This window comes from Lytechinus pictus, unplaced genomic scaffold (assembly GCF_037042905.1).
Source record: "Lytechinus pictus isolate F3 Inbred unplaced genomic scaffold, Lp3.0 scaffold_19, whole genome shotgun sequence".
NCBI lineage: Eukaryota > Metazoa > Echinodermata > Echinoidea > Temnopleuroida > Toxopneustidae > Lytechinus > Lytechinus pictus.
In genome coordinates this window covers 2,934,368-3,078,546 of record NW_026974140.1, presented here as the reverse complement: position 1 = coordinate 3,078,546, position 144,179 = coordinate 2,934,368, and the positions used below count along the sequence as shown (strand labels likewise).

General features: G+C 36.0%; 4 protein-coding genes, 2 long non-coding RNA genes and 5 other non-coding genes across 14 annotated transcripts in view; 6 read left to right on the top strand and 5 right to left on the bottom strand.

Moving 5' to 3' along the window:
* The window catches only part of LOC129261025 (uncharacterized), a 48,258-nt gene extending 43,021 nt beyond the window's left edge, over positions 1-5,237 (top strand). For all 3 annotated transcript variants that reach the window (XM_054899061.2, XM_054899062.2, XM_054899059.2), the window contains 2 exons: positions 275-436; positions 2,889-5,237. In XM_054899061.2, the coding sequence (XP_054755036.2) occupies positions 275-436; positions 2,889-3,163 (437 nt within the window). In that variant the 3' untranslated portion in view covers positions 3,164-5,237. The remainder of the gene's footprint in view (positions 1-274; positions 437-2,888) is intronic.
* A 760-nt stretch (positions 5,238-5,997) lies between these two features.
* On the bottom strand, positions 5,998-23,410 carry LOC129261026 (uncharacterized protein SYNPCC7002_A1628-like). The gene is made up of 7 exons (XM_054899063.2): positions 23,161-23,410; positions 13,202-13,379; positions 12,021-12,218; positions 11,123-11,316; positions 10,220-10,487; positions 9,243-9,385; positions 5,998-7,668 (listed from the first exon to the last, which is right to left on the bottom strand). The coding sequence occupies exons 1-7, from the start codon at positions 23,248-23,250 to the stop codon at positions 7,645-7,647; spliced, it is 1,095 nt and encodes a 364-aa protein (XP_054755038.2). The 5' UTR covers positions 23,251-23,410; the 3' UTR covers positions 5,998-7,644.
* Positions 15,120-20,806, bottom strand: LOC135157740 (uncharacterized). Of its 2 annotated transcripts, none has more exons than XR_010296724.1 (4): positions 20,436-20,806; positions 17,956-18,095; positions 17,244-17,388; positions 15,120-16,643 (listed from the first exon to the last, which is right to left on the bottom strand). It is a non-coding gene; the product is annotated as an uncharacterized LOC135157740 (long non-coding RNA). The 2 variants fall into 2 exon arrangements; XR_010296723.1 differs by having other exon boundaries at positions 15,120-16,646; positions 20,436-20,805.
* Positions 22,921-35,664, top strand: LOC129261027 (uncharacterized). Its single transcript, XR_008584592.2, has 3 exons — positions 22,921-23,227; positions 32,771-32,932; positions 34,046-35,664. It is a non-coding gene; the product is annotated as an uncharacterized LOC129261027 (long non-coding RNA).
* A 6,682-nt stretch (positions 35,665-42,346) lies between these two features.
* On the top strand, positions 42,347-42,667 carry LOC129261197 (C-Jun-amino-terminal kinase-interacting protein 3-like). The gene has a single exon (XM_054899259.1). The coding sequence runs from the start codon at positions 42,347-42,349 to the stop codon at positions 42,665-42,667; it is 321 nt and encodes a 106-aa protein (XP_054755234.1).
* A 29,823-nt stretch (positions 42,668-72,490) lies between these two features.
* Positions 72,491-72,624, bottom strand: LOC129262629 (U11 spliceosomal RNA). The gene has a single exon (XR_008584666.1). It is a non-coding gene; the product is annotated as a U11 spliceosomal RNA (small nuclear RNA).
* A 678-nt stretch (positions 72,625-73,302) lies between these two features.
* Positions 73,303-128,938, top strand: LOC129261028 (C-Jun-amino-terminal kinase-interacting protein 4-like). Its single transcript, XM_064114564.1, has 26 exons — positions 73,303-73,383; positions 74,462-74,509; positions 79,723-79,982; positions 81,196-81,316; positions 82,617-82,819; positions 87,357-87,470; positions 90,082-90,105; positions 93,759-93,816; positions 94,386-94,538; positions 101,784-101,957; positions 102,492-102,551; positions 103,002-103,196; positions 104,914-105,178; positions 107,340-107,504; positions 107,777-107,954; positions 108,849-109,016; positions 109,754-109,960; positions 110,600-110,804; positions 113,538-113,618; positions 114,188-114,255; positions 119,380-119,528; positions 120,027-120,198; positions 121,122-121,235; positions 121,692-121,868; positions 126,298-126,438; positions 127,388-128,938. Exons 1-26 carry the CDS (start codon positions 73,343-73,345, stop codon positions 127,510-127,512), a joined length of 3,666 nt encoding a protein of 1,221 aa, XP_063970634.1. The 5' UTR covers positions 73,303-73,342; the 3' UTR covers positions 127,513-128,938.
* LOC135157769 (U11 spliceosomal RNA) lies at positions 111,574-111,707 on the top strand. Its single transcript, XR_010296746.1, has one exon. It is a non-coding gene; the product is annotated as a U11 spliceosomal RNA (small nuclear RNA).
* A 4,964-nt stretch (positions 128,939-133,902) lies between the features above and the next one.
* Positions 133,903-133,974, top strand: TRNAQ-CUG (transfer RNA glutamine (anticodon CUG)). Its single transcript has one exon. It is a non-coding gene; the product is annotated as a tRNA-Gln (tRNA).
* A 2,326-nt stretch (positions 133,975-136,300) lies between these two features.
* On the bottom strand, positions 136,301-136,372 carry TRNAQ-CUG (transfer RNA glutamine (anticodon CUG)). The gene has a single exon. It is a non-coding gene; the product is annotated as a tRNA-Gln (tRNA).
* A 358-nt stretch (positions 136,373-136,730) lies between these two features.
* TRNAQ-CUG (transfer RNA glutamine (anticodon CUG)) lies at positions 136,731-136,802 on the bottom strand. The gene has a single exon. It is a non-coding gene; the product is annotated as a tRNA-Gln (tRNA).
* Positions 136,803-144,179: the final 7,377 nt, after the last annotated feature.

Genomic DNA, 144,179 nt, shown 5'->3' with positions numbered 1-144,179 from the left:
TATTTCTATTTCTATAGAAAATGATTTGAGTGAGTTAAACAAGATTTGACATTTTCTGTATATTCTATGGTTTTAAAAGAAGCTCTATCAAAATGAAATACAAATAAAATTTAGTAAATGGAATTTCTCCTTGGTAGTCAAATTGGTCTCATAGCATCAAATTTTTGCTCTCTGTGTCATGTGATAAAATATTCTTTTATATTTGAGTGTGAAGTGATGTTTTTGAGGTTTCCCCTCACTGTTGGCATTCCTTTCCTATCCCTGTTTTCCACAGAGGATTTCACTAAGCCCAACCTAATGCTGAAAGAGAGAGAAGTGTCTGAGATTGTCTTCATGATCTACGTCCCAAGAGGAACTGGTCTGGAAGCCAAGAATGTCCGCAAATCAACCTGGCTCAATCCACTGGTAGACGGGGAGGAAGCAAGGAAAATGATGGGTAAATATCATTCTTGTTGATTTATCACTAGGATCTTGTGCCTCATTTGTTCTAGAAATCTTGCTATGGTACAGTTATTCTTAAATATCTGATCAATGAATTGTCAAAGTGACTAGAAATATCAGAAATGGTATTATTGCCCTAATCTAATTTCAGATAAATGAATAATTTGGAATAAGGCATAATTTGTGTTTGAGGTTGATGACAAGCATTGATCTAGAGAAGTTTGGCCCAGTCTCCTAAAAGTGTTTTGTCATCAATTACAAAAAAGTAACAGTTTGAAACAAAATTTGATTCTCAGGGTGAAATTTTATAAGAGTGTAATAGTAGCTTTCCAATTGCCATTGATGTTTTATGAGAACATCCAACCCTGGTCTGCTGTAGCTTACTGATGGCAATACACTGTACAATGAATTTTACATTCACAGATTGTTTGCTGTTTCATAGCAAAGTGTTTGCATGAAAGGTTTATATACAGCTGAGGCCAAAAGGTTACATACACCCATGGAATTCAGCGACATTTGTTCGCTTGCCAAACATTGTAAAATTTACTCAAAAATCTTCAGAAATATGAATACTACCATGACGAATTTGGTATCAAATGAAAGAGCGTATTAAGCTCTTTCACATGATTGGGATGCTGTTGGGATTAAAGTATATTTCAGGTGGAATTTTCTTTGAAGAAAAAAGTAATATTCGTGCCAAATGTATTCTATTGTTTTTTTTCAAACATGGTTTCATAAAAATATATAAATGTCAAATCTATGATTTATATTACATTTCCTATCATGATATGTCACCAATGAACAAAAAAGTGTAATCTGAAATGTTTGTGTTAAGAACTAACTAGCACAAATATGAAATATTTTGTCAAGTTTTTGTTTTTAATTTGTCTATATGAAGATTTTTGGGGGAAAAATAACACCTAAATATTTTTCAGCTCCTGATGACAAAGCAATATGATAAAGGGGCATGACAAACTCATTTGTTTGATATCAAATTCATCATGATAATAATAATGATAGCCAATTTTTATAAAGCGCTTTTCCCTGAATGGCTCAAAGCGCGTTACAGCATATTATTACCCCGGTCATTGGATTCATTTCAATCCCGCACGAAAAGTGCACAATTTCCACTCCCTGGGGAGCATTCCTTGCATTCATCGCAGCCTCATTATGGCGCTGGCAAAATCAAACATACAATATCTCTACCGGGTACCCATTTAGCACCTGGGTCGAGAGTGGCAAAGTGTGGATTAACGCCTTGCCAGAGGACGCTAGACCGCGGTGGGATTCGAACACACGACCCTCTGTTTACAAGGCGAGAGTCGGAACCACTACACCACGGCTCTTCCACATAGCATAAATACTTTACAAGATACAGTAAATTTTATGATGTTTGGCAAGTGTTAACTTTTCTTTGAATTTCCTGGGTGTATGTAAACCTTTAGGCTCAACTGTATATGCATGTATGGCCTAAATCCACTTGATTCATTTTTGTATTTAGTCTAGTTGCCAGGTGTACACAGTAATGACCACTTGGGTCAATTATCACTTTGTTGAATTACAATTTGATCGCAGGGCAATTCCATAAACTATTTCCCCTATATGTGAGGGCTTCCTGAAATGATTTCTTTCTAGTTCATAAAAAAAATACAATGCTCAGAGCAGTTTTAGCAGTTCACAAAATGAAGCAAAAGTGGAGAAAATGGGGGTCGTAGATTATTTTATGGAAGTGTCCCTTAACCGACTAAAGATGCACTGAGGGGTCCATTGTAGAAAGTGTTAATTGGTTAAAAATCAAGTTTTGTTTTTGGAGTTTGATTTCAACTCTTTCTGCAATGGGCCCCTGGGACCAGATCCGCTAATCAGGGTTGGACATGCTAGATAGATATAAGACAAAATGGTCATCAGATAAAGTGGTTGTAAACAAAATAAAGTTAGAGCTATTGAAGTTAGACTGAATGAAAATTAATTGTGGTTATAGTATACAAATAATGCACGTAAGCACGTGCATTCAGGGCCAAATAATTAACGATGTGCGAGAAGAGAATATATATATACCGCACCGAGGTCCGCAGGACCTAGTGCGGTATATCCATTTGGTGAGTCGAGCACAGAGTTCATTATTTAGGTCCTCTATGCACAAGAATGCACGCATTGTTTGTTTTATACACCCCCCCCCCCCTCCCCCATGTTACTGAGTTGCCCGGAATGCTATAATTGATCTAAATTATAGACAATTCCAGACCTTGCACTATCCTGCACTCTGACGTCAGAGTGCAGGATAGTGCATTTTGGATGCCATAGTGCAATTCGCTGAATATCATGTGGTCCTATTTGGACCAATCAGATTACAGAACATTCTTGGGAGTTGTACAATACGAGTTAGTGTTCCTGTTCCAGCTGGCATATTCTCTGACTTCGGTTTCAAATCTCTATGATTTTTACAGGGACTGATGAAGTAAAAAATGTGGAGCTCTCCAAGTCACTGCAGCTGGTCTTCAACTCGATGCAAGAACGCAAAGAACAGAAGATGTACGAAGATAGGATTAGAAAGAGAGAAGAAGAAAAGAAGAGGCTGGAGATGGAGGAGCAAGAAAAAGAGAGGGAGGAACAAGAGAAGAAGCTGATTGATGGTGAAGGAAAAGAAGAGGGGGAAACAGTTGAGAAAAAGGAGAAAGAGAATGAAAGTGAGGTGAAGGAGTCTTGTAATGAGAAGGAATGAAAGAGCAATAAGGAAATTAACAGAGAGAGATTGGCAGACCGCGTCAGATACCCTTCTCATATATGCTAGCTTTTTATATAAAAGATATGAAATTTGCAACTATTTTATGTATATGCTCTTTTCAGTGCCATGTATGAAGCAGGGTCTAATGAATTGAACAGAACTTTCCTTCCATTTCATGCTTATTACCAGATAAGACCATAGAAAATTACTGCAATAAATGAAACTGCACTACCGGTATACTGATCTTATATTACTGGCCAGTATCCAATTCAGTATCCAAGTCAGAAAATTAAGTATTTTATTTAGAATTTTGCTTAGTTTTATATTTGATCGTACATATATAACATATATAGACAATCTGGAAATCTCATTGGCAGGTAAATGTTTTTGTTCAGTCATTCTGAGCTGTGCAGAATTATAAAGAACTTGGGTGCATAAGTTACGCATAATTCAGAATAACAATCTGATATCACAATTTTCCTCATGAAGTATTTGGTTTACTTGAGTAAAATGCTTAGTATTGAACTGAATATGAAATAAGTAAATTACCGGTACCGGAACTTAAAAGTAAAATGCTTGCTTTAAATATCTAAATTCTGAAATGAATACCAACCCCAATCTTCACTATTATGCTGAATAAGACCTGGCAAAGGTATAATGTACAGAATTTCAGTGTACCGGATTCTATTTCTCAGACAATATTTTGTAAAAGCAGGTTTATTGCAATGTATAAGTCTCTTCCAGAATTCACATTGGGATACACCAAGGGTGTTCAAGCATGTGAAGGCTTTAGGATGAAGGTGCTTAATGGCTCCATATTTTAAGTAGTACAGTCTTGACCAAATCTGATATGCTGAAAAATATATTTTGTACAATGTGGCCATGGATGTTGCATTGTCCAATAAGGTGAAATTTTGTATTTTTCAAAGAGGTTTAATATTCTTATCTTGAAAACAGTAACGGATGTGAAGATTCAGTTTTAATTTTCATCCTATATTTTTGGTATTTGTGATTGAATACAACAGTACAATATTTGATGAATGTGAGATACAATGTAGGTAAATTTGAATAATGAAGTAACTTGTACCAATGGTCTTTCAGATATGTAAAATGCATGAATATATAGTAAGGATAAATTTGTCATCATGGACACATTTTGAGACTTTGTTTTATTTTGTATATTTATGTATCATGAAATGAAATTGACTTAGATTTGCCAAGAGTGCTTCAGAAAACATCCAGTCTATCAAAATGAATCCATCCAATTTTTAAATTATTCATACCAAAAGTTTTTCTTTATTTATTCAAATCCGTCCATGATTACAGAAATTATGGCAAATTATGTTTTACAAGGTTACATAAAAAATCTTTATTATTATGCAAACCATTTTTTGTGTGTGTATTGAAGTCTTCTTGTGGAAGGGTTAGATTAATAATAATAAAGATGCCTATTTGTAAAAGAGCAATTCCATAAAACAGTCAACCGTTTTGTATATCATATTCCAATTGTTAACTTCATGAACTTCTTAAACCATAACTTAAGACCATTACAACTTTAAAATGAACTTTAAAACTAGGAAAATATAGGTCTTTCATATGAGGTCGGATGTACTTAATGAAATTGCTCTCTCTGTATGCAAAATCACTTTTACAAACAAATAAACACCTTGAACGTTTATATAATGTACCTTTTATATGCTTTTTACAAATTCTGTATGTATATTTCTGTATTGGCTCTATATACAATGTATTTCAATGTATACCATGTAATATATATTATGGAAAACTTTGTAATACTGTAGAAATTTGTGCTAGAACAGAATGTGTGCAGTGGAATAATATAAAGTAGTCATATATGTTAAATTAATGCAATAGTATTTTGTACTTTTGTTAATACATGTATATTCATTCATAATCATGTAGCCCTAAATATTATTTTCATATTCAGAGTAGCTCTACTCTCAATTTACACTATCCATTCCATTGCTTGTAAATAATATGCTGATAATTCTTGAAACAGTTGTTTATTGTGAGATCTTTTGTAAGAAAATAAATGATAATTTATGACCTTAAAGTGCTTCCTTGTTTTGTTTTTTTTAGTTAGATTATCCATTGACATCAATATGGGATAGAACTGTTACTTTTCTTATATAGCAGTAACCATATTTGGCGTTGATGATATCCTTTGGAGTAATTAGTCTATGTACCACCACATGACCCAACATAACATTGCTGTGATGCTGCTGATGAAGAAAGTGTTATAATGTGGCTATAAATTTGATCACCAAGTGGCCTGGGGGGTTTCATTACCATTTATGTTCGGCAAGTTGTTGGAACTGATATCTTTCCTTGATTTTGATTGGCTGAGAAGCACTGTTACTATGGTAATTGCTGAATAAAACACACCTTGTCAGGTAAAATGTCCGACAATTCCTTGCTTCCCGGGTTACCCAGTACAATTCAGTGTTAGGTCCCAGAGTGTCTCCGCCGAGACAGAGTCACTTGTGTCCAGAATGAGCAGAGACAACCAGCATACCTGGCTCCCATTGCATGAAAGTTACCATTATAGTAACTTTGCCATCCACTGGTAACTACCATGGTAACAATGCTAATCAGCCAATCAGAATCAAGGATTCCCTGAAAGATACCATTGGATGGCATAGTTACTATAATGGTAACTTTCATGTAACAGGACCCATAACAGAGCAAATGAAATAAATTATTCATACCACCCATCCCCTACCCACAAGCTAGGTTTCAAAAGAACATACATGTAATTGTGTCTTCTTAAAATTGCATCAAACTTAAATAATCACTACTAATCAAGAAACTGACATTTGCAGAATTTCTTTATATGAATCAATAGGCACTTTCAAAAAATGATAGCAAGATAACAACCACATACACATGCATAGAAATGAATACAGGTAACTCTGCACAAGTTGAATCTTTTGGGACCAAAGACATCTGTTCGACTTAGGAGAAATTTGACTTAGAAGAGATATATAACATGTTTTTAATAATCTGGTATAAAAAATTACTTTGACTTGGGTATAATATTTGACTTCTGGATGGTCAACAGGCAGAGTTACCTATACTATAGAGGTCAGGGTTGAGCAAGTTACTTGAGAGTCGCACATAAATGTCGACCTGTATATGATATGTAATGCGCAATCTTATTGATTAATACACAGTATTGCATGTCCTTTTAGAATGATCTGACAAATGCAGTTATCTTTGTGAAAAGCCCCCTGTTCAAACTTCTCCTGAGCTATAACTTCTTTTCTTTGGGTTAAGCATTTCAATCCCATGTATACACAAGAGGTCATCAGTTCAACCCCCATAATATAAACTAAGGTAGTGCTCCTTTTCACACAGTAATTATGAATGGAACATCACATGTAGTAGAAAGTCAATTTTTCTACTTTCAAAACTTACCTAACCAAGATAAGTTCTGGTTACTGAGAAAAGACAAGTTTAATCATGAAAAATTATCAAACTGTCCATGTACATCCTTTACTGCACAGCTCATAAATAAAGAGTGAATCACTGAATACCTGGGGACAAATAAGTTTTGTATAACTTGATGCCTACTTCCAATTAAGGTATGATGTAACTTTTTGAAATTTTATTTTTGCGGTGTACTTTCAAAACAATTGGAAATTTCCTTTTGCAGGGACAATGTTCAAATGCAATAGAAAATACTAAATTCTGCCAATATGAAAGATGTGTGGCACTTCATGAACAATTTGACACCAATCTGTTGACATCCTTTTCATAAAGACCTGCAACTGTTGTAACTGTGCCATTACGGCAACTACCATCGTTTCCATGGTAGTTGCCATAATCGCAAAATTTCAATAATTGTATCTCTTTAAGAAATGGGGCCCCAGGCGTTGGATTTTCTAATTCAAATATCGACCGACTTTCTTAGATGTCATTACCTTGACTATTTCACATATAAAGTCATATGATGGCATATTTATCATTAAAAAATGTAATGAAGTGACATGGTTCTTTATTACACAGGGATGCCAGTTTTCAGGCAAAAGCCTGAAGTCAGGCTCTGGCAGTTTATTTTCAGGCCATAGTTTTAGCATTTTTGTGTACAAAATATTGTATTCTAGGTGATTTTCAGGCCCTCTGATCAATTCCAACTGGCATCCCTAATTACACTATTATGGTCGAGTCAATCTCAGAAATGAAAATATGATTGATTGTAATAGTCTTAATTGCAAAATTTATCTGTTCCAATGGTAAAAAAAAACCATAATACTCTTTATTTATAGAGGTAAAGAATATATTGCTAATGTCAGTCACTTTTTATGTGCCCTGAGGATGAACACTGATTTCATTCATGATTTATGCATAATGAAACTAATCACTTTTTGTAAGATATCACACACTTAATTTAATAGCACTTGAAGAAAGATCTGTAGATTATTGCAGTTGCTGATGAATTCATCATAGAATTCTCATCAAAGACTCCTTTCTTGCCAAACCTAAAAATGGAAAAATAAAGAAGAAAATAGTAACTTATCAGATAAGAGTGTTTCATTACATGAACAGTTAAGATTAGTGCTAGATGATGCAATGGTCTGTTAATCTGGTCATATATTCATGAGAATAATTGTTGATCTTTTTCTGAACCCACAGCAAAACATTCTCTTTTAAAAAAAACATTGGGAATAGATGTCTCTATGACCAGCTCACCAACATTATTGTGCACAAATTCAGTTGGAAATGAGGCATCTAAACAAAATGTTGAAGTTTTGGTTACAAGCAGGGTGCTACATAAGCACTTGCCCGATTGCCCGGGGCAAGTAAAAGTTAGAGTCAGGCAAGTATTTTGAAGTAAAGACCAAAACTACTTGCCCGAATTGGGCAAGCAAAATTCTCACAGTAGAATGACCACAATTAGGGTCGATATGATATGATATTGACCCTAATTTTGGTCATGGCAGGCAAGATAAAATCACTTTAAAAAAAGAAATGCAATAACAAGGTAGATCAGTTCATGTCAAAAGAGAGAAAAAGGTCAATGGTTTAAATAACCGCAAAACTTTCCTTTGAAGAGGTAAAACCTTTTCTATTCAAGGATTTTTTTCGGGCAAGTGAAATAGATTTTTGGGCAAGTATATTCCAACTATTTAAAAATTTACTTGCCCGACCAGGCAAGTGCTTCTAAAAACTCATGAAGCACTCTGGACTCACAAGGCAACAACAATTTATTGATCAATAACATTCTTTAAAACATTTTTAAAAAATTGACATAATTCAGTATAACCCATGATGAAATAATAAAATTTGTAAAACCTATTTTAGGACCCATATCATAAAGACTAACAGCTATAATTACTTGGCCATTATGCCAACCATGGTAAAAGGACTCAGTACACAATCGATATCAAGGTTAACATGGTATTTGGCTGCTATTACTCAACATTTATTTTGCTTATATAGTTTGCCACTGCATTTTAGTGTTTTTCACTACTTTGTCTTATCCTTAATTGTATTCATGTCTAAATTTTGTTATGACACTGTTATAAATTTGTCACATTGCAATGCACTTTAATGTCATACTACGATTATGTTCATGGGTTAGTTTTGTAAATTATTTTGACTTTACAATAAATGCAGAAACTCCTGCCAAAAAAAAAAAAAAAATTACAATAGCAATGTTACTATAGTTGTAACTCTTTATGAAACTGGCCCCTCTTAGGCGTTTCATAAAGCTGTTCATAAAGTTACACATGACTTTAAGCACGACTGGAACATGTTCTTAGGTGCTAAACCAGCTAAATTTGGATAAATCATTTAGCACTAGACAGTGTTACCAGTCACGCATAAAGTAATTCATAACTTCTGATTGTGAAAAAAAGCACAACAGGGGCCCGTTTCATAAATGACTTGCAACTGTTGTACCTTTGCCATTATGGCAACTACCATGGAAACCTTGATTATGATTGGCTGCTAAGCCCTGTTTCCATGGTAGTTGCAATTATGGCAAAGTTACAACAGTTGCAAGTCCTTTATGAAACGGGCCCCAGGATCGACCTATGATAGTAATCTTTACCTTCTTTGCTGCTCTATGAAGGATAGAGTGCCTTGCAGCCAGTATATCAACATCTTTGTCATATCCACCTCCTATAACAGCTACACAGGGGATTCCTCTCTGGATGACTTCATTCATCACCCAATGATCTCGCCTGAATAGACCTGCACGGGGCAAGAATATGTGATCTTCAAATAAAGTCTACACAATAAGCTGATAATAGAATATAATTTTTCAGATCGCCTCTCACAATAAAGTAATAATAATAATAATAATAATAAACAGTTCTTGTATAGCGCATATCACAATTATGAATAATGTCTCTATGCGCTTCCAAAGGACTTGGATATTATTACCCCAGCTGTAGCTTGGCAGCCGTAATTACTAAGATTACAGCGCACACGCATTTCAAGGAATAAATTCCTGCTAGGTACCCATTCACCTCACCTGGGTTGAGTGCAGCACAATGTGGATAAATTCCTTGCCGAAGGAAATTACGCCATGGCTGGGATTTGAACCCACGACCCTCTGTTTCAAAGTCCGGAGACTGATCCACTGGGCCACAACGCTCCAAGTAGACAGATGTAAAAAAAAAAAAAAGTTTTTATACATTTCTGGAAACAAAAGTGCCTCAAATTATCATTTACCATTCACAAGAGATAAGTAGAGGTCATAAAATTATTAACTCATGTCTTCAGACTTTTCCATTTTCCTCTAATCATGGATGAGCACACAAGTCTTACAGTATTGTATAGATATTGCTGGTAATCTTCTTGTCAGATATATTACCTTATTGCGATAACATAGTTGACAGATTTTTTGTAAAAGATTCACTGCTGCAATTTGATGCAAGTTGCAGAAAGCAAAGCATGTAAAAATTCCCTGCATATGTCAACCTAAGAAGCTACTTGGCAATCAAATGCAGGATTTTAGTCATTCATACCAGTAACTTTGTGATAACAAGGTTAGTGAAACTGGGCCCTTGTTCCTTTTCTTACCCTGATCAGTCAACTCTAAATGTCCTAAAGCATCATCCTTATGTGGATCAACGCCAGCATCGAAGAACACCAAGCCGGGACGGAATTTAGTCAAGACTGGTGGAACGTGGTCTTGGATGATCCTCATGTATTCATCATCCCCTGTCCCCGGGTCTACAGAGACATCAAGGTCACTCTGTTGCTTCTTGACTGGGTAATTCTTGCCACAGTGAACAGAGAGGGTGAACACATTAGGATCCTCCTGGAAGATAAGAGCTGTGCCATCACCCTGGAAAAGATGAAGATATGAATGATAGAGAAGTTACTTTCGCTATTTAATGAAGAGAAGACACCATGTCGACATTTCAATAGACAAAAGGAGATCCCCATGTTTTAAGATCTACACTTCTACAGATACATCAAGGTCACTCTAATATTTCTTGATCAGTTGACTCGTACCAGAATAAAAAGACAAAGTGAAACAAACATCTTGAACAATAGGAGCTTGACATATCACCTACCGTAAACAAGATGCCACCTCAAAGTTTCAAATATCCAATGTTTTTTAAGAAGAAGACAATAGTTCATCTAAAAACCAGTAAATCTATTCACATCACTGTCACTGAAATACATCCATTTGTGAGCTTAGATGTTTATTTACTAGGATTTTAATGATGAAGGCACAGAAAACTCTTGTCTAACAAGATACATGTATCTTCATCTATTCCTAGGTGTCACTTGGTGTACACCAATTGTTATTGTCAAAACCCTGTTAACCATCTTCATTCCTATCAACCAAGAGTCTGGTCAAGAGGGAGAAAGAAATCCCTGCTCCATGTTCAGAGAAGCCATGGTGTGTACCCCCTCCTACAATACATACCAAACCCATCTCTAGCAAACTAGCAATATATGCCCAGGACTCACCTGATGCACATCCAGGTCAATTATCAACACCCTATCAACCATCTTCCTGTGAACCAGAAGCCTTGATGCAACAGCCATGTCATTAAGAAGACAGAACCCTGCTCCATGACCAGGGAAGGCATGGTGAGTGCCCCCTCCTGTACTACACACAAGTCCTCTTCCTAGAGCAAGCTCAGCTCCAAGGATTGTGCCACCTACAGCATCAAAACAGAAACAGGAAATTTTGAGATTCCAATGAGTCTTTATAAGTCTTTCCAAAAAGTCAAAGACACTTTGACCATGTCTTCCAACTGAAATCCCCCCTCATTGTCTTTTCACTTTTAATTCCTCGACTATTTGGTTTGTAATCCATAAGCTGAAACAAGGGGATTGACTAAAACACAAAGCTGGTTTCTACGGAAGATTCAGAAAAAAGTGACTCAATATGTTTTTGAACAAGGTCCTTGGGATCCTTAGAATATCCTTAGAATTTCCTTTTAAGAGCAAACATCACCTTGTTATGAGGAACATAGGGAACATATTTCATCTTGTTTTATGAAGTATATAGGGAACATTCTGCTGTGATTTCAAACTTGCGTAACAATCCAGTTACTTAGTTTTAGAACATCGGGCTCCTAAATTCAGGTTCAACGTAAAGCCACTTTTGTATGCTAATTATGAAAGCAGTAATCATGCCACCTACCCTTCAAAATAAAAAAGTTTTCTTTTAAGCAATGATCCAAATCCAATGTTTATATTTGTGATATATGTAAAACCAAATGTGTCATTTCATACACCAGTTAAACAGTTCCTTTTTTCACTTCAAGCATCCCAGGTAAGGTGTTTTTTATGGCAACCGCGACCCTTTCCCATATGGCCATGCCCAATATATCTCTGTATGCCTGTGATTGGTACTTACCCGTTTCATATCGACATCTCGACACAAGCCCCTCATTCCATACAAAACCAGTCACTCGTTGCTCCTTTTGACTTGTCTTGCCTTCAAAGAATTTGTCAATATACTCCTCAGTGTGAACAAGAACCAGCTCATCTTTGATAACGTGAACAGGGCTACTGATCTGTTTCTTTGATATAACCCCATCATGAAGAAGAACATCTACATAATTGAGATACAGAGTAATAGCAAGAGTCAAGTAGAAGAGCTATTAAGTACTATTCTTTTAGTGTGATTTTTTTTAATGAATATCTTCTTGTATACAGCGCTTGATGGTTAAGCTCTTAAAGCATTGGACCTGCGAGGGGGGCACTCACATAAATTGGTGGTACCGGGATGTGCTGCTTTGATGACCTCCTTTTTCAGACCTAATTTTCAGTTCTGTAGATACTCTGAATGATAAAAGTTCCAATCAGAAGTCACCCCGCCCTGCCCCGATCGCAAGACCCCGTTACAAAACATCTCAGTTCCCCAGCCCTGCCCAAATTGTCTAGCGCAAGCACCGCATGCGAGAGCTGCACGCACAGCTTCACAGCTCCCTTCATAAGTTGCCGCTATAGCAGCTCCATGAACGGCTAGTGCCCAAATATACATGCACAGCACTTGCATGCACCATACCTACAGTACTGCACTCCCATTCTGTAGACCTCGTTTTTCACACACCGCAGTATATATTTAGTTCCCAAGACCCTGTATTTTATCCTTAAAGTCAGTTCCTTAGACCCAAATTTCAGGGTTTCGTTAGACACACCCCCATCAAAATATAATTTGAGTGCCCCCCCCCCCCCCCACCGGCAGTGTACGTGTTAGTCAATGAAAACATTTGAAACATAAAGCTGATGCCCTTCCTCATAAATTTGTCATTACCAAGTTGCCCAAGATGACTAGAGTTATTGTTGCATTCAATGAGATTCATTTTCTTCAATGATTTAAAAAATACTGAACTTAAACAGGAACTATGACATATTGGCATTATTGACATTTGCTCCAATGGAAAATCTGCATAATGTATTACTCCAAACCTACATGTATGTAACCTATGCCAAACGTGAAACTTTAACCATCAACAATACTCTTAGCTATTGTCATGGTTGCAAACTTCATGTTACAACTAAAACAATTAAAAGAAAAACATGCATGATCACCTTTCAGTTTGTTGAACTTTCTCATCTGGAAGCGATGACCTGGAGGTAGATAAGACTCATAGCCATCATGATGCACTATGGGTAAGCCAGGAGCAGAGCTAATATGAGGAATCTCCTTGTCTTTTCTGTTTGTATTGAAGACCACTGAGGCTGCGGTAAACTTTGGTCCATCATGGATCTGCAATGAAAATTAAGACTAATTTAATATGTCAAATGTCTGAACAACCAGACACACTTTTAACAACTAGCTGAAAGAATGAAAAATCAAGTATCTCTTTTCATTCTGTATCTTTGTAAAGGGCACTAAAATTGTCATCAAATAAATTGTAAAAAGATTGGATAGCAAAATCAACACATTGGTGTGACAAAGCTATATTCTATAGTTTTCAAACATGGTGGGATAGCTCACCCTCCTTAAGGCCCGTTTACACCGCATCCGGCACGGCGACCGTGCACGGCATTCCGGCACGGCATACGGCACGCCGTGCTGTTTTCCAGTTTCCACTGCCCCACGGCACGGCAATAAAGCCGTGCACGGATCCCGTCTAGCAGGCAAAAACCGTCCAATGTACCCATGAAAACCCAAGGCAAAGAAGCCTGCTTCAGGCGTGGCAAGAAGTAATTTTTAAGGATTTTCGTGTATCTATGTCCCATGTATAAATTAATCTTGTCTTGAATTCCACCAAGAAGCATCAATCTGACGGACTGCTCATTGGACAGACACAAATATTCTTTGTTATTCACTCATATCTATACGGGAATTGATCGTTCTATTTAAATGTAATTGAATTTTGTCATGATTAATCTTTTTATTTTACACTTTGCTTTCCATACTTCACTTCCCATTTCTATGCCATTGTCACCTGTTCATCTCATTCCTTAGTTTATCTCATTCCTTACTCCTTAGTTTATATATCAGATTCTAATGCCATTACAACTCCACATGTTTCTATTGTCTTCTCATTCATATTCAGAACATTCTTCTTCATTCATGACCTCGTGCTCATTGGTTCACCTTTCACCCTTAGTTCTTCCACTTTTCTTGATTCTTCTATCCTCTCTGTTTCTATTAGTTAAATTGGTTATACGAAATTATTTCTGAACATATTTGAATACGGTATATTATTTGTTTAAAGGTCAAATCCACCCAAGAAAACTGTTAATTTGAATAAATAGAAAAAAGTCAAACTAGCATGATTCATGCAGAATCGGATATAAAAAGTTATGACATTTTAAAGTTTCGCTTATTTTCACAAAAGAGTGATATGCACACCTCAGTGATATGTAAATGAGACAGTTGATGTCCCTTACTATTTCTTTTTTTTTTATTGTTTGAAAAATACAATATTTCATTTATTTGACAATAATGACCAACTTGACTAAACCAATGCTAATTCTACATGTTCAGGGAGGAATTAATTGTTGTTTCTCTTGACAATGAGAAGAAAATTACATTTCATATTTCATATAAATAAAATACAAAATAAATAGTGAGCGAATGACGTTATCAGTCTCCTCATTTGCATACCGATCAGGATGTGTATATAACTGTTTTGTGAAAATTAAGCGAAACTTTAAAATGTCATAACTTTCTTATTTTACATCTGAATTTGATGATATTTTCAGTGTTATGCTTGTTGGATATTTCTCTTTTATTCAAATCAACTTTTTTGTTGGGGTGGACTTGTTTTTTAAAAGCAATGCCAAGTGAGGTCTGGCCCAATAAATAAGAGCAACACTGGACTTCATTTTGTCGACATCTTTATTTTGAGTTTAGTTCAGCTCCAAATATATTTTAGGTTCTTCAGCAATCTACATTATATTTGTTGTTGAAAAAAAAGTGATGCTCATTAATTTATTACAGAAAAAAATAATACAAGATATATAAACAACAAAAAATGCATGGGGCGTCAAAAAATTTCTTGAAGATGAATGTATTCTTTTTATTTCACAATCAACTTTCTTTTGTCAGTATTCTTCATGTCCAGGGGCCCATTTCAAAAGTACTTTAACATTATGGCAACTACCATGGAAACCACAATTATAATTGGATGTTGCGCCATATTAAAGACAAAGTTATGATAGTTGTACCTCTCTATGAAACAGGCAACAGGAGTGTCATTGCCATTCTGTTTAGAGATGAAATTTTGTTTCTAACATTTTGTCATATTTCAAACAATCCTAGATCTCTGTTTCCAAAATAAAACATTAGTCCAGAAACGTTCCGTCCAGTACCCATCATTTTTATTTTCACAGTAACTGGTTTCATGTGTTGATATTTGATAGTGCATTACTAGTGATCATGTTAATACATGTATTTGCATGAACCAAATTTCTGTGATGTGCAAAATGCTCAACTTCTCTTATCTGTGAACAAATCCTGATTTTAAATTCAAGTATAATTTAAGAAATAAATATATTTTTAATAAATGGTGAACATGCTCAGACGATATTTTCCAGATCTACAAAAGAGGAAGATCATAATCCTTCACAATCGTAATTTCTGCAAATTGAGACTGACTTGCAACTGTAACAATGGGAGATGTACATTGGCGGTGGAAGCCAAAAAATAAAAAAAAGGTTATCAACTAAAAATTTAGGGGGGGGGGGACCTGTCCCCGCTTCCGCTGCCTATGGAGATGTCAAAGTGAAAAATTCAAGTGGAAATTAGAATAACACATTTAATGGTGTCGTTGTTTATAATACGATATCAGTCATTAAAGTTGTAGATTTCCTGCAAATGATTTATTTCATATGGATTTATCATAAGTAATTCAGATGTAATCATATATACACCGCTTTTAATTTGTTGGTGATGCTGCATGTCTGACATTGCATCTTTTATGTTACAATCGAAAGAGTATTGAGTGATGTCAGAGCATAGAGCTATTAGCTCCATGGTCAGAGGGAATAAGATATCAGCTCTCTTTTTAGCGGTGGAGCATAGCAAGTTAGAGCATTTTCCGTTAACTTTTTTTTTAATCTACGAAACATATTTGGATTCTTAAATTGTGAGATGTTTATAACATCAATAAGAATCGACTTGGAGTTAGATGACACAAAAACTTTAATTCCTATAGTAGTATGTTCAATGTTCAAACGACCGAAATTTAACCTCATAGCAATGGAGCTGGCATTGAGGTAACTTTTACAGTGTGGGACAATGGGGGACAAGCTGGAGAAAAATTTATCTACAGTTATGTTGTCACCATGACTATCAGTGCTTTGAAAATACTGCAACATTGTGTCCTCGATTTGAAGTGAAGTTGGGACTTGAAGACTGGACTGATGTTGCGGACGTGCCTGAGGATGATGACGAGGAAGACTGACCCACGTTGTGGACAGATGTCACCCACCATTCTCCTGCTCAGTTTCTTCCTGCTTGGTACAGGCTTCTCCTGGTGTGTCCACATCAAACACAGGATCCAAGATTGAACTTGTTCTGCTGACAGAAAAATCATATGTTCAAATTTATTTCATATGTTTTACTCATAATAATGAATACTAAAAAAATCGACTCTCATGTACCAAGTCGATACAGTTTGTCTGTTCTTTACTTCATTAATATTCGAAACATCTTAAGTTTTATTTTATTATATTATATTTTTTAAGGGTAATTCTCTGAAGGCAAATGGCTCTCACTTCAAGGAAATGCAACACCCATTAACCTGTACTATTTTACACAGGTAGTCAAGTACAAATATGATAAATCATATTGAATGAAAATGTGGATGTATAATTACAGGAAACGGGTTAATGTAAACATGAGAGAATGAGCCAATCATCAATGTATAATTCAAAATGATTTGTATAGTTTGTATGAGAGCGCTCATATCCACCCTGCAGAGTGCACAAAGTGCAAATTAATACCATAGCTGTTGCCCGACCGTTTCCTGTCAGAACCCAGAAACTAAACCTGGGTTAAGTGAAGCACAATATCAGAATTCATATTTATAAAATACATTTCTTTGCATGAATTCAAATTGATATACACATATTCTCTCTTCCCTGGGATAAGAAAACAAAATATTGAATATCTTACTCTCGATTATGTATGTGGGGAAGTAGGAATTCCATTGCCTCACTGTACTTGTATTTACGTGCTGCATTTGAGGGAGCTCCGTCACCACTCTTCCTCTCCATTTCTGTCGTTTTTTAGGAAGTTGTCCCTCAACTCGCTACGTCACCTTAAAATAATGAAAAAACAACACGAAATCTAATTCCTATAACCTCTGAAAATTTTCATTTCTGTTTATGACTCATTTCAAGCCCTACCCACCCCCCCCCCCCCCGAAATATTTCAATGTGAAATTGGACAACATGCTTTTGATAGTAAACAATTTTGCCTCCATTTTTTTTGCTTGTAAAAGTGACGTGATATTTATATTACGTATTTGTGAGGAGGGGTTGGTATATATTTTTTGGTCCACATCACAAAGCAAGGTCTCTTTCTGCATTTACATACCCTTGCTCTTGTGTCTCATTTAATTTGTTATTTTTTTTAAACACCAGACTATTTTACACATGTGCAAACAATTTCAAAAATGGCCATAATGACCAAAACTTACCATTGGTATTCATTGAATTACAACAACCAGAAGTTAGCTACAGTTGTTAGATTGTGAACTTGATTTGCTTTCAAACATCCACATACAAATATAACTCTTTTACATTGTTCAATATTTTTCTTCAAATTGATAGTGAAAAAATCGTGAAGTTTGAAAAAAATTAATATGACGTAAAATTATACCAACCTGAGATTACAAGCTGACGCCCAATGTCATGTCATACATCATTTTTTTACTTCTGTATCCTTGAACAGCTCCAATCTCTTGTCATACAGGAATGGATTTTCCTACACTTCTAGGATAAGGGCTTCCTCCATGTTGGTTATCTGTCATGCAACACATTCCATATAAATTTTGTTAGCAAATAATAATAATAAAGGTTTAAAGAATTGCAAAAGCGATTAGTGAAAGGCCAGTGCCCAATCAGCAATTTCTTACATTTACATTGTAACTGGCAGGCTTGCTGATCAGGGTCCAATTTTTATAATGCACAAATAGAAATTCTCCTAATTGAAATGATTTTGCTTACCGGTAGTTGTAGAGAAAAGTGATCGTCTAGAAATTCCTTCAAGAGCTTGAAATAATTATTTTTTATCATTTGAAAAGTACATGTAAACATAGGGTCATGTTAAGAAAAAAAAAGATAGAGGCACAATTTTTTGCCTCCATGAGAGCCTATAAGCTAAGCCATATAATGTTTTTTTTAGGGATGAAATGTTTGTTGAATAAAATGTCAGCAAATTATGTCTTCTCTGTATAGTATACGTACCCAATCACTTCAGCCCCCCCCCCCCCCAAAAAAAAAAAAAAAAAAAAAAAAAAAAAGAAATAAACCAATGAAAAAAGAATGAAATTACACAAATAAAGCAATCAATTTTTGGAACAGAAATGTGCAGATTTAAAAGTTATGCCAGCACACAAAGGACATATTTCATATTGAAAAGGGGTCACTTTTGTTCTGGGGGATTTCTATTTCGGGCAAACCAGTGCCAACCCAAACCCCTTCCCATCGCCCCACGATTGAGCTGCCCCTGAATAAAGGAAAGTGCGCTCATTTTAAAATCCTTTACATAATAACAGACTGACAATTTTTGACAAACTAGAAACAATAACTTTTTTTAATGCAAGTTCTCTCCAAAATTATAGTAGCCTAAATTTAGTGACTAGGCCTAGACTCTATATTTCAATGAAAACAATGTCTAACATTAATTAGCTAAGCCTAAGTATGACGTCATATGGGGAGGATTTAGAGTCTAGGTTTTTACATTATTTATTCGTAGGCCTAGGCTTTTCCAGAGAGTTTGTGGGAAATAACTAAGTTAGCCTTACTCCTTAGCCTTCCACCATTTGTTTCGATCTAGAACAGATCGACCAGAGGGTCCCACAAAAATATGGTCAAACTGAGCAATCGGTCTAACTTCTTTCAGTTCAGGCTACCCAAGTTTCACCACTCCAGATCCCCTCTTATTAATTCCTTGCCACCCTCCTATCTGCCACTCTTGCTGCTGACAAAACGACTCAGTGCCTAGCTCTCATCTATTATAGACCCTACTACTAAAACTAAAGTACTACTACTACTACTAGGCTAGGCTAGTCTATATCTTAATATAAATAATTCATCCCGGAATTCATCATATTCGTTCAGAGTTCTAACTTACATGTACTAGTGTTACTAACGTTAGACCTATGTGTAGACTCTAGACTACTGAGGCCTTACGTTAGACCAACAACGTACAGGTCTAACTTTTGTTAACGTTAGTTATAGGTCTACCTAACGTTAGATCTAACTATAACTTAGTAACGTTAGGCCTAATGTTACTGTTAGTTAGACTCTACTAAGTGATTAAGTCTAAATTAAAGATAAATGCCAGTTGTGGTAACGATTTCAAAATGAGTTCGTACAGTCTACAGAATCCAATGAAATGACCACCAAAGTGTCTGTTTGTATAAATAAAAAATATGTGCCAAAGGATTCCGGAAGAAATTGTGTAATTGCTGAGAAATTAGCAAATAAGCACGGGATTTGGGTCAAGCGTCGGGCCGACATTCAAAGCAATAATTTTTAATAGTACAGGTACACTGTCCCACGTGCGCTTATCTGTGTTGGTGATCTTCAGTATGAACATTTTTCAGCGTAGATTTCAAGATTTCACAAAGTTCAGTTCATGTAACTGTACCAGATCTAGATCCTCGATTATATAGTGACAATTAAGCTCGGTTTTACACACTTTCTCGTGAAATCAGTGTTTCCTGCAACTACTTTCATTTATCTTTAGGCCAAGTCCTAACTTTTTTAGTATTAAATTAAAATATTAGTAGGCCTAATTACGTTAATTAGGCCAGTCTAATTGATTATCGAGTCTAACATTAGGTATATAACGTTAGATCTAGATGTAACTTAGGCTAGGAAAGTAGGATAAACATCTAGCCTATCTAAATTAGATAGGAGCCTATATCTTGTTAGAACTTAGACTAGAGTTAGACCGAGTCTAAGCCTAAGGCTAAGCCTAAGCTAACTTACGTTAGATCTTCGGACGTTAGATCATAACGTTAGGCCCTATCCCAGGCCGGCCTTATATTATTTGGCCTTATTTTCTTGTGCTCTACTTTCTGGGGCTCGGTTCTACAGTATGCGAAATGACACTTGTTCTTAATTAGTTGCTTACCAGACCAAGAATTGCAAGATCAAGTCCTCCTTCAGTCACCTCTCTTCAGCTCAGCAGGTAATACACGTAGACCTACGTGTATGTGCGATTTTGCATTTAACACGTAAACTCCCATAGACTATCACCGCAGGCGATTTGTCGCTTGATCAGAAAATATGTGGGCAATGACGTAATTTATCTGGACTTTGATTGGCCAGAAGTGAAAAAACCGTGTGCCGTGCTCTGAAAATGGCTTGCTGATCGATCTGCAAATCCGGCAAATTACGCCGTGTTGTACAATACGGCACGGCACCGTTGAAGTGGAAACAGTTTCATAGGATTTAGTGGGGATCGATTTTTTTTGCCGTGCCGGATTGCCGTGGTGCCGTGCACGGTCGCCGTGCCGGATGCGGTGTAAACGGGCCTTTATGGTGATAAAATGTCATACAATATATTTCATGCGCTATTGAAAAAAAATTACTTGAAACAATACCATGATGCCATACCACATTTTACAATTATTCCATTGTGACATCAAAATTTGATTTGCAAGTCATATTAAATGCTTTCAAACATTTTGTGTTCGGGCTGCTGCAGTAAGCAGGAATTAACTACAAGTCTGAGAGAGATCGCTAGCTGTTGTGTACGTACCGGTACACCTAGACTACATTCTTTATATGAGCTGTGAGTGTGATGAGCATGCATGAAAAAGATAGTTCTGGATATATGAGCAACATCGATTCCCATGGCATTGCAAGAGTTTTTTGCATAACAGATCTAGATCTACTTTGTTTTTCTTTTAAATCAAGCTTGAGACATGGATCCTGGGGGGGTCACTCTCCACATGGCCTGCTACGCACCCGCGTCCAGAAAAAGCGTTGAAAAGGGTCCTGTTTCTGGCACTCGGGCGTCGTCGACGTCTTTGGCAAAAAGGGTTGCATTTCAGCACCATTCGCTGGTAAATCACCATTTAGGGTAGCCTTTTCTCTCTCTCTCTTCACGCCATTTAGGGTTGCTAATTTGGTTATGAAGATGACGCCATTGAGGGGTGCAAATATGAATAGATCTACGCCGTTTTAATAGGGTTGCAAATTTGAGAAGATTCGGAAACAGACCTAAGCCATAAACACCATGAAGGGTGTGATTTTAAGGGATACAAAATAATCCTCGCACACGCCGGCCAGCGCATCACTACCCCCGTACATACCCCGTATAGCTAGTCTTTAATTAGTCTTACACCTGGCTCTATACTATAGGCAGCACTCCGGGTTAGGCCTTTACCGTAGTTTATACCATTCAGTGTTTGATTCATATCGGGGATTCCTATGATTTGTTTTTTAATTTTTTTTTTTTTTAAGAAGATATATAGAGGTTTATTTAATGTATGTATTTTTCAACACATTAACTGGTAAGGATCCATTTTTTTCAAGTTTTGATGAAATTGGTAAAACAAATGGTAAGTGAAGCATCAGTCAGTCAAGGCAAGCAACATTTTTCACTTGCATTCATTAATTTAGGCTAAAAGATGGCTACTCAAAGTGGCTAAGAGAGGTGTCATTGAGAGTAAAAATTATGCTGGCCTTACTTGCAATAATAAAAAAAATGCCAGGAATTTATACATGTTGTATGTAACATAAATTCAGTAATCAGTATGGTATCAAATCAATCGATTTCGATATGTTTACACCACTTAGGGTATCAAATTAGGGGCTTTTCCCTGTTAACACCACTTAGAGTGGCTTTTCTCATGGGTTACGCCATTTAGGTTTGCAAATTTAGTTAATGTAGTTACGCCGTTTAGGGTGCCATGACGAAAACCTCCATTTGAGAACACTATATATACCCGTTTCAATTCTCTTCTCCAAGTACGACAAATCCTAACTGCTCCCAAGCAAGCAATTTAAGTATCAAAACACCCGTTTCTTGACCTCGGTCCGAAGATAACACAACAGCCCGGCATATACAGTCACAGCAGGGGGCCATACACGATGGGATGCATGCGCAGCGCTGAGCACGGTCCCTGCAAAGCATGCCGGCATTTTTATTCGCTTACTTTCCTTATTTCGAGGTCGATTTTCTTTGTTCGAAATTGAAAATGGACTAACATTGGATTTCTGAAAACAATATGCCTTTGAAAACGTGATTAAATATCGAATACAATAATTTCATTCCGAAGGTCCTACTACAGGCAGAGAAGTCTTACGTAATAGCACAGCTGTTTATCATTTCGTCCTTGGCTAAACGCTCATATACTGGCCTGTGGAGGTGAAATTGAGACAGCGGGGATTACCGGTACCTGGCCAAGCAGGGTTGATCAGGGCTTGGAAATGATTTTTGGGATTTCCAAACGTAAAATACCGGTATTTCAAAATATTAAAAAATATCATAACAAAGTCTAGTCAAGGCTAATTCAGCCCCATGGCCATGATCAACTGATCAATGACTGGGTTGAAGCATCATGCAATTGATAATCACCCCCCCCCCCCCCCCCCCCCGACAAGAATTTATTCTCACACTCAGTTGCACTAACAGTGAGTGACCTTTACTGGATCCCACGGCGCCCACGTGCACACCCAATCCCAAATCTAACAATTCTGCACGAACGTTGAGCCGCGCTTGAACACCAATTCCGCCGGCTGTGCTGGCCTCGCCCCCGGCCCGCCGCAGGCGCCGGCAGGCCTCTCCCTCCACGTCCCCCCGTTTGCTGCATGCCCATGTGACACATCACCGGGACACATCATCATACCTGTTTCACTGCTTGATGCAATATCTGTCCTGAACTTTTCCTGAAACAAGAATACAAAACACTGAAGGTAAGTGAGCAAGGTAACTTCATAATTAGCAGTTTGATTTGAAGTGGGCATTGGCAATATTGGACTTTGTAAGGAGAGAAGACAAAAGTCTGAGTCGGGTCTGACCGGTGAATTTAGCAGGATCGGGCTCTATATTTGTTAGCAATCGCGAGCATGTGACGTGGCCGCGCCGCGGGGCCGGGCGGCGGGGGCGCAGGCCGGTGCCGACCCGTGCCGTCTTGCCTGCGCCTGGCATGCAGAGCATTTATAAATGAACCCCAAAATGGTTCATACCCGGTGCCCCCCCCCCCCCCGGGGTGCGAAATTATTTTTCCCACCGAGTTCTGGACCAACATATGAATATTCATGACTTGCGTCTTCGGATTGAGAGTACGCATGCGCATCGTCAAATTACCGGTACCCTACATAGTTACATAGGTCTTATACTTAGGCTTAGATCTAGGCCTATATATATATATTATATCAAATTCTTAAACACTTAATAAACTAGCTGCCATTAATGGCAAGACATGTGCTAGGGTAGGGCTATAGCTCCTAGCTTAGGCTAGCGCATTAACTTTACCTCAAATCTGGACCTGTCTAATTAATGCCTAGTACTATAATCAGTGTTGTAGTGCCTTGATGCTCGGCCTTAATTGGCCTTTTATTTTTAAGGCGCCTTAAAGTTGAATTAAGAAGGGGGTGAGTTTCCATAAATATAGGTTCTACATACAATATATAGTATATATAAGTTGTTCAAACACATAGCATGTCACAATAATCCTCTGCCTTCTCGATATTTTGCTTTGAAAGTCTATGAAATTAGCCACCTGTCAGAGCCCGAGAGACGAGTGTACAGAAAAGTCACTCGGAGTGTGACGTCACCGGGGGGAATTTAGTATAAGAGGTGCCTGAATGTCATACAGAAATGCTATGCAGAGAGAGAAAGATATTTTACAATTTTTTTTTAAAGCAACTCAAATCAAACAAATAGGACTGATATGTACAAATCTTTACTTTCCCTGTATAAAAAACAGTATGAATAACCACCATGAACTCTTCAATCATGATGTAAGATAGCAAACAGTGAGTTATTGAATGATATTTTCACTATTTCTCATTTATTTTATCACGATGTTCAATCAAGTGAGTAGCTGGAAAGTAATTCCGGCGGCTAGCTCAGCGCGCGCTGAACGCATAATACTAGTACACACAACACCCAGGCATTGAGTGTACTGTTATGGTCTGGTATGTCGACTTAGTTCATGGCCGTGCAGCGATCCCCTGGCGTTTTTTCTTCTTTTCATTTGTCTTTGACTCCACTTTTATATCCTCTGGATCATTTCCACTCATAGCTCATTCCACAGAACAATCTTGAACCAAACGTATAGTATTCTTTCTCGGCCTTCTGAGTTGTTTTCTATATTTAATTACGCTAGGGGTCACCGTCACACATACAAACGCAATTCGGAAGTGAGTTGAAGACAGAAAGATATATAGTAATTAGTATACATCTCTCATTTGGTTGAAGACAACAAGAACGGTACGGTAGCTCGACAGCTAGCTGCGCCGGAGCGGGCGGCCGGTCGGTACAAAGCAATTCCGCAACCAACTGTGTTTTTTTGCAAGAGCCGCGTCACACGCGGATAAATATGTCATAATAACACGTCTGCTACGTTATCGACTGGTGAGAAGATCTCGATCAAATTTCATATTATTCACCTTGAAATTATTCCTTTAGGGTCTATGGTATCATTCTGAGGGAATTCACATATTTGGAATAATAGTACGGCCACAAATATTTTAATCATTTCCTCTTTGCAAGTTCTATGGCTCGCAGATACAACTTCAACTGCAGTTATTCCATAGTAGTACACAAAACGGCACTGCCTTGTTTACTAAACCGGGACTAAACCGGGACCTTTTTCAAGGCATTTTGTATTTTGTACTTTCATTTGTTTTAAATAAGTAATTATAAATGTTTCAATAGTTTTTTTTTATATATATATTTAATAACACTAATGGTCAATACTACCAATCACCAGTAACAGTAGCAGCAGCAGTAGTAAGTGTACTAGCAGTGTCATCAATTGTAATTGTCACCATTATCAAGAAATTCAAGCAAAGAATACATCAGTTATGAAAAATAGCATTATGTATTGGTAATGTGTTGTAATCATATGATGATAATGACAGTAAATAATAATGGTCATGATCAAGATAATTAGTGCTTTGATGACAAGAATAATGTTTACATCTGACTGCAATTTTGACAACAATTTGACAACTTTAAACATAGCTAACTCTAAAGAACGATAACAAGGTTGATTTCTATTCCATTAGGATTTTCCTTGTATTATTTTCTTTGGCCAACAAGAATGTTTTAAGTCTTAACGATATTCTGAAAATATTTGGTAAACTTGAACACAGTCTCCAATTTTGTCATATCCAAATGGGTTATGTCAATGGCATGATGAGCCAGAAACTTTGAGGGGCCAAGCATGGCATATATAGAGCAAAATTTCTGTCAAAAAAAAAGAAGAAAGCGATTGAAGCGAGCGAGTGAACAAAATTTGTCCCCCTCTTTCTATAAGAAAAGCTAATTTTGCAATAGATTGTTTAAAAAATAATATCACATTTACTCCACCTTTTCCTTTCCCTTCCCCCCCCCCCTTGTCTAAGTTTATTCTTGGTGGTGGGACTTCTTCTTCTCTCTATCTCTCTTCTAAATTTTATATTTGTTTTGGGTCAGATCGACAAAACAAAGGGGGAAAAATGTTTGCTTCTTTTTAATCATATATCGTTCAACATTGAATCTCATTTCTCTACAGTTTCAAGGAAATAAGCAACGTATTTGTTTTTGTGTCAATATGGTTTCAAGAAATAATAATTAACAAAAAATAATTTAATAATTAATAATTATCAATATTATCAATAAGTATTAATAATTAATGATTAATTAACTGTTTGATAAAAGTGGTTGTAAGCAGAAAAAATATGAAAACTGACAAGAGTCCTAAAAATGACTCATTTTCAGTTTAAGCATTTGAAAATTTTAGCTTGCGCTTTGTGCTCTCTTGCCCCCCCCCCCCCCCAAAAAAAAAAATTCCTGTAGGATTTTTTTTCCAAATGAAATAGGCCTATGCCCTTTTTAAAAAAGAAATACCTTCTTTAATAATAAAACATAATACATTTTAGGTTCGAAAATCACAGATTTTGAATCGTGCTTGCATCAATTATTGTTTAGTACAGTACTGCTAATGGTTACAAAAATGTATAGAATGTTGCTTTATGGTTGAAATATCACAAATATTTGGCTCGCTTCCTGCACTCGCATCAATTATGGTACTCGTTCTCTTCTCGTTCACAAAAAATGCTTAGAATGTCCAGTTTTCAGGTTGGAATATCACAAATTTTTGAGCACGCGCTTTGCGCTCGCATTATTTTTTATTGGTGAGTTATGTATCTTATTTAAAATGCAGTAATTAACTGCTTCCTTTACTGGTCAGTATATAAAAAGAATTAGCGAGCGCAAAGTTATTTTTTAGTTAGATACACATCTTTTTCATGATTACAAAACCGGCTCAGAATAAAATAATTTCCATGTCTTATTACACGACATGTCAAGAAGTTTGAGCTGGTGATTTGCGCTGGCAACATCGCGCAAGGAAATTTCAACAATGATTAGCCCCATAATTGACCATAAATCAAGTTTTACAACATCAGAATTATTTTTTTTTTCAAAACCGCTTGCTCGCTATGCTTTCTCGCTGAGAAGTAAAACCTAAAGCAAAATATCTATCTTATAATTAAAAATCACTTTAGAAAGCCTTTGCTCAACTTAATTTCTATAAAACACACAATTACTTCACGCAGTTCATAATCTCATTTTGAAAATACATGTATCTGTTTGCACAAAAAAACTCATTTTGATAAATGGGTGCCTTTTTGGCTTTGACCCCCCCCCCCCATAATAATTTTCTGTTGCCCCTGTCCCAGGGAGTGGAGAAAAACATACGTTGAGAATGCCAGGATCAGATGACCGTGGTAATAATAATTATTGCAATGTAAATCGCCTATAGAAAAATTATGGATTATGTGTACACAGGTAACTATATCATTATTTTAATATGTCTCTATCATGAAATTATTTTTGTTTTAAATGTACACAGGTTAATTTTTTTTCTCGCTCAGTTCCCTCGCTCACATACATTTTACCATGTGTGATGTCTGCCTCCTAAGTATTGTTAGTTCATTGTTCTGTATATCGTAAGTTTGAAATGCCTTGGCCTTGAGGTTTTCAGGCCTTGGCCTTGGGTTTCCATGCCTTGGCCTTTGGTATTGAAGCCTTGGCCTTGGGTATTGAAGCCTTGGCCTTGGAGGTTTGAGCCTTGACTACAACACTGAATAGCCGACTAATGCCATGGTTAACTTCGAACTGGTTAATTCCGAACTTCACGTTTAATTAGGTTTAGACAAATATTAGCTTATTTGCCATGGTTTAATATGTCTAGTCCGTATACAAAACCAGTCCTAGATCTAAAAAAATGTATCTTAGTTCTAGTCTAGTCTCTATATCTAGACTCTGATCTACGCTGTATCAGCATGGAACACTAGTGTACCAAGGGGGGGGGGGAAGACTGTCCCTCTGACTAGTCACAACTGATTCAGGGGACGTGCCCCCTTTGAGAAGCCAAATTAATAATTTGTAATGTAAAAATGCAATGAAAAAGAAGTATGTCCCCTTTTTTTAACGTGAAGATCTTTTTTTTTTTTTTGCTTGTCAATTTTTTTTTCAGCTAAGAAATCCATAATTTGGGGCGAAGACCCTTTTTTTTTTTGGGGGGGGGGGCTTGTCACATTTTTTCGCGGACGAAATATCCTCTAAAAAATTTGCCCCCCTTTTGGAAAATCCTAGGTACACCAGTGCGTGCATGGAACGTATTCTAACGTCAGGCACAAATTAACGTCAGTGATCTTGATCCCCGTCTTCACCCAAAATTCAGGATTTCGTAGCTGAAAAAAATTTGACAAGAAAAAAAAAAAGATCTTCACATTCAAAAGAGGGGACAAACGTCTTTTTTCGTTGCATTTTGACATTACAAATTATTAATTTGGCTTCTCAAGGGGGGGGGGCACGTCCCCTGGATCAGTTGTGACTCGTCAGGGGGGCAGTCTGCCCCCCCCCCCTTTGGTACACTAGTGGTTCCATGCTGATAGCGCGTAGATCAGAGTCTAGATCTAGAGACTAGACTAGAACTAAGATAATTTTTTTTGATCTAGGACTGGTTCTGTATACGGACTAGACATATTAAACCATGGTAAATAAGCTAATATTGGTCCAAACCTAATAAAACGTAAAGTTCGGAATTAACAAGTTCGAAGTTAACCATGGCATTAGTCGGCTATTCCTATTAGTATTAGGCATTAGACAGGTCCAGATTTGAGGTAAAGTTAATGCGCTAGCCTAAGCTAGCCCTACCCAAGCACATGTCTTGCCATTAATGGCAGCTAGTATATTAAGTGTTTAAGAATTTGATATACAGTATATATATATATATATATAGATCTAAGCCTATAAGGCCTATGTAACTATGTAAGGGTACCGGTAATTTGACGATGCTAATTCATTCTGAGCAACGTGAATGCTTACGATCGGCACTGGTCGAGACCAAGTCCACGCGCATGCGTACTCTCAATCCGAAGACGCAAGTCATGAATATTCATATGTCGGTCCAGAACTCGGTGGGAAAAATAATTTCGCCCCCGGGGTTCATAAAGAGTGCATAAATGCAGCTGACTGGCACGTGAGATGCAGGGGACTAACTTTACAATAATAATTAACATGATTAACAACGCGACGGACTATATTCAGTAGAGGCGCACGGCCAATATAGACTGTCTCCAATGTGGGAGATTATCTCCAATATCAGAGTCTTTTGTAAAGGATTTGGGTATCCAATTTCAGAGACAGTCTCCAGTTTTGGAGTCCAATTTCCTTTGCTGCAAAAGGATTAACTTGGCGGCAAATAAAAATGTGATAAGCAGATTCCTCATCAAAAATTACCCCTTTTCCCCGTCTACTTTAAAAATTCACCGTCTACTTTTGTTTTGATAAGGATTTTTGTTGTCAATCACACACAAAACAAATGGGCTTCTGACCTCAGTGAGACAAAATTTTGGGTGGAAAAAATCATGCTTTTGTTGGTGTTGTTTCTTTTGTCCTTTTGCAAAGCAAGTCTCCAATGTGGGAGATTGTCTCCCATATTGGCCGTGCGCCTCTACTGATATTGGGGTATTGAGTCCGTAACTTTATACTAGGCCTAATTATTTTATATGACACTAAGTCTAAAAAAGCATCTTCTCTCTCCGCGCCATCATCTGCGCACTTCCTGCCCGGTTGGCTCCCATTGTGGGGCGTTGGCAGTCTACCCAAAGTCAAGAAGAAGAAGAAGTCAGCGCACATGTGAGCTGAATAGAAGAGAGGTGACAAAGTTCATGATTGATATTGATAAGGCCGAAAAACCAGTGGTGACCATATTTATAAGCACAAGTTTGACTAAAGTTCCCCTCCCCCGGGGGGGGGGGGGCACTCAGTATATAATGCATAGTGGGTATGTGCCGCGGAGGGGACCCCCATTTTTACACTCAAATTTTCGTTCCAAGCAGGGACCAAGGCATAGCATTTTTGTCTTATTGAGAAAAAGAACAAAGGAAGCCGCTCCAAAGCATATCATTTTCTTCTTCTCGTGAAAAAAGAAGAAATCCGCTCCAAAGCTTCGTATATTTTCCGTTACGCCGTTCCGGTCGCATTGATCTGCTACAATGAGCCGCAATTTTGGTGAAAAGCGGCCGCAGAGCGCTGTCCGACTATCGCCTCTGCGCTAGCGCCCCCGGCGCCCGTGCCGCCGGGCTAGCTGCATGCAAGTATGCCCGTTCCATAGGGATGCATACGCACTCACACGCAGGCGACCCGTTCCAAGGACGCCCGTTTTCACAAACATTTGTAGTTCCGAAGCCCGTTTCGAGGACCCTCCTTTTTACAAGAAGCCCGCTCCAAGGCCCCTGTTTTTTGTCTCGCCCGCGGCACATCCCTACTACTTTTGGGGTCGAATAAGCCTGCTCCAAGGCCTCTGTTTTGTGTCTTGCCCGCGGCACAACCCTACTACTTTTTGGGTCGAGTACCCACCCCTACCCACCCCCACCCCCCCGGGAGTTCCCCCAACATGCCCAAGTATCTGTGACTGTGTGATTCTAGGAGTAAAAGAAGATACACGACGACCGGCACGGACTTTACATTTGCAAAAGTACACAGAAAGATGTTTTAAAAATCTGTGTATGACAGTCAGTCCGCAAGTCCCTGTGTTAATGAGCAAATGAGCAAGATTTATCCAAGTCCTCTCGTGGCTGAATTCATGTCCCTGCAAAATCTCGTGAATTGTGAGACTTTCTTTCTCAAAGAATTTAACCACTTTCTCCTTCAGTAATATTGATTATTTTTGTACCATGGGCAAGAGTAAATGTTACTCTTTTATATTGGTCATTTCTTTTGAATGAAATATTGTGATAAATAAGTGATTTTTTGACCTGAAAAGATGCATCAAACAGAATTTTCTTCCTCTGTTTTCACTTGCAAATTGTGCAACATTTTGTGTTTTAGGCACCAACATTATTTATATCATCAGAAAGCTCAAACTCTATACTTTCTTACAATGTCACTCTTGATATGTGGCATCTTTTAGATGGGTCAGCAGCCAGATTTTTCCATCAAGATGCAATACGAGATTTCTGAAATTTCTGAGTAACATAAAATCCAGAGTTCTGATTGGCTGAATACTGTTTTCAAAACAAACAGGCGCGGGTAATTTGAAGAGATTACCACATGGTGAGTGTGACCTTGCAGAGACCCAGTGTGGGGAACATTGGAATTTGCGTGGGTGCGTGGTCTCTATGACCAATCAGAGCGCAGTATTCTTGTTTTTGAGCTGCAAATGTACTTGGCCTATGAAAAGCTGGCTGCTGACCCATCTAAAATACATCTTCTTATAAAAATTATATCATATTAAAGCTTAGATCTTCAGCTTTATCATGATCTAAAAATAATTTGTGCCCAAACAGAGATTAAGTGTGAAAACAACAACGTTTGTTGCATGAAAAAAATATTTTGTTTCATGTTTTAGATCAAAAGTTTTTGTCTCACCTGCATAGCAGAGTGAGACTATAGGCGCCGCTTTTCCGACGGCGACGGCGGCGGCGGCGGCGGCGGCGACGGCGGCGTCAACACCAAATCTTAACCTGAGGTTAAGTTTTTGAAATGACAGCATAACTTAGAAAGTATATGGACCTAGTTCATGAAACTTGGCCATAAGGTTAATCAAGTATTACTGAACATCCTGCCTGAGTTTCATGTCACATGACCAAGGTCAAAGGTCATTTAGGGTCAATGAACTTAGACCATGTTGGGGGAATCAACATCAAAATCTTAACCTAAGGTTAAGTTTTTGAAATGTCATCATAACTTAGAAAATATATGGACCTAGTTCATGAAACTTATACATAAGGTTAATCAAGTATCACTGAACATCCTGCATGAGTTTCACGTCACATGACCAAGGTCAAAGGTCATTTAGGGTCAATGAACTTTGGCCGAATTGGGGGTATCTGTTGAATTACCATCTTAACTTTGAAAGTTTATGGATCTGATTCATGAAACTTGGACATAATAGTAATCAAGTATTACTGAACATCCTGTGCAAGTTTCAGGTCACATGATCAAGGTCAAAGGTCATTTAGGGTCAATGAACTTTGGCCAAATTGGGGTATTTGTTGAATTACAGCCATAAATTTGAAAGTGTGTTGGTCTAGTTCATAAAACTTGGACATAAGAGTAATCAAGTATCACTGAACATCCTGTGCGAGTTTCAGGTCACATGATCAAGGTCAAAGGTCATGTAAGGTCAAAGAACTTTGGCCACGTTGGGGGTATTTGTTGAATTGCCATCATATCTCTATAAGTGTATTGGTCTAGTTCATAAAACGTGGAAATACGAGTAACCAAGTATCACTGAACATCTTGTGCGAGTTATAGTAGTTTTCAAAATCAGCACTGCTGCTATATTGAATCGCGTGATGCAGGTGAGACGGCCAGAGGCATTCCACTTGTTTCTATATTACAACATTCTTTTAAAAATCCAAACACATGACCTGAAAGAATGATTCTTCTTCTTTACAAAGATACCAAAAACATGAAATTTTGTCAATATTTAGAGCAGCAATGGCCGAATAAAAAGAGGTGTTTTGGTTCGCACCAAGCTCATTAACTATGCAAAAACCCTCTAGTCATGAATATCACTTGGATAAAAGAAGCTACTTTTTCAGGGCTTGCGGACTGACTGATGACACTCATGTTGGCATTACTTTTGTCTGCAAAATGATTCTTGTCGTCTTGGTCATCACCAAATAATTAACTCTTGAAAAACAAAAATTTTAGGATGTATTTGAAAGTAATTATGTTCATTACTTAGTTTAACAAAAATGAACTTTTATTCTTTCTTCTAATTTCAGGTTTATTTTTACAAAAAGTTAAGTAAAAGTAGATCATCATGTTCCGAATGCAACCCCCTGGACCACCACCAGAGAAGTCACAAGAAGAGGAGGTCTTGATGAGGAAAGCACTCATTGGGAATGTCACCATCTTTGCTGCAATAGTGGCTGCATTGAGATTAAGTATGTTTGTTTTGTTGAAGTACAGTACACCATCTCACCATCTAGCTCTCATAAGCCACATTGTTGATTGCAAAAGTTAGATATCAATGGCACTAAGAGCCATTTTGCAAGTGGTTGACAAATGAGATTTTTTTAAATCTGTTGACTGTTGAGTTCCTATCAAAATATTATGTGCTTGCCTCAGCAACACTCTTGTTTTTTGTTTTTTGGGGGGTCCATATATGAATATTAAATACTAGCCCTATCAATATAATTCACGTTGTAACCTGATGATTGTGGAATTCTTTCATTCCATTTAGCTTTGTACATGGACAAATTAGGCAATTGGTTATTTTTTACATTACCTAAACCCTAGACAGGCTTTCATTTTTACCAAAACTTTATACATCTCTTATAACTACTTAAAGGGGAACCCAGCCTTGGCCATAAAATGTTGTGTTGGGAAGGAGAAAAATAAATTAAACAAAATGGTGAAAGTTTGAAAGAAATCGGACAAGCAATAAGAAAGTTATTGCTGTTTTATAATTGAGATCTCTAAGACTATGTAGATTTCAAATTGGCAACTGAGTATGTAAATTATGACAAGGAGCAAGGACAACTTTCCCATAGGCCATGTACTTTATTATCAGGGATTTGTGGTTTTCTCCCAAGTACCCATTCCCCTGGGGCAGTAATCTAAATATAACCCAGGTAGTATATTGTTTTATGTCCTCATGAAAGAAAAATATAATTTGAAATAAAACTTTTGGGAAAAATGACATTTTAGCCATAATATGTATTGGAGTACATGGAAAAGTAGTCCTTGCCTTACATCACTATGATATCCCATATGTGGCCAATTTGAAGTCTCCATGGGTATAGTGACTACCAATATTTACAACTTTAAAAATTCATAACTTTCTTGTTGTTTGTCCAATATTGTTCAAACTTTCACCTATCAACTTGTCTGATTTTTCTTTTCCTTATAAAAACAAGTTTTTATTTGGGTTGGATTCCCCTTTGATAGTTCTCTTTCTCCACAAATGTGCTCCTAATATCTGTCTTCGTAATTTAAAATCATGTGCTTTTTCATGACAATATTGTTTGTTTGTGTTTTCTTCTTTTTCTTTTCAGCTCCCATTGTCTTGGATCAACTTGGTTTCTATGAATCATGATAGCCTCTGCTCAAACTGAACAACTGATTGGGCCGTGCTTCAATTTAGGTTGGGAAACCTCTTCCCTTAACAGTGAATGTAGGTGTGATGGTCTGATTGAAGATATTTGCTTATTAATCTAAATATTCCTCAAGAAAGAGCAAGAAGTGGAGGTGTTGTTACATTATATTGAAAGAACTGTATGAACAGTGGGCAAATTACATATTTGAAGTAAGGAATGTATATGGGTAATGCATAAACATTTAAAACAATATAGATGGCCCTAATACCTATATTGATATGACGTATATTTCCCAACTGAAATTAAATTCAATCATTTTGCAGAGCTGATTTAATTCTTATAGAGTCAAGTTAGGAAATTTATTTTTTCACAGAGGTATTCCATCATATTAATATAAACAAGCATCTTGTGCAAATTCATTCCAACATGAAAATGATCTTTGTTTTTCCGAGACTTATCTCCATGCAAAGGTATGTTAGTTACATTACATTGGAAAGATTTAAAAGCAGCTTGCATTTCACATAGTATTGCACAAATTCCAATGCACTTGTACATCAAATTTACCCAATATTGGATAATGACCATGCCCAAATTTATTTTTCGCAGAAGTTAATTGAAATGATCTGAAATTGACTTGCCCAAATGTGTTGTAAATATATCTTAAAGGTTGAATGCAGTATTACAATTTGAATCATACGTCTGATAGTGTATTGGCAGGCAAGTGGTAGTACATATCTTTCATAATAATAGTAATAATGAAGAAAGATATGATTGATACCTTCCCTATTCTTTTACATATCAACTTAAAAGACTAGTCTCTATCCAGTTGTACACTTTACGATCGATATAAGAAAATGCAGCAGTACAGTAGGATTATATGTATTACATACCGTTTTCTACCACACAAACACCCTTCAAACTATATGTTATAACCAAAGGCACAAAGATGTAATGTGCATAAATACTTGTATGCCACGGCTAATATATTAAAAAAAATGAAAACTCCTATTGGTTACCAGCAATGTTACTTTTCAGGCTAAACACTGGATTCAAGCTTTATGCACTTAATTTCAGACCATATACTAAATGGCTAATTCTAAATGATTTTCAGGCATTTTGATTGTTGATTCCTAATTTAACGGCCAGAAAAATATGAGAGTAAGCTTTTTGTATGTCTCAAAAAGCTATGAAAACATAACTTTCATGATTGTGAAAAGTGTCTTGTCCTTTTTACATATACGATGTGTTACTGCTTCTATCTATGAAGTCCACCTTGCATACGTTGAATGGATCTACAGGGAACTGCTTTAGCTTCACTTTACTACAATTTTACCAAAAGCAGTGTAGTGAAATGAGTTCTTAAAATGAATAAAAGCATCTCTGTTTTTTTATTTGACCAAGTTCAAAACTTCTGAAAGTTCAACTTTTGCAAGGTTGACTTATTTATTCTGTGTGATGTAAACTATTTTTTTTGTGATAATCTTGAGGTATTTTGTCAATGACAAATATTGCTCTTCTAGACATTATGGAAGGATTTCTAAGAAATATAAAATAAAACAGGACTTTATAAACAATAATTGCATTATCATTTTGAATAGCTTGTATTTTATTTTGTGAGGATGTTCATTAATTTTTGTGTTTGGAAAGTTCATCTTGCATGCTTGGAAGAAGGATGTTGTCTTGACTGGCAGAAGGGCATAAAAATTATTCTCTCATGACTCTCAATGGCACTGTGTAGGGACAGGGATTTTCTGTTTACTGGTAAATCAAAACGAAAAGACAGTTTTGGTCCTGTACTTTTTGTGTGAAAATTCATTGAAATTACCTTTCCAAAATGAAATTCATGTTTTTGCATAATACATATTAATGGCAAAAGGTTATTTCCATTTTAGATCATAATTGAAACAGAATTTTTTTTTTTATTAAAAATTGCTGGAGTGTCCCTACATTGACTCTTGAGTGCACTGTATATTTTGCTCTAACTGACCCTTATGCCAGCAATTTAAGGATTCATAATCACAACACACATGCAAATTACCACCTTTCTAACATCCAGGCGATGTGCTCTTGTCAGTGGAAGTAGCGACCTTTTTACAGATAGACGGATCTCTGATTTTGAACATTGTTTCAATTTTGATTTAAAAAAAAGATTGAATGAGTCTAATGCCATTTCGTCCATCAACATTTCGTTGAACAACCATTTGGTCCAATAATCACTTTGTCTAATTACCTGTTCATCTATGACCATTTCATTTCATAACCAGTTGGTCTAATATTGGTACCCATTTTCTTTTTGTTCATTTCGCTAAATTAAGACTTGGACCAATTAGACCAAATGGTATATGGACTAAATTGCTATTGGACCAATTGGTTATTTTACAAAATGGCAATTAGACCATGTGGACAAACTGATGGTAGACCAAATGATAGTAGGCGAGTTGGTAATAAGACGAATTGGTATTAGATCAATTGAAAATAAATCAGTTAGAAGAGGACAAAAGGTCTTAGAGTCTGGTATCATATTAATAGTGTGCAGTAAGAAAATATTTGCAATCAATTTCAGATTCCATTAAAAGTTTACAATTAATATTGTTTAACTTAAGCAAATCCATTTTAACTTTTTGCTTCAAGAAACTGATCAGCAGTGAGAGAAATTTTTCAATGAATTGTTAGACTTAAGATTGATTTTAAGACCCAAAGATTGACTTGCAATTGAATGCATGTTTCTTGCAACACTCCAGTAGACATTCACATTTATTTGAATGGTTTGTAATTTTTGTATGGTATTTCGTAGGGATGATATGGTCTGTCATCCAGGAGTTAGCTACAATACTTTCAAACATACATTATTGCAAGGAACATAGTGGATCTATTGAATATATTGTAAATAAAGACGAACTTGACCTTTAAGAGTGAATGAGGGAGGAAGAATGAAACAAAAAGGAAAGTGAGCTGGTATGAAACTATATCTTCAAATTCAATCCAATTAATGATTTATTCAACATGGAAATCAATATGTGATTTAAAGCCAAAAGGCTGAAATGCATTTCACAATAAAAAAAAAAAAGGATTCAGTAATAGGACACAATAAGAAAGTAAACCAAAAAACATGCTGGTAGACACATTGAAGAAGTTGTAGTAAATAAATCAAAGTAATATATGATGAAGAGAATTTGAATAAGATACCAGATATTGAAGTTTGTATTATACAGTGGTGAGAGTGAAAGTAAAGCGAATAAAGAAGACAGCATTATTTTGAGAGATGAAAAGAAAGGGAGAATTGTATGAGATAAAGAAAAGAAATAATGACACATGCTTGTTTTAGAAGAATGTTTTGAAGTAAGAGGGGAAGAATTGATGAATCATTGGGATGAAGGATAAAATGGTGGCTAATATGGGATTTATGAAAGGTAATTAAGTATTAATACCTCAGTCACATTTGCTCCACGGCGGCCGTACGGCGAGTCGAAAACGGTCGTTTTATTAAATTTAATTCAAGCCACCTATATGTAGCTGGTACAAAAAAATGTTAAAACGGCTGTTTTCGACTAGCCTTACGGCCGCAGTATTTGGGCCGCCGGATAGAGCAAATGTGACGGAGGTATTAGGTGACCCCAAGTCCATGTCTGTTCTTTTCTTCTTCTTTTAAGTAAATCAAGAAAAACTAAGTGATTGGGGTTTTATCCAGTGACAATATCTGTTGCTTTTAATTCATTTTGGACACTTCAAGATTCCGGTATATCATTGAATTACACATGAGACAGAATCCTGTACAAGTATTATAAGCAACAATTTTACATGTTGGCCAAGAGATGAACTTGGGTTCTTCTCTTTTTTTTTTATTCAATCTGTGAAAAAAATTGCTGAGATACAAATTGCCAAAAATAAGTTCAGTCTCTGAGTTTATCGGAATGAAGCAAAGGCACTCTTAATGTTCTTTTTAATGCAGGTAAATGAACATTGACACGTAGGTTGCTTAAAATATATGAGAGTTATTGATATAGAAAGGATATTTGGTAGATGATGAATAGTGAGTACAGATAGTAGTCCTTGTCATATCTTTTGAAAAGGAGAGAGGGGGGTGATATGACAAAAGAAAGGGGAAAGAGAGAGTAGACAAATAATAGAAGGAAAGGAGAAATAAAAAAGATATAGAATGTGGTTTTTAGATTCATCTGTCTCAGAGAGAAACTAGTATAAAAAAATACATATTAATAAACTTGAAAGAAAGGATAAGAGAGGATATATTGGGATGAAAAAGACGGGAAGGTATATTGGAAGATATATTAATTTGTAAAGAAAATATAAATGCAGAAGGAAATGGTCAGGCAGAGTTAGCTATTTATAGGGTAAAGCATAACACCGAGAATTACATCAAACTGATCGGATGTATATATGAAAAGGGAAATAGTATCCCGCAATTAGTAACCATCTGGAATAAAATTATTGGAAATGGTTTTTTGACTGATTTGAGTAGGTATGGGTGTCAACATTTACCCAAAAAAAGTTGGGAGGTATAGGCCTACGGGTTGGGGAAAGTGGTTTTTTAAAGGTCAATGACTTTTTTTAATATACTGTGTAATGGTATCTCCAGTTGTTGATCATCAGTCATGGTGTCAAAATGCACAGATTCCTACAAGAAGATCAAATAAAATAAATTAAGTACCTAGAATGCACATTCACCAATAAAATTAAAGGTCAAAGCCTTTCAAAGGTCAATGACTTATTTTTTACATCATGTATCATACTGTATAATAGTATCTCTGAGATGAAACGGCACAGGTTGGGGATCGTTGTGTCAAAATGCAGAGGTTCATACAGGAAGATCAAATAAAATAAAATTAAGTACCTAGAATGCACATTAAACAATAACATTCAAGGTCAAAGCCTTTCAAAGGTCAATGACTTATTTTTTTACATCATGTATCATACTGTATAATAGTATCTCTGAGATGAAACGGCACAGGTTGGTGATCATTGTGTCAAAAGGCACAGATTCTTACAGGAAGGTCAAGTAAGATAAAGTTCATCACCTATAATGCATATTAATCCATAAAGTTCAAGGTCAAAGGTCTATGACCTTTTTACATAGGCTACATGTCGTATAATGGTATCTCTGAGATAAAACGCTGCATGTTGGTGATTTTGGTGTCAAAAAGCAATTTTTGCAAGAAGATAAAAAGGCACAAAATAATCATAAAGAATGGTCATTCACCTTTGATATCCAAAGTCAAAGGTCAAAAGTTAATAAATATCTTTATATCTATGCATGATTCCCCAAAAAAAGAAATTAATCCATTATATTCACATTTTATTTGTGAATAATAGAAAGAAAGATGGCTATTTGTAATGAAAACCTGGATGTTTAATAATTTCACTCTGAAATAAGGATAAATAATGGCCATGAAAAATTTATTTAGGGGTTAGAGGTCAGTAAACTATTTCAATAACGTCGGGGAATTTAAGTAAATAGGTCGATGATTGTGCATGTAGGTAAAGTGATTCTGATGGGAAAAGGACTGGCCTGGGTGGAAAATTAACACAAAATTAATAGTTGAATCCTTGATCAATGATGATGTCAAAATACAAGTTTTATGTGAAATTGAGATAAAATAACACTTCTTAATATAAATTGTAATGCACTGCCAAAAGTGTTTAAAAAAAATCATGTATGATATAATTTGAAATGGTGAAGTTGTCTAAAGTAGCAGCATTTAGATATGGATTTTATAAATCTAAATCAAGGTACTAATTTGTCTGTAGCAATAGGTCACTAACCTCAAATGCTATACAATCAATAATATAAACTAAAACTTAATCTGTAAGTGGATAGGATAGGCCTAACTCTCATGTCAAGCATCATCCGAGACATTTTTCAAATAGCCAGGGACGATGATGAAGAATTAAAACAAGGCAATCATTTTAGCTGCAGCTTTTGTCATAGTAAATGAAGTTAAGTGTCTCACCTATAGCAAAGAGTAAATAAACTCGTAAAAACCTTCTGACATTTTCAGGACTTTTATCATATTTATCTGGCCCATTCCATGAAAGCCTAACGTTCTGTCAAGGGTTATCAAACCAGGATCTATACGTTACTTATTACTAATATGTTGCACAGCTTGATTCTCAAGAACTGGAAGTGGTGTTGTAGGAGTTTTGTTAGTTAGGTCGATGGATGTGTACTTGTAAGCTATTGTCTCCTTTTGAATTTCATTATTATATGCCTATAATTTGTGCATGATAACAATCAGTTGTTCTAGACCAAATACATAATTCTTGTACAAACTGATACCTCGCAGAAATAGCATCATGGGTGATGTAAGGCAGAGAGCAGATATGAAGATTTGTCCTGCAGCATTAGCATCTCAAGAGATTCTGGCAGCTCGCAATGAGTGGTAATTAATAATAATAAGGGAATTCATCATTGTTGAAGTTGAGATATGTAATGCCAGACACTTAATGCCATTTACTATGACAGAAGCAGCTGCAGGTCTAATGATGGCCTTCTTTTCAACTTCATCATCACCCTCTGCTGTTTGGAAATGCTCCCAGATGATGCTAGCTGTGAGATGAGAGTTAGACCTATCCTATCCATTTTCAGAAGATTAAGCTATTAAATATTTTTAGTATTTATTATAGCATTGAGGTGAGTGGCCTATCACTGGAGAGAAAAAAGACACGACCACCTTAATTTACATATTATGATGCATTAAATGCTGCTAAAAAGATAAAATAATTTCAAATTATATACTTGATTTCATTTATTTTTTCATTGCTTTTGGAAACTCATCGCAGTATATATGTTATTTGGTTATCAACATTTTTTTAACTTAATTTTCACCCACTGATATTTTGGAAAGAGTTCATTGACCTCTGACCCCTAAATACATTTTCCATGACCTTCATTATTTCAGACTGAAATTATGAAACATCCATGTTTTCATTGCAAATAAGCCATCTTTTTTACATTATTCACAAATAAAATATGAGATAAAGGATCAATTTTTTGTTATTTTTAAGTCATACAGATTTATATATATATATTTCCTCTGATCTTTGATTTCAAGGGTGAAAGTTTATTCTTTATACTTATTTTTGTGTTGTTCAATCTTCTTGTACAAATCTGTGCATTTTGGCACCAAGATCACCAACCTGCGGTGATTTATCCCAGAGATACCATTATACTGTATCTAATGTTATAAAGGACATTGACCTTTGACCTTGAATTTTATGGGTGAATGTGCGTTCTCGATGCTTAATTCTATTTTATTTAATCTTCCTGTAAGAATCTGTGTATTTTGACACCAAGAACACCAACCTGCGCCGTTTTCTCTTAGAGATATACCATTATATAATATGGTATATAATGTATTAAAGGTCATTGACCTTTGACCTTAAATTCTATGGGTGAATGTGCATTCTAGGTACTTAATTTTATTTTATTTAACCTTCTTGTAAGAATTTGTGCATTTTGACACTATGATCGCCAGCCTGCGCCTTTCCATCTCAGAAATACCATTATACAGTATAATATGAAAAGGTCATTGACGTTTGACCTTGAAAAAACCACTTTCCCTAACCCGTATTCCTCCTAACTTTTTTTGGAAAATGTTGACACCCATACCTACTCAAATCAGTTGAAAACCATTTCCAATCATTTTATTCCAGATTGGCTATTTTGGGGTCTAATTAAGGGATAATAAAATGCAAAAGGGGGTTTCTGAAATGAAATTGTATCGAAGTAGAACGGATGGAGAGGACTTACAAAGATATATGAGATAATTTATTGGAGTACAGAGGAGAGAATGAAAATAAATTAAGACACGATAAAATTGGGATATTGTATCTGTAATATTGAATGAGATGGAGTAGCTCAGTAGGTGAAAAAATTGATAGAACGGAGAAACTAATCTAAAATTTTCAATGAAAATGAAAAAATTGGTAGAAGGGAGGGATTGATGGAAATAGCAAGGGCCTGAAAAAACTCTGAGCAGTACGGTATGTATAGCGCCATCTTTAGTTGCTCACCATGTAAGTATTTTTTCAGCATCGAGAAATCTAATGATGTGTCACCGACCTTGCGACTGCTGAAAATGGCCATCAAATAACAACCATTTCAAGCAAAACTGTATAAATCTTCATAATAATTAGTTTCATACCTTAGAACCATTTATCTGAGGACTACTTTAGTGGATACAATAGTGGATTTAACAATCGATTTGGCCATTTAAAAAGTCGAAACAAGCAGCCAGATTCAAGATGATGGACGACGGGCTTGAGACTGTCTATGGCACGGGGGACGAGACGGGGCCGTCGGTCATGTCGGAGAGGGTCCAGGGTATTGCGGCCAGCATTTATCGCGAATTTGAGCGGATGATAAAAACCTATGATGAAGACGTTGTTAAAGAATTGATGCCGCTTGTTGTCAACGTTTTGGAATCACTCGAAAATACCGTCACGGAAAATCAAGAACATGAGGTGGAGTTGGAATTGATCAAGGACGACAATGAACAGCTTATTACACAATATGAAAGGGAAAAACAACTTCGAAAACAGTCGGAACAGGTGGGTGGATCTTAATTTTTCTCTCTCAAAATGGGCGTGGATCGCCGGGTGTAAGTTAAAGAGAAGTTCACCCTGACGTAAGACTATATATCTAACATTTTTTAGACTACTAACAGTTATTAGTCTAGTACTCTAGATCTGAATTCTATAAAATGTATTTTTATTTGTGTGTTTAAATTTAATGCTCAATTAATGAACTTCAATCTAGCCAGGCGGCTTCTAGAGAGTAAAAATCATTTACTAACGTAAGGTCACTCTCATGAAGCCAGGCCTTCTATCCCATAGACCCACACAATGGAAGCCAAAACCTGAAACTTTCACCCCCGAGATTTCTACTTTCTTTCTAAAAGATCTAGCCCTAAATCATGTACATGGGATAAAACTTCATTTCCGACATTTCTACGCTCTCGTTGTTATTTTTTAACAAGAATTCATCAAAAAAATGAGAGAAATATTGTGTAAAGACGGAAGAGACTTGCCCGATGTTTACGCCGCCATCTTGTTTTCTATTGTTCTTCCCCAACGTTACCCGACGCACGCGTCTGTAACGTTGGCGAAGAACAATAGGAAACAAGATGGCGGCGTAAACATCGGGCAAGTCTCTTCCGTCTTTACACAATATTTCTCTCATTTTTTTGATGAATTCTTGTTAAAAAATAACAACGAGAGCGTAGAAATGTCGGAAATGAAGTTTTATCCCATGTACATGATTTAGGGCTAGATCTTTTAGAAAGAAAGTAGAAATTTCGGGGGCGAAAGTTTCAGGTTTTTTGGTGGTACACGCAAAAGTATATGACGGAAGCCCTGGCTTCGTATGAGAGTGACCTTACGTTAGTAAATGATTTTTACTCTCTCGAAGCCGCCTGGCTACTTCAATCATGAGACAGTCACATTGGCTGCCGAGTTATTTTCATACACCCCTTCTGTATGAGTAAACTAGGAATATATTTTTAACGTTAATCATAATTTCATAAACCAAAATGGGAATTTATTGGAATTTTTGTACAACATTATGTCAATATGTGCAACTCCTTACACATCGCGTACTGTATGACGTCACAAATTTAAAAAGTAATAGAAATGTAAATAATCTTTTTAAAAGAAGCTTAGCCTTAGAGCAAAAAGACTATTTAGTATGACTACATGTAGTTCCCCCAAGTCTGCGCCCTCCCCATTGTCTGCACACACGCGTATCTGCGCGATTCTAGTAAAAGAAAATGCGCAACGAACACAGACTTTTCACATGCAATACATAGACAGATATTCATTAATAGATCCGACTCGAAATGGTGGAAAAATGATTAATTTTGGGCATTTCTTGTGACAGCCTCAAAATGCAGCATTTCACATCAAAATCCCCGAATCGTGCGCAAAGTGAATGGGTGCGCAGACATGGGGTACCTTTTTTTTTTCAATCTGAAAATGACTGCCCGAGGTTTTTTCCAAGAAAATCCTATAATTCTTTCAAATATGAGATATTTGGTACACTTACTCATAATAATATATTAAAGGAATATCATTATCTGAAAGATTTTGTGAAATAGAAAGAAATTAATATCAAATCTTAACTCAAATTGTTAGGTGCGCTGACTTGGGGACCACCATCATAATACCGGTACCCAACATCCGGAATGTTGAGAATCTTGGGACTCTCTACTCCCTCAGTCATAGCCATACAGAAAGCAAAGACTAGAATAAATTAAAATCTTTCAGATCACAAGAGGTTTTGATTACTGTAGCTTGACAGTAACAGTGTATTCCTTTTTGATGACAATAGAATGACTACATGTACTTCAGGTGATGGCTCGTGTACGCTACTGTATGCTACACAAACCATCAGGGTCAGCCTATAGCAATCTGACCATTGATTTACAACTTGTATGCATGGCCAGCGGCCGCATTGATACTTGCGATTGTCAGTGGGATGCTTTCGAATCTGCTATTAAGAAATAGGTACAGGTTTTTAATAAATCATTGATTTGAGACTGATAGACCATGGAAAAGGAGTTGTGTATCGATTTTTAGCATAAAACTGTAGGCCTATGTGTTTATGTGTTCTTTACATTTTGAGGATGATACTCTCTATTTCCACCAATTTATATAAACTTATGTCCTCAGGCCCATTAAAAATAGTATTCATACAAAACTTTATTTTCACAGTTTATATTAAATTTACCCCCCCCCCCACAAAAAAACAATAAAAAAATGTGATGTGTCTATTATACAACCATGGAAAAAAAAGATAAGTGTTTGAAAATAAATTATTAATAGTTTTAACTATTGTCTTTACTTTGTTGTGTACTGTATGTAGTTGGTTACTTTTACAATGTATTTAAAATGATAGTCAAATATTTGAACATTGGAGCAAGTAAAACACCTGAAATTTCCATAATATTTTAAATGATTTTCAAATGTTTACATGTTTATTCATTTTCTGACATTTTTTTTCAAAATCAAATTGCCAAAATTCACCAAGTGTGATTTTGTTGATTTTAATTCAGATAGAGGCTGTTCTTACTACGTTCCTAAAACTAGTTTAGTGGAAACTAGTTTAACGCGTAGTGAGAACGGTCAAAGCGGTCTTGAAAGCGATCTTCCAAACCAGTTTGGAAAACCACCTCGCGATGTAGTTTTCAAGATCGCTTTGCCTCGTTAAACTGGTTTTAGCGTATGTGAGGACACAACCGTTCTTCGGGAAGCGATCTTCGCACATTTTGAGCGCGCTACTCCACACGACAGGTGTAGAATGCCTATGCTGCGGTTTCGAATTTCGCGCGAAACGTGCCACCCCACTGAGAGCGTTTCCATAGCAACAAGAGCGCTTTACGTGAAGAGATTTTGAAAACCACTTTCGTGTGATCAAGTGGGAACGCTAGCAAAGCGACCTTCCAAAGTGGTTTCCTGAATCGGTTTCCAGTAAACTAGTTTTAGAAAGCGTAATGAGAACGGCCTCATATACAATGTCTACAGATCATTTGAAAGTTATGTAATTGTTCTTTTGCATTTTTCCTTAAATCTTGAAGAAAAGAAATTCTGTCCTACCCAACTAATAGAAATGATACAAAAATGCATTCAACCTTGATAATAATAGTAATTGGCATTTATATAGCGCTTTATCAATCTACGACTGCTCAAAGCGCTTCACAATTATCATTACCCGGTCACTGGATTCATAGCATTTCAAGCAGCCTGTTAGGCGCACACTTGCTAAACCAACCACAATGACGGTTGTTTCCTACCGGTACCCAATTAGCACCTGGGTGAGAGTGGCAAAATGTGGATTGACGCCTTGCCAAAGGAAGCTAGGCCATGGTGGGATTCGAACACACGACCCTCTGATTACCAGGTGAGAGTCAGAACCGCTACACCACGGCGCTTCCACACAATTGATGCAATTATTGTTTTGAAAAACGAGATGATAAAATTATATTTTCAGAAAGCAATGTAAAATTTCATATAGAAATACAGTACAGTAAGCCTATTTACATACATGTACAAACAGTACCTGTATGTTAGTTTATGATTCTATTTTTTAGGAGGAGGGAGTACATGTACATGACTACATGTAGTTCTCAAATCAGTATCTGCTTCTGTTATTGAGTTTAAATCAGAATTATCAGATTAATGTCATTGTCATTAAACTCTCCTTGTAGGCCTTTTGTATGTATGTCCAGTGTACTTTATGTATGCTTTGACACCCTGTTTATGCATACATGTACATGTACATGTATATAGTGCTATATATTGAGGCTTGCCATCTCACCCAAGCAAAGCATAGACTTTGAAGCAATGAGTCATTCGTGTAATGAGTGTATAATCCTGTTTATGAGTTTCCAGTGTGTAAGCCCAGTCATCACATGACACAGATTATTGTGTGTAATGAACAACAATCTGCCCCTGGGGACCTTGGCCTTCTTCAGAAGCATTCTCACATAATTTATCTGACTGATAGAATTGACATTTGAATGAACACTGAATAATTCACATTGTGATATTGTTGATGCGAGGGCTGGTAAGTTTATGTTTGCACATTGTGCTCCACAACCCGCATATCACACGTGTATCAACTATCAACAATGCCAAGCAAATCTGTGTATTCTGACCAATTGATCATTTGGAGGGAGTATCATGATAAGTGATACCAGCTTGGTATATGCTTGCCTTGAGGTACATGGAATTATGGATGTCAAAAATGATTCTGAAAATGCTCCGCAAACACACAGAAATACCACATCTAGGGGTACATGTACATGTACAATGTAGGTCTGTGCAAGGAGGTACTATCATTTATATACAGTATCTCCTTGATAGATCTACATACTGTACATATTGTCCCGGGGGGGCCACTTCCATTCACGAGTGGATACCATGCGCGACCATGGGGTCTCGAAAAGCACCCTAAACACGTAATTTCCATATTCTGAAAATGCACCCCTTAACAAGTATTGGCGTCTAAAACCCTACCCTTAACAAGTATTAGAAATAAAACGATACTCTTGGCAAATATTTCCTGAAATGAACCCCTAAACAAGTACAGGAATGTTTTATTGTTACGGGTCCTTCGGTCTTCGTCTTTAATTTATTTGGTTTAGTACGACCCCACCTTCTACACCTCGCGCAAATCGGACTCTAAACACGAAGTGTTGGGGCAAAAAGGACATCCTTTATAAAACATTTTAATTTTGTTTTATCATCCCCGCAAATTCGACCCTAAACACGTAATTTTCCTAGCGAAATAGATACCCTTTTTTCATTATTTTTGTGATTTTGACACCCTTATCACGTTACGTACGTAACGTGCCCTATCGTGAAAAAGACATCCTTTTTACGTGTTTTTTTTGGTCGCGCATGGTATCCACTCGTCAATGTAAGTGGCCCCCCCGGGCATATTGTACAATGTGTATGCACATGTACACTCATGTTGTCAGTGGTTATGTACATGTACATGTATGGTACATGGAAATAATTTCATTTATTTAATGCTTTTGGCTTTGCAATGTGTTCAGTGGTATGTCTGGAGTAATTTTAGTAAAAGCATGGATAATTTATTTGGAGCTATTGATAAATCTTATTGAATCATTTGGGAAACACATGGTTGTGTGACCCCTTCTCCTGCTGTTGTATCCTTTTTCTTGGATATTGGAGGACTAAAAATATGTATTGTGCATAAAGTACATGTTATGTACATTACTGGTACATTGATACAATGCAGGATGTGGTGACTGGCTACAGAGTAATGCTCCTGCTAATTGCTTTCTGTGAAAAGAAGCAGTTTGTTATAATTAGTCTTGAAAGCACTTAATCACAATGGGGGACTTCCTTTCTAATGCATTATTTGCTTGGGAGAAAATGCAGACACAATGTGCTAGGTCCATTGTGAGGAATTTACAAGAAAGGGCATACTACGTGTATCCTGTGTACAGTGTAGGTCAACTTGTACATTAAAAACATAAAATAAGAAAAATATGTGTGATTGACAGTTAAAAAAGTGATATCGTTTTATTTTGTGTCTCACATGCAAAGTGCTCTCCCTGTCACTTGTAATTTCAAATTCCCTTTTTATTTGTACAGAATATTTACAAGTGGCTTAAATATTATCACACATTTCATACAGTACATGGCTTTAAAAAAAAGACATGAGCCATATTTAAGTCACTTTATATACGTATGATGCAAAGAATATTTTGAGAGAGTACATGTACTGTACATGTAGTTTGTACAGTGCGTCCCAGAAAAAACGAAACCGAGATTTGGCGATGAGTTATCATAACTTAATCAAAAATAAAATAGACAAATGACCTACCAATGTAAAGCTTAATAGGATCTCCTCTTTCATCTGATATTACTTAGATTATTCCTCCTTCACGCATGAGTGAGCAAAAAGAATTTGAAGGAAGGATACCAAAAACTCATTTGGCGGGGGGGGGGGGTATATGAATTTAAAAAAGAAAATCACATGTCTTAAAAGTTCAATATCTGCTCTTTAATTTGATACCTCAATTACAGAAAATGGTCGAGAAATAACAAAGTTCTGGTTATTTGAAATAAGGCTTGAATTTCCATAATTTCATTAAATAAACTGTTTTCACCGGTTTCCCACAGAAGCTATCGCATGGTTAACAAAAGACTTAATGCATGGCTGATCGTAAACAAAACGGAGTGTCAAGTGAGTTTGAACGCTAGCCTGTAAAACCTCTTCATTTTATGAAATTATTGAAATTCAAGCCTTATTTCAAATAACCAGAACTTTGTCATTTCTTGACCATTTTCTGTAATTGAGGTATCAAATTAAAGAGCAGATATTGAACTTCTTAAAAATGTGGTTTTCCTTTTGAAAGCTAGATACAACCCGCCAAATGACTTTTTGGTATCCCCTCTTCAAATTGTTTTTGCTCACTCATGCGTGAAGGAGAAATAATCTAATTAATATCAGATGAAAGAAGAGATTCTAAGCTTTACATTGGTAGGTCATTTGTCTACTTTATTTGTGATTAAGTTATGATAAATCATCGCTAAATCTCGGTTTCGTTTTTTCTGGGACGCACTGTATTGTGACTTTAAGAAATTATTTCTATCAGTATCATTCTTTGAATTTTCAGCAAATATTCATCTATGTTGTTTTACCAACCAACCTGACACAGTGGCGTAACAGGCGGGGGGCAGGGGGGGGGCAAGCTGCCCCCCCTGGCGGAGTTCAGCGGGAAAAGAAAAAAAACGAGAAAAAGAAAAAAAGGGGAGAAATAAAGAAAGGGAAGGGGAAAGGAAAGGAAAGGAAAGAAAAAACAAGGAAAGGGGGAAAAGGAAAGGGAAAGGGAAAAGAAAAAACGGAAAGAAAATGGGAAAAGGAAGGAAAGAAGAACATGTGAGAAAGAACAATTCTCCCCGATATACAAATACATTAGCATGATTAGGGAAGTAAATTATAGATGACAAAAAGGCAAACAAAAGCGGGAAATGAAGGTAGAATGGAATGAGCCAAAATCTAAATTGGAAAATAAAGTAAAGGGACAAGATAACACTACCGGGCTGCTAAGGATTGGAGATAACGAGCGGGAAGAAAGATGGGTGGTATATAGACTAATATCATATGAAAGTCTATCATAAACTTGCTAAATCTCTAAAGCTACCAGGGCTCTGTCCAAGAGTCAAGACCCTGTGCAGTGGGGGCTCTTCATCTGTAACATTTAAAGGGCTGTTGTATGGATGAGTTTGGACTATGGCCCCCAAAAGTTCTACAACCAAACAAAAAAGAGGAGGAAAGAAAGAAAAGCAAAGGTGTATTATATTTTTCTGAAGATCACATCAAAATCTATCTTCATGTTAGATTCTCATGAAGTGGTGATTTTTGTATCTCGCTCGCTTCGCTCGCTCGGGACTTATATTAAGCTACTTCTTGCCACAAGCGCCATACTGGGCCCCCTTGAACATATAGAGCTTCGCCCTGATGCACATAATCATAACAAAAATCCTGTTTACCGTGGCGTACAAAAAAAGAGAGAGAAAAGGAAAGAGAGAAGGGTGAAATATGATCTTTTTAACATTATGTCAAAATCTATCACAAAAATGGCTTTTTGCAATAAAAATGTCAACATTTTTGCTTGCTCGCTTCGCTCGCTCGCATTTATATACATTTTTTCGCCCCCTTAAAAATTTTGCCTTATGACGCCATTGCCTGTTCCATGATATGACCGGGAAATTTTTGGCTCTCGCCCCCCCCCCCCCCCCCTGGCCACCGACCCCTGTTACGCCCCTGACCTGACATCAGGGTTGCATGTTCTTGTAATTTCTCATTCAAGTTTTAATAGAAGCTGCTATTGATCCCGGGCTATTGATGTCATGCGTGTATTGCAAGAAAACTAGTTTGGACTTCCAGATACATATTTCTCTCAACTGAAAGTCCTGAATTAAATTTGGCAACTGTAGATTTGATGTTTTGCCAAGGACAAACCACAGAAACGGAATTTGAACCTTGTACCCTGTGATTCAGTCTAGACATCAACTACATGCACCCTCTTCTGCCAGTTCAGGGTCCTGTTTCAATGTGATAACAAATGCACAATTTCTATGAAGTTTACTGTTAATAGTCTATCGCTTCAATTCAAGGTTTATATGAATGGCAGCCAAATGGCTGAATTGGCCATGTTTATACAAGGTACAAACAATTTGAATGATTTCAGTAGCTTGAATCTGTTGGCTTGCAAATTTGATATTTTAACAAATAGGCTCAAAATGGTCAAAATACCGGGTACATTGAAGCAATTGTTGACTTGAATGTAGGCCTACATGTTCTATGTACCCCTTCCTCCCTTTTCTCAAAGAAACTTGTGCAGAATATAATACAGATACAGCATGTACTTTCAAATCACCAATGGCTTCTCAAGGGGAATGCAAAGGGTGTGATTTGAGGGTGATATCGGATCAGCAATATTTCAAATATCTATGTGCTTGGTAATGCTATTTCCAAAGTGATACAAAGACAACACAAATTATTAGCACCTGAATTTTGTGAATGTATGTAAGAATTCAAACTTGCAGACTAAGGTATACATGTATGTAGCATCAGTGCAGCAGAAGCAACATTAATGTTTGTCTGGATGGGGCCCTGCTCGGCTGCACTGCCTGTAGGCTTTCACTACATTTAGGAGTAAATTGCATTTTGACAAGTATATTTCCTAGGGTGCGTTTATGCGCCACTTTTTTACCCTAGAATCATGATCAGAATCATGATTCAAATCATGATTCTGCAGAATCACGATTGCGTTTAGTCAAAATTGAAAATAAATGTCTTTCAAATCACAAACATGAAACACGGAAAAAGTGGCGTTTGGAAAGACGTTTCTGTAGAATCACGAACGAAAAATGTCGTATAAACGCAATCGTGATTTGAATCATGACTCTATGACGTCACTGTGTCGGATTACTTCCGGTTTGACTCTTGCCAAGCTGAAGGTGCGTACTCTACTCAGTGTATGTACATGTACATGTATGTGTTACGCATGCATTTCTTGTCACGTGCTTTTAACTTCAAGTTCTGTGTTGGTCATCACATCATGGTTTTTTTGTCATATTATCTTCAACTTCAACTTCTAGTAAATGAACTAACTGGACAGACAATAATATCTTGTTGAGTTACATGTATTAAACAATGTCAATATTAAATTGGAGCTAAGCTAAAATTCACTTCCGAACACCATTTTCGATAAACCTAATACAAGATGAATAAAAGTTTTTAAAAAAGAAAAAAAAGAGGTATTATAGACTGAATTATAGAAGCAAAAGATTGATATTTCGAGAGTCGACACGCGTGCAAAACTTCCGCTGTCAAACTGCGTACTGTGTGATGCGCACTGGATTGGCCCGAATCCGAGGAGAAACAGCATTGGAATGAAGATCGTCTAAACGCTGATTCTGTGGTATTGTGATTCATGTTTGTATTTTGAATCATGATTCAAATCATGATTCTGGCTTTAGGTCGCATAAATGCAGCCCTAGAGCCTCAAGGATTGGGGACAGATGCTATTGGATGAGGAGAGTGATTTTGGATTCATCCTTTTATTATTAATTCCTGATAATTAACGTAACATCTGCAGTTTAATGAGTCCCACAGAGCTCTTCTGGTTGGTGTTAAAAATGAAAAAAAAATATTTAAAGGGGAAGTACATCCTGATGATATAAAGTTAGTTTAATAAAAACAGAAAAAATATATTGATGATGGTTTTATGAAAATATGAAAATCAATCAAGGAATTATAAAAGTTATATTCTGAACGTTTAATTTGTGATATCATAGCGAGGAACTCTCCCATATCTTTTATCTTTTAATTATCTTTTAATGGAACATGATGAATACAAATAATATTTCTTATAGAACAGGGTATGAAATGATGTATTTGATGATTATTGCAAAAATAAAATAAGTTTTTAATTTTCTTGTAGGGGCTGCTCAACTGTGATGTCACAAAATTCAAACCTTCGAAAATAAACCCTATTATTATTCAATGGATTTCCATCAAACCTTCACAAATATATTTCTCTAATTTTTATGTTTTTTAAATTCAACTTGTCAGGGTGACCTTCCCCTTTATAAAAAGGAATTGACTGCTCTTTTCCAGTGCAGTAGGCCTACAGTAAACAAAATCATTAAAATGAGAATAAGGAGAAACTTGGCATTTCATGAAGTGTCAACATGTAAATGAGTTGATTTAGTTATTAGCACATATTTTGTGGCTAAAACTGAATAAAATAACAGTTTTTCCCTTTGTGTCTAATTGTTTTTTGCATATCTTTGCATAAATACAGAAATTCTTGGAGTATGAGGATGTTAATGATCAGGAGAAACGTCTCCTCCAGGCTAGAGTGGAGCAAATGGAGATGAGTGGTAAACAGACTGGTCTCAAGCTGAAGAACTATAGTGATCAAAGTAAGTCATGTGACCTGTACAGATTCAATTCAATTCAATTCAATCATTTTATTTTCCACTTTCAATTTCATATTTACAATTTTTGATACAATTGACATAGTAGCATATAATCACATTTGAAGTACATACAAAAAATTGATAACATTATAAAATTACAATAGACAATTATCAAATCGAAATATAAATAATTGAAAGGGAGGGAGGGCCAACTGATAAGCAGAGCTTGTATAATGTAGGCCCCCCTAATGTTGTAATTACGTGTTTATAGCAACTGAATTGCTCTTTTGTAAAACCAAACAAACAAACAAATAACAATATTTACATTATGTAATATATACATTATAATACAAATCATATGCATCATATTAAAAAAATATATGAATCATTCATAGTGTATACAAATTATTAAAGGTTTCCTACTTAGCACTGAAGGCTTAATTTGTAATTGATGAATTAAATATTTAGTAATTTAGATTTAGATTTAGATTAGTCAATCTAATCCCCTCGGGGGGGGGGGGGGTCACTCTCCACATTGTTTGCTACCCATCTGTGTCCACTGTCCAACAACACCTTTATAGACACCTTAATAGTGTAATCTCCATAATCAAATTTGCAACCCTGAATGGCATTAAGCAATTAGGAAAGGCTATTACTTGACATTATAGGAAAATCAACTGATTCAGATACCCTAGTAAACGGTGATATCAGCTTCTCTAAAATCTTACCAATGTTTCTTTCTCATCTACATGTAAGACCTGTACATGTAAACCGTAAATGGTGTGATGAGTGAGAAAAGGCTACCCTAAGTGGCCACTGCTGATGAATTATGCTGAAAAGCAACCATTTTGACAACGTTTAGGTGCTTGAAAATGTTACCCTTTTCAGCGCTTTTTCTGGAGACCCATCTACCCCCTTCCCCCCTGTCCCTTCTAAACAGAACATTATTGATCTAATGCTTGTACTTCAACAATATTATTTTGTTATATATTACATTTGTACATATTACTTTGTAAACTTATATCTGATGCATTGAATGCAGCAATAAAAAAAAATCAATCAATCAATTAGATTAAATTATAAATCAAAAAGAGATTTTAAAAAGAACTTTACATAAAATTCTACATTTGAAATCTCAATTTTGAAAATTGTGTAGAGAATGAATGACGTTGCATTGAATGACACAAGATAATTTTTTAATGCATTTTGGGTTGTTGAAGATTTGGTACAAATGCGAATGCTGTTATTCTGCCCTCCTCTGCTACATGTAAAATTAATGAATCATTGTGGGGCACTGCAGATCCAGGGGGGGCAAAGTCGGCCCATGCCCCCCCCCCCCTTTGAGAGACACAATTAAAATTTTACTGCTAAAAAGCCGTTAAAATAGAAGTGTGCCCTCCTTTGATATTGAAGACCTTTTTTTTTTTTTGCTTGTTAAATTTTTCCTCGGGGAAAATGTGCCCCCCTTTCAGAAAATCCTGGATCTGCCCCTGGTGTGGGGTGTAGGGGTGCATATTTTATCTCCAAATCATAATCGTTATAAGATATTTTGAAACATTTGGTCTGAAAATATAAATACAGTAGTGATTTAAATAACATTTACATTACTGTGCGTAGTAAAGAAAAGCACCCTGGTTTATAGTCTATTGTTAGAAAAAAATAAAAATAAGCCAAAACGAAGTGGTACACTGAGAAAAACTCAGGAGAAAAACTCTGTTAGAAATTAAGAGAAAAACAGATTAAAAACCCTGTTATTAAAAAAAAAAAGCTTAAATAAGTACTGTATGTAGACCTAAATGTATACAGTATGTGTATATAAAAGGAGTATTTCAGGGGAAAGCATATACTTCACAATGCATGTACGTGAATAATACAGAAAGACTTTCAGCTTGAAGGCTCATCAATTCATAATTATAAACACAACATGTTCATGCCAAACCAAGTAGATGGGTTGTGACAGTGGAGATCATTAAAGGTGCCATATGGAGAGATACTGGTCTGCACGATGTATATTACAATGAGGAGGGAAGGGATGTAATGTATGCACTGACGTAAAGTGCGTATCTAGCTTCATTTCAAGACATACTGTACATGTAGATACAGTATTCTGCTCTTTCAGAAATTTGATATTCTGCTTTAGGATGAATCTCTTTCCTTCATAAAGTGATTGTGCTGAATTACTGGCTTGTAAGTAATTCCTTTTATACCTTTTAGTTGCCAGCGAAAAATAATGATACCCTGTATGAAATAATAATACAGTAATAGTAGATGAACACTAAAAGGAATGCTAAGTGAATAAAATATACTAAAATGGGGAAAACACAAATTAATTTTACATTTAGTAAATAGGGGTGGGAGATTGACATTTTATGGGATTTTGCAGCAGCCATAATGAACTACATGCACAAACATTTTATTCTCCTGAAAAGCAATACTGTGCAAGACATTGTAAAATAATCTTATGAATTTCTTGTATTTAACTTTAAGATATATGTACATGTATCTTGAAACAAATAGACTATACATGTATATATTATGTATATATGGAGCGCTTGTACTTGATTATCATTTCACTTCTTCAGCTCCATAAAACATAACTCCAGTATACCCCAGCTTATTCTTAAAAAGGAAAAATGAAAATGATTAATTTCTGATGAATCATTACAAGGGTCCTTTCCATACTTTTGGAGAGGGTGTAGAAATGGAAGATAGTGGTTGAGGAATGAGGATGTGTTTATAAATAGATATAAAGGCTTTGGACAGGAGATGTGCACTACATGTATGGTATGCTTCTTCGAGCCTACACAGGTTAGTCTACAAACACAGACCCAAGAGTATGGTGCACATGTCCACTCTGTGGTCTGAACGATGAGACTGTCCATGATTGCAGTCTGGGCCCTTGACTGGAGTGCATATTTCACAGTATGGAAATAACAAAGCTACAGGTTGCCTCACCACGAGAACAACAGGAATGAAATATATACAATTTGAGTCTGATTTAGCAGACTAGAGTTGGGTGACCACAAAGAGGATCTTTCAGAGCCCAAATCTGGGATGAACATTTTGGTTTTTATTGGAATAATATAATACCAATTTATGGTAATATAGCGCATATCACTGCCAAACGCTTCCCTACATGTACATGTATGCACTCTATGAAGAAGAAAAAAAATTGCTGGCAATCATTGCACTATTAAACTGACTCATTCAAAATACTTGTTTAAATAAGTGTGTTTTCAAGGTGGATTTAAACTTGGGTGTATAAGAGTTCTTTCCCTTCAAGGGGCAGGTTGGGATATCGGGGTACATGTACATGTATGTACATATATTCATAATGTACAGTGCTTTCATGGAACAACTTGAAAGATGGCCCACTGATTGTGTACATGTAAACTGTAAGAGCTGCAAAGGCCAATATAAATTTGTATCTATAGCTCAAATCAAAATCAGTTTGTAACTTTGTAGGATGAATCTTTAAAGGACAAGTCCACCCCAACAAAAGGTTGATTTGAATAAAAAGAGAAAAATCCAACAAGTAAAACACTGAAAATTTCATCAAAATTGGATGTAAAATAAGAAAGTTATGACATTTTAAAGTTTTGCTTAATTTCACAAAACAGTTATATGAACATCCTGTTGGGTATGCAAATGAGGAGACTGATGACGTCATCCACTCACTATTTCTTTTGTATTTTATTATATAAAATAGGGAATATCCTATTTTCTCCTCATTGTCAAGTGAAAAAACGATTAATTCCTCCCTGAACATTTGGAATGAGCATTGTTTAATATTATATGATTCAGTCAAGTTGGTCCTTTTTATTGTCAAATCTATAAAAAAGAAATATTATATAATTCAAACAATAAAAAACAAAAGAAATAGTGAGTGAGGGACATAATCGACTGTCTCATTTGAGTTGTGCATATCACTGTTTTGTGAAAAATAAGCAAAACTTTAAATGTCATAACTTTTTTTCCCCTTTTTTTTTTTTTGGGGGGGTTTATTATAACAAATTGAAATAAATCACAAAATTTACAAATGATTATTAGGTGATTGCAAATCACATAAACGCAAGTTAGTTACACAAAAAAGACAAAATAACAACCATAATAATAAAAAAAATATTTTACATCTGATTTTGATGAAATTTTCAGCATTATGCTAGTTTGATTTTTCTCTATTTATTCAAATCAACATTTTTGTGAGGTGGACCTTTAATCACACAAAGCAAAACAACCATGTGATTGACTCTCAGTCTCATATGCCTGTTTAAAGTCATTCAAATTAATGAATGTTTCTCTCCAGTGAACCTATTAGATTACGCTTATTTACCACGTTTATTAAAAAATGTCCAATGCTAATGCACGCTTTTGTCACAGTGTGCCAAATTGATGCCTGTTGCCATGGTTAGGTATGCTATGTCATTCATACAGTAAGTCCTTTGTTTGAAGGACTTACTGTATGAAGGATTAATTCAAACTATTTGAAGGATTAATTCAAAACAGTGGACTCATTAATAAAATAGCATGGATAACCACGGCAACAGGCGTCAATTTGGCGCACTGTGACAAATGTGGGCATCAGCATTGGACATTTTTAAATATACATGGTAAATAAGCGTAATTTATACAGGAAATCTACATAAACCATGGGTTCAACCATTGGTATTAAAAACCACCTTTGTGAATTCGGATCAAGGCAATATGTCAATCTCATTCTCAATCATAATGAACCTTGACAAAAAGAATTAAATGATTGTTTTTCAGGGCATTGTGCATTATTGAAATTAGAATATGAGTCTGTAAGCCTCACTCTTTGGCAGATCTCATTCATGTCATAATAATTTGACAACTTTTCACTTTACATGTACTTGTAATAAAAAAAAACCAACACCATGAAACAAAACTAGCAGAGTGCTAAACATGCAGGTCTATCATGAGGGTATTATATGAATGCAAAACATCATCAACAGGACGTGCCCACAGTTAGGGACAATGGTAGTACCACACACATCAAATGCTTGTTTGTGAAGAAAAGTCTTAAAGTGGTATATCTATACTGTATATTTATCCACCCTTTCACACGGTAAAAAAAAATTGTAACTTGAATGATGATTCCAGTGAAAAATAAGGCTAATGACGAATTTTTAGCACGTGTGAAACCAAACTAGCACATGATTAGAATCACGAATGCTAAATCACAATCACAAATTCAAATTCTACTCTGGAGGTGAATTCCAGTTAAGTTTCACTCCAAAACATCTTTTGGGGCGGAGCTTACGTGACCTTTTAAGCACTTCCGTAGATAATACAATTGTCATGCACTCATCATAGTTTGTATTTGCGACGCAGTGCTTTGTTTGACAAGTCACCAAGGACACATACCGCCTTCACTTGGGAATTCAAATTCAAATCACAGTTTTCGAGTGAGCGTGTGATAGGTTCGATGATTCTAAAGATGATTGCGATCATCATTACAATGATGATTCTAGATTCACGTGTGAAAAGGCCCCAAGTCAACCAGATCAAATGACTGAATTCCAACACATAAAGAAACTGTGAGGCATATCGTGTTCATCTTAAATGTAGAAAATTGGGTCACAGACTTCTTTAAGGTGGAAATTTTCTCTGAACTGAACTGGCATTCTCTCTCCATCCCTCCCATAGACCCTGTTCTCATTGAGCGTGATAGCGGCATATACCAGTTGTAGGCCTGCACCTTTTGGGGAATGATTTCTGTGAAGTAAAAGAACCCAATGATTTTAGATCATTATTGATACATCCACACTACATTGGAGAGAATTAAGTTGGAATCTTTTTATAACTAGAGGGGGGGGGGGAGGGTGGTCACAAGGTCTGTTGCAGGATCAAGGGCAAATGTGAGATCTCTTGAATATGGGAGCACAGAAAAAGAAATTGCTTCCGAATTTTTCATACTGTACAAACATCGAGAGACGGAACAAAAAGACAGAAGTGATCAATTACATGTGAAATGTGATTGTCAATCAGCAAGTTAAAAAAATGGTAATGGTTTAAAAGAAAGGCAGCCTTTAGGTGAATACATTGTCATGCCCCCCCCCCCCCCGTTATTTCTTGTTGGCTTATAGTATTGAGAACATAACTGGTGCCAGATGCTTGCCTTGGCGCACACACTGGATCATGCTATGATGGCACAATCCTTTTCATATAGTGAGAACAGAGTCTTAGGAATCATCTCCTCTTTCCATGTCTCATTCTTTCACAATCACGTGCTTCCACTCTCCCCTCTCCCAATGTTATCCTCCCATCTTTTTCTTCATTGCTGAGATAAGAGAAATCCGCTAGAGATTGAAAATTGAGAGAATGAGGCCAGCTTTCAATTATTGAGTTGCTTTGTGAATATAGGCATAGATAGAATTTACTCTGTGCATGTTATCAATTTGTACATTATATGAGAGTATTTATTTATGGATGAATATGTTGTGCATAAATTAGGATGAAGAACTGCAGCTTCAATTAAACTTTTCTAAAGGTACGATGTAGGGCCTGCACTAATACCACTCTAGAAAAGTGAAATTATATTTTAAAAAATCAAACAAAAAGAAAAGAATATTCTCCTCTTCCGGTAGATACTTCTTTTTCTAAATTTCGAACTTGAAATGTAATTGCATGAACATGTCATTGTGCATACTATGTACATGTAGATAATATTGTTTTATGCATCCTTGTATTGTTCTTGTATACAGTTCAATTTTTTTTAATGCTGTGGTTGACTTGCAAAGTCATCTTTATTCTACACACAGAATTTTCTGTTCTGTCCATATTCATGTTGGAATATCATGCATTGAAGATAAATGCTAAAGTTCCCCATACATTACTACCAATGACTTTAAAGAAGAAAAGAGGATTGCATCTTATCACATTCTATACAGACACTGATCACTGTTTCTTTCTCAATTTGGCAAATCTGGAATCAATCCAATAAACTGTATAGTGAGAATAGGGCCATGCAGTACATGGAGATATGTACAAAACAGCATAAAACAGATTTGCATGTACTGGTACATATTTCATGTTTTTCAGGATGCTCTCAAAAATAAGTAAATTGAACTGATTAGGAAGTCCATCTGGGTGTATTGTATCCTGATATAATATCAACATGTCTGCACTCTGCTGTTTGAGGTATTTGTATAATCATGTACATACACAGGTGGCGTTCATGACTTTGCAGCAAGTTAACATCACTATCTGGGGTTACTATATATTTTATGTAATTAAAAAAGAACCCTGTCCGGTGGCAGATTTTTTGTACAACAAACCTTTTCCGAATCGTGGTGGATGAAAATAAAAGAACAACTAACACAGGAATGGGAGTGTATACATGTAGATGATGGCGACTTCGCAGCCACTATTCGTAGTATTCTTGCATCAGGCTTATTGCTGACATTTTGTGTAACAGCATCAGACTCGCTAAAGGCAAAGGCAAAAGTTGCAGCCTCCGCATAGATTAGGCCTATAGGCTTGCCAAGCTTTATCTGCATGGAAACTTACATTTTTATAAGATTTTACTATTTACAATGTTTTATTTCCAATTGGTCTAATGCCAATTCGTCCAATTGCCAACTCGTCTACTATCATTTGGTCTACCATCAGTTTGTCCACTATCCACATGGTCTAATTGCCATTTCGTCCACTCACCGTTTCGTCTAATAACCAGTTGGTCCAATAGCCATGTAGTCCATAGGCCTAAAACCATTTGGTCTAATTGGATAAGTGTTAGTTGGGCGAAATGAATGAAAAGAAAATGGGTATTAGACCAACTGGTCATTAGACAAAATGGTTATAGATGAACTGGTGATTAGACGAAGTGATTATTGGACCAAATGGTTGTTAGGCAATATGTTGATGAACGGAATGGCATTAGACTAAATGAAGGTAGACCATGTGATTAGTGGACGAGTTGGTAATAGAGACGAATCGGCAGTTTACCTTTACAATTGCTTATCATATTTTATTGTACAATCATGGAATGCGATGTTAAGAACTTTAGACCTAAATACAGGGGAGAAGGTGGAAGCATGGAATACTTGCAGAAAAATTGCGATAACCGGACAACATGAGCATATATTAAACAGAAAATGTTAATTTCTTTATGTAAAAGCCGTTGGAGGGATTGTTGGATCATAGATTAATAAATTTAAATCAATTTAATTGATTGTTAACACTTATTAGTTTATAATTTAGAATCATTCTTGTTTAAACTTTACTTACATGTAGAATACTTGCACAATATAACCATAAATGCATTTATTATCAGTTGTTCATATTCAAGACTAAACTAAATGTTTTAATGAAACAAAATTTGCTCATTTCAGACTGTACATTGTCTGATAGGCCTACTGAGAGATAAAATGTGAGGGATGCCTTGTTTAGAAAATGCCATTCGATATCAAAAAGTAGATGTATTTTGATAAATGACATTCCATAATATTTGACATCAATTTATTAAGAACCAAATATATGCAATAAAATTGAATGGAATCGCAGAGCTGTCGTACTTCACAATATATTTTTTATTTAGATCTACTCTATTGTTGAAATATCTCTTTCTTATTCATGCATTGTGCCCTGGTGATTTTGTAGTGTTGCAGTAGTGTTGGTTAAATAAAGTGCAGCCATCATATTTGCACTGTCATACAGAGTTCACAAATATTTCTGTGCACAATATTGTTACACATCAAGCAGTATGGAAAAGGTACAAAATAATGATATTCTGAAATGACAAATATTTTATTTTTTAGAATTATAAAATGTAGCTTTTCATTGCTTTGAATACAGTGAAATGCAGGATGAATAGATGATCTGCAATTTTAAGTTTATCATTATTATTATATTTTTATCTCTATTTATTGTGGTCTTTTCATATTTATTTATTGTTATTATTTATTAATTCATTATTATTTCATTAATATTTTGGGGTGGTGTTCGGTTTAGGATTTACTACATGTATGTCCCATTCCCTGTATTTTTTCCTTTCATCTTTCATAGAATGATGATCATACATGTATTCTTCATTGCAATGCATCCAGTGGTACATGTAGGCCTCTATCAATGTGTAAAATGTATATATAAAATACTGAAAATAGTTGCAATAATAGTATTATTGTCTTTTTATTCTTCTTAACATTTTTCAGTTTCAAGACATGAGCACAGAGAGAATGACATGAAGCTGGAATACCAGGCTCTACAGAAGAGACATAATGAGGTAAAAATAATCTTTACTCTTTAAATACTCTTTAAATGAAAACAATGGAAATGGAGGATATACATGTGTATGATACACTGAGATAAACTACCTAATCAAAACGCAGTTTCGCTGGACAGCTTCCAAAATCGCCTGCGAAACCACTTTGAAAATACCCTTCTCTACTCCTCTACACGTGTATCAAAGTTTAGTTTCATCTTCCAGATAGGCTTCAGAGCCCTTTGAAGGTTCAAGAAGAAGAAGAGAGAAGCCATGGAGAATCCAAGGATATACATGTAATAGCATGATCACATGATGTGGGCTTACATGTGTATGTATTGTACATGCATGTAGGCCAACCAGCCTGTTGAGCAAAAATTCAGAGCGATGAAGATAAATGACATACTGTTCGGTTTTGTGTATCCAAGATATAACTCCCAATTTAATAGTATTCTGGTCATGTATGATACATGCTGTAGACCACATTACCATGTGACACATCTAATGTATTAAAATTCTGTCACATCTTCTTGGCTCTGCTGCAATGTATAGGCCTATACAATACCTCCATGATATGTGTTATATGACACCTAGATGGATCCTTGTGATTTGATTGGTTCTTTGATATCGTTCATTCAGCCCATTTTGCAATGACGTCATCAACCGTGCAATTTTGGATCCATTTATCGTGCAATTTTGGATCCATACGATATTGTCCATTGCACGCGCGCACCGAGACTGCAGCTGCAGGCACCAGCAGTGCACATGTTGTAATGATGTAACAATCAACAGACCGAACTGCATGAGCATGTTTTGCATCAAAATTCATAAATTTCATTTGAAAAAAAAAATCAATTTTTAGGTGTCATATAAACCAAATAATTAATGTTTTTTCATTCGTGCAATGGACAGAAGTACTTCATTCAGTGAAAGATGAAATAATGATCCATTCAACTCATCTTTCACCTCATGAAGTATTCTGTCCATTATTTGTATACTAGTTGACCTGACATGACCTAAGAAAGGGAGTGAGTAGCCACCTCTGAGGGGTTTATTTACAATGGATAAATGTGTCATTACACAAATTGATAAGGGGTGGTGTCAGTTTCATGTGGTAGTTGATTGATGGATTAAGAGCTCTCTACCAGTTGAGCTGTTTATCATAACCTGTCTACACCAAGCTGTACAATTACAACATGGAGCTATTTAAAGGACACTTGTCCACTCCAACAAAAAGTTGATTTGAATAAAAAGATAAAAATCCAACAAAGATAACACTGAAAATTTCATCAAAATCGGATGTAAAATAAGAAAGTTATGACATTTTAAAGTTTCCCTTAATTTCACAAAACAGTTATATGCACATACTGGTTGGTATGCAAATGAGTAGAGTGATGACGTCATCCACTCACTATTTCTTTTGTATTTTATTATATGAAATATTCTAATTTTCTCATTGCCAAGTGAAACAACGATTAATTCCTCCCTGAACATGTGGAATTAGCATTGTTTAATAATATATGGTTCAGTCAAGTCGGTCCTTATTGTCAAATTTGTAAAAAATGAAATATTGTATAATTCAAACAATAAAAAACAAAAGAAATAGTGAGTGAGGGACATCGACTATTGTCACTCAGTTGTGCATATCACTCTTTTGTGAAAAATAATCGAAATTTTGAAATGTCATAACTTTCTTATTTTACATCTGATTTTGATGAAATTTTCAGTGTTGTGCTAGTTTGATTTTTCTCTATCTATTCAAATCATCATTTTTCTGGGGTGGACTTGACCTTTAATAAACCTCTCTACTTGTACAGTATAAGCTTGGGAAATAATGATTAGACATAGGCTGCGTTTATGCGACCTCAAGCCAGAATCATGATTTGAATCATGATTTGAATCATGATTCAAAACACAAACATGAATCACAATATCACAGAATCAGCGTTTAGACGACCTTCATTCCAATGCTGTTTCTCCTCAGATTCGGGCCAATCCAGTGCGCATCACTAGTGCGCAGTTTGACAGAGGAAGTTTTTCGCACGTGTTTCGGCTCTCGAAAAATCTTTTGCTTCCAGAATTCAGTCTATACCTCATTTTGTTTACTTCTATCATATAGGGTCCATATGCTTCTATTCATCTTGTTAGTTTATCCAAAATGGTGTTCGGAAGTGAATTTCAGCGTAGATCCAATTTAGTATTGATACTGTATACTCAACAACTGAGATCATTGTCTGTCCAGTTAATTCATTTACTATAGAACTTGAAGTTGAAGACATGACCAATAAATGAAAAGTAGTGGACGATGCGATGACCAACACAGAGCTTGAACATGACAAGAAATGCATGCGTAGTACATATTCATGTACATACAGCGCATTGAGCTAGGCAAGAGTCAAACCGAAAGTAGCCCGACACAACAGTGAGGTCATAGAATCATGATTCAAATCACGATATCGTTTATTCGAACATTTTCGTACGTGATTCTGCAGAAACGTCTTTCCAAACGCCCCTTTTTTCGTGTTTCATGTTTGTGATTCTAATCATGATTATATTCAATTTCGACTAAACGCAATCGTGATTCTGCAGAATCATGATTTGAATCATGATTCAGATCATGATTCTAGGGTAAAAAAGTGGCGGATAAACGCACCCCATGTCACATGGAGCTTAGTAGGAAAGTGGTCTAATTATTTCCCAAAATGTACATGAAGGAAAAGGAAATCCATGGAGCTATTTTGAAACACTCCTATCTAGTGGCACAATAAGTCAATTTGAAGGGGCCAGACTTGGCCTTTCCGGAAAAGTTTTGATCTTTTTTTTTAGTAGACAAACCTAATTTTGTGATATATTTGACATACCGTTCTTTTATTTTTCTTTTCTTTCCTTTCCTCACTTTTTTCTTGGTCATGAATTTTCTTATCCTCTCACCCTACATGTATATATATGTACATTAAAATGAATTATGCATATCTGCAAAATTGGGTTATGAAGGCAGATTCTACCACAGTCAGATGTACATGTAGACCTACGTTATTTATTCATTGGAAACACAATTAGTCACATTAATTAGCCATAATCGAGAAAGTGGGAGAAAGAGCAACTCAGAGATTGAGAAGAAAAAATCACAATCAGGAGAAGATTTTGGTGTGCCATTGAGCTCTTATCTGTTTTATAAATTGTGTATGATATAACAAGGTTCATATTCTTTTCACTTTACTAGTTGACAGCTAACTTCACATCCTACAGCATGTAGGGCTTACATTCTAAATTGGCAAGTGCTGATCCTGTACGTAGCCTTCCGAGTCTGGTCTCATGTTTGGTATTGCTTTCTATTATTTTTTTTATATATTTTGATGGTGTCTTTAAAAAAATTTAGACAAAAAAAAAATTGGTTTAAAGTCAGTGCTTTGTGAACAAGCGTTATTATCTTTGAATTTGATGGTATTACGATAATTAACAAACAAACATTAGATATGGCTCTGGCCCCACCACTTTTATTTTGAACATTCTTTTTTTATTAAGGGATCACAACATGATTTTCTTAATTGAGTTGCAGTAACAGCTGAACATGTGATACAGTATGTACATGTAGAGGTATATGTCTGTAACTGCAATTATACAGATGATCATCATGTTATTTCCTCTTTGAACACATATGCGGTTATTTATGATGATGCTGAAAATAGATTACATCGGAAAGTACTTGTACGCTCAAATTAAAATGCACACACAACATCCATATGTAGAAACCATCCATTTGTATTGAGTTCCTCAAAACATATGCTGAAAGCATTGTGCACAGTCATACATCTAGCATGCTCATTGAGGTACTGCATACTCCGTCTCCTTCCTTTCTGAACTACCGTACTTGCTGTCTGCCTCTTCAGATATGTGCATTCTCCGTGCATTCGCAGAAATGCGCTTGCACTTGAATTTCAATGCTTGTATTCTGGGCATGTGCTGACTCAGGCAAGCTTGCTTTCCTGCAGTGGTCTTCATGTGTTTGATGACCAAACATTTCAGAGTCAAAAGCTGAGATACATCATGTACATGTACACCGTGTTTTGTATGAACATTTTAAGAGATTTGCATTTAAAGTGATCATGTTTAGGAATTGCTGTTCCTGTGATATCAATTCAATTCGACCTCGAAAATTAAATGCATGTTTCTAATATATTAAAAGGCCGATGGTTCACTATAAATCCCTATTGAAAATGCCTTAAGTACTGGTTCACTACTCCATATTGATTTAATGTCTAAAATGGTTCACTATAAAGCCATATGGATGTCTTTGTTAACGTTTTGCCTATTCACTGAAAACTCTTGGACAAACCATGTTGCAACTAAATAATTTTGATGTCATTTATAACAATGAGTGATGATAAACTATTCCACTCTACCAAATTATGAATTGGCTTTTTTTTTTAATTCAGAAAATAAAACATTCAGATTTTTTCTTTGATGTTGCATTAATTTTGATTTTGAAATGGACATTACCCTGCCATCAATAATCCAAATTTCCCCAAATAATGAGATGTCAGATCAAACAGTTTATGCATACACATACATGTATAGACATGTAAAACAGCATAGTAAATGATTAAAGGCCATGTTTTTGTATTCAAGAGAATTATTCTGGAAAAAAAGCTTAAAAAACAATTAATTGAAATTAAAGATTGTTTCATGAGAAGTTATTTTAAAAAAAGAAACCAGCATACACCTGTATACCTTAATACACATATACATTTTAATGGAGATTGCAATCAAGAGAAAGTCATGTTTCTGAGACTCTGACACCCCATGTACTGTACATGTAGTCTTCTCTTTTTATTTTCCCCCTTTTAATCATAGATATTGAGGATAAGTTCAAGATGTCTATGTAATCTTGTCTGATTGAGAAGCAAAAGAAAAAAGAACACTTTGATTGTTAGGAAGGTTAATTTCAAAGATATCCGGGAGGAGATTTGTCGATTTGATATAACAATAATTAGATACAATTGCAATGCAGCTTTTGATCATACGTATTTAATGACACATTATACACATTACCAAATATTAGTGCTTCCATTTTTTGCCAAATAGGTATTAAATTATTCAATGTCAATTTTTTAATGCTAGAATTGAATTACAAATTTGTTCTTGACTGATTTGTTTACCGCATCTTAGTAGCATAACTTTAGCTGTTAACTTGCCATTGATTACAAATTTATAAAATAGGCCACGTTGTTCGTTCCCTTTAAAGTGTGAGTCATGTACTTGTAGGAGACATTTCACAGACTGAAAACTTAATTTAGAAAGCATCTGGGCCCCTTAACACAAATGTAATGATCAATAGCAAAAAAGGTAATGACCAATCAAGATCCTTGTTACATTTGCATTTCATTGAAAAGACTGAGCTGTAACCAATCTAGAGTTGATATTTCAAATGTGCGATTGATTGCAAACCGTTGTGTTACAGGGCACTAATCTGAATCTCTCTGACCAGAAGAGGCAAGGGACTTGCTTTCTAATCAAAATTCTCTTTTATCTAGAGGGTGTTGACACTGGGGGTGCTTGAGTTGATGGGTACAATTGTTTTATCATATGAGCTCGAATTCAAATTGATTAAAGAGCCATCAGGAAGGCAAACTGATATTGTCTTTTCAAGGACCCATTGTCGAAAGAGTTTCATTTGAATGCAAAGAGAAAATGACTTGTGTATTATGCTTCTGTTTGGCTGAAAATCAAGTCCATTTGATTTTCAGAGTTGTGTTTGATTACAGGTCTTTCTGCAATACATTCTCAAATCTTATCAGTTGGATTCCTGAAGATGAGGGGGCGCTCTCTAAAATAAAAGTGTGTTTTCGCTTTATATTCTGTAATCATCTCGGTGATCACTTGTTTAAACAAGACCCTGGCCTGGGAGATCTAAGCACTCACTGAGGGTGGAAAAAATATTTGTGCTTAAAAACATGGATTCTTGCATTTATTTCTAGCTTGTATATCTTATTTAAAAAAAACAAATAAAAAAAAACGAATTAAATTCACTTTAGATTAGCTTTAAATTCATGCCTAAAAAATAGCTATTTTTGTCTCGCCTGCATAGCAGAGCGAGACTATAGGCGCCGCTTTTCCGACGGCGGGGGCGGCGTCAACATCAAATCTTCACCTAAGGTTAAGTTTTTGAAATGACATCATAACTTAGAAAGTATATGGACCTAGTTCATGAAACTTGGCCATAAGGACAATCAAGTATTACTGAACATCCTACCTGAGTTTCAGGTCACATGACCAAGGTCAAAGGTCATTTAGGGTCAATGAACTTAGACCATGTTGGGAGAATTATTTTCAAAATCTTAACCGAAGGTTAAGTTTTTGAAATGACATCATAACTTAGAAAGTATATGAACCTAGTTCATGAAACTTAAGCATAAGGTCAATCAAGTATTAGTGAACATCCTACCTGAGTTTCAGGTCACATGACCAAGGTCAAAGGTCATTTAGGGTCAATGAACTTTGGTCAAGTTGGGGGTATTTGTTGAATTACTATCATAACTTTGAAAATTTATGGATCTAGTTCATGAAACTTGGACATAAGGTTAATCAAGTATGAGTGAACATCCTTCCTGAGTTTCAGGTCACATGACCAAGGTCAAAGGTCATTTAGGGTCAATGAACTTTGGCCAAGTTGGGGGTATTTGTTGAATTACCATCATAACTTTGAAAATTTATGGATCTAGTTCATGAAACTTGGACATTAGGTTAATCAAGTATCACTGAACATCCTGTACAAGTTTCAGGTCACATGACCATGGTCAAAGGTCATTAAAGGTCGATGAACTTTGGCCATGTTGGGGGCATTTGTTAAATTACCATCCTAACTCTGAAAGTTTATGGATCTAGTTCATAAAACTTGGACATAAGAGTAATCAAGTATCACTGAACATCCCCTGTGAGTTTCAGGTCACAAAAACAAGGTCAAAGGTCAGTTAAGGTCAATAAACTTAGGCCATGTTGGGGGTATTTGTTAAATTACCATCCTAACTCTGAAAGTTTATGGATCTAGTTCATAAAACTTGGACATAAGAGTAATCAAGTATCACTGAACATCCTGTACAAGTTTCAGGTCACATGACCATGGTCAAAGGTCATTAAAGGTCGATGAACTTTGGCCATGTTGGGGGCATTTGTTGAATTACCATCCTAACTCTGAAAGTTTATAGATCTAGTTCATAAAACTTGGGATATAAGAGTAATCAAGTATCACTGAACATCCCCTGTGAGTTTCAGGTCACAAAAACAAGGTCAAAGGTCAGTTAAGGTCAATAAACTTAGGCCATGTTGGGGTAATTGTTGAATTGCCATCATAACTTTGAAAGTTTATGGATAGAGTGAATGAAATGTGGACATGGGTGTAGTTGACAAGTCTTAAGTCACCGTTCAAATGTCATTTATGGTCAATGAACGTGGTATTATGTCATTATATGAATGGTGTTTTTGTAAATGATTATTTTATTGTAGTTTTCAAAGTTAGCACTGCTGCTATATTAAATCGCGTAATGCAGGCGAGACTGCCAGAGGCGTTCCACTTGTTAATGTTATGAAGACCCAGAAATCTGACCCCAGCCCCCTATAGTTTTTTATTCCACATTTTGTTATATGCATACTACTTTTCAAAATCAATGTTTATAATGTTATATTTATCACTTACCAGTAATTTTCACTTCAATTCAGTTTGAATTCAATCCAATTATTAGTGAATCAAAATTGTTATTTTTAACTTTACAATTAGTAATGAATTTACATTGTCATTATACTATTTTAATCAAATTTTGATATTTATATTCCACAATTTTTGCACTCTAAATATTATTACATGTATAACTATTATTCAAAGATATGTTCATGTATTTCATTATAATTTTTTTATGTATTGATTCATGTTAATTTATATGTAAATTCATCTCAATTCAGCTTGGTCGCCATGATATATGTTTTTTATCAAATAAACCATTTATCTGTCTGTCTATCTAGCTATCTTATCTATCTATCTACATGTATCTATCTGTCTGTCTGTCTGTCTATATATCTTATCTATCTATCTATCTATCTATCTATTTCTATTGAATAGAATTTACTTATTAAAGCTTCTATCGCCCTCTCACAGTAAGGTGTTCATTTTTGTCTCGCCTGCATAGCAGAGCGAGACTATAGGCGCCGCTTTTCCGACGGCGGCGGCGGCGGCGGCGTCAACATCAAATCTTAACCTAAGGTTAAGTTTTTGAAATGACATCATAACTTAGAAAGTATATGGACCTAGTTCATGAAACTTGGACATAAGGTTAATCAAGTATTACTAAACATCCTGCCTGAGTTTCAGGTCACATGACCAAGGTCAAAGGTCATTTAGGGTCAATGAACTTTGACCATGTTGGGAGAATTATTTTCAAAATCTTAACCGAAGGTTAAGTTTTTGAAATGACATCATAACTTAGAAAGTATATGGACCTAGTTCATGTAACTTAGGCATAAGGTTAATCAAGTATTAGTGAACATCCTGCTCGAGTTTCAGGTCACGTGACCAAGGTCAAAGGTCATTTAGGGTCAATGAACTTTGGTCAAGTTGGGGGTATTTGTTGAATTACTATCATAACTTTGAAAATTTATGGATCTAGTTCATGAAACTTGGACATAAGGTTAATCAAGTATTAGCAAACATCATGTGCGAGTTTCAGGTCACATGACCATGGTCAATGGTCATTTAAGGTCAATGAACTTTGGCCGTGTTGGGGGTATTTGTTAAATTACCATCCTAACTCTGAAAGTTTACGGATTTAGTTCATAAAACTTGGACATAAGAGTAATCAAGTATCACTGAACATCCTGTACGAGTTTCAGGTCACATGACCATGGTCAAAGGTCATTAAAGGTCAATGAACTTTGGCCGTGTTGGGGGTATTTGTTAAATTACCATCCTAACTCTGAAAGTTTATGGATCTAGTTCATAAAACTTGGGATATAAGAGTAATCAAGTATCACTGAACATCCCCTGTGAGTTTCAGGTCACAAAACCAAGGTCAAAGGTCAGTTAAGGTCAATAAACTTAGGCCATGTTGGGGTAATTGTTGAATTGCCATCATAACTTTGAAAGTTTATAGATAGAGTGATTGAAATGTGGACATGGATGTAGTTGACAAGTCTTAAGTCACCGTTCAAATGTCATTTATGGTCAATGAACGTGGTATTATGTCATTATATGAATGGAGTTTTTGTGAATGATTATTTTATAGTAGTTTTCAAAGTTAGCACTGCTGCTATATTAAATCGCGTAATGCAGGCGAGACTGCCAGAGGCGTTCCACTTGTTTCTTTGAAAAGGGACTTTTGAGCATGTATCTATAAATGAATTAGCGACTGGATTTAGTATGCCACAAAGAAATTTATTGTGAAATTTTCAGCTCATTCCATATCGAAATGTTACGATATGTAAATATATATTTTTTTAAAGAAAATTATATGTATAGTTTGATTTGAATTGAAATGTTGCCCTGTAGTTCTAGGAAGTCTGGGATTTTATTGAAGATTTCAAACCCCTGACACTGTCAAGTTGGTTTTTGTAGTTACTTAAAGGAGAATGAAACCCTTGAAACCAGCTGAATCCATATCAAAGAGAAAAATCAAAGAAACATATTGTTGAAAGTTTGATGAAGATTGAATGAATAATAAGAAAGTTATGAGCATTTGAATATTGAGATCACTAATGCCATGTAGTTCCTCCCATTGGCAATGCGACCAAGATCTGTGATGTCACACACGTACAACTCCCTCATTACTTTAGTACTTATTTCACTTACATTCTCACTTTTATAGTCTATCACAAGGCGAGGTGTTCTCTTTATGAGAGGACAAGTACAGAGGTTTCACAACATTATATCATTGATGAATCGTTTGTCATATGATTAGAATGAGCAAAAAGAGATGTTTTGGGGTATATTTTCAGTGTCCAAAAGGGGAGAGTTGTTCATCTGTGACATCATAGATCTTGGTCGCATTGCCAATGGGAGGATCTCCATAGCATTAGTGATCTCGACATTCAAATGCTCATAACTCTTCTATTGCTAGTCCTATTTTACTCAAACTTTTGTTGATCTTATTCTTTTATTTTTCTGCTTTCACAAAAGCTAACTTGCTCCAAGAGTTTCATTCTCCTTTAATATGTAGGGCGTCAGTGCAAGAGACAACTAACAGCCACAAATCACAAATATTATGCTTCCGAAATCTCTTGATAGTGATTCCGCACAGGAATCCCCATTGGGGAATCCCATGTGCCACAAGCAGCAAAAGCCCTTTTTAAAAAGTTGGTGGCAGTTGCATGATACCTGTATATTCAATATGTATTTAATAAAATGGTTAGTAGTTTTAATTTTGAAATGTTTATTCAGGCATTGATGATTTTGTCATTTGGTATGCCATGGTAACATTTATATAATTTTTAGAAGATATTGTGCAAGTGTTTTTGAACCCAAAGCACAGATTCTTCATTTTTAGCAATGAAATATGATATTTACCACTCTTGAATGAAGAAATGCATATTCATTAGGAACTCATGAATATGTATTGTGCTTGCTCGTTGGGCCAGTTGTGCAGTGGGTACATGTGCATGCGTGCGTGCTCTCAGTGTAGTGTATGTATACACACGTTATTCTCTGTCATCTCACTCTCTCTCCCATCTGTCTTTCTTTCTCTCTCTCTCCCTTTCTTCTTCTCTATTACATGTATAAATGAAATCTTTATTTTAATGAACAAAATTAATTGTATTAACTGAACAAGAAATGCTTTACCTTAATCTTATCATGTTACCCTTTTCAGAGTTTTTATTTGAAAGAGACTTACTGTGGTCATCAAATTCACTGTACAATGCATGTTGTCATGGTTTTTTCACGGTCTTCTTTTTGCATTCTCCCCTTAATTTTTGTAGATGGCTTTACCAATTTCATTCACTATCTTTCAAACTGTCTCTTTTCTATTCAGGTTGTTCAGAAGTACTTGGAGTATGTTGACCGGGTCAAGATGATGGGACAGGTTGATACTACCACACAACAAAGGTTCAGGTAGGGGATTTCCCTTTATAATCTGATACCACCATCCCCCCCCCCCCCCCACCCTTCTACAAAATTGCATAAAATATACTATATATCAAGAAATGCTGCTGTGAAATGTGAAATGATATTATTTGGGATCTTTGGTTAAAATGTAAAGGCACTGTTCACGTACACCATGGATCTATTACACTCACACGCCAACTCAGATTTTTTTTTTTTGAGGGGGGGAGCTAGTATTTTCAACTCAAGCTCTGCAAGTAAATGAGCAGTTTTAAATCAAGTTGATCAATGTTTTGGCCTTATTTCTTTGTCATAGTGGTAAGAATTGTTTGGCAACTTGAACACAATCCTGTTCATGGAGACATGCTCATTTTCTATAAAAAAAAGGAAAAAGAAAAAAAGGGGATGTTTTACGAAGATTTAAGTGTGACTAAAATTCATGCTTAAGTGCCACAGGACACGTATTTTACATATAGACTTCTTCATTATTACACAGAAGCAAACATCCTCCAAGCATTGTTTGACCATTATGCATTATATACCACACACAACTGGGTATTTGAATTTAGTTGCTTTTAATACTGCTGAAGTTTGTTAAATGCCCCTTCAGATCTCTTCTGCAACACATAAATGAAATTGAAATTCATATTTATCAAAGGGATGATGGTACAATTGTGGTGCTTTTTCTATGGTCTACATGTATATTAGTTTATAGACCTTATAATCATACTTTGGTACTTCTGTTTGACACCTCTATAAAAAGCTTGTCGTTCTTTCCAATCTATCCAGTACTATTTCTCATGTGTACTGTAGGTATCTGTTGGAATGGATAATTTATACTCCTGCTATGCAAGATTTTGTTTTTATATTATCATTTATTCATAAGGGATGATAATCATATGACATTGTGATGAGTACCTTTTCAGATATTTTCTTTGTATTTTATTCAAGGGATGAATCTTAATAAGTAAAATTGATGTAAGATATAAAAAATCCATTTATGATATCTTGGTTTGAATAAAAAAAAATTATCAGAAATCATAGCACATCAATGAATTGGCCCCAAAATAAATCCTCTTTGATGCAGAATGAATCACGAGCTTGGATCTCCGACTTATTCAAGGGGGGATGATGAGTATGAGAAACAGATCATTTCCTTTGTAATCATTACTGATATCTTACAATATCATACTCACATATAAATATGCATACATGTACCTTTGACTTGAGAGTATTAAATGCATGTTTTCTTTTGTTGAACTAACCATCAGTATTATATGATATGTAGCTTGGAAAGGCACATTTGGTTCATCTAACTTTAAGAGCATGGTTGGTTTTTAGTGCACAAGTGCATATTTTATTTTTGTAAATATATATCTATATTTGGATAAAAAATGTACTCCTTTATATATTCTTTAAGTTTAACAATAGTTTAATAGTCAGTATATTCTGCCTATCTCTTCATACACTAAAATGGACTAAAATAGAATGAATTATTTAGTGATTATTTGGCATCCACCCCCAAAATGATAGTAATAAATGAATACATAAATGGGTAAATGAAATTTAATTTAAAAAATAATCAATAAGTAAATAGATGAATGCATAAATAAATAAATGAATAATTAAATGAATGAATAAATAAATGAATAAATAAATAAAATAATAAATGAATAAATAGATCACAATTTAAAGAATGTATAATGCTTTAAACGCATTATGGAGTTATGGTTACAATATGTAAAATGTTCATTTCTTGATTAATTTATAAGGTGGCATTGAAAAGATGTTGGTTGATAGCCTTTGTATGTTGTGTTATTCATTGAATGATGCATTCTCAAACAATTAAAAGAAACTTGCTTTCAATTGCAAGTCAAATACCATGTCCTGACACAACATAAATTTCCTACAAAGTGACTGATGTATCAAACTCTAAAATCATTCACAGTGTCATTGTCAAAATGACATACATTCAATACACCAGCCTTATATTGTAATGGCTTAGATCTTTATAAAACAAAAGCCTAAAAGTGCAGTTGATTGCAGATTTTATCCTCTCAAATGAGCTGATATTGTGTGGTTAGGTGAAAGAAGCCGAGGCATCATTTTTCAAACCACAATAAACAAGTGAAATACAAAATTCAGATATAATGACAGATAATTGCATTGTAAGCAATTACTTTCAATTATGAAGGCGTATGGAAAGAGACATTCTAAATTCTAAGCCAACATATTACAATCCTTATTTCCTAATAATTTAACAATGATTATTTTATATACAAACAGTGATTTGAGCCTGGAAGTGTTTCAACAGTGAAAATTGTTTAATGATCTTGTTGACTTACATAGTTTTAGTTGATTTTTGTCAAATAAAACAAGTATAGTATATATACATGTACATGTAGTAGCACAAATATTATTTCCACAACATGACTTGGCTTTTTCTCCCTTCAAGAAATTTCATCTGAAATTTAAATCAAGTTTAATGCTAGAAATGTATCTATACATCACCCTCTTCCAGTTGGGTGGTTGGGATACATGTACATGTATATTGTACACCTATTGTAACAAAACTATCCTTGGTGTATATTTATATTTATTGTACACAAGTAACAGATTGACTTTAAAATAACATGTATGAGCGATTGCATTTGTTTTTATTCCTTTTCCTTCCTTAATTCCAACCAACATGTTTTTCTATTTGTTTTATATACAGATATCTTCCCATTTTCTAGATCTTCATTGTAGATGAGAGAGAAATGTAGAAAAGAATGTTTGTGTATAGTGTATTCACTGCCTGCTTGCATTATTAACTCCTCATCATTATGGCCACTACAAAGGCTAAGTTGGACTTGATTGTACTTTTAATATTCATCTGATTAGGGTTCCAGCCTTTTTTTGCTCAATTACATCTTGATTTTGATGATTGTAATGAGTGTTCATTTGACAAATATCATTTAAATATTGTGCTTTTGTTTTATTTGAAAACTAATCTGATTAATTAAAATTAATTAAATCAATTTATCAAAATTAATTGATCTGTCAGAATGATATATTTTAAAATGGTGGTTACCCTTCGTACAATTTTATCTAATGTTATTATTCAGAAAAATGAAAAATAATTTTTAGTATTGAATATGTTTGTTTTAACGAATGGATATTTGCTTTATTGCTTGGAAAAGTCTGGAACTCCTATTTGTTTAACATGGTTCTGTTTTGTTCTACCATTCATATCTAAGCCATATACCAAAATTTTATGGATAAAAAGAAAAAAACAGCCCAGTTGCAATATTCAAATCTGATCCTGAAGTATGTTATCTTAAATTTCACTATTATTAAACTGGCTTCTCATGCCTAATGGAAAGAAATACATCTTTTTCATTTCCTTTATTATCAGTCCCCCTATTTTTTTGGACTTAGTTACCGTACATTTAGGATGAAAAGAGGTGGAAAAACAACATGACAAAAATATGCAGATATATGGCTTAGATATACACTTTTTATCATTGACACTGTGCATGCACATTGCATTTTGAAATTTTATATTGCATGGATTCCTTCCCTACTCACACCTTCAACCCACCCTCGAAATCCTATCCATTACTTATATTTGCATGGGGGCATCTTTCATAATTTCATAATTTCTTTTCCAGGTTTTTTTTTCATTCTCATTGTCATCCTGAGGGCTATTAAACTTTTAAATAGTTTGAGTAGTCTGGTTTTATTAATAAAACAGTCTTACTTCTCCCATATTTTCAGCATTTTCATTTTATCCTTTGTTTGGGACTTTGGGAGTATTATTTATTTACAATCAAAACTGCCATCAAGTGACTCCAGCTTATTGAGGATTTGTGTATTGCATCATGGGAAAATAAATTATTAGTTGTGGTGCAGCTGTAAAATAATCTGATTCCCGCTTCATAAAGACTTGTTATAGTAACAAATGCAGATTTGCTATAACAAATTTTACTATCAGCCAATCAGACAGATGGATTTCAGTAGCTTTTAGCTCTTATTGCAAATTTGTTATTATAACAAGTTTTATGAAGTGGGTCCCTGAAGTCACTTGAATTAGAATAATATAATTCTATCAAAATTTTGAAGAGTTGATTTTGATTACTTATCATTGCAAAATTTTTGTTCAGATTCCAAAATATCAATCACAGCATTTATTATTCTATACTCGACACTCTTGGGTCATTAGGCATCACAAAACATGTTAGTTCAAATCTCTGTTGCACCTTTTCTTGGATTTGTACAAATGGCAATGGGAAACTCACAAAAAAAGTGCATTTGAGATTGGCATTTCCATGAAAATTTGGTTTCTGTAAACACAAATATGCAATTGTTTCATTAACGATTTCTGTATTTCCACCATAAATTTTGTGCAATGCAGGCTCTTTTAACTTCTTAGCCATTAACATGGATCAATACGAAATGTTAGCTTATAAATATAAATGAACAAAAGTAGAAAAATAGCCCTAATTTTTCCTCAACTTTCTCCCTATGTACTGCATTTCAGATATATGTTATCTTCATTTCATCTGAGAAGCACAAATGCACCCATGTTGACCTAACTGGCAATGTTTTAGTAATTTTTATCATTTTTTGTGATTTTACTATATTATTTTGATAGAAGCTTTGTACTAGCTAGCTTAAAATTGGCCTTTCACATGCTGGCAGTTGGGGGCGCAATTGATTGTAAATTAATCATACTGGAGCTTTTGTACCTCTCATCTCTTGGATGACAGAAGGGTGCTTATAAGGATTTTAGTGGATATAATTAAATTGGCTTCCAACAGATGATGTTTAAAAATAAATCAGTTATTATATTGATCATTCATATGCAGTTCACCTTTGAAATACTTTGCAAACCTACATGTAAATGTTAAGTCACCATCTATAAGGGTGGAGGAGTGACAAGTTTTTTTTCAAATGTTAAATTCAGTTTTGACTGGGGTTGATTCAGCGCATTGATGGTTGAATTTGGCACAATAAAGTTTTATCTCACAACAAGAAAGTTGTTAATCTGACATTTGAAAATTTAGTCATTCCTCGGCAATTATAGTATAAGAATTTTTTCTTAGCACTTTCTTTGCACCTAATTCCTGGTATTTCAGTTTTATTCACACAATTTAGTTTAATTTCACATGTGTACTTGCCGGTGATTAATCAATCATATTTGCTTAATAATTTTTGAAGTCAACATTTTTGCTATCATTTCTTTTATAGCTTTTATTTGATTCCTTAAATCATACCTTCCAAATTCATTTTATACAGTATTCTTTTAGACTTTGAATGGAAAAAAGACCCAGCCCCTGAAAAAGTACCCAAAGAATTTACATTATATTGTCGCCTTCCCGCAGAAAGGCCGTTAACGTATTTTGGCGCCAAAAAAAAAAAATTGAATTTTGTTATATTGCTGAAATGGAAAAAGCATGTCCCGAACTTTCTTCTGGTACCATTCTCGAACCTGAATGTGATGTCATTATGACATAATAAGCAAAAACATTCCCACTTGCTTTAGCATATAGACGCATTCTTAGTCTGGGAACAAGACGCTTCTCGTTCAACGTGCGTGTGCGCATAGACCGATTCGGGCTAGCGGCCTTCCTGCGGTCACTGGATCAGCGGATTGCACATTTTTCTTCCCGGAAAAAGGGTGTAAGGTATTCCTTCTTAAGATTAGAAAGCGTAGATTAGAGTGTTTTAAATAAAACAAACAAAATATCAATGAAGAAAACATCTTTGTCAGAAAGTATGAGAATTAGGACAGAAAATAATACACTAGCTGCTTAAAGCACAAAAATAAGGTCAAAACATAATTTGCGTTTTCTTAAAAATGTACTTGCACGTTAACGGCCTTTCTGCGGGAAGGCGACGATATGGTTTATACTGTTTATGCAACAATAAAAAATATGCACTTTGCCTGTTATAATAAAATAACTTACTTTTTATTATTCTCATTCATAGTTTCTCTTTCTTTAACAAGTTTGTCAGCCTAAATACCCTTCAAGTTTGATCTAAGTTAATCCCACCAAGGGGGAAATGAAAAAGAAAGGGGATGTAATGTAATAAAGAGACTTATTTTTACCTTCAAGTATCATGATTTTACCCAAAAATGAAAAATCTTTGATTGGACAGATGTGATAAAATCCAATAAATCTTTAGCTGTGATCTTTCATTCTTAAATACACAGTTGTGTAGAATAAGTGTATCTAGAGATGTAAACAAGCAAAGCCCATATCTGCAAGAATGTACAGATAATAATTCCCGTTACTTTCCAGATTACATGTATGTAAGGCATACTTCTGTTGTAACTTTGCTCACTCTTATCCATTCCCATAGGATAAACATTCAGAAACACCAATTGGTTGGTGGATTCGACGATGACCAGCTGACACCTACCAAGGAGAGGATAATGTCCGATGACCTGTCATCGCCGACCACCACTCCTTCTAATGCTCTCAACAAGTTCAATGATAAATCTAATGAAAAGAACCTAGAGAAGGAACTGACGGAGACGATGACATCACCTATCGCTGCTGGAACAGGGTCCTCCACCACAGAAACACAGGCTACAGTCCCTACTATGAATGCAGAGACAGGTATTATTACACTTTATTAAAATTATATCTGCATGCAAGCAGGGTCAAATTTAATATTTTCTGCATGGGGGATATTATTTCTTCACATCCCTCATTTTGTGAACTTGCAAAAAATTGGGGAAAAAAAATTTTTTTCTTCATTTTTTTAGTTTTTGAAGTTTTGGACATCTTTGACCATCACCTTCAACTTCACAAAGTTCCATACCTTAAGAAGGCTTCATTTTGTTACTATTGCAGTTCATGAAAATGACTTGCAATTATTTCCTTATCAATGAGTGGCAGCTTTCTGTCATCCAATATGTTTTGAAATGAGGGACATTATGGTAATTCCAAATTACACTTTTTATCAAGCCTAGTGGCAATTTCACTGGCCTCTTTGTTCTTGTTTTATTGTTTTATGGCCTTTTTCCCATATGTTCCCCCTTACCTTACGACGTGGAAGCGTCGTGGTGTAGCGGTTCTGACTCTCGCCTTGTAATCAGAGGGTCGTGTGTTCGAATCCCACCATGGCCTAGCGTCCTTTGGCAAGGCGTCAATCCACACTTTGCCACTCTCTACCCAGGTGTTAAGTGGGTACCCGGTAGGATGTGAAAGCCTATATGTAGTATGCCTAGCAATTGAGTCTTGGAACTCTTGTTGGAATGCTCCCCAGGGAGTGGAGAAGGTGCATACATTGTATGCGGGCATGCAAGGATCCGATGACCGGGGTAATAATATGTCTGTAAAAGCGCTTAGAGACGTCGTTCCGATGTATTAAGCGCTATATTCGACCCAGGTGCTAAATGGGTACCCGGTAGGATGCGAAAGATATTGTATGTTTGATTTTGCCAGCGCCATAATGAGGCTGCGATGAATGCAAGGAATGCTCCCCAGGGAGTGGAAATTGTGCACTTTTCGTGCAGGATTGAAATGAATCCAATGACCGGGGTAATAATATGCTGTAACGCGCTTTGAGCCATTCTGGGAAAAGCGCTTTATAAAAATTTGCTATTATTATTATTATTATTATTATTATATAAATGCGGAATATTATTATTATTATTACTCCCAGCTTCTGATGAAACATGAAATTTGGCTGAAAACAAATAGAGAGGGGATTTTACAACTATATTTCAAATAATGTGATAATTGAAAAGACATTTAATATAGCTTTTATACTTGTTATTCTCTCTTGTCACCTTTTTTTTCAAAATTCTTTGTTCTTCCTCTACAGTGATGACACCTCAGATAGACAACAGACATGTATTAAACCCTGCTTTGAGAGACATCATTGCAAGTACTCCAGAACTCAATGAAGGAGGAGTCACCAGACCGGCTAATCTACCTGTCAGAAGGTGGATATATTTAAATTCAAAATCACTTGATTTAAAACAGATATGACATATCTTGTTGCCCAAATTAGCTCATTTTTCACAAGGCTTTAAAGGGTGATATGAATCTAATGGGACATTGTAAAACAAACTTGCAATCAATTACAAATCTATATTAGGTCGTCAGATAAAGGGGTACTTATCTTGTATCAATCATATATCTTACAATCAATTACAAATCTATTTTAGGTCCTCATATAAAGGGTTCCTTATCTTGTATCAATCATATATCTTGCAATTAATTGCAAAATTGCAATTAATTGCTGATCTGCAACAAGGAAGGTTCCCAGCCTATCAGGGAAAATTATTTTACTTTTTTTCCAGTCAGGGAAAAAATCAGTGAATTTTGTTTTCTTGAAAAGCTGGGAACCCTGAGAAGGAGAGTAATTTGATCTACTACAGTTAAAATTGTAAAATTTGTAAATATTTTCTTGCAGTTCCCCTGATAAGTGTAATATATATTTAAGTCATAAATCACACAATGCAGGTACATGTGATTAGTTTTACCATGTTTGAATCATCTTGAGTAAATGCTCACTAGCAGGGAAAATATTGCACAGGGGCTCGGATGATTTTGACCTGAAATACTAAAACAAGTCCTGGAGAATATACCTTCACTGCCATGTGTAAGCTTTATTGCAATACAGCAGATTTAAGCAGTAGTTTATGAAAAGTAGCACCCATACATATAATTTTTTTGTTTTTGCCTGCTCACTAGTACAAAAAAAATCATTAAAGATGATTCAATCGTAATATTTATATGTAAGTGACAAGAGAAACACTTAGCTTTGTGTATTGATGCTTATTGGGTAAAAGATATCTTTTTCGAGAGCCAATTCAGTGTGATCTTTGTGAGATTTAATCAAAGTTGATAATAAGTATTATGAATATATGTACAAAATTATGTTCATGTAAAAAGCATTCTAATCACAGCATGGATCAATTGAAACATCATTTTTATCTTATGAAAGCAGAGATAAACCTTTGTAGAAAATACATGAAGAAGATCTCTTGAGTGTATGGGTTTTCACTCTTTAATAATGCTGACCTTTTTTCAAAGACATTAAAAAATGGAATCATTCAGTAGGCTGACATTTACGTCACCAAATTCACACTTGCCCTTCTTCAGAGCCAAACTATGTAATCTTTGTAACATGTTTTATCTAAGCTCTAATTTATTTCAGATCTTAAACAAACAAAGCAATTTCACCGTTATTTAGTTTCTGTATTCTCTTTACCATTTTCTTTTTCTTTCAAAATGCAGCCATGGTACAAAGTCTGCCACCATCTTTGATGAGTTGGATCCGTCTGTCATCAGTGAGATGGATGAAGGTGCTAACATCGTAGGTATGTATACAACAATGGTATCCATAGCAACCTTTACCACTGGATCGTGGATGTATAAGGTTCCCTGTTGCATAAAACCTATCATTGATGGTGACTATGCCTTCAGTGTTAACTACTATGGTAACTTTGCTCTGTAACCAGTCAAAGTGAATTATTCCATAGAAGTTACCATTGATAACTGTTGTTTTTTAAAGTTTACAAGATGGAACCCTGGGGTGGTATTCTGGAACACTGTCATAACTTTTGTCATAAATTTTGTCATTTTTCCCCAAGATGTAACACTTGGGAAATTCCATAAAATATGTACGTCCGACCCCCTTTATATGGGACCTTCATTAAATTTTCTGTTTCTGGTTTCTTGTTCTTTTGTCAGTCTGTAATGTTTTGAAAGGACCATGAATTGGTCAGTCTATGAAGTGAAGTAAGACTTGAGAAAATGGGGGGCGGATGTACAAAAAGATTGATTTTATGGCATTGCCCACTTGCTACTTGCATCATGAAAAAATGCTTTTGAAAATAGTCATTGATGATGAGTTAAATTTTATCTTGACAATATCATTGTGTGCTTGACATACAGTTGGCATGGTAATGGATTATTATGGTGATAAAAGAAATGACAAAATTTATGACTAATAGACCCTGTCATGAATTTTGTCATATTTTTTATTATAAAAGGGATTATGTGCATTTATGAATACATACATTATTTGTGTGCACTATAGAGAACAGACAAAATTTATGACAATTTTTATGACAATAGTAATGACAGCCACCAGAATACCAATTATGTTATATCTCTTAGAAAAGATCAAATATTGAGAAATTTTCTGAATACCGCCCCTGGAGCCTGTTGTGTAAAAAACAGCATTTGTTGTCAAAATTAGAAATTACAATTATCAGATCATCTCTGAACAATGGCCACGGAATGCAGACGTCAGGCTCTTTGGAATGGTTTTTTTTTCAGAGCTCTTTTTTTTTCTTCTTTTTTTTTTATACAAAATTGCAAAGTCTGTATGATTGTAAAACCTTCTAATCCACTCTTAATACCCCTTTTACCTGACTAACCAAATTTAGTTTGTGTTAGAGTTATTGAAAATATTTCTTTAAAAAAAAAAGACATGACTGCTACCATTAATGACTTTATCTAATGGATGATATCATTTGCATTTAAAACCGATTATCTCCTTCAGACAAATCAAGAATGGCATAATGATAACATTTAGTACCATTAGTGCTTTAAATTCTTCATTTTCAATCCCCCACCTCTGAAGTAAAAGACACAGTTTATTTCTGCATATACCTGAAACCCGAAAGGCTTTATATCAAACGGTGTTTAATTCTAACTTCTAAGACATCCCATCTAATTGTGTGTTATGTAAGAGTGTCATAAATAACATTGGACAATTAGAACAATTATGTAAGCCAATTAAACTTGATGTGATAATGGAATATTCAATATAATACTTTAAGGCATTGGTGTAATATAATAGTGATTAGCACTACCTTCATTAGAGTACTGTTCTATCATCTTTATAGCCCTGTAATATATTGACAGAAGGGTAATAGGATAATGCTCAGTAACAACACTTAACTATTAGTGTTCAAAGTCAATGAGATTTTGATGCCTTAAAAAAATTGTACAGTAGTATAATACTGTCACAGACCTGCCAACCATTACGTTTTAGCCGTATTTAGTACGTTTTTGCATCCAAAACACGGCAGTACGTTTTTTCTTTGAAAAATATGTTTGTTTTTTTTTAACTAAATCGTAATTTATTGAGAAAAATAATCTCTATATGTCTCTATTTCATAAAACGTGCACAAATATGGTTATTAGATCAATGTAATTTCAGGTAACTTGTTTTTTTTTCAATCATTTTGTTCAAACCAGGCTGAAGATATACACATGTTTTAATGGTTTTTTCTTCATCTGCAAGAGCAGTGCGCATTTTAGCTTGCATGCAGCTTGAGCGCCGCGATGAGCGAGTGCGCCAAGCATTTTATTATGAAATACACTTTTTTGGGGAAAAATACAGTTTTTTTTATCACAGAATACAGTTTTTCATTCCCAGAGGTTGGCAGGTCTGCTGTCACCTGACTACCACAAAGAAGTGGACCGATCAAACTGTCAAAAGAATTGGGGAGTCTAATCTTTTAATCAAAGTTGTGCGAACAAATCCTTGACATCATATGACATTTCATGGATTTGTGATGTCATGGATTCTTATGCACAAAGTCTGACAGAAAACTTTTATTTGAGATTTGACACATGAAATGTGTAATATGTAAATTTGATTTGTCTAATCATGTGTGTACATTGTTAACATGTTGCTGAGCCTTCTTTCATTATATCTAAACAAGGGTTAGTGGTGCATGCACTTCACCGTTTGATAGGGACGTCTGCTTTGCTGTCTGATTTTTGCAAGGCAAAATTCTTGTTGGAAATTAACTGATTTACTACATCAGTTTAGTTACTGGACTTATCACTCTATTAACAATTCACTTCTTTTCTTGGATTTCTCAATTCAAGCTTTCTTTTACTTGAGTCCTTCAAGTTAGTGCATGAGTAGCAGTATTTAAATAAAATAGACACTTTAAATATTGATGTGCTATTAAACTTGTTAACGTGAACCATTTAAGAAATTACAAGGGAAATTTGATATTTTCTCTTGTGGGGCTTATTTTCATTCCCAATTACTCTTCGTATTGATCCCAGAGATACTTTATAATGGTTATTTTTACATTTTCAGAGGTTATTTTTGGGGTTCTGTTTGTATATTTATTTCTGTTTGACTTGAAAGGTAACAGTAATGGAATTGCTCCCTGCATATCCATTTACTAAATTATTCATCATATGCTCAATCTCTATCTACACGACTGTAGAAAAGGGAAAATATTCATCACTTAGTAACTTTAATAGCTGATAGCATTCTTCCAGTACGTTTTTTTATTAGTTTCCCTTTTCAAAGTAGGATTTAGATGAATTTGTATAGGATATACAGAGCTAATTAAAATTTATGGTTGACTTATGTATAAACCCTAATTCTCCTGGGGGGGGGGCCATTATGGCCCCCCCCCTCAACAATTTTCGCGATATATCTGCTGCGCAAAATTTTTTGACCTCGCCGCTCACTGACTTTTTACTTTCAAGTCTCGCGCAAATTTTGAGACAAATTTGTGACGCCCGAGTACGGGGTTACGACATTACGCACCATTATGTAAGTGCATGTCAGACCCAAAATTGCTCGTAAACGTGATTTCATGTACAAATCCAATGCAAATTGTGTATTTGGCCAAAATTCATAAATGTATCATTATTTCTACTTTTAATGATTAAACTTAATTAATTTTGCCTTGTTTATGATCAGAATTAAGTCTGGAACGATTTCCATCGAAAAAACAATAAAAAACAAAAAGTAAAAAAACTGAGAAATACATAAGAAATTAAAAAAACAATAAAATACATAAGAAATCGGTCTTGGTACCAGAATTCTTTTCATTCACAATTGTTAGGAATGCTATAAAGAATATTTTCACCAAAAAATAGCATTCTAGAAGCTTTATTTAGTGAATCAGAGCAAAAAATATGATTTCATGAATAAATTAGCATAATTAATTCATATAAAATAAAAATATATGAATTCAGTGAAATTTACCAATGCAACTGCGTAGATTACGTCATTCTCTACCATCATGCAAATTTTTGTTGTGATCGCGCAATCCATGGCTGAGATCTTAAGGGGGGGCCATAATGGCCCCCCCCCCCCCCCCCCCGGGAATGACAAGAATCAAAGTACCCCGGGAGATTGAGGGTTAAGTTGATTTGATGACTTTGTCGGGCGGCGAGTTTTTAACCAATTTCGCCCGGGCACCGACCGGCGGCTGTCTGGGCACCACTGGTTTTTGGGGCATCGCTCGGTTGCCGCTCAAGATTTCGCGCGGATTTAAAATTATGGCGGCGCCTGCTCACTTGACCCCGCGAAATACGCTCGGCGCCCGGTTGGTCGCCGTCCGGGTGCCGACGTAATCGAGCAGTCGCCGTAGAACGATTTAGGTAAAAAATTTAACTCGTTGGATCAACAGGTGTCGAGCGGTCATCGGCCGGTCGGAGATTGGTCGATAATCTTGCGGCGAATTCAAGATCGGACGGGCGATTACCTAAAAATAGGCCGGTAGCCGGTGGGGGACCGCCCGGGATTCGGTGGGTCGTCAGCCGATCACTGCTCGGACGCCAGACAGATACCGTAAGTTCCCCGATTTGACCCAGATTTGGCCTTCAGTAATGGGTAATCGACCGGGCACTGCTCGGCCACCGCTAAGTATTTTTACAGCCCGCTCGACTTCAACAAAAATCGTTCGGCGATGCCTAAATTCCAGCGGCGCCCAAGCAGGCTACTAATCGGTCGGTCACTGCTCTGAGTTGTGACTTAGACCATACTTGAGACAATTATTTTTGGGTTTTCCGTTTAAAAAAAATTCACTCATGCTGGATTTTTTATGATAACATGTTTATGATGGGTACGATCTAGTGACTGAAAATTAAGAAGAAGTTTAATGGATCTACCAGGGGGTTTGCATGTAGGCGTTCTAGCTCTCATTCACCCAATCAGAATTGCCTTGTTCTGATGCACACAAAACCTATTGCATAAAATGTCAGTGGTATCTATTATGAAAATAACAAGCAAAATGTACTTCCTGTTAAGTAATTCTGGTTATTCTTTCAATCCTTTCTTAATTTTTTTTTCATTAGTGGATCCTGGGGAATTTTCTGGTGTGTATTGTAGTATATAGTCAGTGTAGTCTGTGATGTAGCAAAATGTCATTGTTGTAGTTGAAAGCACTCCCTAGAGACTTAATTGTATATGTGGTGCAATGCTTTGCAATTATTTATGACTTGATCTGCAAATAAAACAAGTATTTGTCTGCTTATTAACATATTGGAAAGGAAGCTTTAAAAAAAGTGTACAAGCATGTGTCAGAAATAAATGCATCAGAAATATTGAGATACTTACAGTATCCACAATTTCACAACCTAACCCACCAAATTAGAAGTTTTGTGAGATTTTGTTCCTGATTATTAAAGTAACATCCCCTCAAGTTTTATTTCTGCTGGCATTTGCCTTAGTTTGTTGGATATTGCTCTATATACAGTAATATTTTCTTTTTTTTATTTTGATGGATTTGGACAAAACTAAATGCCGTTGATGGCTGATTTTTCTACATTCTTTAAATCCTGTCCAGAAATGGTTGTATATCAACAAAGCTTATTGTAATGCATGCTACCTCTTTTCCGACCTCGTTCGTATATTTGAGTGTATGTCTACCAATAATTAATTGCCTTATATTTTACTGTTGCATGATTCTTGATTTTTTATTTGAAATCATTCTCTTTTTTGTGGGGGGGGGGGGGGTAGCAAGCATATATTGCATATTGAAAAAAAATAATGTACAGATTATAGTCAAAGTACTGCTTGGATCACACATTTTTGAAAAGTATGCTATTGTTGTTTCTATTGATGTAAACATAGCATGTGGACACCAATGATTGAAACATTGTTATGTGGGTTGTTTATAGCACTGCACAAGACCCCTTGATGTCATAGGCCTAGGATAACTAAGCAAAAACTTGTTGAGAGGTAGTGCCATATTCTAACATTCACATCAAATCAAGTACTAGTATATTGAGCAGTAAGCTTGTAGTATTACTTTGAGATTATATAGATATACTTTCCAAGATTGAAAAGCATTTACGAAGAAATTCTAATTTCAGAGAGATTTTTGTTATTACACTGTAGTTGCTATTAAAATTACATGATAGTATTTTGCTGTAATTTTTTTCTTCATCTGAATAGAAAATATCTGACCATTAAGATAATAGTCAACTATTCAAATAGTATGATTATATGTAAAAATGCAACAACAATAACAGTCTAAATATTCAGCCTCCCCCTTCCCTTTCCTTTTTTGTTGCTTTATGGTAAAATGTACTTTACTCATTCTTTCTGCCGCCATTCTTTTCAATTTCTATGTGCTTCACTTCCTATCAAAGTCCACTTCAAAAAAAAAAATATATATATACTGTGTAGTTTGTTTGTGATGAGTCAACACATATTTATTTTATTGCAGTTGAAACAAAAGATGATATCATTATCATATGATTTATTGTTTTATGTCTGTAAAATATATCTTCCTTTTGTCTTCTAACTAATTTGTGCTTACAGTAATAACCATTCCCTGTTTTGTTCACCCATACTGATGTATATTTATCATCCCCCAAATTTCCTCTTTGCATGTTTATTAATCAGATTATAACTACTTGTTTATTTTTATGTTTTACCTTTGTATCTTGTCTGTTTGTTCACCTCGTTTGTTTTTATTTATTCCTGTCTTTCAAAAGAGGATCTTTCTAGTGATGAATGTGATTCTGAAAATGAATTTATGCAAGGTTTGTCTTACCTGTATTCTTTGGGGATTGAGAACAACTAATCCCAATATTGTCATGCTATTTAATAATCGCAGTCGAAGTAATCTATATTTGATGCTTATATCTTGATGCCCATTGTAAATTCTGAAAGACCATATTTTGGTTATTTATTAAACTTGTTCAATGGAGAAAATTTTTATAGATTAATTCTGAGCAAAACTTAGTATTCTGTAGTTTTTGGTGATGGTAATGATCTAGATTTAGTGATATACAAAAATTAGCTTTAAAGCCTATTATCACCTTTGTATTCATTTGAAACTTCAACAAAATGAAGAGATACCCCAAAGAAAATAATAATGCTCATTATTTATCCTTTGCTGATAATACTGTTACATCGATTCGAGAGAATACAGTAGTCTTTAATTGTAGACCTATCATTATATTTTGAAGTCTTCAAAGGAAATTGATGCTAGATATGGCTGCACACTATAGATAAAAATAGTAGACTTATAAGAATAAAACTCTGGTTGTGTATTTTGCAAGGGCCTTATTTTTTATGATAGATACATTCACGCTTTATTCAAACTGGTATTGGTAATTTTCAAAATTAACTCAAATAATTTTACATGCAATATTGCATCTGACCTTACTTAATTGTTATGTTTTACTAGTTTAATAGAAACCAAATCGTCATGTTCAGTGTTTGATGACTACCTCCTTTTGAATTGAAAAGCATTTACAAATGTTTAGATTTTGTGGAGTATCTGAACCCCTCTTATAAAAAGATTAAATAATGAAACATTTTATGAAGTGTGCAATAAAATTATACAAAGGCTCTATGTATATACATGAGTGTTGTTCACTAATATTCACCAATCATTGTAATTCACTGTATCTATAAAGCATATTATTTTGTATTCTATTAATCCCACACTCATTGCATCTATCTAACAAGCAGTGATGACACCTGATAACTTCTATGGTAAGACTCGGTGGCTCCCATGTATGGTATCCTCAACGATGTCCTGAACCTCCAAATTTGCTTTTTTTTCTCTGCTATCCTCTGTTTCTCACCCTTTGTGCTTGATTTTCTCATTTAATAGTTGACTATGTGATTAAAAATACTTGTCATTCACTCATGCACTGAATGGACCCAATTTTATATTTTTGGCGTATTCTTGGAAATTGATGGAAGCTAGATGTTAGCAATATAATTATTAGACACTTGTAGTATGGTGCACAACAATACTTTGGTGCTGCATGTATTATTGACAGTGGTATCAGCTAATCATAATAGTAGTACTAGTATATAGTCGGTGGCCAGTTTTAACCTTATATCTCAATACCTTAAAATTAATAAGAACAAAAACACTGATAGGATTATCATCTGAAACTGGTTTCTAATACCTGTAGAGAATTATTTTCTCAGCAATAGAATGTTTCCACTTCTGTGTCATACATGAGCTGTGCACAAATTATTTACATTTTGATATGCAATGTGTTAACAGTCCACCAACTACTACATGGTATATGGGTATAGGTGTTAAGTGGTTCAAGCACTCGCATTTCAGGGTGTTTTTTCAGGCTTAATACTGCAGAGAGAGAGACTAATTCACAATTGCCTCTAATTCATTCTAGGGCAGTTTTCCTGAGGTCAATCTTCACCTTATCCAAAAATTCCCCTGCAAGTAACATTATAACCTTAGCCTGAATCCTAAACTTGAATGTAACCCTATCCCTATTCACATGTATAACCTTTACCGACCTCTTACTTACCTATACCTAGAAAATATACACAAAGTTGTCCTTCTCAGTGAGTTTGTCCTAGCTTAGCAATTTATTGTATGTTTGATTTTTCTGATCGATGTAATCAGTTGTAATTAAAAAAAAAATATTCTAAAATCACTGCCAAGCTTCGTATTATGGGCCAACTTCAAGGTGTTTTTTAGAAACAGAAACGAACTTGATCCCCATTCTGGTTGGGTTTTGGAAAATAAAGTTCCCAGTTTGGTGATCCAACATTCTACATACATGTCCCATTCATTCCTTTTCCTGTCAGTGTGAAATGAATTCATATATAAGCCACAACTCTCAACCTTCATTATTCCTCCAAGTAGTAAATATGCAAGATGAGTAGTAATCTAGATCCTCCATGTTTGGGATAAGTAGTTACATTGGCTAGTATCTATGTTTGGTACAATTTCAACAAGTAGTTGGTGAAACGATTATAGTATTGTAACTACATGTTAATTCAATGCTGGCACTTCGATCACAAATAAAAAAAAGATTTGCTATTCAGGTTTGAGGAGTGATATTTATCTTCCATTAATTAATATTGTAGAAAAAAAAAATCTTCATAATGACAATGCTCCTGTGTTATGATCATTTAAGTTTTAGTAATGGAATGCTCTCAACTAGGCTAAGCTGAAATTATGCAAATCACGCTGTTATCACCTATATCAAATAAATTGTTGATTTGGCTGATATGTTTTTATATTGTAGAAGAGTTTGGCCTTTGACTTGGTTTCATATTTGTATTTTAAGTGTTCCATTATCAAATAAAAATATGCTACATTTGGGGATTCATAGACCTTTAGATAATGATCAAGTATAGTTAATAAAGATGATTTTCAAAAAATGTATATATATATCAACACTCAAACCTGAACTGCAGAACTTTGAGGGTTAGTGGGGATTTGAAATACTGCATTTCCATCTGCATTAATTTGGGAAGTTACTTGATAGAACAAATTGAAGTATATCGTGATTTGAATATGTGATTTTTCCCCCTGTCTTGATTGTTTATACCTCTTATTGTTGTATGGTAAGGATATGTGCCCTTTCATTGAAGACCAATATTTTTGCTTCATTGTAGTTTTCTATATTGTTTTTTTTTCTACTCCTTTTCAAATTTTACCTTCTCTATTATCCATTTTGAGGGGGGAAAATAGAAATTGTAGTTTTGTGCTGTATTTTCTTTTATTTGTTTCTTGGGATTGAATTTTACAGCTCACTTCAATCTCATATTTGCTTTTAAAGGACAAGTACACCCCAACAAAAAGTTGATTTGAATAATAAAAAAATCCAACAAGCATGACACTGAAAATTTCATCAAAATTGGATGTAAAATAAGAAAGTTATGACATTTTAAAGTTTTGCTTAATTTCACAAAACAGTTATATGCACATCCTGGTCGGTATGCAAATGAGGAGACTGATGACGTCATCCACCCACTTTTTCTTTTGTATTTTATTATTTGAAATATGAAATATTCTAATTTTCACCTCATTGTCAAGTGAAACAAGGATTAATTCCTCCCTGAACATGTGGAATTGGCATTATTTAATACTAAATTTATATGGTTCGGTCAACTAGGTCCTTATTGTCAAATCTGTAAAAAATTTAATATTGTATAATTCAAACAATAAAAAACAAAAGAAATAGTGAGTGATGGACATCATCGACTGACTCATTCGCATGACTCTGAGTTGTGCATATCACTGTTTTGTGAAAAATAAGCAAAACTTTTAAATGCCATAACTTTCTTATTTTACATCCGATTGTTATGAAATTTTCAGCACTATGCTGGTTTTATTTTTCTCTATTTATTCAAATCAACATTTTTCTCGGATGGACTTGACCTTTAACTACTAGTAATTGATTGTTTAATAATGTAGGGTCAAAATTTGTACATTCATGACTGAACTGTCTGTCATCTTCAAATTTTCTTTTTGATTAGTTTTCCCATTTAATTTTGAAAAGCATGCAACGTGTAATAAGAGTAAGAAAAGTAGGGAAAACATATTTTCTTCAAGATCTAGATATTAGTAAATCTGTCAGACCAAATTGATAATATAAAATGTTCTTCAATTTTACTCTGGTGTGACAGCTTCTCTTGTTTTTGTCAAGAAATTATTGTACCTCTCTGTCATTCTAGTCATGACTTTGTTATGGTAGGAATGTTATTTTTGACACCCTAATAAGAGTCTGCCCTTGAGTGCATACTTGTCTAAAGAATCCAACCATGAAATTTTTTTGTAAGTTTTGTTGTAAATAGTGGTCATTGGCGGAAATCCCAGGGGGATGCGTATCCAAATTATAAGGGGGGACACAATGCCAAATGTCCCCCTACTAATTTTGGTATTTTATGATGGAAAGGAATACAATCAAAATAAAACATTTATTTTGGACAAGATGACCTTACTTTTTGGGTGATAACCTTTTTTTTTTGCTTGTAACATTTTCGTGCCCCTGGTCCCACTACCTTTGTGGAGAGATTTCCGCCCTTGATAGTGGTACATTTGTGCTTGCATGATGTCAAATGTTCTTTTACTCCAAATTATTTGTTCATTTAAAGAAGTCATATCACACCTTTAAGTCAACAAGGAGTCCTAATTTTCCTGAAAGAGCCTTTCTCATAGAGAAGAACCAGCTATTTCTTCCTCATAAATCTTATGTCTATTCATTGTAAACAAAAAATAAAATTAAAAACAAAACTGTATGGTATGAAATATTTATGATTGTATATATGTTTTTAATTCTTTGGTGTTTGCTCATTTCTTTTTAATTCCGAGTTAATACCTAAGATAGTCATATTTGACTATTTGATCAGTGTTTGCTCTTTCTCTATTCTAGGAATGGGTAAAGAAGTGGAGAACATCCTCATGGAAAACTCAGAGCTCAGACAAACAAAGTGAGTCTTGTAAGGAGTAGAAATTTATTCCCACTACACATGAATGATTGAACACACTTCGCTGATAAAGGTTTTATACTAGAATGATATGTTGTTCATACTACATTCAATGTTACGGAAAGAAATAGGATCTGGGCAGATACTTTATTGCTGTTATCTTCATGGCATCTTGAAAGCCCCTGTTAATGAAACAGTGTTTTAGAATTGAGACATGCAGTACATAAAATACAGTATATAAACACACATTTATCATATGAGTAACTGTTTTATTTTCAGACTTAAAATTTTCATTCTCATTCATATTTTCCTCTTTTTTAGAATGTTCATTTTAATACATCATATTCAATTTCATTCTTTTTATTCATTTCAAGTTCATTTCTTTTCATTTGTTATTTCTTTTCATTTGTTATTTCTTTTCATTTAATTCTTCTGTTTTTCTATTTCTTATTTGACTTCATATAATTCATTATTATATTTCATTTTATTCTTTACTGTTTTTTTATATTTATTTGACATATTTTGTAATATACCTCCTTTTATGGTATCCAATTCCAATTCTCATTCTTTAGGAATGCTTTGAATGTTGTCAAGGATGATCTCATAGCCCAGGTTGATGAACTCACTTCAGAAACAGAGATGTTAAAACAGGAGATTATGAGCATCAACAATGCCAAGTCAAGACTCAACGTACGCATCGCAGACGTGGAAGAGGAATTGAAAAAGTAACGATTCATTCTTAACTGTTCCACAATCTGAAAGACTTTATCAAGATAGTTTAACTGTCATTAGATTAAACGTCAAAATGCAGCATTGTAATATGTTGCAATTTGGGAGACTATTCTCTAATCAGGTCTATAGGCTCCTGTGCTGGAGTTTGTCTTGTTATACATGTACCGTTTGATAAATCAATAAATAATGTAATTATTTACTATCAATAACTGGGATATACTCATTTGATTTGCTTGTTCATTACGATGAACCAGCACGCCGAATATACAGTACACAATTTTCCTGCGCGCGCGCTACATCTCCCTATGAACGCACTGTCCCAAGATCATCGCGCAATTTGGCGTCCATTTCCTCTTTTACTTTCGCCTGCCGCCGTGATCAGACGTTAGCTAAGTACACTCCCACTTTACTATAAAAGTGTCCGTTGCTTACATATTTATCTATGTATTTACAGCCTATTTCAATCCCTTGCCTTTCGGCTTTAGATTGATTTCATTTATATCATAGTGCATGGAGCATTCGTGTTATTATTCACGTTTTTCTTTAAATAAACTTGTGAGTTCCGAACCGTCAGTTTCGTTTTCTCACAGACGGGTTGCTTCCTCTTCCCTTACCCGTAGTTCCGCGCACTCTTCCTGCGGGCCGCAGGCATTGATACGATGCCAAATCCTTTTTAATTCTTTATTATTCTTGACTTGCACCTTTGCCTCGTCTTGAATTGAATTGATTTTATTTCCTCCCCACAGCTTAGGCTATGGGACAGATAGGAGCGTCGTCCTTGTTTGTTCTCAAACTTGTTTTCAACTTGTTCCTTTGTGAGTCGGTTGATTGTCTCAATCAATCTTTTGTTTTTGTTTGATTAATTGATTGATTGATTAATTAATGAATTAATTCGTTGTTAATTAACCAATTGGTTAATTGTTTAATTATTAATTAATTTTAATAATTATTTTTGTATTAAAATTTTTTTTTTTAAGACTTATTGTCTTTAAAAAAATTTCTCTTAAAATTTTTGGGAAGCCCCCCTGTTATCTATTAGCGTCCTTTAAAAAAGTTTTTGCTAATGAGTTTTCGGCTTTCCAGTTTAAGGGAAGTAAGTTTTTACTTCTTCCTTTCAGATCAGCTCCTTTACTTCTTTCTTTTGACCCTTGTCAAAAAAAAAAAAAAAAAACCTTGTGTTTTTTTTTCTTAGCCGATCCTGCTCTTCGTCCTTGGACTTAAACATTTCTGTTTTTAATTAATTAACGTCATGTTTACGTGTAATTGATAAATAATTAAAAAAAAAAAAAAATTAGTTTTTTTTTTCTCACTTCAGCTTCTTAACTTTGTTTGATCTCATGTTTAAGAAGTCGGTCCTGTTCTTTCCGAAGTTATTAATTTTATTATTAATATTTCTGATAAGGATCTTGCTTTGTCACCTTTCTTGTCCACCCACCCCTCCGCCCCCTCTCTGTTTTTGACCCTCCTTTTGTTCTTTCAGCTAAGAACTTACCAGGTAGATGAGCTCTTTTGACTCATCTCCTGATGACTCCAAACCTGCCGCTGGGAGAGAACCAGACATGGTATTATTGTTCCCGTGATCAGCGGCGGTGAGTATGAGGGCAAGAGAGTGAGACCCTTTGTGATGGGCTCTATAAAGGGTGGAACCGTGGAGTTGCGTCCACGTGCCTTGGAAAAAGGAGGGTGGAACCGTGGAGTTGCGTCCACGTGCCCAAGAGGGTGGAACCGTGGAACCGCGCCCACGTGCCCGAGCGTTTTAGGGTGGAACCGTGGCGCAGCGGCCACGTGCCTGAAAGGTGATAGCCAAGGCTCCCTCGACGGGACCTGAACCTATTTTGGGGAGTGTTGTACTAGTATAGAAAACTTCACTCCTCCAGGGCTGCTTTACCCACCGGCTATCGGGTCCAACAAGTCCGGGTTAAGAGCATGGGACTCTTTTCCCGGCACAGACTAGGCTCGATGCTTTGTCAGTCTCCTTCAGGGAGCATTAGCAAAGGGCTACCAGCCCCTAGTCGCTAGAGACACGTGAGCTCAACTCCGTCAATCTCACGATTATCTGATCAGGGTGGAACCGTGGAATCGCGTCCACGTGCCCTTAAAGGTGGAACCGTGGAATTAGCGTTCATGTGCCTAAACGGCTTGATCAGATTTGGGTGATTTTTCTCATGCGAGATATCACGTCCCCCCTGTCTCTTGTGCCCTCTTCTGCCCCCCTGGCGGGGGCCGCATAGAAGAGGAAGAAGAATAAATTCTAGGTTGCTAACCCCGCTTCGCTGGCAGACCCTTTCTTTCTAATTCTTGTGCCGATGGTCAGGCGTCGTAACTTCATGTTACAACAGAACGCCCTCGAGCATCAAAGATTTTTATCCTCATGCTCTCTGTCAGCTAAAACCGCCGTGTCAAACACCGGGCAGGTCAAGCAGACATTCGCCATCTCACACCTCGGAGAGTCACCGGCAATATCATGATTCGCCGGCGCACGCACCTGCAAGGGAAATTCCCGCTAATACACAGGTGTTATCGACATACGGGCATCGCCCCCCATTATGTCACCAGACTCCCGATAATTGTGGGTCACGCGTCGCAACTCTCATGTTGCTTCACACGCCCACGAGCAGTGCGGGTAAATTCCCCCACGCTTCATGTCAGCTTCAGCCGCCGTGTCAAGCACCGGGCAGGTCAAGCAGACATTCGCTATCTCACACCTCGGAGAGTCACCGGCAATTTCATGATTCGCTGGCTCACGCACCTGCAAGGGAAATTCCCGCTAATACACAGGTGTTTTCGACATACGAGCATCGCCCCCCATTATGTCACCAGACTCTCGCTTCATGTCAGCTTCAGCCGCCGTGCTAAGCACCGTGCGGTTCAAGCAGTCACCTGCCCTCTCACGTCGGGCTTTTATTGAAACGCTGTTCACCTACACGGTGACCCCGTTTCTATGCAGGTGCTTCCAACATACGGCTTCCAAGCCAACATGTCGGCAAGCTCTCGATGACCGACGGCTGGACGTTGCATCCTTACAGGTTGCATCAACACGTCCCGAGCATTAGGGTTCTTACCCTCGTGTTCTCCGTCATTACAGACCGCCGCTACGCGACGGCCGGGCTTATCAACAGCCTCGCACCAGCCGCCGGCCCTTTTCTTTGAAATTGCCGGCCCTTTCACCCGCACGGGTGTTTTCATGATATGCACAGGTGCTGCTGACGTTTGGGTCTCACCCAGCAAGTTGGCAAGCCCCCGTATGTCGCTGGTTGGACGCTGTAGACGCTTGGCTGTTTTCTGTCGGTCTTATTGCCGGTGACGGGCATTGAGCGGATTGAGTTTCTCCCGCCAGCCCGCACTCCGGGGAGCCCTCGGCGAGTTCACCTGCATGGGTATCCCCCATTAATATGCAGGTACTCCTGAATTCGCCCTCTACGTCAAGCCTCCCAGTTTGACCGGGCATCGCTTACGGCAACGGCTCTTTCAGCGGTAACTCTCTCCATTCTACCCCCTAGGCGGGCCTGTAGATTGGAGGTAAGAATTTCTAACATACCGCATGCCTTCCTTCTCTCATGAGAATGTTTGGCTGTTTTTGAGAGGGCAACCTATCACGCCCGCGGACCGTCCGCCCAGGCGACGGGACCGCCATCTTTTGGCCTGAACCTCACTTTCTATACGAAAGTAAGGGTGCCCTGTCTTTACTTTTAACTCCTTCTCTTCCTTGTAAGGTTAGAGTCGGGGCTAGTACAGACACCCGTCCTCCAGCGATCGCCGCTGTAGTGAGGGCGACTCCGATATTAGCACCATCACCGCTCAGCGGTATGTCTCACTATCTCGTAGCTCTGCCGAGCTTATGAGCATAAATATCGGATCTGAATGTCACGGCGATTAATAGTTCTCCTATACTTAATAATCGCTATGCCTTCACCACCCGGTGCATTATGGTTATTTTGTAACCTATTTGTCTCGTATTCGGGCGGCTCGTGCGAGCCCTGCCCGAGCTGCCATCATCGGTCGTCCCCCCCGGACCCCGCCGGCAGCACCCGCACCGAACGCCCGGAGGGAATCGGCTATTTATATGCCAGATACCCCTCCTGTTGACATTCACAACTTGTTCCCCGAGTCTTTCCCGGTGGAAAGAAACAGCCATATATCTCTTTAGATTGTCGGCTGTGTGCGTGCGTTCAGGCTTGTTTCAAGCCCCAGGTTTTTTCTGTCGGCATTTCTATGCCTACATCCTGGGCGCACCCACCATGCCGGGTCGGCGAGTTCACACCAAACTGTCCGCCACCAGGCCATCGGTCGAGCTCAAACAGTCTATCCGATAGACTGCCCTCTATGTGGGTCAAACTTGCGGGCGTCTCCGCCGCTTCCTCGTGTGGAGTGGGCTACGGTCGATGCATTTACCGTGCCCGTTTGTCGAGTTGTCTTCTTTTTAGAAGCTTTTTTACTCGGCACACTTGAGTCGCCTCGCAGGCTGCTTTCATCCTCCTTCCATGCTATGTATGTGACCATGGTCACTGCGTGACCGAGGATGATGTAATCGTGGTGGATATACAATTATGTATAAAATATATACGTGTGTGTATGCATACTTATGCCTGTCTAACCACGATCACCACAACCCGCTTTCTCTCGGGCCGACTGTGGATGAGTCCCTCCATGAAAGTGATTTACTTCACTGGAGTTCTTCTTCTTAGAAGCTTAGATTCTCATCCCCCGCTGCTTAGGGCGTCATTTTTGCCACCCCCCGCAGCTTCTCGGAACTCCTTATCTTACCGATATCGGACTGTTCCATGCTGTTGCAACCAGCGCCGGCGGTGCTTGCCCTTGCGATCACCAGAGAAACCAGGCCTTGTCGCTGTTTTCGTAAACAACTGGTTCTCATCGCAGACTGAGGGAAATATTGGTGATTATTTTCCTCAAGTCGCCTTTCTCCTCCGCTTGTTTCGTCAAGCGAGGACTTAGACACTCTTAGCCAGTTTCCGTCCCTAACCTTGATAGGACAGGGCCGTTGTTACCTCACTCGATTCCGTCGGGAACGTAACTGTTGAGGTATCATGTCTGGCGTTGTCTGTTGGTTCAGAACATCTTGACCGACATCTCTTGATCATCGTTTACACGTAAGATCATGACAGAGACATTGTTCGCCAGCTCATCTCTGGCGTACGCTTGCTGCAACTAGGGATTACTCCGCTCAGCGGACATCCATCGTAGCCTAGTCTTACGGGCCCTCTCGGCGATGGTGGCTTCAGCCAAACCACCGCCCACCTCTCCCGCCGCGGGCACTGCACCCTCGGGCGGGTGTTTTATTTAGTACGGGAGAAAAGGGATCCGCTGTCTATCACACTTATTATGTCGTGATGCGTGCCGCGTTTTGCTCCGACACGCCCGTTTGAGCTGCTTTGACCAGACTGTTCTATCCTACATAGACAGCAGGTCCATGGCAATTTCTTATTAACAGGATGGCACTCAGTCGCTTTTCTCGACACATTGACTGCCTTACGAGTGGTTTACTTCAACCTTACTCTCTGTCGTTCCATGTCCTTATCGGACCGCTGGAAACGTCCTGCCACAGCTCTCTATCAGAATTCTGCAGATGTTCTGCCCTCACGCATTTGAGACAGATATCGAATTCTGGGCGCCTTCTCCCACGCGGGGGCTTCTGAGATATCTCGCATTCCTTACGTTTGCATGGTTGCGGCTTGGCTTAAATTATTAAGCCGGTGACTTGACCGTGGCTTTTATTAGCCCCGCTGTCGCCTTCTCAGATTGATTGATTGATCACTTACTGAACCGTACAAGTTTCAGTCTTCCGATCACGATTCTTGTCGAAATTTTCAACAAAATCGGATCGTTTTTTGATCATCGGCAATTATCATCCCTCCGGTTACGGATGATTAATACCTTCAATCCGAATCTTACAACCTCTTAAGTTCTTCTCAAACGTTGAGCTTGTATGGCTTAGTCCGTCATGGCACCTGTCGGTCGTTCTTGACGCTTGACTAACTCCCTCTTGGATCGGTATTCAGGGTATCTTTTGTCTGTCTATCAGTCGAGATCCCTCCTGTATCTGTTTATATATAACCATTTACAGTACAAAGCTTTGCATACTTATGCATCGCTCCCGGACCGTTGCCGGGTTTGGCTTAGATTAGGTGTGACTTCTAACCCTCGTCTTTGTTTGCCATTCTTCAGACAATTCCCAACTCTGTGAAGTTGGTTGTTTTGTCGCGCAAGCCGTTTGCGGCAGCTTTTCGAGACATCTTTCACGCTGGATTGTTGAAACGATCAAGTCAGTTGGTGATGATGTTCTCCTTCAGACACTAGGCCGAGGGCCCATGATACTATAGTATCATTCTTCTTGGGCTCTTTCTATGGAATCGTCGTATACGACATCTTGAGGACCGCCTTTTTGGCGCTCTTCTAATTCCTTGTTCTTAAGGACCTTTCTTCACATGAGGCCTTATTTGCCTCCTCTGTCCTTAAGGCAGCGGCCTTTCGTGTCTTCATCTCCCTATTTTTGTACGCACTTTCTTAGTCTAGACATGCCTCCCTTCACGTTGAATCCGTGTTGGTCTAGCAAATCAAATGAGTATATCCCAGTTATTGATAGTAAATTATGAAAATACTTACGTTTATTTTCTTATTTACGAGATAACTGGATATACTCATTTGAACCCTCCCACCTACCCCTCGCCTTGCGTGGCAACATGTCTTGCGTGCAGGCTCATGGGAGGAAATGGACGCCAAATTGCGCGATGATCTTGGGACAGTGCGTTCATAGGGAGATGTAGCGCGCGCGCAGGAAAATTGTGTACTGTATATTCGGCGTGCTGGTTCATCGTAATGAACAAGCAAATCAAATGAGTATATCCAGTTATCTCGTAAATAAGAAAATAAACGTAAGTATTTTCATTTTTTTTTTCATTATGATAACCAATGATAACGCTGTGAAGTGTAGAAGATAAATAGATATCATTCTTGAGGCCATACATTACAAGACTGAATACCGGTAATCAATTTTAAGACCTTGTCACTGAGTTCCAGAGAATTCTCGAGGCCATACATTATAAGACTAAGTACCGGTAATCAATAAAATAAAAAAAAGAAATGAAAATTGATAGACAGGATAATGAGAGCCTTGTCACAAGGTCTCATTGAAAGCAACATCCATATATTCAAACAGCTTTAATAGAGAATACATGTGATATGCACTTCTTTATGAGGCAATAATGTTTTTTGTCTTCCAGGGCAAGGGAAGAGAATGAGAAGATTCGAGAGATTGATGATGAAGAAGGTGTTCCCATGGCCCAGAGGAAACGCTTCACTCGTGTGGAGATGGCTAGGGTTCTTATGGAAAGAAACCAATACAAAGAGAGATTGATGGAACTACAAGAAGCTGTTAGGTGGACAGAGATGATCAGGTAAGATGGTGATAATGATGATGGTGATGGTGGTGATGATGGTGATAAGCATGTTTTTGGTGGTGGTTAGGGTTCTGATGGAAAGAAGCCAGTACAAGGAGAGATCAATGGAGTTACAGAAAGCTGTTGAGTGGACAGATTGTAGAAGTAAGATGATGGTAATGGTAGTGGTGAGTTTGGTGGTGACAATGGTGATGTTGGTGATGATGGTGGTGATGGTAGTAGTGATGATAATGGTGATATTGGTGGTGATGATAGTGGTGGTGATGGTGACGGCTAGCGTTGGCATGGAGAGATTGATTAAGCTAAAAGAAGCTGTTAGGTGGACAGAGAAGATTAGGTAAGATGTGATGATGATAGTGGAGGTGGTGATGATGATGATGATGATGATGGTTTTGATGATGAGAACTATTAGGACCACCAAATTCATTTTTTTCTCCCTTATCCTTTCTTGTGTGTGAAAAAGCATGACCTATAAAGTATTTGTTTACTGACTACCATAATGTGAATTACATTTCTATTGTTATCCTACAGAGCTTCCAGAGAACATCCATCCTTTGAAGGAAAGAAAAACAAATCATCCATCTGGAAATTGTAAGTGTATGCTTTCCTCTTCTATCAATTATCCTGTAGTCAATAATATTCTTTAATACCAGATTCTCCATTAGACAATAAATCTTATCCTTTAATCCCATTGTTGAAAGTGGCATTTATCTATATGTATCTGGTCATTGCTATATCAGAGTGTTGAAGGGGATGATGTTTTGATTTTATACTAAAAAATACTTAAGTTTTAATTGTCTTCATTAAATGCATATAAATCTTTGTAAGAAAGAACTAGGTGAATAACAGAGTAATATTATTTGTGCCTTAATGATTATTTATTACTACATGTATCTCAAATTGCCCTATGCAATCAGTTTTTAGTTTTTGTAAAAGTAAATGATTTTACATAGATAAAAAATTCATAAAAAGCACAACTATTACCTACTCATCTGCGAATATTACAATTTGATTTTTCATTTCCTCATTTTTAATCGACAGTTTCAGCAACCTCTTCACAAGTTCATCATCAAGCTCTTCCTCCATGGCAGCGCCCCCTCCCAGACGAAATTACCCCGCGGCCAATGTACGATACAATGCCCCCACGGGATACGTCGCACCTAACAACAAGCAGCGTACCCAGACGATTGCATCGCTTGACAACAAGACCAAAGCTTTTGATTTCTTGGAAGATGGGTGAGTGAAAGGTCTCCCAAGACAGTTGATCAATAGCTTTTATTTCTATATTGTATATATCCATGATGATGACCAAGATCCATAGCTGGTTCAGGGGAAAAAAAAAAAAAAAATTCAGGGGCTCCATTTTAAATTTTTTGTCAAATTTTGGGGGCTCCATTTCTACCTTTCGGGGGCTACTTTTTGCATAACGGGGGCTCTTTTTGAATGCTACTTTTTTGTATTTTGAGGAATACCTGTTCACTAATTAATGAATTATTACTTTTTGTTTAATATTGTATGATTTTTTAAGTTATTTTTTTCATGCTTATAATCTTGGGTGTGTGTGTGTGGGTGTGACTGTGAGTTGGACTTGGATATAAATGAATTCAATATCTAATTTCTACTCCATCTTTTCCAGTACAGTACCCTGTACTCGGCCATGTACATGTAATAAAGGCCCACATACCCTAACTTTTCATGAAGTTCTTTGAAAAGCAGATCTCCATGAAAATTGCATTTCTCTATGGGGGAGTCTAAATTTGGTGAGAATGTATTCATTAAGAACTTTAATATACTACATGACAATGAAGAAATCATCAAACTTTATTGGCAGTTTTGAATAATATACCTGAAATGTAAACTCTGTCTGAAACAGAAAATCACCATCATTGAGGCCTTTACTGAGCGAATTGTCCCCCAGAGCTCTGGCAGAGAGACAGAGCTCAGACTGGCTAGCTAGTACTAGCGCCAATGCGTGCGCCTGCCGCCGGCCTTGTAAAATAGATGGAGCTTTGTTTGATGATTTATTGTCTGATATTTACCACATCCCCTAGAAAAATAAAACAAATGATTTTTAAGTTATAATTAATAAATAAGGTAAGTTATTTTGGATGTTAATAGGCTGTTTTGAAAAGCAAAGCCGAATGACAACTAACCAATGATAGGTTACTAGACTCTGGGATTTATTTCCTGTGTAATTTGAATTATTTTATCACAGAATTGTGATATCTGTAGGGGAAACATGTGCATTAGAAATTGCACATGGTGGTAGTCATAATGGACCCCTATACATGCAACTGTTTCCCGACCGTCACGTTGATTTTTTTTTTCCATACCTGGTACCATGTGTGTGGAAATACGTGGTACAGAAAAAAAGACGCAACTTCGGAATTTGAAACTGCGCTCCTCGCTATTTTCAAGACTTATTCATGATTTTTAGTGTGGATTTTGGATGATTTTTAAATGGTAAGCGGAGCTCGAGCATATGGCGCTAGTGGGTCGTTGAGTTGTTATCACTCGGCAATAATTTCGGGGGCGACATTCAGATTTTATGTCGCCCCCGAAAGCACGATTTTGGGTGATTTCGAGGGCGACTTTAGGCATTTCCGGGGCAAATTCGCCCGCCGCCCCCGTGTATTTTTTTCACTGAGCTGGTTCTACATTTGTAGATTTGGTTGAATATATTTCTTTTATGTATGCATGTGTTGTGTTTTTTGTTTTTCATTTTTTTATGGTTTGCTAGAAAAGTTTTCATCATTTGTAAAGGTGATATTGATTTATTTTTGTTATAGTGTAAATTTGTTTAGAGCAAATGGAAAGTCTGGAAAACCAGATGGCTATAGCCCCCCCCCCCCTCCCTTAGCATACATGAATGGACAAAAGACAAGAAATACAATAATTATGGATGTAATTGGATTGTGTTTATTATTTCTTCTTTTGCTATATAACACATTAGTGAGGGTAGTCAGCGCATGAAAGACAAGCGAGAGCAGTACAAGAAGGTCAAAGCACATGTTAGGAAAGATGATGGGCGTGTCCAAGCTTATGGGTGGAGTCTACCAGCCAAGCACCCCTCCCCCTCCAGAAGCCCCGCCTCTAACCAATCTCAGGTAGATGGTAGTACAGCAGTAAGTACTGGAGGTGGAACAGGGCGTGGCCTGATGGGCGTACCTGTCCCTGTCTTCTGTCGGCCGTTGTTGGAGAAGGAGCCCGGAGCTAAGGTCAGTATACAACAACAATTAGATATGAGTGCAGAATTTTGCATGAGATGAGAGTGATTGATCTGTTCAAGGAAACAAAGCCCCATTGAAGTAAATGTCTATATTTTACCTAATATAAATGATGTACCATTGTTATAAATACAAGAGTTTGAGAAATTCATAATAATCAGGAAAAATGAATAAAATAATTTGTACAGAACTACAGATAATAAAAAAACAATGAAATGGAAGAAGAATGTTCAACTGTCCTGTGCTGCATTGAAAAAAAAAACTCATAGGGGATTTCTTTTGAGTATATGAATTTCAAACAGGAAAGAACAAGGTCTCACAAGTTTCCTATCTGCATTTCATATGATGCCTCAATCGAAGGAGATAAACATGGAATAACCAAGTCCTGTTTTGTACTGTTTGAATTTCTGTAGATATCAAAAGAAAATGGTATGTTGACAATCTGCCATGTATAAGGTATTTTGTTAACATAATGCTAGGTATATAGAGTACCGAAGTGATAATGCCACAAAAAACTTTTTTGCATTTCAGAGTTTTTTAATACCATGCCTCGGCAGGGCATGATGAAAAATACCCACTACCAAAATACGTAAATTGCCCCATTGAAGTTAATTTATTATTGGCCTGGTTCCTAACATTTAGAACCAGGCCAGTACATTTATTTCAATAGGGTTAATTATGTAGTCATGAGGTCATATCTCAGGCCCCCATGGACCAATTCTCAGCAAATTTGGGATTGAGACTTATTTCATCATGCTCTACCAAAATATGGTATAAAAAATGCTAAAAAAGTTTTTTGTGATGTCATCACTTTGGTACTCTATTTCAATATGTATAAATGTAACGGTTAGAACTTTCATATTTGAAATGTACATTCAGACAGTGAAAAATTTGTCATTTAACCCTATCTAGGCCGGGGGGGCCTCGGAGGCCCCCCCTCAACGATTCGCGCGATATTTTTGCTGCGCGAAATTTTTTGACCTCGCTGACTTTTTACTTTCAAGTCTTGCGCAACTTTTGAGACCAATTTTGCGTCACCCGGGTACGTGGTTCCGAAATTACGCAAGATTATGTAAGTGCATGTCAGACCAAAAATTGCTCAAAAACGTGATTTTGTGTACAAAGTCAATGCAAATTGTGTTTTCAACCCAAAATCATAAATGTATGATTTTTTTTAGTTTTGCTGGTCTAAATGTATGAATTTTAGGCTTATTCATGAAAAACATTATTTTTCATATTTAACACCCAATTTCACTTCAAATTTTCTTCTTTTTTTTGCAGATCTCATCTTTGTAATCTAATTTAAAGGTTTCCACAAAGAAAAATTGCGAAAGCCGATTTTTTTCCTTATGTGTTTCTTTGTTTTTTTAATTTCTTATGTATTTCCTTGTTTTTTCATCTTTTGTTTTTCATTGTTTTTTTCAATGGAAATTTTAAAGACCATTTAAAAACTAAATTAAACCCTAAATTAATTAAGCAGACCAATTAGAAAGAAAAATAATCACCCTTTTATGAATTTCATCTCCCATAAACTTTGTACACAAAGTATAAAAATGAGCCATCATTTTCGGCATGACATTGTCTCGTAAAAAGTTGCGCGAGACTTCAAAGAAAAAAGTCATTAAATTTTGCGGTGCTATCTTTTTGCATTTCGGAAATATCGCGCGAAGCGTTGAGGGGGGGGGCCATCATGGCCCCCCCAGTCATTTTAGGGTTAATATGCCAATAAGTTTTATATAATTTTTAGGAGATATTTTCTACCCCAAAACACAGATTTTTTCATTGTATGAAATGAAAAACATGAAATTTATCACTCCTTTTGAGGATATGCATATTCATTAGCAACTCATGAATATGCATTGTGCCTGCTCCTAGAGTTGTGTGTATGTGTGTGTTTGCTCCACTGTTAACTTAATTATACACACACCACTTTCTGTATGCATTCAGTTCATCTCCCCCCCCCCCATTCCATCTTGCTCTTACCTGTACAATCTCCTCTTTCAAAGAATTGAATGCAAGACAACCACTTCCATTCAATGGTGAATGCATTCAGAACATTCATTACAAGTCACATGTTTCCATTCAATGAATAATGGTTTAATTGTAATTATTTCACTATATTATCAATTTTGTTTGTGATTTTGTAATGTAGATTTGGTGTGCAGCTGGAGTGGACCTTAACGGTGGGAGAACTCGAGATGGCGGGGCAATAATTGGAGCTAGCGTCTTTTATTCCATTCCTGATCCTGATGCTGATGACTCTAGTAGGAGTAGTAAGGATGGATCAGAGCTTGATAAACTAGATGAAGAAATAACTGTAAGAATACTCTCTTCTTCTTTGTATTTTTTCTTCTTCTTCTTTTTTCTTTGTCTTCTTCATCTTTTTCTTTTTTTTCCTCTCTTTTTGTTCTTCTTTGTCATCACATTCTCCTTCAAACTTCTTTCTCCTACTTTTATCTTTGACCTATTTCATTCTTTTCCTCAATATTCTCCTTCTTCTCTATTTGCTATTTTTTAGTACATTTATTTTTGTATTAATGCCCCTATTTTCTTTTTTTTTTTACTTTTAAACTTTCTTTACTATTTCAGAAACAACAAAAAGAGCTTGACAAGCATAAGAAATACAAGTTATCATCTTTAGTCTGGATATGTACTAGTAATCAGAGTTCAACTAAAGTGACAGTGATAGATGCCAACCAGCCCCAGAGCATTCTTGATATGTTTCCTGTCAGCACTGCTTATGTGCTATGCATAGCATCGGTACCAGGTATGTCTAGCACATCAGCATATTGTACTGTTATGTTCTTTTTCATCTATAATATGTAAAGATATAATTAGAAAGTCAAAAGGGGCCTAAGCTTTTGAATCTTCGTCGGAGGCAAAATGACAAACATATAAAGTGGAACAACCATAATATAGACCACAGACAAGCTACAGCAAAAGATATTTCAGTGATTCCCATATCAATGTCTCTTGGATTTTCTTTGACCCTGTTGTGTATCAATTATGAAAGAATGATTATCTGTCTTCTTCACCTACGTTTTCAGAATTCTCTTTTTTGATTACCCAGCTTAGAATGCCTGACCATCATGATTGGTTTTATGAAGTTAGCAACAGGACATTGAAATCAATTCTCTTCTTGTCTGGAAGTCAGTGCTGCTTGAGTAGTTAGTTTGTAAGATAGGAAGAGGTATCCCATCGCAGAAGAGAACAGTCATCTCCTCACAAAAGAATGCAGTCATTTTACTGTAATATGATGATCTTAGAAATATGGGTGGGCTGTTAAAACCTTTTATCTCAAAATCTAAAAGTATTGAGGAATGCTCAGAAAAAGCTGTATTTTAGAGTTATGATACAACATGATTAGCAACTTTCTTTTGCCTAGAAATAGTTATACACAGGAAAAAGGAGTCTGTTTTCAGACAATATGAGGTTGCCATCATTCTTCTGAGCTGTCCTCAAATTTCTTAATTTTGAGATACAAGGTTTGAAAAGTCCTCCGACGTGTATTATATTCACTTTGTCTTGTAGAGAATGTCTTCAGCAGCAGCTTAGGTGGTTAAGGTGTGTAAATTGAATCCCTGAACTTGGTGAAGAAATCATTTTAAACTGCATGCTGTGGATTATTTCTCATCTCTTCTATCATTATTATGATTATTAGGAGCAATGGAATCTGACTACCCTACTGACGAGGATCTGCCATCTGAGACTGCCGATGATACTGCATCAGTATCTAGTGCTGGCAGTGATAGTGGATTTGGTAACGTTACCTTGGTAACAGCAAGTATACCAGCCACGCCCAGTGGTACTTCACCAACATCAGAACCAGGTTTGTATTTTATGTTGCAAGCTACCGAAATTCGTCCATTTGATTTGCTGAGGGCAAATTTGTCAGGTGTTGTCTGTCTTTGTTGTTTGGCTTTCTTTAAATAGGCCCCTTAGCTGTTAAATATTATTCATATTGTATAGCTTAATATATTTTAAATACAAACAGAGAAATTTGCCAAATTAGTGGCATTGCCAGCATTGTTGATAGTTGGCATCGAACCTTTTAATTTCAACTCTTTCACAAATACATTGGTTCAAGAAATTGAAATTTTTTTATTATGGTTTATATCCAGTAAATCATAATTGATGGTTACTATATTAATCATATTAAATCATTAGGATTTACGATCATTATAACTTTGCCATTATAGCGACTACCATGTTAACACAGCTCAGCAAACCAATTTCCAAAGTTTCCTTGGTAAATACAATAATGACAAAGTTACCGTAGTCTTTACAAAACAAGCCCCAGGTCTAGTTCATGAAACTTGAACATTAGTACAGACACATTAGAAACTTTAAAAAAAATCTCTTCTGTTGTTTGTTAGCTTGGGCTTTCTACACTATTGCATTCTAATCAGTTGTGAAGTTTAACATGTTACCTGCTCGTATCGAGTAGTCCTACAAAGCTAATCAGAATTATGCTCTTCAGCTGGATAAATGTACCGAGAACAGTCATTTTCTTTGTCATTGCGTTGTTTTAAATCCATTTTTCTTCTTTGTCTTTATTGTCTATAGAAGGTGGAGTAAGCCTTGGTGACAGCGAGGCAAACTTCAAGGCTGAGGTGAGTGAAGCCAACGTGAGGAACATCTCATCAGTGACCGATGCTGAGAAGGCTCTAAGAGAAGCAGCAGCAGCTGAACCTCTCCCAGACACAGTAGGGATGGAAGGTGTGGTCAAAGACAACATCCTCAAGACAGACTCAGCAGCTAGTAGTGATACTGGTAAGGACACAAGGCAATACAACTACCGGTCTAAAAAAAGCCGGGGGCCACTAGTGGTCTGCGATGCCCTCTTCCTTTTGATCAAAGTTTGTTTGGCAATTTCATTTACATGATTTTAAATATTTCATTATATGCCCCTTTTAAGAGTGGCCTTGATACCCCTCTGTCTGACATTGGTGCCCTCTATTACCTGGCCTGTTTCCTGGCATATTTTAAAAAGTGCCCTTCATCAAAGTCGTCTTGCCCTTCCAAAATCCTATTTCAAAGCCTGGATCTTGACCTAGGTATACTGGTAAATGAGAACCTACTCTACATGTTATGTATATGCATTTCACATTAGTAGTAATTGGATTTATACCATAGAGGTACATGTTCCTGTAGAAACATAACTGGATCGGAAACACCATCTTAATTTCATCCCAAACACTAATGTGTTATATTAATCTCCCAAGGAGATTCAGTAAATGATGATTATTCAGTCACATGTATCTTGAAAGTGCTTTCATGAATTTGATTTTTTTTCTTTCTTCCTAAATATGTTTTCATACATATGAACAATGTTAAAATGCAACTTGAATCTAATTTCAGTATGACCTTTGTAATGTTAGCCTATGCCTTTTGACCTTAAACCTTTAACAGAGGGGTCAGCTACAGACCCTCTTGGTGCAACCACCGAACCCATTCCTACCGAGACCATCGTCGCACGGCAACGTCGGGGAACGTCCAGTGATCTTCTGAAGGATGGTCTGTCTGATGCACCAACGGTCAGTGATGCGATGCACGAGGTCGCTGAGAAGATGACCAGTATTAAACCTACTATGTGGTTGGGTGCTCAAAATGGAAAGTAAGTTACAATATAGGATGAATGGGCTGTTGAATAGCATGTCATTGTGTTTTGTGTTTATTCGATGAATGTTAAATGAGTGAGAATGAATGAAGGAGGAGGTCATGAGACAAACAGGAGAAGAAAGAAAGAAAGAAACCTTCAATTTTATGTAGATGTGATAAGGTGTATATCTGCAAAGGTTACCGTTTTAGAGAACGTGGTATGAAAAAGAAGTTTAAAATAGAGGATGATATTCAGAGAGCAGATAGATATGTGAAGGGAAAGTAGCTGGGAAAGCGGAAAAAGATAAAGACATAGAAATACTAGCATTTGGACATTCTTTCATGTCCATAGCTAAAGATCTTACAAAAATGATACAGGGAAATGCAGTATACTATTTTACCTGCAAACACAACCTTTCATTGATGCCTGCCTTGCACAAAGAATCAATGGAGGACACAAAAGGCCATGTTGGCTATCTCATGCATATCAAGTAGGTTCTCATTAATATGCATTTTTAGGGTCATGAATATGCATACAAGTTTACCCTGCCTGTTCACTATGCCATTTATATTGGAAAAATTCTCATATTTTTTTAGTCTTTAATTTTTTTCATGCAAGCATGAATTATTTTTATACATATTTATTGTGCATCAAATGTGTATGATAATTTCACAATATCATCATGTTTTAAAGAAATTACCTTGAGTTTTACTTTGCTCATTCACTAACCATAACACTTTAATGATATTGAAAAGATAAGTCTTACAAAACCTCCAGTGACAACAAAAAGGGCTTTTGCTGCTTGTGGCACATGGGATTCCCCAATGGGGTCTCCTGTGCGGAATCACTATCAAGAGATTTCGGAAGCATAATATTTGTGATCTGTGGCTGTCAGTTGTTTCGTGCACTGACGCCCTACAATTTGACCAAAGACAAAGAAAACTGTCCCATCCATCCAACCTCTTGATTCCTTATTCTTCTGATTATGAAAAATCATGTGTCAGTAAAATATCCTTTTATATTACAAACAATCCATTATGAGTTTCCTCTCATTACACTACCAAAGTGATGAAGTCATACTCATCGGTTATCATGGTTACTCCTTCCATACAATAAAGCTTGCATGAGGTTTAGCCTGATGTCATTCAAGCAACAATGGATGAGTCTGGCTAGATTATACATATGTTGATGTGGTTATGCTGAGCACTATCCAAACTAGATCATTTGTAACCAGCAATCTTGATAGCTTGGTGTGTATGATGATGCACTTAAGTGAATGAAGTTGGCTTTGGTAAGAGGTCTGAATGCCAAAGGTCAAGAGGTCATTGAAATTTTTAACAGTTTGAAATGGGAGGGAATGTGTTTATACCCCCACCAAACAAAGTTTGAAGGGGAATCGGTGTAGGGTGGGGTGGGCGGTCGGTCGGTGAGTCCGTTGCAAATCTTGCAGTTCGAACTGCTTTCTCAGTTTTTAACCAATTCTCATGAAACTTGGCACACATATTGGTGTTGGGGAAAAGATGTGCAAGACATATATAATGTGTGTTTCAAATCATGTTGCCATGGTAACGACATATTATACAGTGAAAATTGGGTGAAAATCTTGCGGTTTGAATTCTTTTATTACTTTTCAACCAGTTCTCATGAAATTTTGCTCACTCATAAGTTTAGAGGTAAAGATGTCCTATACACATATTGTGTGTATGTCGGGAATCACGTTGCCATGGTGACAATATATTATATGATCCAAATTAGGTAAAAATCTTGCAGTTCGTACTACTTCATCAGTTTCCAACCTATTCTCATGAAATTTGGCTCACTAATTGGTTTTGAGGTACAGATGTCTGAGACATATATTTTGTGTGTGTCGGAAATTGCGTTGCCATGGTAACAACATATGCCCCTAATTTGGTAAAAATCTCGCAGTTACATGTAGTACTACTTCACCAGTTTTCAACTAACTCTCATGAAATTTGGCTCACACATTGGTCTTGAAGTAAAGATGTACAGGACATATTTTTTCTATGTGTTGGAAGTCGTGTTGCCATGGTAACATATTATATGTCAAAAAATTAAGCAAAAATCTTGCGATGTGAAATAGTTCGTCTGATATTTAGCTCATGCATTGGTCTTTAGGCAAGACATATTTTTTCCATGTGTTGGAAACTGTTGCCATGGTAACAGCATATGGCGGGTGGTCAAGAGGTCAAAGGTGATGGGGTCATTGAATTACTTGAAATTGGAGGAAATATTTGTGTATGTAGTAATGTGTTCATTATTATTTGAATAGGCCTACTCTTTGATTGATTAGATACATAACGTGATGTGTATGCTGTGATACTTCAGTACCGGTTCTTTAGTTATTATCAATCAACATTTTAAACCAGACCAATCATACATTGACTTCATTGGGGGCAAATTAGGTATTCATTTCATTTATTATATTGGGCCCTATTGCATTGATTCCTACCAAATTTTCGGCTGTTGATGCAATTCATCATGCTCCTCTGTGATAAAAAAACCCAAAAACAATGAAATGCAAAAAAAGAAAAAGATCGACAACTTGACATCGGTACTCTATTAGGGTTGTCATGATTAGCAAGATAAATACCTTTCTTCTCTTCTTGTAAATGGCTCTTTAGAAAGATTTTCACTTGGAGAATCCAATATATATATTGTGAAAGGACCTGATTAATTTATTACATTACCTTCATGTGTATTAAAATGTATGTTTTCTTTGTTTACCAGTCTTTATGTACATTCTGCTGTCTCTCAATGGAGGAGATGTCTTCATGCAATCAAGCTCAAGGATGCCATCTTTGCTATTGTGTGAGTGTATTATTGTAACTTGTAACAATCAATCGCAAATGTAGTTTAGGTACCAAAATTGTATCATAAGTCTTGCAAAGGATCTGCATTTGGAACAGGTTTTGCTAGATGAAATTGATCTATCGATTGCCATCTTTCATAGGAACTTTGATTATGAAGAAGATTTTGCCATGCTCCCTTGGAAGAAGATAATCTCAATCGCAGAAGTGGTTTAGGGTACACCATGTGTGAGTCCTAAAGGGACTGAGAAAAATTGATAGAGGTAGAAGTGAAATGGAGAGGTGATAAAATGGAAGGTACATGTAGAATCACATAAAATGGCAACTTCCTCTTATAATTTAGTTAACCAGTGACTATTTGGCACTGGTGGAAATCTTTGTGTCATACCTATTGTTCGGGGGGGGGGGTGATCTATTGTTCCACCCCCCCCCCCCCCCACTTGAATAGCATGACATCATGGGTTTAACCCTGTGTTATTTGGGCTGTTTAGGGCTTGAGGTAATGCTATTCAAAGTGGCTGATAGCATCTTGGCTTTATTAAGAAAAAATCTTGATTTTTTTTTCTTCAGACACATCAAAGGGAGAGTGTTGGCAGCACTGGCAGATGGAACAGTAGCAGTCTTCCACAGATCAGCTGGTAGGTCCACCAACATATACAATCAATGTTAAAAATTGATTGTAACTTTTTGAACATGGATTTCTGAAGACTAACTGCTGCAATTAGTTGTGACATGTAATGTATCTCTTTTCCGCAGTAGGGCTCATCAAGTGGAATAATTCACATTGTGACAATTTTTCGAAAATGTTCTATCGCAAAACTTTTTGTTCATTTTGTATTATCGCCTATGCTGGGGAATAACATTTCAAATCACTTTGTGTCTTGTATAAAAGGTGCTTTGCAAATTTCAACTATTATTATTGTAAGAGTAAAACCTGTAAAGATTGTGTACAGTATAAACCACTGAACTATACTGTTAGAGTTCAGTGGTATAACAATGAACTACTGATGAGTAACACCATAATGAATACTCAAGGGATAAAAGCTATAATACTAGGATTAAGCTTTAGCTCAACTCATAAAGTAAAGCTGTCCTTTTATATAAAAGTTCTATATTATTCACACTTAACATATACTGGTACAGCTGGCTAATTAGCATGTCTGTAGATATAGTAACTCGATAAACAGAGACTTACATAAAATCATACAGGGAAAGCAAGAAGGAATCAATCTTACTTCCTACCTTCATCAGGTGTAGACCTGCCTCTAAAACCCAGACCACCACTCATGTGGTTAGAGGTCAATATTGGGTTCATCCGACTTTCATCCGATTTTGTTATATTATAATAAATGTTCCAGAATATTAACTATTATGACTGTGCTTCATCATTTGTTCTACTAGCTAACACTCATCCATATCTACCACGCTACTATCAAAGAGTGTTACATTGGTGGCAGCGTAAAGCGGAGTACGCCATCCCGCTCGAACATTCATCAGTGTTTTTGATTACTCGATTGTTCCTGACATTTTGCTGTTCCTGACATTTTGATATCGATTTTGCATATAGCTTTGGAGTTTTTCATCTTTGGACAATTATGTCGCTGCAAGAGTTTCATCTGACTTTTCAACTTTTTATATTCTGAGAGGCATATTTTGAAGAGTCCAATCACTTATTATGGAAATCTTGCGCCACATTCAGATCTGAACTATTTTGATATTACTGTTTATCTTTACCTGCAAAGGTGTGACTTGCTGTTCGGAGCCGGCTGAATTATTTCATCAGACTGTTTTAACTATGTATGCATTCTACATGAACATGTAGCTGAGATCTTCATATCTTTATTTCTACATTTTCATAACTTTTATCCTGGACCTGTGCATCCTGAAATACCGACATTCCCTAGGCTGTCCAGGAATTCCAGTTTTATTTTTAACGGTCACCAATGTTTTGTCATCGCCGAGGTCTTCAGCGTCATCGCTGTGTTCATCCTCGCCATCATCGTCATCATTTATCAATTATCTCTTCGTCAACGTTTTGGGTTGGATTGTGACCTGATCTATTTCCTGGTTACCCTCATTCTGACGTCTATATAATGATATATTGAACTCAGACTTTATCTTTAACATAGTTTTTTTTTAACGTTGGTATTGTTTCTTTGCTATATTTTGCATCTGCGTAAGTTTTATTCCTTTATTCTTTTGTTTAAGTTTGTACTGCTTTTGATTTTCTTAATTGAATTATTTCGCCATGTATTCATCTTCTCATAACTATTCTCCTTCTCAGTCTGGTTATCACAAATCTCGCTCCCCTTCTCCCAATCACCACTATTATCGTTCTTATTCTCATGCTCATTCCTCTTATAATTCTCGTTCGTTCTACGACCATCCATCGTACGATTACGAGCAGCATAGACCTCGTCCCCGTTCTCCCATCAGAGAATATAATTCGCACCCATATCACTCCCCTCCCGTCTCTCCCTCATTTGACAGGCACTCCTCTCACTCTCCCTTTCCGTCTTCTTCTCGCAGCAATCATTTTCGTCCTGTTTCTCCTAGATACGATGAGCGGGACCACCAGTCTCCTCGTCCTAGCAGAAAACTCTTTTCTCCTCCACCACCTTCTTCTCTGCCTCAGAAATCTTGCCTGCAGAAGGACTCTCGCTCTTATCATCCCTCTTCTAAGTCTCCTGACCTTTCTACTACACCATCACTTACAGAAGAAAGAGGACAAAATCCCTCTCTACCATCGTCACCATTGCCCACTGCACCTCAGAATGCTCCACCTACATCTGCTTCCGCCTTGTGTGGTGCATTGATGGATAGAGGCATTCGACTCCATCAGGCCCAACATCAAAACCCTATCCTCCGCCAGGTGACTACCTGGGTCCGTACTGGTTATGTGCCCCCAAAATCCACTATTCCCCGATACGAAGAGTGTCTCTTCAAGTATCGAACTCAGTTTGATCGTTTAGTGATCAGGGATGGCTTGCTATGCCGCCGGAAGAGGCATCCTTCTGGCACTATCATATATCAACTCGTCATCCCTCATTCCCTCATACCCACTGTCCTCTCCATTCTCCACTCATCTCCATCTGCACAGCACTTTGGGAAATCCAAGACAACCCAGCTCTTTGACGAGCTGTGCTACTGGCATGGGATGCGGAAGGACATCGCTGTCCTCTGTTCTCACTGTGAGGAGTGCAACTCTTACTGCACATCCCTTTTCCCTTCGTCTTCTTTGCCACACAAATGTGATGTGATCTCTCATCCATCCTCCCTTCCTACACTTCCCATCCCTGATTTGTGCCGAGATGCTCCCAAGTCTACATGTCCTACCAGTGCATCTGCACTGCTCACCACTCTAAATCCACCCCTGGAAATCGCTTCTGAACCTCTCTCACAATGTGTGCTTGACCTACCCAGTCCCCCTCCATCTCCTCCATCGATCGCACTAGCGTGCGCTGAACCTAGCTTACCAACTAACTTGACCGTTCAATCACATGAACTTCATTTCTACAAAACTCTGTCTAGCGATTCTGATGATGAGAGTGACATCCATTCTGACCACTCATCACTTCCTCATCTCAGTCCTATTCCTCATCTACCCTATCCTCCATTCTACGATCAGGGCTCAGCTTGTCACAGACGTGACCACTCTTCCGTCTCACATCATTCTCTAAGTTCTCCACCTTCTCTGAGGCTTCTTTCAGCCCCTGTCCTAATCACTCCTTCCAGGATGCATAACCTACACATGGCACCATCTCATGATGGATGCGGTTACCATCCTCCTAAAATTCCACCATAACATCTTCTTTCACCTTCTTTATTGTTTGCTCCTGTCTCCGTTCCAGTAATTTTTCCCTTTTAATGGAGACGTATCATCTGGATTTCGTTAAATTTCTCTTTCATAATTTTTAATGTGTTCTTATATTTTAGTTATTATTTTTTTTTCAAATTTCAATTTCCACATTGCTATGTTTTAAGTTACCTTGCTGTATTTGTGCTTACAAAAACTTTCAAGACTTTTTGTAAAGGTTTTCTGAATCGTTAAGCTTTGTAGTTCCTTTTGGTGAGACACCTGGCACATTTGACTAGACATTTACTCAGCAAGCCTTAAAATGAGGATTTGTAGATTTGTAAACAAGCTAGTACAAGAATTCCTCTCCCTTGTTACTTAACTACAATTCATATCTTAATCAGTTGTTTCATACAATGTAGTCCCCTGCTTGCTATTTGGTAGGTTGACCTAAACAGCACAGATCGACTTTAAAAAAAAAAAATAATGTATTCTGTTATTTTTTTTATATTTATATTTTGATAGATGTAGGTAATGTTAGTTTAATCTCCAAGTTATATAAAAGTTATAGATTAATTTGTGTTCATTTGAGGTGACTGTAATTTATTTTGTTTAAAGGAATCATTTCATTTAGTTCCATGTAGTTGCTTGATTGTGACTTGATTTATTGTGTTTTCAAATAACAGGTGTTTCATGCTCCTTTTCTTAACTTTTGTTTTCTTCCAAAAATGGGGTTGTCAGCTTCTGTTGTAGTCATACATCTTTTTCATCCAGATTTACATCACTCAAATCAGTATTGAATTTTCTCAGTGTTAAGATATTGTGGATTAACCTTTATATTGGCTTTATCCTAAATGGTACTCTATTTTTACAGATATTATTACAATTCACTTTGCACTGTTAAAAAAGATAATCCATTGGGTATGAAGTGTATTTTAGGCACTGACTTAAATAATCATGTTTTGTTTCACGTTGAATCCTATTTGGTAGAAATGCAGTGAATGTTTTATTTGCAATTATAAATCTGAACTTCACCATTCTCATTTTTCTCCTTTAAAGATCTTTGGATACCTTTCAATTATTAAACTTAATTTTGTTAATACTCCCCTCAAGTGAATTTTATATCTATTTAATAGTAATTTATAGTTTTTCCCATAAAGAAAAAAAACCAGTGATTAAGTTTATATTGATACTGCTTTTCTGCTTTGATATTTGATCTTATTGTATAAATTTGTTACCAATTTAATTTCATACATTCACGAAACGAGGACGTTTCTTTTCGGAAGGTGTATCTAATGTAAGAGTAAAACCTGTAAAGATTGTGTACAGTATAAACCACTGAACTATACTGTTAGAGTTCAGTGGTATAACAATGAACTACTGATGAGTAACACCATAATGAATACTCAAGGGATAAAAGCTATAATACTAGGATTAAGCTTTAGCTCAACTCATAAAGTAAAGCTGTCCTTTTATATAAAAGTTCTATATTATTCACACTTAACATATACTGGTACAGCTGGCTAATTAGCATGTCTGTAGATATAGTAACTCGATAAACAGAGACTTACATAAAATCATACAGGGAAAGCAAGAAGGAATCAATCTTACTTCCTACCTTCATCAGGTGTAGACCTGCCTCTAAAACCCAGACCACCACTCATGTGGTTAGAGGTCAATATTGGGTTCATCCGACTTTCATCCGATTTTGTTATATTATAATAAATGTTCCAGAATATTAACTATTATGACTGTGCTTCATCATTTGTTCTACTAGCTAACACTCATCCATATCTACCACGCTACTATTAAAGAGTGTTACATTATTATTAACAGTCACACTTAATTTCATAATTGAAATCAATATAAATTTATCAACTATATGTATACATCAAATGATTATATTCTGCTCTGTGTGAATAAAATATATATGTTCTTTTTTTTTTTTTTTTTTACTCTTTATCAGATGGGCAATGGGACCTGAACAACTATCATGTACTAGACCTCGGCAAACCTCAGAACTCAATCAGATGTATGGTGGTAGTCCTAGACCGAGTCTGGTGTGGTATTAGGAACAAGATCCATGTCGTTCATCCTCAGACACTCAAAGTAGAGGTACATATTCTTTTACGATCAGCGTTAAGTAGTAATCTTTAAACTTGATCTATTGTGTCATGTTTTTTTATCTGAGTAGTTTGAATCATTTGTCTTTCTGTTTGCTTGCAAACAAGCATACTTTTTAAGCCGTCAAGTAAAGCAAAAGTTGTGCAAAACCGTTTGTTTCATGAATTTCATTATATCTTGAAAAAGAACATTGAATAAACTTTGTAGCAAACTCTTGTCAACAACTTTATATTGTCTTTTTTTTCCAGGGATGAAAATTGACTGAACCCTAAAATGCCAACATTCATGACTTCAAATATTTTCAATGCTTTTTACATCATCTGGGGTCAGTAAATTAAAATCTACCCTCCCTGAAATTTAAGATATTGTAATAAATCAACAGGCACAATAGACAAAATCTAAACTCGCCATTCCCACCCAACTCGGTTATAAAGGAATCATTTTACAAACAAGAACCTTGAACTACCAACATTGTTGATCTCTTGACAGAAATCCTTTGATGCCCATCCACGTAAGGAGAGTCAGGTTCGTTTACTATCATGGCAAGGTGATGGTGTATGGGTTTCTATCCGTCTAGATAGTACCCTACGTCTCTACCATGCCCATACTCATCAACACCTTCAAGACGTGGACATAGAGCCTTATGTCAGTAAAATGCTGGGTAAGTCTCGACCCTTTCAAGGGGTGAACGAACATCATTGAAAGTAGAATCAAACATGTTTTTGATGGAGTGAGAATTATATCATTTTCCTACTGTATGATCAAAGTATATGAAAGACTTCAGATGAATTGAAAGCCATTTACTTTTTTTTTTTAATTTGATTCACCAACACCTTTTATGAGAGCACCATGGAGTATAGTATTAGAGCTGCTAGCACAGCAACATGTTTCACAAGGAAACTGTGCTTACCAGATCAATTGTTAGTGGTACAGTGGTATCCTTAACAAAACATTGTGGATATCTTGAATAATTAATGCTTGGTTTATAAAGCTCTGGCAATTGCAGTCTACTCCAAATGATTTATGATGTATATATTGGATGTTTCTTTCTCATGGCCCTGGGAAGCTGGGGGTGATGCGTGTATTATTCTCCATAAACAGCACACCATGTATTCTGGAAGATGTGTAAAAATGGAAATGTAAAAAAAAGGACTGCCATTTAGTAGTGAACCCCCCCCCCTTTATTTATTTATTTTTTATCTTTTATTTGCTTTTCAGATCAGCACCCCCGTAAAACAAAAATTGTTTCCAGGGCCCTGTTCTTTCTTTAAGACCTTGCAGCAACGCATTCCATTGTCATGTTATTATTAATGATAAATCAAATTATATGGATTCTACCCAGCATACTCTACTTGTTGCTATGTCCAGTAATCCTCTGGCAATCTTTTAAGTTGTAATGGATAACCTCTGCTTGAAGGGTTTGTTCTTTTGATTAAATACTTGTTTAGAGTTTGTATTGGTTCTTTTATTTTTCACCTTTCATGAAGTATATTAAAAGTCTGAAGAAATCAATTTCAATGATCCATAATTTCCTATTAACATTTATGTGCATGAAGTGACTGATTTTGTATCATATTTGTACAGGCACCGGAAAGCTTGGTTTCTCCTTTGTTCGTATCACATCGGTAATGATCTCATGCAATAGACTGTGGGTTGGTACTGGTAATGGTGTCATCATCTCAATACCACTATCAGAAAGTAAGTGATTGTAATTATCATTAATGATGATGGTGGTGATGGTATTGATGGTGGTGATGGTATTGATGGTGGTGGTGGTGGTGATGATGATGATGATGATGATGATGGTGATGGTAGTGATGGTGGTGGTGATGATGATAATGAGGAGGAGGAGGATGGTGTGGTGTGGTGATGGTGACATAATGATGGTAATAATAGTAATTTTTTAATAAATGGTAATAATGATGGTGGTGATGATGATGATGATGATGATAGTAAAATACTGATAATGGTTGTGATGATGATAAAAGAAAGAGAGCATATCCCAATGCTCCTTTCATTTCCTTCCTTTAGCCGCTGAAAAATTATAATCAATACAACTTTTCAATGGGAATAAGTTAAAGCCTTCAACCCCATCATACCAATTCATCACTTTTCCAAATCACATGAATTGAAACCATATCACATCTTTAATAGGTAAGAAGCCAGCATCGACTGGAGGTACTCGACCTGGTGGTGTCATCCGTGTCTACACAGACACCAAGACAGACAGCGTGAGGGCCGGTAGTACCATTCCATACTGTAGTATCACCCAAGCTCAACTATCCTTCCATGGTCATCGGGATGCTGTCAAGTTCTTTGTATCTGTACCAGGTAACAACTGTAAGTTCTGTTGGCGTGGACGGTGAGAATTGACCACCCTTCTTCCCCCTCTCTTATTTATATATATGTATGTATTTTTTTGTAATGTAATGTTTGCTGTAGTTAGAGCACAATTTGTTTATTTGCTAATTGTCATTATATTTGTTTATTTGGAGCTCAAAGGGTGTTAATAGGTGGTTGATCTTGAAAATGAATTTATTTGAATAAAAGCTAATCAGAATATTAAAAATTGTGGGGGAAAAATAAAACATAAGAAATAATGTTTGTTTAATATCTGTATGTTTTCATGAGATAAATCCATCCTGTGTGACAAGGTCTTTTTGTTTGAATGCAAGATAGTTACTTGAATATTCATTCCTTTATGATTTTCATGAACTTGAACACAAAGTACATTGGAATGAATGCTATTCTGTGATAGAGCAGTGAACAAAAGCAAGCATATACTGAAGGTCCTTTTGACTCCAAATAAACAATTTATCCTATGCATTTTTTTCATGGTATTTTTTATTGTTTGTTTGATTGCTATATTGTTCATTGCTTTTGTTATTTGTTTAGGTTTTCATATTCTTCAATTTATTGCAATTATATATGTTATTATATTGTTCCACACTTCATCTATTTAATTCTGTTTCACATTATATCTTTGTCACTGATGTATATTTTAATATTAAACCTTGCTGCCTTTATGGCAAATTTGCATGTTGATTAGTTTCATGATAACACTATTTCTGTGTTAACCCATTGGAGATTGGTTGATTATGCTATAACACACATTTTCCATAGACACAGCCAGCAGATATGCAAGCTCAATCTCCAATGGGTTAATAATGGAATAATATCTTGCACGCCTCTGGTTTCATTCATATGCAAAGTCATGCATGAATTAATAAGCCATTGCCTACTGAAACCAGGTTGTCACGGTACAATGCATATGGGAATTACCAAAGTCAGTAGTCAATGGGTTAATACTGCTCCTATGATCTCCCTTCAATAGGCCTTCCATCTAACATTCACTTTTTAAACTTCACTGTTCATTTGATTCCTAGTAATAATTTATTTTTAGAAAAAAATATGATTGGTACCACTTTTCAGTCAAAGTTATAATTATAAAATCAAAATAATCTGTCAAGTTGTATGATTCATAAAAAAATTGCTTTGTGTTGAATATTAATTTCTTTATGATTTTCATGAACTCAAACACATATTACATCAGAGTCTCTGTCATTATTATGCCTTGGTAAAATCACGAGCTCCAAATTTTGCTTCTATAATGTGAAATTGGAATATAGATTACACTCATTAGAATTATCAACTCATTGGCTCACTTCAAAATAAAGGTTAAGGAATTCTTCTCATGTTGGGTTCCAAACAAGCACTCAAATGTTTTCCTTTGTTTCCTTTCTTTTCCTAAAGTATCAACTCTTAAAATGCCATTCAAGGTTGATTTTACTCTTACTAACATCATACAAATTAATTCTAATACCAACTCAGAATGCATTCTCAGTCGTTAACTTCAAATAAGCCACTTTGCTCCAACTTTCAAAATTGTAATTAATTTTTTTTAATCTTATGAAGAAAATATATTTTCTGTTCTTTCAATCAATAGCAGCCACAAATTTGCATACTTTTTATATATAATTTTATTATTTTCATTATACTTAATTCAGTTTTATTATTATTAATTCATGACACTGGAATGAACTGATATTTGTTTTGACCCTGTACTGACCTCTATCCTATATGCTACAGTTATTCCCATAGAATATATATGGGGTTGTTTGTTATAGTTCACTCAATTATTTTTACGGGTTATATGATATTTCAGTGCTTTTCAAACCCTTTCTTACGTAAAGACCAATTTTTATTGCTTTTTTAAAGGTTTCAATGCCCACGTTCATGCTTGAAAAAAAAAATTGAAGCCTGCACCAGGTTATAGAAAAATGTGGCAAAAGAAAGCTCAGAAGGCAAATTGTGGAAATTGTATGAATCACAAATATGCCTATGTTTAACCCTGCCTTTCTCCAATTTCATTCTCAAATTCATGGGATTTTTTTTTCCACTTAATTATAAAGAAATTTATTTTATTTGGGGGAAATGGATTTCCATTGGATAAGACAATTAAGTTAAATTTAAGATTTGTTTTGTAACAGCAGATACACTGTTTATTTACTATTTGAGCCTGCAGCTCACTTAACAGAGCTCCGGCTCTGACCAGTGAGTTTAGGATGTCTGGTGGAGAAGCACTGATATATTTCTGTTAGGGGGCATGCTGTCTATAATCCCTCCAAAATTTACATATATCCTTGCATGTATACAAACTTAATAAAGATCCCAAACCCCTTTATCTCCCCCACACCCTAAAGTTCTTACCAGATACGCCAACAGAATTTTTGATAAGTAATTAATTTCTTGCTTGCTATTGAGAATTCTCTATGTCACTAATCTTTAAATCAAACGATTTGTTTCTTGTTCCATGTCAGTAGTATTTCTGTCCTTATATTTCAAAGGGCGATTTCCCTGGTAGGTTTCTTGCCTTTGCTATACAATAATACTCTGTATGACATTGTGCAAGAATTTATGTCCTTTAAAGACAATCGCATCATGTTGTAGTATTTCAAATTCAAAATCACAATTCAAGCTACTGTGTTGTCGTAATTGCCAACCTGTAGTTTGGATAGAAATTGCCCAAGAGTTACAGACTAATAAGCAGTCATTCATCTTCCACACTTTCTCTCTCTCTCTGGACCCATCTCTCTCTGTTTCTTTCCCTCTCTCTTGAGACCTCTTTATCTATCTCTGTCTGTTTGTCAGTCTGTTTTTTCTATCTATAGATCTATCTCTTGTATTTTTGAAAGAAAATCACGAATATGAATGGGCATGATATTAACTAAATCTCTGAAAGATTTCAGATATTTTCATAGAATTGCATTTATAAATATTTTACTAAGGTTTTGTTTATTTTTATTTTTGAATGTGTAAAAGTGAAAGTGAATAACATCCTTAAAAAATGTTTCTGAACTAGATTGATATATTTTGGTTAATTCAAAATAGCTATTGCAATAGGAATATTAACTGTTGTGGTATCAATATACTAATTTTTAGAAGCTTCTCCATACATATTTTTTCTTTACACTTTCCTCCTGTATTAATGTAGTTGATGCATACTTCTTTTCATCATCGACTCATTCATACACTTGCTGAAAGTTTATGTGTTAAATTTATATTCTGACTTTGCCATGGACCTTCCACTTGAAAGGACTTAACAACTAAAGCAATGAGAATTCCTAAATTATTTAGAGAAGGAAGGGGAGGTCTTTTGATCTGATACAGAGAACTCAAACAGATATATTCATGTTTGACTTTTGATTTCTTTTTCAAAACCTAGATAAAAAAATTTCCAGTATTCAAATTTTCTATTATATAGAGATCCTTCACCAAAAACGGTCTAAAATTTCGCAAAGAAATATGCGGGCAAATTTCTCTCCCACCTCCTGGATCCCAGTAAACAGCATTATGCATATCCAGTCGAGCCGCGTAGGCCAGCGCTGAATAATTGCATGCATGCACTTTAGTACTAGCGCGCGCAACATATGTCAACTTATCCTGTGAGGCTTTGCGAATTTCGGCCTGTCCGCTGCAACCGATAAATGGCACACCGTATTGTGAGTCCACCGTATTGCCAAGGGTATTGATGATATTTTGACCTGAGTTTGCCCTGAGTAATGACCCTTATTCACAATGGCTTGATAAATTCAACAATGGTTTGAATGGTATGCGGAACATTGATATAATTACCATTATAAGAAAACAAAAATTATTGTAGCAAACAGGGGAGGTTAGGAATCAAGGTTACTAGCTTGTCTAGCTTGGCTCCTAGCTGACCAGGCTCCCTATTGTGATGACAACAACCCTAGCTTGCATCTATACAGGCTGTGAAGGGGGGAACCCTGTTTTAGTCCCAGGAACAAGTGGCTTCGGCCCCTGGTTATAATTGGGTTGGGTTGACTGCCCTTTCCATCTAATTACTATTGTCACATTATTTAATTATGGTTTATTATGTGGCAGTCATAAATTTTTTCCCACTTTTCATCATTTTATAATGGCAACATCAGGCCCAAAGAAAAATCTATTAAAAAAAACTATATTTACATACCCTACCTAAAATTCCAGTTAATGTAAGAACATACTGCATAACAGAGTTCAGCTACAGATTTTTAAACCAAACTTCAGATCACAAGCCATGGTTTTCAGGATACATGTCAGTGAATTGCATTGTTTCTATAAGAACCTCATACTGCTAAAGATAATAATTTTCGATCATCCAAACATACTTACTAGTTGAATCCCTTCTTCTTAGATTCAAACAAGTTTTATCAATCATCATCACCAATGGTTGTATTATTCCTGTTTATGATATCAGGTTCAGCTAGTGGTATAGCTACAGGTAGCGTAGGAAGCGCTCCATCTCCTTCCAACCCTGATCAACCTCCTCCTGATAACCTAGCAACCAAGAACATGCTTGTACTCAGCGGAGGAGAGGGATATATTGACTTCAGAATTGGTGAGTATCGGGACAAATGGCTATTCAACCCCAAAAAATAATAGCCCTCTGAAGTTTTCAAAGATCTTCTTTTTGATACAAAGTATATGTCAGATAACAGCAGTAATATTACCTTGTTTTTCCCCATTAATTATACCATAGAAATATGAATATTGTTTGCGATTGTAAAACCAATAAAACTCATAAGTAAAATAAAAAAAAGTATACGTCAGATAAAGAGCCCACTTTCAGATCATGTTTACCCTTGTGAGTATGTGTACCCTTCAGATATTAAATGGTTTATTATTAAGTTATTGTGAGAAGGTGAATGGAATTGGCCACCATTGCATTAATCTTTAGCCTGTTTAACAGTATATGTGATTACCAATCATGTTGCCATTAAGGCAAAGATTATGTAATGCTGTCATAATTGTGCTGTTAACATGTAACTTTCATGGCAGTTTTGACTTGATTAAGGGCAAGTTGAGTGATATTGTTATGTTAGACAATATAATAAGAAAAGTTTTTAACAATGGTAAAGATAATGAAATAAATGAATTAATTAAAAGGAGACCACAGATGCCATGTAAGGATATATGACCCAAAGTAGGAGCATAAGCAGAAGAGGATGAAATGGAAGGAATGTCATTTTAAAAGAGGGAAGAACTCTTCTAAAGGTGATTGTTGGGGGTGAGAGACAGAAGAGGGAGTGGAGAAGTAAAATGAGAAGGAGGAGAGGAGGTGAAGAGGAACTAAGAGCAAGATAAGGGAGGGTGATGATGAAGATTGTAAGGAGATTGAAGAGTTGAAAGTAAAGAAGGAGTGAGAAGGAATGAGAAGATGATGAAAAATAAGAATAGAAGGTATAAAAGGAAAAGAGAAGGAATAGGAAGTATATATATGATTTTTCTTCTCATCTATAGTACCATTAATATTATCAATATCATCATTTTTTTTCATCTCTCCAAAGGTGATGGTGATGATGAGGATGAAGGATCTGGTAACTATGGCGATGTACTCACAAACTCTTCTCGGTCAGCACGCAGTGAGAGAAGTCATCTCATCGTCTGGCAGATAGCTGGACAAACAGATTAGCCCCATCATGTGTCCAAATATTGCCAATGTGTATTTTTTCCCTCTCCTCTCAAGGTATCGTCCTTGTGCATCTCACTTGTATCCTGTTTGTCTCCCTCTATGGCAAATCACGTCAGATTTCTCCTTGAAAGTCGGCTTACTATTGTTGACGCCTGTGTTAACGAACTTAATTTCCACTTAAGGGTACTAAAGTACATGTGTAAAAGGGTTAATATGTATTTGCAAGTTAATCAACAGTAGCTTGCTTTATATATGGATAACATTGCTCTGCTGCTTTTTGACAAGAATATGTGGTAATTTTTTTCTTTTAACTGGTTTGAATTTTTAAAGAAGACCAATAAATGAATATTTGTCACCCTGCATTAAACAATTTGACATTATAGCTGAAGTTTATATATTAAACAAAATTTTAATGTAAAAATCTAGATGAATAGCAACATTAATAATATAATATGGAAATCTATCCAATGAATATAACATTATTGACAAATTTGCAATGCACAGGGTTTTTTAGAATGAAGAATATATTTATATTTTGTGATTCACTATTGGATTTTGACAATAATTGCAATGATACAAATGAAATGTGATAGTTCAGTTACTGTTCCATAAATGCTTTTATTAGATGAATTTTACTGTTCTCCCCCTTTTTTTTAAACCTGAATACTCAGTTAAAGCTTACAATGCCAGTTTTTACATCTCTGCAGCTGTCTGCTAAAATGCTTCTGTTGAGAATATTTGTAATATAAAAAGTGAATGAGGAAATATCTGCTTTTAAGGACAAAAAATGTTTGAATGAGTTGTAAAATATAAATTCACCACTCACAGCAGCTGTACTAAAATATTTATTAGGAAAGCTGGTTACCTTAAATGTAAAACATACATGCGATAGTCACAAGAGCTATATTTCAATATTGGTTGAAATTTATTCCTACAAAAAAGTTATCTTTTTAATGCACATTAGGTCCAATTGTCTATCATATACAATTTCTTTCACTGTGAAAATAATATTGCACTGCAAAATATCCCCTCTATACTGTATGAGAAAATAGTTCAACAAGACTACGCATTTTCTTCATATTTGTGATTCAGATGTTTTATCTGAATCTCATGCAAGAGTGATTATTTTAATTGGACATATTTGAGAAAGTAGACTTGAGACATTTACAGAACTCACAAATAAACATGACAGTTTTTGATATCCACAGTAGCTGCAACTTTTTAAAACTTCTTTGTTTTTAAATACTGTACCCGAGGTAACAATCATAGCCATGATGATGCAATGTGAATTCTAACTTGCTATCCTTTCGCTTCAAAAAGACTGTTGATGAGTACCTATAATATGAGCAAATCATTCCGTCTTTTTGTACATATATATATTTGTGTATATAAATAGTGTTGTACAAACACTCAATCAATCGGTAAATATCACTATGTTAACGTGTGTCCTTGTCTGTGATAATGTCAAATCAATATTTATGTAAAGTATACCATTGGGAGAGTGATGTGCTAAATCCTCACTGTGCTTATTCAATTGAGAAAAATAATGGTAGTTGCAGCATCGTGTGTGCTGCTATCATTATAAATGCTAACTGGCAATTTCATAAGATAATCGAACATGTTTGCATGTGACCCTTGTTTTCCCTCATTTTACCTCACTTCTTGAAATTCTTGTGCCATGATGATTTTTACGACTTGCACATTTTGATATGAACTCAGAAAGCATAGATGAATCATGATTGATCATTTCAAGGTCTGACATTCATATGCTTTTCACACTGCACTTTTTTTCCTTAACCCCGGGAAATTGGTGGGGCTAAGGGGGGGTCTTAGCCCCACCAATTTCCTGGGGTTAAGCTTAGCCCACTTCGTTTTCACACTACGTTTTAGCAAAGTGGGCTAGCACGGTAAATAGTACGGTACTATCTGGCCCTGCAAAAAAGCAGGGTTAGCCGGCTTATTGTGGTGCTAGCACCACAATTGCGGTGCTAAGAGAATGCAGTGTGAAACGAACAGGGCTAAGGAAAGTGGGGCTAAGCATTTAGCCAATCACGGAAGTCGAATTGCACGTTAATCACGCTCTGTATGGTAAAATCATCAATATTCATGAGCTGAGGGATAGTCCGGGGTTAATGCATTATCTCCGGCTGAGCAGATAGTATGGGATTAAGAAAGACAGTGTGAATCGAAAAAAAGATAGTATGGGGTTAAGGATAGTATGGGGTTAAGGAAATGCAGTGTGAAAAGCATATCAGGGGGATAGACATAGACTGACTTATTTCATGGAATTGCCATAATGTGAACAACCTCAATTTATGGGTAAACTTTGTGTGCCAATGTGCAGAAGTAGAAATCCTAATTTCAGTACATATTCGCAGTGATGATAACATGGTGAGCAGTTTGTGCTATATTTGCATGATGCATTCACATTTAAGCATTCAAGATGGTTTAGACGGACTGGGTGAGGAGCATATGTTTCAGTTTGGCTTTTTGGCTCATCATTTCTTGTATTTGGAAATATTCTTTATCAACATAACCACCGTTTTTTGTTGAAGTAATTTGAGTAATAAGCAGACAACGAAAGACTTCTCTATATCTGATTGGATGAAAAATATTGAATGAGTAAACCGATATGGCTATCATAACTTTACATCCAATGAGACAGTCTCCTTCCTGATATAGCATATTGGCTTCATATTTTGAGATAGAGAGTTGTGGATTATCTAGTTGTTAAAAACAATCATTCCCGCTGAATTTGAGATTCAGGGTCTTGCCTCACCATTGATGAAATGTGTATGTTAATGATGCAGGATACTCATACCAATACTCTGTGTGTATTGCTGCGTATACTGAAATGCAACCATTCACCAATCATTAATTTGATAAATCCAGTTGAATTGTCTTATTTTATTTCATTGTCTATGGTGATAAGTTTGGTATTGTATGTTATAATCACCTAATTTGGAGTTTCTGAAATGTTTATAACATTAGAACAAATTGATTCCCAATTTCTGCTCATTTCCACCATTCGATACACAATTTACACTTCAAATAAGCAACATTAGAATGATACACTGAGAAAGCTTATAATGATAATACCACAAAAAAACACAATTGACATGGTATTTGATATTTGTTCTGCTTTGGAAGTTTTAAGGAACATATTTGTCCAAGCCTTTTTAAATCCATTTGATTCAGCAATATGTTTCAGGTAGCAATGCATCATTTTCATTTCATGTTTTTCTACAGTGTATTCACTATCGTCTTTTTTTGTAGAGCATATTATCTCTTTTATTTGATATCTTTCTTCTTTTCACCGCCATCCTTGTGTTTTTATCTCTTTCATACCAATCCCTTACTCTCCCCCCCCCCTTCTCTCTCTCTCTCTCCCTCTCTCTCTCTCTATCTATCTATCTCTTGCTGTCTATTTCTTGGTCCTACTACTTCTACCATTATTCACTAATGATAAAAATTACAAAATATTGTAACATCTATCTCCCTATAGCAATATCTTTGTTTTCACTTTTACCTGTGATTTTTTTTATTATTGAATGTTCATCATTCCCTTAGTGTTATATTCCACTTTTTATGTAAGTCACATATTTCAGTCAGATAAGTCATTAGCACGGCCATTTTTAGCATCAATTCTCCTAGATATATTATATGTAAAGTCTATATCAAATGAAATATGCTTTACTTAAAATTATGTATATACAGTTAAACAAATTGTAAATAACTATTAACATTTGTAATATATTCTTTTTTTTGGTATTGTACAAGATTTATGTTCATGCTCAAAATAGTTCACAAAAAATAGGATTAATTTGCAAAGAAGAATAGAAAAAATAATATCAATACTATTGAATTGCATGTGATTTTTCTTGTAACATACATAGTGCCCATGAATTGCCATAGTTGAGTAAATACATAAATGTGGGTTTTTTTTCTAAAAACAATACATGTGATAATAAGAAAGTTTGTATTATGACTTAATGCCATCACTACAAGTTTAACCTGTTTTCGTTATTTGCATACCAATGGATAATGGATTAATAGAGTTTTATTTATTAACACCACTTCTTATTATTTTGTTTATTTGGGTTTCTTGAAGACTAATTAATTCCATATGGATTCTGTATCGTCATAGTGATAACTGTTATTTCTAAACTACTTACCTTGTAATCCCCATGGCATTTTAATGTGTCATATACAGACAAATGATGCCTTTTATATTTCATAGACTGTTCAAACATATTTTAGCTACTCTGAATTCATAAGATTTTACCAGTTTACCGTAGGTCCGTGATTTTGCTCAATCATTTTTATTTTTTTTAACTCAAAACTTTATTAAAGCTGTCATAGATACATTGTAAAAAACAATGTTTGATGATAAAATGACACACAGAAAATATTTCAATTTTACCTAACATCATTGAATGTCTTGTGTTCCTATTTGGAAGGTTGCATCTATAATAGACAATTTATTTTTTAAATTACCGGGTCTCAATCGAATTGCTCTTTATCCTTTGAATATTTGTCATTGCATTCTGAACAGCAACATGTAGACAATTCTACTTCCTAGGAGTCTAGACATGATGTGTAATGACTATCTGAAAGCTTGCCAGAGGATTGCTTGTCATAGCAGCAAGCATTGTATACAAAACTGGTTCCTAAGATCGTAAGCCCATTCATTAATGATATTTCTGGTTCTTACATAAAATGTCAACATGTTATGTTACACCATGATTATCCTACAGTTCTAGTTCACTTGGAAGGAATCCATATCAATAAAGAAATTTGATTAAATTATGACTGCCCTTAATGAAGAATCATGATCCATTGGGTTTTTATAATGTGTATAGTAATAGGGTTAGGACACAGTACCAATATAAAACCTGCAAAAAAAAAACACCCCCAAATTATTGTTGGAAGCTATACATACATTTTATGCAACCATTGGCAGTTTTAGCTAACTAAAATAGATCCGCTGATCATGTGTCCACACCATAAACACATGAATGAATTGAGCTATTCAAGATGTATAATACTGGGTTGATGCAATATTTATAAAAACCCAGGTGATGATTTTATTCAGTGGTAGATGTATGTTGTGATTGTCTATTATGATTAACATGTTCAGAGAAAACAAAATGACAGTATGCTGTGTTAAATAAAATTTTAATTTTGCTTCAACAAAAATTACTAACTGGAGAGTTACTTCATTTTGTGTGTGGAGATTTTCTTTTGTATTAGTGTTATGATGTTTGACAATGATGATGGGGGTGATGGTGGAGGTGACCAGTCTAGTGATCATGACGATTGTGGTGGTAATGATAATAATAATAATAATGCAGTTCTTGTATAGCACATCACATTATGTCATAACATCCCTTTGCGCTTCCAAAGGACTTGGATATTATTACCCTGGCTTTAGCACCGCAGCCTTTTACAGCACGGTGGCATTTCAAGAAATAAATTCCTGCCAGGTACCCATTCACCTCACCTGGGTTGAGTGCAGCACAATGTGGATAAATTTCTTGCTGAAGGAAATTGCGCCATGGCTGGGATGATGGTGATGGTGATTATGATGAAAGTGGTGGTGGTCGTAGTGGGAGGCGCGATAGCTCAGTCGGTAGAGCGGGGGACTCGTATTCCGGTGACCCGGGTTCGATTCCCACTTGGTGCGCTAGTGCCCTTTGGTAAGGCATTAATCCTCAGTACCAGGTCCTTCGGAGGGGACCTTAAGCCGTCGGTCCTCTGGTTGCTTGCTTACAAGCATTCATGCTTTCTTAGCAATCAGGTAAAAAAAAAAAATCACCACCAATGATGATGATGATGATGATGATAAAGGTGGTAATAATAATGTTGATGATGAGAGTGGCAGGGATGAGATGATAGGCAGGGAAGATAGAGGTGTTGATGATGGTGGTGGTGGTGGTAATGATGATGATTAAGATGATGTTGATAAATTTGATTGTGATGGTGGTGATGGTAATGATTGTGTTAGTGGTAGTTGTGATGATAGTGTTGAACCCTCGGAGATGGAATTATTGAAGGTGTATAGCATAGCACCGTTAGAGGGCGCTATTCCATTTACATACAATGACGGCGCCGTATCGTGATGTCGCTATTAGTTCTTTTCAGATAAATACAATAAAAGAAAAAGCCCCATGCAGTTTCATTTAAAACATTGCACAATTTTTTGTTAGATACATATTTTTTTCACAAGGACAAGAAGAAAGGCAAAGGAAGGACAAACAAAAGAAGAAGAAGGTAGAGAGAAGACGAAGGAGACGAAGAAGGGAAGTAAGAACGAGGAGGAGGAAAAGAAGAGTGTGCCTATAATCTCCCTATACTAGGATGCTGTCAATCAAAATGTAATATTGTTGAGGTCCTATGGTGTAACGGTTAGCACTCGAGACTCTGAATCTCGTGATCCGAGTTCAAATCTCGGTGGGACCTTCCGTGAACATCTTTTCGTTCCTATGTGACTTTGTTTTATTCACTTATTTACTTGATTTAACTATTCAATGCATGGTGCTTCGATCTTCTCTAATTTTGATCTTTTTTGTAGGTGTTTAAATAACTTGGGGGCGGGACTTTAAAAAGCATGAATACATGGATTCATATTTCTGTTGATTCACAATAATAAACAACTCCGTTGTTTATTTTTTTTATCTTTTTCTAAAGTTTATAAGTAGAAACAGGTTTGTGAAACATTATAATGACTCTCATGAGTAGACAGGAAAAAAATAACGAAATAAACAGAAAAGCAATATAAGAATTAACAAAGGAGAAAACAAACAAAGAAAGGAAGGAAGAATTAATAAATAAAGCTATGAAGAAAAACGGGGAAAGTGAGACCGAAAGGGTAAAGGAGCAAAGGGAACAAGAAGAAATAGAGGAGAGAATAAGAAAAATGAAAGAAAGAATTAATATAATTTTTTTTTAATGGAAACTTGAATACTCTCATGGATGTAAAAGGATGGACGATATGCAATAAGCTTCCTATTTCTAAGAAAGTACAAAAGAATACACCGAAGCTCTGCATGCATCCTTTGGTGATGTCGCCAGTTTCAGGCGGAAACTGAAAAGTGATTTAGTGTTAAAAATAGATAACTGGGATATTTCCATTTTATTTGATCATAAAGCATGGATATCAAACACAAATAATATATCAAAGGTTTATTGTGCTCTGATATTGGGCGAAATATCAATGGTAACAGTTTCAAAATGTGATAAATCCTAAAAATCTGACATTTTAATATCACCATTTTACGAATTTCCACAAGCTTTCACACTGTAAAAACATTATGATTAGTTTGTCGGGATATACTCCTTTGTGATGATTTATGTGTCAGAACTGCGGCCATATGCGGCCACACTGTAAAAAAAAAATTAGTAGAAATTACTTAATAAAATTGTGGCAAAAAATTGCCTTAATTTTTTCAAGTATTTATGACTTTGGCAGTTTTAAGTAAAATTTACTTATTTTCTTTGCTTCCATTTTACTCAAAAGATTTAGTTACAATAACTTAATTCAATTAAGTAAAACAATCACTAAAATATTTGAAAATATAAAATGGGGGAGTGGATGGACTTTCGTGATTCGAAAGTCCGCTCCCCCATCGTCCCACTTTTGGTGGCATCATTTTCATTTTATACATGTTTTATCCAAATATTAGACTTTGTGAATTGTCACTTACCTGTACATGTATAGGTACTGACATTGATATTTATACGCGATCGTTTCATTCTTACAAATAAAACAGTGAGAATAATTTTCTGCTAAATGACTATTTAATGTTGCCTTTTCTTTGATTCAACAAAAGAATACAATAGTTAGCACACCCTTATCCAAAACAATTTCAAACACAAATAGAAATGACAGTTATTAAAAAAAAAAACATTTACTTGCTCTAATGAATATTCATGCATTATTTAAATATGGCGTTAATTGAAAATATAAGTACATTCAACATGATTTTATAAGTAATAATCATCTTTGCCTAATTGAGTTAGATTTACTCAATCAAAGCAAGCTATCAATACGTGAATTTTCTTAAATGTATATTGAACCCAAATAAATCAAGTAAATCAAGTAAATTAAAAAACAACGAAAAATAATTACAAATTGTAAATTCTACTTAAATACATTAAGTGTTAACTACTGATTCAATGTTTTTTTTTTACAGTGCAGTGGAGTAATTCCAAATCATATTTCAAGAAATATTGCAACATTTTTGCTTTTCCGTGTAAAAGTAAGCAATGTGTCTACTCATCTTACCCGAACAGAGGGAGTGGGCAGTAATTATCATTACAAATTAAAGCATGTTTTCTTTTGAAATTCGCCTGTAAAGTCTGTAGTTATCTACAATCTGCAAAAAAATAGTATGCAATGAAACACACTTTAGTCATTGCGGCATCAAAGTGGCTATAAAGGGAATGTGAACTCCTTGATACTTTTGCACGGAGAAGGTAAAGTTCAGTGGATGATAAAAATCACTTGACTGCTTGGGTCTACTTGAGATTAAAGAATCATTTTTATATAAAAACATAAATCTTCTATTTCAAGAAAAGATACATGTGTAACAAAAATGAAAAAAAAATCATGAATAGAAATTAAAATTAAAAAAGGGGGAATTATAGCGACAAAAACAACAACAATCTAACTTAGAATGGTTCCCCCTAAACATATGCTAAAAGCGCGAATTGAATTTCAATACTCACTTAACAACACTGAATTAAAGAAAAAAAAACATGTGAACTATATAAAGTAAAGAGATAAAGGTCCCACCGAGATTTGAACTCGGATCGCGAGATTCAGAGTCTCGAGTGCTAACCATTACACCATGGGACCTTAGTTGAAGAATATACATGGGTGCTCGTTTTCAGTTTTGTGTGGTTTGTTGTATATATTTTAATGGCGGCTATCTGACATAGCTTGAATAGCATGATTTATTCTCTAATTACAAACTATAATCTTTAATAATTTTCAAGGCATGTTTTAAAGAAACAAAATAGGAAAGAAAGATCTAAAAGGGAGGGGAAGTGGAAAAATAAAGGAAGAAGAAATGAGAAAGAAGGAAAGAGGAGTGGAGGAATGAAGGAAGTAAATAAAAAAAGAGAGAAAGAAAAAAAAGTAAGTTCAAAAAATTATTACTAATCTTGAAAAGAAAAAAATCATATGCACTATGGGTAAAATAATTATGAGGTATAGGTCTCACCGAGATTTGAACTCGGATCGCGAGATTCAGAGTCTCGAGTGCTAACCATTACACCATGGGACCTCACATATTTTGGCAATGTAAATCAGTAGTTGTATTAAACATTGTTTTCCTGGTAACATTCGCCTCTGTATTAATGACGACTATCTGAAATAGCCTATATGGACCATCATATTGATGGATTTTGTAACGAAAGTTATTCCCGACAACTTGGGAGCCTGGATATAGCAACTTTTTTAAGCAAGACCCTTTTTTCGGACATTTCAGGGTTCTGACAAACTTATAAACCCTTTTAAATGGATCACGTGCATTTCTGTCGCTCCTTCTCCTTTCTGGTGATATATCTGATTCAGAATAATCAATTTTAGCGCATTTTTTATTGAATGACACTTTCTCAAAATAAGATCTTGTAGATTCCTCGTTCGCTCCACTCACTCGTAATACCTTGCATGTGATTTGTTTTTGGAGACGGTTTCAGAAAGCATTCTTGCAGTTGTTATGACTCATTCCATCCCGCTGATTTATCGTTTTATATTTTCTTATTGTCCAAGCCCCCTTTCAGCCCCTATAAACAGGGGCGGCGATCCGGGGGGGGGGGGTGGAGCAGTGAAAAGTGCTCAAGAAAAAAATGCCCCGCCCCCCCTCGCGAACGTGTACTATGACCTTTTCACCTGAGGAGGACCCGTTTTAGATGTTACCAATTAAGTGCACTTTCTTGTATAAGTGCCAAATTTACCAAAATTGCCCCCTCTCGTACGTGTTCTGTTCCCTTTTCACCTGAGAAGGACACGTTTTATGTGTTAGCAAATGCCATTTCTCGTATCAGTGCCATTTTTTTAAACCAAAACAAGCCCCCTTACAACGAACGTGTTCTGTGCCCCTTTCACCTGAGAAGGACCCGTTTTTTGATGTGTGAGCAAGTGCCCCCTTGCCTTCTTGTAAGTGCCCTTTCTCGAATCAGTGCCCCCTTTTACCCAAGAAAAGTGCCCATCATGTACGTGTTCTGTGCCCTTTTCATCCGAGAAGGACCGGTTTTATCTGTTAACGAGTGCCTTAATTGCCTTCTCATAATAGGTGCATGCTCTTTATATCAGATAAGTTGTCCTTAAAAACCAATCTTTTCGTGCCTGATGAGCGCTTAATTTTGCAAGTGTATCCTTTGATCTCATAATCCCTTTCAAAATATGATTTGCCCCTTTCGCTACTTCTTTTTCTTTTGATAATGAAATTCATCCCTTTTAACCTCGAATTAATGCCCTATTTTAATATGCCCTTATTTACTTTTGATAAATGCCCCTTTTCTTTTCGAGTTTGTTCAAATTGTTCACTCTGTTAATGTTCAGATGGCGTCCATTTTCCTTAGGAACAAGTGCTCCTATTATATGATTCTGGAAAAACACATTTTGAATTGATGAATTTAACATAAGACACATCCATTGCCCCCCCCCCTAAAAAAAATAGCGTCTGTTTCAAAATAATTAAATTATGTATTGAGTGATTTGCCCATTCATTCATTACTCTGCCACCCGTCCTGAACCATTTTATTTGGAATTCGGTTTTATATATATATATATATATATATATATGTGTGTGAAGTTATACATGTACTACAGTTATACATGTACTACTAAAAGGGTAGATAGCTCTGGGGAACCTTGATTTAAGCTACGCCTACCATTGTTCTCTTCATCCATTTCTTTCACACAATATATATATATATATATATATATATATATATATATATATATATATATACATATACATGTATATTCATCTATATGCTGATTTGAAACATAAAAAAATCGGATGTAAAATAACAAAGTTGTAATAAAAATAAAACAGTTAATTGCAAACGAGGGAGTCGATGATGTCACTCATTCACTATTTCCCTTTTTTGGGGGGCATATGTAAATTTTAACAGATTTGACACTTGTAATGGCACTAGAATTGATTGAACCATAAAATGTTAAAACAATGGTAATTACACATGTTCTGTGAAGAATAAAACTCTGTTTGACTTGACAATCCGGATAAGAAAAAGATATCTAATATTTCATATAATAAAATACAAAAGAATTAGTGAGTGTGCGATCTCATCGGGCCCCTCATTTAAAGGTGGAATCCATCCTTGGTCATTAATTAATGTTGTGTTGGAAAGAAGAAAATTAAATAAAACGGAATGGTGATAGTTTGAAGGAAATCGGACAAGCAATAAGAAAGGTATGACTGTTTTAAAACTATGTAGATTTCAAATTGGCAGCTGGGTAAGTAAATTATGAGCAAGGACCATGCATTTTCCCATAGACCGGTGCCTAATTACCAAGGATTTGTGGTTTTCTCTTAATTCCCCTTTCCTCTGGGGCAGTATACAACTCAGGTAGTATATTGTTTTATGTCCTCATGAAAGAAAAATACAGTTTGAAATAAAACTTTCGAAAAAATGCAATTTTAGCCATTTTATGTATTGGAGTACATGGAAGAGTAGTCCTTGCCTATTTGAAGTCTCCATGAGTATAGTGATTACCAATATTTACAACTTTTTAAAAATCATAATTTTGTTATTGTTTGTCCGATATTGTTCAAACTTTCACCTATCAGCTTGTCTGGTCTTTCTTTTACCTCTAAAAACAAGTTTGTATTTGCATGGGTTGGATTCCCCTTTAATACCGACCTGGGGCCCGTTTCATAAAAAGTAACGACTATATTGTATTTGTAACTTTGTTATGCCAAATACCATTACAACTATTGTAACTTTGTTATTATGCCAAATACCATGGCAACGGGGCTCAGCAGCCAATCAAAATCAAGGTTACCATGGTAGTTGCCATAATGGCAAAGTAACAACAGTTGTAACTCTTTATGAAACAGGCCCCATATGATGTATATATAGGCCTACAACTTTTCTTTGTGAAGTTAAACGAAAAAATATAATGTCATAACTCTCTTATTCTATACATTCGGTATTTTCTCAGTGTTATGTTCGTTTGATTTTTTTCTCTTTTTATTTAAATCAACCTTTTGTGGGAGTGGGGGGTAAACTTTCTCTATTAACAAAATCAATGGGGAAATGGGAAATGGTGAGATAGAAATCGTGGCCCTGAGAAGCGGGGATGCTGGAGCGCTGAAGCACCCCTAAGATTTTCCTGGGGGTGCTGCGTGTGTTATTTTCCTTAGGCATTACCCCCTGAATTGTGGTAGGCCGGTGGGAAAGTTAAGAAATATAACCAAAATGACCCTTTTTGTTAAATTTCTCGAGATCAAATTGACCTTCATTTTGTAGTGGAAGCCTTTTTCTTTTTCTTTCTTTCTTTTTTTTTCCTGTCAAACTTCTTGGTACCATAATGACCTCCATTTTGTAGCGAAACTTTTTTGGGGGTCAAATTTCTCGGTACCAAAAATGCCCTCCATTTTTGAGTGAACGCCTAATGGCTTTTTCTTTTGCTTGTAAAATTTACATCAGTAGCCCCTGTTAACAAAAAATCATTCTCAGGGCCTAGATAGAAAGCCGTGATTTTGAAGTGAGATTGCCGATGAAACGAGATAATTGATTTGTTTGACTAATATATAAAACTTTCTTGATAGATTTTTAAATTATTTTTTTGTATACTAAATTTTTCAAGAGACTTGCCAAAAGTCGGAACAAGTACTATATGCAAAGTGTATTCCAAGAATGGTAAAATGAATACTCCAAATTTCTTTTTAGGAAAGAAAGATGGATGACAATTCATTTTAATCATTAGGTTAAAAAAAAACTTGTTCCCAAAAGGAATGTATGCTTTCATGCGGCCAATGACCCGCTCTCATATCATAGCCAAAATAAACCTAAATATTGTCTCTGAATGATCGTTTATATGGGTTGCCCTATATGAGATCAGGCCATGGGAGCTACTCTTATTTTTCTAGAAACATTGAAGACAAAAAAAGACAAGGGGAAAGAAAAACGGGAGAAGAACAGGGTTCGCGGAAGCGGGGGTGGGGGGGGGGGCTTCAGCCCCCCACTTTTTTCCCAAACCGTGTACAAAAACGTAAAAACGACCATATGATTGTGATTTTTTGCATGGTCAGCCCCCCCCCCCCCCACTTTGAAAACCGTTCCGCGGTCCCTGAAGAAGGAGTATGAAGTGTGACTGTTCAGGGGGGGGGGGGGGGTAATTGAATCTTTTACTATATAGTACCACTTCATTTTGTGTATATAAAATGAAGCTAGACGGGTAAGGTAACCTTGCCCCTATCCACTGGAGCCGCGTACGTCCCCACCCGGGCCTCAATTAAAAGCACTTATTGAAGATCGTGATGATAAAGGTGCCCTGTTCTTTTTTTTTGTCCCCCCCCCCTTTGTTTCCCCTAAATTGTTTTGCATTGTACTCTTTTTAGGTATATGTATTTATTTCAATTTCAATTCATTTATTTATTGTCTATGTCACGGTGCACTCATCACAACTTCACAAGCTGTGCTTTCTCCATTGTTTTGTTCAAGTTAATGCTTCTATCGTTGGAAATAAATGTACTTTCATTCATCCATCCATCCATCTATCTATCCATCCACCCATCATTCATTCAACAATTCATTCGAGCGTTTCATTCATCCATCCATCCGTCCAGATCATGCTTGATTTCAAGTTGGTACTTACATAACAATGGTGTAGGCCTAAAAACGGTAACATCTAGAAGGTGGAATTTATTGGAAAGAAGCACTTTCCTATAGCTGGAAAAGATACTGTTTCTTAAATTATTTTATCGTCGAATTCTATAGAAATTAAACTTTTTGACAGAGATGATATATATTCCCCGGTATATTCCATAAATGACAAGTGAAAGACATAATTGAACAAACAGGGAGGAAGTTTGATACATAAGAGCCCCCTGCTTCAGATTTGGACCTGTGTGACATGGTGAGCCTCGCGCTACATTCATGTACTACATACAGTATAAGGTACATGAAATGATACGAATGGGACTGTCTTGAAAATTGCTAATGCAAAACTGCGCGAGAGAGAAAGCGAGTCCGAGTCCAGGTAGTGCGATCTTCCTCAGTTCTTCGAGCAATTTGAAACCAGTTCTAGAATCACTTGGATAAAGTGGTATTAATAATTATTTCTGCGTCATTTTGGTACAGTGGCCGTGGATGAACTAAGTAAGACAGCTTAGTCGTTTATAGCAGACTGATCTGCTGATGAAACGAGAGAGATCGAGACTCATCGCACTATTTGACACACACCGGCGCGGCAGGGCTCATCAGGAGAGGCCAGTTCATGCAGTCTTGCAGATAATCAGTGACCATTCGTTCAGCTATAGCCTATTATTTGCCTCATGATTATCGGTAAGCAATAGATACAAATTCATTCAGCAATCACCATGATCATCATGATCATACTCAAGTCTAGACAGGAATAACCGTCGTTTCTGGGGATTTATTCAACAATTTCTGACATTTTTGTTTTTACTGTCCTGAGTGAGCCAACGCAGTTCAGCGGAACAACCAAAATACAGAGACTGGTGACTGAAGCTCAAGTCCACCCCAGAAAATTGTTGATTTGATTTTGAATCGACAGATCTAGGCCCTAGAGAAAAATCAAATAGAAATCTAAGCATGATTTATAACGCCGAAATTTTCATCAAAATTGGATGTAAAAGTTATGAGTCGACATTTTGAAGTTTCGCTTATTTTTCACAAAACAGTTAGGCCTAACTTTACTGCGGCAGCCCGAACACAGTGTACACTGTCTGAACTTTGAAGACGTGTCGAAGTCCCCTGGGCAAGGCCTAACTTACCTTGTTCTCTGCTACTAGTACTAGTATGGCAGTGTATCCTATTGCTGGACAAATTTATTTCAGTGCTTTAAAAAATGAAAACGGAGGAAAAACAATCAAGAAAATTTTGCACTAGGCCCTATTCCAAATTTTATGAGAATTATAAATATAAAATTATTTTATATTTACCAACCGTTTTCTTTGCAACGCACTTGCCGCATACCCCTCCACGAAAAACAATTATTTTCATGCGTGACAAATTACATCATGATTCCGGACGCGCGCCGGACGGGTAAAGATATTCTTGTTTATAATGATGTCAGAAAGGATTGGTATAATTTTTTCTCTTTATATAAATTCTAAGTTTTTGTTTGCTTTTTTTATATCGAATCTGAGCAGATGTTGGTAATAAATTTGTGTTTGCTAACCAATTTGATTTTTTTTAACTGCATGTTCCATGGCACTTTCCAATATTATGCTCGATCGTTGGTATCGTGACGCTCATCAAGATCTATCAATGCGCTGTTGATCGTAGACGGCTCTAATATAACGATAAACTTCGCACACGGTACCTTGAGAACTAGCCGCGCCGTCGACCATGTCGACGATCACCCACAATACACCACACCTCAAAATCCAAGTTTTCGAGCGCTCTGGTGAATACAATATACTCCCAAGTTACTTGTGAAAAATAAATTGCAAGTGTATGGAAATTAGTATTTTTGGTCACAAAAGTGATATTTTAATGATTTTTTTAATTGTGTGCTGTGTACATGTAGCATTGGCATACCATAGTCTAGACAGGAATAACTGTCATTTCTAGGGATTTATTTAACAATTTCTGACATTTTACTATCAACGCAGTTCAGCAGAACAACCAAAATACAGAGACTGAAGATTTTGGTCTAACATAGTCCTACCTGTAGATTCCCCACAGGCAGGATGGTAATGAACCCTTGAGTGGGTCTATATACGCACAACTCAGTGATATGCAATTGCAAATGAGAGAGCCGATGTCAATCACCATAATCACTCAGTAGATTATTTCTTTTGTTTTTTATTGTTTGAATTATACGGCAGTGAGTCCAAACTTTGCATGTGTCCATACTTCGCGAATGGTCATTATCTCAAAAACTAGATCTAGATTTAGCCAATATCCTTACAATCTGACGTCATCAACGTGACAAGTGACCTAAAATTACCCTTTTGCGTTCTTTAGGATGAGTTCAGGACCACTCTTCCGAGATTGGAATATTGGCGACAAATCAGCGCTTTCCGTTTCACGAAGGCAATCTTGTCTTCCTAGTCTGCGACATCGTTTGATATCGATATTATCGGAAAAATATTTAGTCTTCATCGTCACCTGAACCTTTTATTTCGGAATGACGACTTTTCATAAAATCATAAATTTCAATTAATGGAGGTCAAATAATTTGTTGTTTATTACCGATAGTAGAAATGATGTATGGAGCTTACTTTATGAGGTAAAAGGAGAACAAAAATTGAAGATTCACAAACAGACCTGGATAAAATCGAAATTTTCATTATTTCCTCAATCTAGAACACGGTGCCCTTTGAAGGACACCTTTCATTGATATTCCAACGAAAGAGACCCTTGTCCGAAAATAAAAAATTGAAGTAACTAAGTAATTTCGGCATTGTATTATTTCAATATTCTGATTTTTTATA

What these genes read in the sequence shown, in the direction of transcription:
- LOC129261026 (XM_054899063.2), bottom strand. Translation starts at nt 23,250, where the DNA reads ATGAAGTTACCTTGCTCACTTACCTTCAGTGTTTTGTATTCTTGTTTC. An exon ending in AAAGTTCAACAAACTGAAAG is followed by an intron (nt 12,219 to 13,201) that starts GTGATCATGCAT and finishes TCAATTATGTAG; the next exon opens with ATGTTCTTCTTCATGATGGG. An exon ending in GAGATGTCGATATGAAACGG is followed by an intron (nt 11,317 to 12,020) that starts GTAAGTACCAAT and finishes TTGATGCTGTAG; the next exon opens with GTGGCACAATCCTTGGAGCT.
- LOC129261197 (XM_054899259.1), top strand. Translation starts at nt 42,347, where the DNA reads ATGATGGACGACGGGCTTGAGACTGTCTATGGCACGGGGGACGAGACG.
- LOC129261028 (XM_064114564.1), top strand. Translation starts at nt 73,343, where the DNA reads ATGATGGGACAGGTTGATACTACCACACAACAAAGGTTCAG. An exon ending in AGGTGGACAGAGATGATCAG is followed by an intron (nt 101,958 to 102,491) that starts GTAAGATGGTGA and finishes GTTATCCTACAG; the next exon opens with AGCTTCCAGAGAACATCCAT. An exon ending in TTCACCAACATCAGAACCAG is followed by an intron (nt 109,017 to 109,753) that starts GTTTGTATTTTA and finishes TATTGTCTATAG; the next exon opens with AAGGTGGAGTAAGCCTTGGT.